At 36.3% G+C, this 144,179-nt stretch overlaps 1 protein-coding gene, 1 long non-coding RNA gene and 1 pseudogene across 7 annotated transcripts; all 3 read right to left on the reverse strand.

Annotated features, from left to right (window-relative positions):
• Positions 1–7,458: 7,458 nt before the first annotated feature.
• On the reverse strand, positions 7,459–118,736 carry Usp25 (ubiquitin specific peptidase 25). Of its 6 annotated transcripts, none has more exons than XM_048346400.1 (27): positions 116,302–118,736; positions 92,989–93,066; positions 89,047–89,191; positions 70,816–70,939; positions 66,364–66,526; positions 64,723–64,809; positions 61,107–61,154; positions 59,703–59,840; positions 58,661–58,737; positions 57,740–57,813; positions 55,324–55,472; positions 52,286–52,413; positions 51,842–51,937; positions 50,544–50,705; positions 49,705–49,931; positions 46,533–46,603; positions 44,829–45,057; positions 42,462–42,662; positions 30,420–30,559; positions 24,877–24,990; positions 22,784–22,879; positions 15,130–15,308; positions 12,990–13,068; positions 10,767–10,846; positions 9,827–9,950; positions 8,537–8,732; positions 7,459–8,061 (listed from the first exon to the last, which is right to left on the reverse strand). In XM_048346400.1, the coding sequence occupies exons 1-27, from the start codon at positions 116,344–116,346 to the stop codon at positions 7,889–7,891; spliced, it is 3,423 nt and encodes a 1,140-aa protein (XP_048202357.1). In that variant the 5' UTR covers positions 116,347–118,736; the 3' UTR covers positions 7,459–7,888. The 6 variants fall into 6 exon arrangements, with proteins under 6 accessions (XP_048202357.1, XP_048202359.1, XP_048202358.1 ...); XM_048346402.1 differs by having other exon boundaries at positions 24,925–24,990; positions 116,302–118,735; XM_048346401.1 differs by lacking the exon at positions 61,107–61,154.
• Positions 118,737–124,679: 5,943 nt separating this feature from the next.
• Positions 124,680–129,235, reverse strand: LOC125351562. The gene is made up of 3 exons (XR_007210971.1): positions 129,225–129,235; positions 125,080–125,086; positions 124,680–124,864 (listed from the first exon to the last, which is right to left on the reverse strand). It is a non-coding gene; the product is annotated as an uncharacterized LOC125351562 (long non-coding RNA).
• Positions 129,236–134,382: 5,147 nt separating this feature from the next.
• On the reverse strand, positions 134,383–135,866 carry LOC125351034 (annotated as a pseudogene).
• Positions 135,867–144,179: the final 8,313 nt, after the last annotated feature.

Below are 144,179 nucleotides of genomic sequence, written 5' to 3' on the forward strand. Positions count from 1 at the left end.
TGCAGTAGACATTCAGCAAGTGTTTGAATAAATGATAGGCATGAAGTACTGACTATATGTTTCCATGAATTACTGTTTATATCCCTCCACTGTAGGTTTTAAAACATAATTAAACAGCATCACTAACCATTTCATTTGATAGAAAATACAAGATTTCCATCAGTGCTAGGACAATACTTACTGGAGCCCCAATGTATATCAGCTACAATTCCATTCTTCTATCAACTGCTGTGTGATGCTGTGGTCAGGGGAAGAAAACTACATTTCTCTCAATCCAACTTGTGTCTTCCAATTGGTACTGTCACAGGTTATGTTCTGGAGTGAAGTGGGATGGTAAGAAGCAGCAAGTAACTTCTACTTCTGTCTTTCTTAATTCTATGGATGTTGACTTAGTATTGGTAGCTAATTACATCTTCCAATGACTTTCAAAACTTTTATATTGATCTGTAAAATGTGTGGCATTACCAAAGGCAGTTGATGTGGCAGAGGCATTTAGTCAACAGTCGTATGAGCAACAGTCATGAGCACTTCTTTCTTGGAATTCCAAAGTTCTGGTAATACCAAATTCCCCATTTTGTTTTTCTAGTGTTAGGAGGTACATTGTGTATTTACCATCTTTCAGTTTACAATTAATCTGTAGTTACAACTCTTCTATTACTTGTGTGCACTAGAAGTTCTTACTGGACAGGCTGCTGGATGCTAGGTGCTATCTGAAGATTAGTAAGGATTGAGATAAAGTGAAATCAATGCTGAAGCCAAATCTGTTCAACTTTCACTTTTGAGTGCTTAGACAATGAATGAGCTAGAAACATGTCCACACAATCAATGGTCTGGAACAGTTTGAGCAGTGGAATATTGCTATGATCATGGAAACATTCTAAAGCATGCTACCCAGTATGGTAGCCAACAGTCATGCACAACTACTGAACATTCAAAATGTGGCTAATAGACTAAAAAAAAAAGGATATTTTAAATTTACATGTTTATTTACTTATTTATTTTTTGTTAGTCCTGGGGGGATGGGAGAGAATGATGAAGGGGTGACCTTAATCAATATGCATTGAATATATGAACTGATTTGTTGAACAGCAATTCCTTAAAACTACTTATATTACAAAAATATACTATATACAGACACAAATATAGAGCTAACGAAGGAATGACAAGCGGGTCAAGTAGCATGTCTTCAGCAATCACAATATTTAAGTATTAAGTATTAATAAAAAGGAAATGATCAGTAATGTGGTCAGAAATAACTTTACTAAGTGGCAATTGTAAAAAGAGGGGGAAGGCTAGGAAAAGGAGAAAGAGAATGAGAGAACAAGCATGTAAACATGGGGCAGCAAGTGGCTTTGCCCAGAGTCCATGCAAGAGAATGCAAAATACAAAAAGCAGAAAAAATCACCAAACTTTTGCTAGGCTCAATCACAGTCACTCAAGATAGAATCACAGAGAACGCCCAGAGTTCTCAACTATGAATCTTTTTTTTTTTTTTTTTTTAAGAATACACATAAGGTCATAGGGGAGCTCTATGTTTAGCCTTCTGAGGAATGTCCATACTGCTTTCCAGAGTGGCTGAACCAGTTTACATTCCCAACAACGAAGTAGGGTTCCCTTATGGCCACATCCCCTCCAATGTTTATTGTTAGTTTTCTTAATAAAGGACATTCTTACTGGGGTGAGATGGAATCTCAATGTTGTTTTGATTTGCATTTCTTTTATGGCCAGTGCTGTAGAACACTTTTTCATATGTCTCTTGGCCATTCTCATTTCCTCATCAGAGAAGTCTCTTTGTAAGTTTTTAGCCCAGTTGTTGACAGGGCTATTGGTTCTTTGCAGTTTTGTTTTGGATGAATGGAATTTTTTTAGTTCTGCATATATTTTAGATATGAGGCCTTTGTCCATTATATGGCCAGTAAAAATCTTTTCCCAATCTGTGGGTTTTCTGTTTATTTTGCAAGCTGTCTTTTGTCCTGCAGAAGTTCTGCAGTTTGATGCAGTCCCATTTGTCCAACCTTTCTTTGATTTGTAGCATTTCTGGGTCTTTGTTAAGGAAGTTCTGTCCTGTGTCAAGGAGCCCAAGTGTTTCTCTTACTCCTTCCTTTAGTGTTTTCAGGGTATCTGTTTTGATTTCAAGGGCTTTGATCCATTTGGAATTTATTTTGGTGCAGGGTGATATATAAGGATCTAGTTTTAGTTTGTTGCATGTGTCCAACCAGTTTTGCCAGCACCATTTGTTAAAGAAGCTATCTTTCTTCCAGACTATTTTTTTAGCTCCTTTACCAAAGATTAAGTAGGCGTAGTTCTGTGGGTTCATTTCTGGGTCTTCAATTCTGTTCCATTGGTCTTCAGGCCTGTTCCAGTGCCAATGCCAAGCTGTTTTTATTACTATATCTTGGGCATCTACCCAAAAGACCACAAACAAGAACACACTAAAGCCACCAGCACAACAATGTTCATTGCAGCACCATTTGTCATAGGTAAAATATGGAACCAACCCAGATGCCCCTCCGTAGACGAATTGATCAGGAAAATGTGGTACATATGCACAATGGAATTTTATGCCTATATTAGAAAGAATGACATTGCCACATTTGTAAGGAAATGGAAGGACTTGGAAAAATTTATACTAAGTAAAGTGAGCCAGACCCAAAGAAACATGGACTCTATGGTCTCCCTCATAGGGAATTAATTAGCACAGGTTTAGGCTAGTCACAGCAGAGGATCACAAGAACCCAATAGCTATACCCTTATGAACATATAAGATGATAAGTGAAATGAACTCCATGTTATGGAAACGACTGTTATATCACTGTTGTAATTACTTTCAACACGTGATGTGAAACCGTAGCTTCTATTATTGATGACCCTCTTGTATCCCCTTCCTGTGGTTGTACTTGCATTATCTCTGTATCTTATCTGAGTACATTGGAAACCATGTATACTGGTATTAGAACTAGGAAATTGAAAGGGAATACCAAAATCGAGAGACACAGGGTAAAAAGACAAACGACTACAAAAGCAATACTTGCAAAACTGTTTGGTGTAAATCAACTGAACAACTCATGGGGGGAAGGGGGAGGAAGGAGGCAGGAATGAGGGAGGAGGGAACAAACAGTACAAGAAATGTATCCAATGCCTAACTTATGAAACTGTAACCTCTCTGTACATTCGTTTGACAATAAAAATTTTAAAAAAATACACATAAGGGGCCGGGAATGTGGCCTAGAGTGCTTGCCTGGTATGCATGAAGCCCTTGTTTGATTCCTTATAACACAAAAACAGAAAAAGCCATAAGGTGGCACTGTGGCTCAAGTGGTAAAGTGTTAGCATTGAAAAAGAAGCTCAGGAACAGTGCCCAGGCCCTGAGTTCAAGCCCCAGGAATGGCAAAAAAAAAAAAAAAAAAAAAATCCATAACAGAAATTTAAAAACTTAAACATAAAACCCTATATGCATTTGATGAACAACCAGGTTAAGACCTCTAGTGTACCTATTGATTATTTTAGTTTAGTTTTTTGTACCAGTTCTAGGGCTTGAACTTAAATGGGATCTGTCCTTTAGCTCCCTTTCCCATACCCTCAGGGCGAGTGGTCTACAACTTGAGAGCTTCATTTCTGGCTTTTAGCTGCCTAACTGAAGATACTTTCACAAAAGGGCATGGATTAATGCACCGCAGATTTCAAACTTTTGAGTAGCTAGAATTATAGGCATGAGCCACCAGCACTTGGCATCCTCTGTTATTAAAAACATATGTAAACAAACTTATTTGATGAAGAACAAGTAAGGGCACTCAACATTTCGGACCTATTCATGCACATAAGGTTGTTCAAGCAAAGAAAATAATTACTCCCATGATGAGCAAAAAGTGGGGAATGGAAATGATACTCCGAACAGGCAAGAATAAAAACATCAAAACAGAAACATACCCATGGCATGTCAAGTGAAACTGACAAGATAAACATAATTATCAACATGAATTTTTTTTTTAGTTTCACATGGCATGTTGAGAATGATTATAACAATGATATACTTGTTTCCGTAATATGGAGTTCATTTCACTTAGCATCACCATATGTGTTAATAAGGGCACAGCTATTGCGCTATTGTGATCTACTGCTATGACTATTTTCTTTATTCAACAAGTATCTGTTCATTGAAAAGTCTAACATCAGGTTAGACTTAGTATTGGTTCATTCCAATAATCCCAGTGACTGATGAATTTGACATATGAGCAAAGACACTGAAATAATTGCTTGAAAGAATTCTACATAATTTCAAACCTGGAATACTGTCGTAATTTTTAGAATAAAGTATACATTTAAGAGCAGAATAATGGATATTTGTACTGTTCCAAAAAGAGGCAAGTAATGCTACACTTATTTCTGGGAGAGGGGTATAAAAACTATCCGGCATCATAAATGGAGGGATAAAGGGTAAACAAATGAAGCAGTGGTACTCACTAGACACTACCTTGAAAAGGAACTATATAACTTGCGGGAGGCAAGAGAAGGGAAATATGGGAGAGAGCAAAGGAATGGGTGATACTGTCCAAAAAGAAATGTACTCATTAATATCTGACTTATAAAACTGTAATACCTCTGTATATCACCTTTATAATAACGACAAAAAAAATACATCACATACTGAAAGTAACTGAATTATGACTCACCAAAATCCACATGTGACAGTTCTAACCCCAATGCAAGTTTATTTTAGTATCATGAAGGTAAATTTGCTTCAAGGGTACTGTGTATGTATTCATGGCAACATCACAATAAAACCCCCTTGAAGAATAAATTCAAAAATAAATTTTAAAATGAAAGTTATCAAGGTTAAATGAGGTTATAACACTAGGGATATATTCACAATGACAGAAAGCCAAGCAAGAGAAAAGAAAATGGCCACCTCTGGCAAGACATCAGACCTCTACAGAAACCAAACCTTCCGACTCCATCTGGAACTGGCAACACCCATGACTATGAGAAAAAAACAAAACACTAGGGTACCAAGACTGCAGTATTTTGTTATGACATCTTATATACTAACACTCATACTCTAGATGAAGTTACTATGGCCAAAGCAAATGACACTCAATGTATTTAAAAATAAAATTACCTAAGAAAATAGCCACTCAGTATCCCCAAGCAGTCAAGTTTTTATTTTATGGGGATAAGTAGGCCCCAAGAGGCAGGCTGACAAATCTGAATCACAAAACAAAGATATTAAACTTCTAGAAAATGACATTAAAAAAGAGAAAATGCCTCATATTCTATTAAATCTAAAATGAAATGGAAAAAAAAAATAGTCACTTCCTTGAAGCTACTACTAAAAGAAATATGAGAAAGCCTCCAAAAATGGAGGATCAGAAGAGTGTATGGAAAGCAGACATCATCAATTAAAAAGTGCTACGAATGATTTTATCAGAGGAAGGCAGCAGTTCTCAACCTTAAGTAGAAGTCAAATAATGTAAAGGCTTTGATAAAAGTTCATACCATTTGAAGTTTCTGAATCTGTAGTTTGGAGATGGGGTTCAAGAATTTTCTGTTTGGGAGCTGTGAGTATGGCCTAGTGGCAAGAGTGCTTGCCTCCTATACATGAAGCCCTGGGTTCCCCTAGTACTGCATATATAGAAAACGGCCAGAAGTGGCGCTGTGGCTCAAGGGGCAGAGTGCTAGCCTTGAGCAAAAAGAAGCCAGGAACAGTGCTCAGGCCCTGAGTCCAAGGCCTAGGACTGGTTAAAGAAGAATTTTCTGTTTTAATATACTTTCAGATTCTGTTGAAATTTTTGAATAGGAGATCAGACCTTGACAACTACTAATTTTGTATATGATTATTACAGTACTTTAATGAATGTGATCAATATGAGAAGGGTAACATAGGTTCACTCAGAGCCATTGGTCTCCTTAAGCTATATATTTAGAAGAAGTTCCTAGAAGTCAGGTTCTATGTATTTGGACTTGACCCTGAGTTATATCAAATGTAATTTTCAGGGGTAAAGAGAAAACTCTAATAATTCAACAGTGAAGTAGTTATTTAAAGTCAACTGTGAATGGACAACTGAACTATGAAATTCTAATTCTTAAATTTCTAGCTATGTAATATTTAGCCCAGCAAATTATATTAAGAAATGCCACAGACTTAATCTTAAAACGAGATTAAGAACCAATAAAATAAGCTGTACCCCAGGTTTGGGGAAAGTTTACTACTTTAAGTGATTTTAGACTTATTACAAGATTTCAGATTCATTACTAAGAATAAATAACCTATTTTTTTTAGTATAATGTAAAGATATGCCTGGATATGTTCTCTGAAGGAATAATCTCCACATAGTAGTTGAACATGTTTGTGTCTCAGCAGTCAATTACACACAAATATGAACAAATTTACCACTGTAATGATACCTGTTAAGTTTATACTTTTCCTTTAAAACAACAAAAACCCCTTGAAAACCAATGTAACATTCTACACACCAGAGAAGATAAATTCCAAACCCAAATACATTTTGATAACTAGAATGAGCAAAATGTAACTTAGTAACAGGAACCGAACCAATGCTTTGTCACTATCACATTAATAATACAATGATATCTTTATAAAGACTGTCACATGATAGATTAATATTTTCTCTTCCATTATGAGCCTTCTTATGAGACACTAAAAGCCTTAATTTAGTGATGCTATAACAAACATAAACACAGCATGATATATATATATATATATACTCTGCTAACAAAGTATCATTTATACAGAAACTTTCATAAATTCAAAAATAGATATGATTAAAGGTGACAATTATATTCAAAGTATTGATTTTGATTTTCATTCACAATATTTCATTAATCATAAAATGGTTTCATCTACAGGATATTCTATAGTTTTTTCTTTTTTGAAAAACATTAATTTAAACAAATGAAGATACTAGCTTCTAGTAGTTAAATAATATCAATTTCATTTCACAGAATTGATTAGTAGCAAATATTTTCAAAGTGGTATACAATTACAAAAATATAATTATATAATGCTAATATTGTACTCCATTATGAAGAATATACATGTTTGTTGTACATCTATATGTACATGTGCATATATACACACATATTTCTTTTTAAGTTTTACAAATAGCCCTTATTCAAGTACTTCTGTCATGTTTCTTTTGAAGTAATCACTTTAATATATTAGTTGTAAAAACATAATAGGTCAATCTAAGAAAAGACTAAAAACTTCTCGGTAGCTTGACTTATAAATCAGTGCTACTTTCAGTGAAAACTTGAATCAATCAAACTAGGGTTTAGACTCCATGTTAAATTCAACTTGCTTAAAAATATAGCTAAAATATTTATGTGTCAAAGTTAGTTGCCAATATCCTACCAATACAGCAAAATAAGAAGATAGCATAATCCATTTATGACCTAATACCAATCCCAAGTTCATAATATACCTGCTTACAAACACATAGGTAGTCATAAATAAAACTTTATTCTTTCATTTCATTTACAAGCTATCAAATAATTATGTATCATACACAGTGTTGAACACTTAAATGGCTTAGTCATGGAAATATCCAGACTGTATGGAAAGCTGTTGATAAAAGATGAAAGCGAAGTAATACTGTAATAGAAGGGTGGCAAAAGCAGTTTTACCATAATAAAAGCAATTGGGTTGCCATTGTTCATCATGTCTGTTAAAACAAAGTCTGAGTGCCATGCAATTCTCAGCTTTATTGTGTATAGTCTGGCTAAAGTCTGTATAGACATTTTGTCTTTTGCAGTTATTAAAATAAAAAAGTTAAAAACTATAGCAGCAACAAGCAAACCCTGTGACAGCAAGGCAAGGGTTAAGAACTAAAAAAAAAGTTTATACAGTGTGTTTAGGGAAAGAGTGTGATGTTTATCTTCCATCAGCAGGCGTTCGACTGAGTGACAACATGATTCGGGCAAATCGCTCACAGAGTTCATGTGTGGAATATGGAGGTAACTTCGGGGGCTCATGGAAACCTTTAATCTCCGAAGAACAGTCAAGCAGTTTTGGAAGAAAATCTGTCAGCTTTTCTTGGAGATTTGCTGCAAATAAAAATAATTAGATGAATCAGGCACTGGTGGTGGCTCACACTTGTAATCCTAGCTACTCAGGAGAGTGTGATCTAAGGATCAATACTCAAAGGCTCCCTGGGCATCAAAGTCCACAAGACTCTTATCTCCAATTAACCGCCAAATTGCCAGAAGTAGAGGTGTGGATGAAGTGGCAGAGCTCCATCCCGGAGTGAAAAGCTAAGGAACAGTGCTCAGGCCCTAAGTTCAAGGCCCAGTTCTGAAACATACACACATAAAATTAGATGCATGTTAACAGATCACTTATCAAGTGATTATCTGTAAAGTGATCCATTAATCTGCCTCATTTTGAATGAGATTGAGAATAGATGGCAACAGCAATGTATAAAAACATTATGGAATATAAAAGTGGCAGTAATCAAAGAACTATAGCCTAAGTACTTTCATCCTCATAACTCAGACACCCAGTAGCTTTATTTAAACTTACCTTCCATTTCTTGTCCTAAGTAGGAACACCATCGATTCCTCATATCTTCCACAGCAAGTATATCTTTCTCTTCCATTTCATCCACCAATAACAGGGGTAAAAATGGAACAATAAATTCATTCATGATAATCAAGCCATTGTTTACTTCTCGGTCCTCTCCAGATTCAAATAGTTCTGCAGCTTGCTCATTTAATTTCTTAATACAAAAGAAATGACCAAATGTTATTTTTAAATGAAAATGATAGTTTTACTTCCTTTTGTAATCAAATAAAAATACCTGTGCATGTTAATGCTAAAGACAACAAAGTGAATTTGTTCACTACCAGCAACAGAACAAATAGCAGTACAAAAAGCACTGACTATTCTAACACCAAAAAAAAAACCCTGGTAAGTAAACAATATTCATAAAACAGCAACAAAACCAGAAGCAAAAATAGTAAAATCATAACCATCAAAAATGATGAAGACATTACACATTAAAATTGAGTGGCCTGAATTTCTTTCTCAAAAAAATTTCACCACCAGAATCACCTGATGTTTTAAAATTACTCTTCAGGCATATAATCAATTTGTGTAGGTTCAAAAGATAAGCACTCATTCAACAGATTTTTTGTATGTGTTTTAATAGGAAAAAACTACAACTTGAGAACTCACAATATGGGACAGAGCAAAGTTAATAGGTAGCTAAGAGGAAAATGTAATACAAATTTTTTAAAGATTCTATGTGATTCTATGAAGTTTAGCTCACTCAAGGATCATCAACAAAGTACTCATATCCAGTTATTGAACTGGTATAAAATTTTCCTAAACATAACTTTTGAAATCTGTAACAGTAGTAGTACAAAGTGAAAAAAATTGAGTCAAGAACCATCATCACCAGGTGCAAGATAGATAAACTATATCACAAAGAATCCTTAGACATTATGTATGCTGAGTAAGCCACAATTCATAAAGTCTTAGAAACTGTTTTCTGAAATATTTCTTCATGAACTATTCAGTACTTTCTTGCCTACCAAGAAAGGAGTGGTCACGTGATGATGAAATCTAAATATATAATGAGAATAATCGGCTCTCATTTCAAAGGTATTTCTGGTTTATCAACCTGAAGGATCCATACAGGAGAATTAAAGAATTTTGACCCCCTAAGAGAACAGAGCCAGGGCACAAACATCACTCTGACACTCTGTTAGAACTTATAGAGTCACTCACTTGCACACGTGTCTGGAAAACTTGCCCAATATAAGAAAGAAACCAAACAAACACACACAATACACAATGAACCGTACTTACTAGTAAACATTCTCTTCTATAATGAGATAACAATTCTTCATCATGTCCTCTGTATGGGCCCTTGGACAAGAGCTCTTTGTTATTCTGGTAAGCACAGATAAGGAACAGCAAGGAATCTATATAACTTAAAAATTTAAAGACAATGTTAGAATTTCATTTCTGTAGACACACTCAAATCTTATAAAGCACATTGTATATATTCTTAAATTTGAAATAACATTTACAATGGATGCACCAAGGCATCTTTTGAGCAATAGTAACATCTTAAGTTATGCCTTAAATTAAACTGAAACAGCAGCTAGAAAATAAAAACCAGAAAGAAGGTCTTTGCTGAAAAAGACCATTATATGTTCTTTTGTTACTTAGTTTTCTCTTATTTTCTAGTTGTGCTCAAAGTTTAGGCTGGTGTGAAAGCCTGCTACGTACTTGTTTAAGAACACAACATTTTTTCGTGAAACAAAGATTAGGGTTCTGTGTATTATAATCACAATATTGTTTGGTTCATGAAGACACTTGTTAGTGTGATATTTTTCCATGTACAGAACCCACTTTTGTCCTTGAGAAACAAGTAAGACACAGGACGAAAATCCATAGGAAATGGGATAAACAATAAAGAAAACGTTCTTCTAAACTAGGAAAGATACTGGGATAAAAACAACAACCACAAAAGTGTAGTTACCCTAAAAGTCTAAGTCTACATTATATTAATACAGTTTAAGCCTAAAATGTCCTGATGTTCCAGTAAGTTTAAAAGAATAGATGTGAGCCTGGAAATAAACGTATTTTTTGTTGTTGTTTTGTTTTTCAAATTGTTATTATCAAACTGATTTACAGAGAGATTACAGTTTCATATGTTAGGCATTGGATACATTTCTTGTACTGTTTGTTACCAATACAACTGTTTAGTACTTTAAAAAAAAAATCGTCCACTGAGCTTTACCTTTCTCTTTGAAAATTTTCTAATCCAATTATGAGATACATAGTGGTTTCCCTGAATTTCTTATAATCTTGATGCCACTCCTGTAGGCAAAAGAAAACATTAAAAATACAATGAAATTATTCACAAAGTAACTCAGTTATGATTATCCAATATAAGAGAAATGAAAAACTCAAAATTAAACTCATACTTAGTTTTCTGACACAGACCACTTTTTAATATAACAATAGAAAAATATCAAACACTGAGAAGTTAAAGATGCAAAGAAAATAAAAATGTGAAGTCAAGAAGTCATTTTTCTTGTACTGTCTTGAATATAAATTTATATTACACACATACAGCAATTTTATAGATTACTTTTATCGAAAATGCTTGGGATCAGGAGTATTTCAGATTTTAGTTTTTCAGATTTTGAAATATTTGTTCAAAGGAAAAAAAGACAAAAACAAGGAAATAGTTGATCAACCCTAATTCAAAAATCCAAAAATTTTCATTCTCTAGAAATGAAAACTTTTAGAGTATCATGTTGTCTTTTAAATACTTTTAGATGTTAGAGTACTGCTGAAAATTTATCTCCATCACATTGAAAGAAGTTTATTACTTCAACTGCATCAAATTTCAAATGCTTAATACCAAATTAAAGTAACTGAAAGTAAATATTACTCTGCATTTATTTTTGTTGAATGTATGGCATCATTAAATGTAGCCGACTATTTAAGAGATGGTGACAGGGTGACAAGTCAACAAAATTAGGACTTTATTGACTTGCTTAACAAATTAAACTAAAATATGATATAAAGTTAAAATCCAAAATAATTAATAGAACAAAATTTGAAATGGTAAAGCTTTTATAATCAACATGAAACAATAGGTGATTAGCCAACTATGATCTTGCTTATAGGCTATTTTACTTTATAATTTTAATAGTCTCAATTTTAATTTTTCAAGGCACAATTTTGATGTTATTACATCTTTAATAACAAAGGTAAAATTTCCTCAACCAGTAGCTTTGATAAAGAAAACGCAAATTTAAACCACTACCCCCAGATATCATTAGAATTGGCTTAGAAGTTCTAAGTCAGTAAAGTTTTCCTGTAACATGATGAGAGAAACATTTTTTGGCTATATAGATCCTGCAATCCTAGCCAACTAAGTTTTTGTGAGTAGTCAAAGATAGCAGGTAGACCAATCGCTACATTCTAATAAACTTTGTTACAAAAGAAGGCAGTGAGTTACATCCTAGTACATAGGCCAAAGTTTACTAACTCTTGAATTTAGAACATGGCAAGGAGATAAGGAATATGAAGAACTCCAAATCATGTTACTTAAATACTCATGTGTTTTAGTGGAACTGCAGTTAGAAACAACATGGGCTCTCAAAATACAAAACAAAACAAACTACAGGTAGAGTTCAATCTTTTGAAGCAACCAAGATTGCAGAACTATATCATAGTAAAAATCAAGTCCCAGGTATGTAAATCTTGAGGGAGAAGAAACATATAAGATCAAACCCCCGTGAAAGACACTATGATTTAGGGCAATTATTTGCTAAAAGATTCGCTCCTCATATACATGCAGAACCATATCCTTTATATCCTTAGCTCCACTCCATATGTACATATCAAAGCTCTCTGGTCAATATATTTCCTTTATAGTAAATAAAGCCTGACTTCTAGACAGCTTTAGGCAGAAGTCTTTCACAATGAAATGGATCTGGTATATAAAGTGAAGAAGAAATCCAGTTTTATTTTATTTCCCAGAATTCATAATGAAAAACATTCTTATCGTTAATGATTTGCTTCCCATCTCTGACACATGTTCATCATTACTCTCTGGATTAAATCCAGTTAATACATGCAAAAGGCTTAGAAGAATGTTTTGTATATATAGTAGGCTCTTGATAAATATTAGTTGCTACCATATGATATCAATTTCAAAATTTTAACAAGTTATACTATTCAATTAGAAAAGTTCAGTTTTTAAAAGTATATAAAAATGGAAAAAACACAAAACCCCTTTGGGCTTTGAACTTTTTAGCATGCATGACATTATGCCAAATTAGCCCCCAAATCATTTACGAAAATATTAATATCTTGGTCATGATTTAGACATTGAATTTTTATATCACCCATGGAGCATTCAAGCTCAGTTATAATGAAATGAAAGGAGTATCAGTGAGCTGCAGAATATCTTAACTGAGAGTCAAGTTTTTCAAAAGTGTATCACCTCATATTCCTCCACATTTACTTCTTCCGGTTTTATCATTTCAAGTTTAGCTTGAGCGACTTTCATTATGTTATGACACCTTTGAATAAAAGAAATATATTTCTAAATTAAAATTCTCTAAAAATGCAAAATGTTATGCAAAACTAAGCTACTAAGCACACATAAAAATGAAATCCACCATATCTGAATAATACTTGGGAGATAACTCTCAACTAACCTTAAGTGGCAAATGTGATTTATATGAAACAAAAACGTTGGGAATAACAAAGGATGTAAAATAGTCATTCGAATTCCAAGTTATTATGTTGTAGTAACATATGCCTTTTAAACTCTAAGCTCTTATTAACACAGTTTTACATAGAGAAATACTAACCGTGTTTTTTAACAACATCTCTATTAAACAAGCTGAAGAGACAGTGTATCTTCTTTTCCCTTGAAATGAATTTATTTTTAAATATTAAAGAGCTCAAAATATCCTATCAAAAAACCCTATCATGTCAGGTGAAAATAGAAATTTTGATGAATGTTATGATTAGAATCATAGAGTAAGAGTCCTTTTCAATTGTACTGCTGAGTCCTCTGTAGTGACATGTATTAAAATAAGCGATATCAATGCTATGACTAGTCAGAGCCAGCATGCATTGAGCTCCCAACTGTCTACCACATATTTTTCAAAAACAAGTACTTGTATGATTTCATTTAATTCTAAATTTCACAAGAGACACACAGTGAGGCATCAAATGATCCCAATTCGTGTTACCCTTATGTTTTCCTCCATTACAATTTTTAACTGAAGCATTTATAAAAGATAATCAAGAAAGATAATCATTTATCTCAGATTAAAATAATAAATTAGAATGAATTCCAAAACAGGATAATTGCTCCTGTTACTAAAATAACTCTTCAAAAGATTTTGAAACTTAAGATGCAGGTTAAATTGGAGTTTAATGACTCTTATTAAACAAACTTTAAAATAATGGATTCAGTTTTTCTTTATGTATTGTCAGTTGTGGAGCTTGAACTCAGGTGTGGGCGCTATCCCTGAGTGTTTTTACTGAAGGCTCTATCACTCTAAGCTACAGCTACACTTCCAGTTTTCATTGGTTAATTGGAGATGAAGCTCATAGACTTTCCTGCCAACGCTGGCTTTGAACTATGATCCTCAGCTCTCAACCTCCTGAGTAGCCAGGATTAGAGGCATGAGCCACTAGTGCCCAGCTAAAATTTAACTTTCATTTTATTTTTTTAAATTTAATTTTATTGTCAAGGTGATGTACAGAGGGGCTACATTTACATACATAAGATAATGAGTATACTTCTTGTCCAACACTCTTACCTCCTCCCTCGTTTTTCTCCCACTTTACTTCTCCTTCATATACTCACTCCCCAAGTTGTAAAGTTCATTTCTCACTTACTGTCTTGTGAATATCACTGTAGCACTGGTTTACCCTTTGGCTTTTGTCTCACCATTCTGTTGTTCCCCTTCCCTCCCTATTTTAGATAAATGTATATACAATTCACAGGGTACCAAAATCAAATACAGTGACAACAGGGGTGGAAATTTTAAGAAGAAAATAATATCTGGTCACCCAGATTAATTTAACCATTCTAATTTCTCCTAATGTCAAACCAAGCTTAATTATTTTATTTTCAAAACTGAATAGAAATTTTTCTTCCAGCGATTCTTCAGTATATTTTTCTCTCTGGTGTTTTATTTGGAATATAAATCTTGACATGTTGTAGGATTATCACATTTGGGATATTATTGGTATCTATTAGGTAGAGGTGAGTGACATTGCTAAGTATCCTACAGCCACAGGTAAACCCTTACAACACAATTTACTGACTTAAATTACCTGAATTAAAGGTTGGAAAATCATATTTTTCTCTAAATTCATGAATGTGCCCTTTTGACTTACAATTAAGATATACTAATATCATCAAAGTTATTTTCAGTTTATACTTTAAGAGCTCATAGTTCTAGACTTCAGAGTAATGACAAAACATTTACTCAAATTAATATGAAATGCAATGTTACCTTTATTAAAACTTTGTATTAAAACCTAGTACATATTTTGTTTGGGACTGTGAAAAAGGACAAATGGAACATATGAATTAGATAGTTTACCTATCACATTACCTTTCATCGAAACTCAAATTTCTGTCTCCAAATTGTTCTAGTAGCGTTTTCTCAATGATTTTCTTTGGAGCCTGGTTCTGGATAAAATACACTACTACATGATGTAAACGATAATCGGTCTCTGGTGGGGTGTCTTCCTGGGCCAACTTCACCAACCTCGAATACTCCAACTTAATGGCCTATAAAATATAACAAGAATGATAATTCTGGCTGGTTATAATCCTTAAAATCCTTTAGTATTAGAATTTTAATGCTTACATTCGAATGTCTTCCTTTTAGCATACTACAAATAAGGTAGCATATTTAAGAATGTTCCATGTTTTAATTATGAAGAACTTTCTGAATATGTAATCGCATAGGCTGTTCCTTATCACATCATTTTATGTATTGATATTTTCGACCTCAACATAGAAGTGATAAAATAGTACATTTAGCTTATGACATTACCAATATTGCAAAATTTACCAAACCCTGTTCAAAGTCTATATACAGGCAACAAAGGGACATACTAAGTTCTGACTTGCCAACCTTTCTGGCATCAGTTTCTGAATCTGAGGTTTAGAGTTGATATAGTTACCTAACATATCTTAAAAGCATAGTTATGTTACTACAATTAATTTTTAACCAAACAGTCTATAAGTAAGCATGAAATAGAAAACCCTGAAATGCAAAATGAATTCTTGGGTGCTTTAATAGTATATGAATTTTATTATTGTGGTGATAATTATTACATACTGTTATCATTATCTTCATATTTGTTTTTCCTTAGAAAAACAAGCATCTCAGAATAAGTATTTTGGAAGGTAAGTATTAATGCATTTCTATATATGAGCAAAATCTGGACAGTATGTGACTATAAAATGCTAGGCTTACACATCAAATACTCATGTACACATAAAGCCCACATGCTAATTTTCCTCTATATTAGGCTTATGTCTATACTCCAGAGCTATTCACCATAAAATATTTTGGTATAAAGTTTTACAAGAAAACTATTCTATTAGAAAGGTGTTTTTTTGGGGAGGAGTGAGGGTGGCAGTACTGGGGTTTCAACTGAAGGTCTCATGTTTGCTACGAGAAGCACTCTAACTACTTGAGTAAATTTTGTGTTTCAGATTAGGTTTTATCCTTTTCCTCTGGCCAGTCTTCCATCACAGTTCTCATACCTCCACCTCCTGAGTATAATTGAGACTGTAGGTACGCCCTCACTATGCACTTTTTATTCTATGGGTAACTTTTGCCTTCAAACCACAATCCTTTTATTAAGTGTACTACCACAACACCATGAAGAAAAGTTTTGTTCAATGTATGCATTCCTTAAGGACTATATCTATGTAACTGTGTTCAATTGAAGACATAAAATATAACACTTCAGTCTCATTTCATATTCCTCTTCAAATTGGACATCTTTCCACCTTGGTCTAGTTGTCTACCCATAAATGCACATGTCCTCCCCATCCCAAGGTTCTCTACACAAATGATATCCTCTCATTTATTCTCCATGTATCCACAGATGAGCCAACCTGGTTAGGAGAGTTCATGCCACTTTTATACGACTCCCTTATTATGAAGACTCAAGTAATTTCTCATTCTTTTTTGACCTAAGTAATTTCTACAGAGAATTTTGTTCTACTCTTCTAAAGAATGTCATAATACCATGTTTTAAATTTTTCTTGTAGCTTTATTTTTGTTTTTGTTTTTGTTTTTTTTTTTGGCCAGTCCTGGGCCTTGGACTCAGGGCCTGAGTACTGTCCCTGGCTTCTTCCCGCTCAAGGCTAGCACTCTGCCACTTGAGCCACAGCGCCGCTTCTGGCCGTTTTCTGTATATGTGGTGCTGGGGAATCGAACCTAGGTCCTCGTGTATCCGAGGCAGGCACTCTTGCCACTAGGCTATATCCCCAGCCCCTGTAGCTTTATTTTTGATGTAGCTATACCATACATGTTAGAACATCAAATACATAAACATATACAATACTGGATTCAAAAACTTACATGTCATTTACTGAGGTTAAAAAAAGCATACATTATTCTAAGTCTTCATATTCTTATCTGTAGTTATGAGAGAGTATGTTTCAAAATGTCTGTGACCTATCATTAAGAAATTATGTGCCAAGAAATAAAAAGAATACAACTTTCCTCAAGTTTCAGAGTCAATGAAATAATATTCTTTGACTATAATGCAAAACAAAGATAAAACTTAGGAACTTTAAAATATTCTCCTAATATGGAATCAAATTATCCACAAATCAGCTGACTTAGCATACTTAATGTATACAAAACCCCTGAAATAGAAAAATCTGCACAAAGGAGATAAACAGTCAACATAAATACTCACACACAAAATATTTATTGGGAGGTACTGACTCTTACCACAAAGCACATACATTAAAAAAAAGTATTACACTTTTAGCGCCATTTTGCTACACAACCATCAATAAGAATAAAATCTAGTAAATCCATTTGAAGGTAATTTGATAGTTTTACCAATACTAACATGTGTACACACTTTAAGTTGTCAACTATATTTTTCTATATATACACAATGGCCAAAAATATATATGTAAAAATGCTTGCAAAAATATTCAAAGTGACCTAGACCCACAGTAACAAACAGGGTAATCATGAATAATAACAGTTTTTAAGCATTCTTATGTGAAAACAATCTAGTGAGCTCCATATGGATTATCTCACTTACTTTTCAGATGTCTCCTTTAGGAGAAGAAACACTGGCTCTCATAATCTAACAAATCATCTAAGATCACACAATTAACTAGTGAGAAAGAATTACGATTGAAATCTGGATACACAACCATAGGGTCCATCCTGGTTTGTAGCTGGTTTGAGAAGGAACTTCCTTGACTAGAGCATGAACAGGCAGGTATGCTGAGATACTGATTCCATCAGCCTGTTTAGAAGGCGGGAGCTCCAATGTGCATTACGGATGGACATACATATCATTTTTTATACTTGTCAGAACATGGGATAAAGAAAATAGGATGCTCTTCTATGCAGATATTTAAATATATTTTGGTAAACTCAATAGGAAATAATGGAAAATGCAATACATTTATTAAGTCTGATATAAATAATTAGCCACTATATTAATTATATGAAAAAAGAAACCAAGAAAAAGAAGCAAACAATACAAAAAAAATCTCATTCCACCTTTTGAAATTATAAATGAGTGCTTAAATTTAAGTCAACTTGTTTATTTTTCTTCCTATGTAAGAAACATTAGAAGCCAATTGTATGTACAGTGGGAAATGAGGGGAAAAAATCTTGTAATCTATGTTTTGTTGTAGTTTAAATGGCACTTTCTCTAAAAAGCCCTGTAGTAGAATGGAAAACTCTTTGTTACTTTTAAAAGGACATATTCCCATGTGGGAAGAACTGTGAGTAAAAGAGATCTTATGATGGATTGATAACTCTTCCTAAAAGCAAGTCTAACTTACCAAGACCCATGTTTCATTCTCCAACACTGTTTTGTTGTTATTGTTGTTTTTTAAACTGATTTTGCTGAGAGTTTCACTAACTGATTTTATCACCAGCAAACTTACAGATACTTGGAAAGCTGGTATAGAAGTCAGTTTGAATATTCCTCAAAAAATTATAAACAGAGCTATTTTGGGATCCAATGATACCAGACTTGGGCATATACCTGAAAGGATGCAAATCCTGCACACTCAATTTCCATGGAAGCACTATGTACCATAACCAAATACATGTTAATGCCAAGATATCCTATATTCAATAAGTGGACCAAGAAAATTTGTTGTATGTATGCATATGTTTGCACAAATACACAGTGGAATGTATTTATCCACCAGAAAGAACAAAATAACATAATTTGTAGGAAAACGGATGGACCTAGGGAAAAAATCATAGTAGGTAAAGTAAGCTAGTCTCAGAAAAGTGAAGAGTGCATGTTTTTTCACATACATATTATATACAATAATATGTGACATAATTATATATAATAATGTGATATATATATATATATATTACAAAAAGACTGAAGTATGGCTTATGCCATCATCCTTTTTTGAACAATTAGCATACAGTTCAACAAAATGATTATCAAGAAACTGAAACAGGTCATGAACATGAGGGGTCAAGTTAAAAGGAAAAAGGCACATATATTCTGAAGACTCAATGTAAATAAACCTGGATCTAGCAAACTTGATGAGACTAGTGGGGAAGGATAGGTTAAACGCAGAAAATGATACCAGGTGCGATTGATTAAAGTGCATTTACACATACATGGACATGTTAAACTGAAACCCACCTGTACTGCTATTTGAAGAAAAAACAATCTAGTCTTACCTTACTTGGTACAAAAGGAACTCCTAATGCGCTAAGAAATACTGAATAAGCACAGAATTTAAAAGCTTTCCCTCAAAGTCCAAGAGTTCATGTGCAATAAACCTAAAGATTTTTGGGGGGTAATTGGCATGAATGAAATGTGAAAGAGCAACTTATAATACAATAGGCACTAAAAACAATTAGAATAAAAGTATGCTAGATCTAACGAGGGAAAATAGGGAGACTTTCATATTTCAGGTGCTATATACATATCTTATGAATTGGAACTGAATGATAATAACCAAAATCAACTGCTAAGAAAACAGAAGCCAAAATGAGAGAGACAGAGAGAGAATGTGAAAATGAATATGAGTAAAGTGAGTTCCCAGGTGATAGTAGCTATACTCCAGGAGTAAAAGAAAGCAACCCACATTGAAGCATGTTTGTATAATAGCTCTGGGAAGGGCTTCGCCACAAGATAAAATTGGTAAAGGTTAAAAAAGAGAAAAGTTAGAAAACCATGCAAATCAAACTAGGAAATGAAGGCCAAAGAAAAAAGCGATGTTCATAGCTTAGCTCAATGTTGTACAATACTGCAACCTTTCCCAATCCTTCCTTCTTTCCTTCTTTTCCTCACTATCTTCCCTTTAAAGGAGTAGATTTTTAGCATTTTGTATAAGATCTTAAGAGAAGGATGAACTTGTCCTAGAATAGTGTACCTAAAAGAAGAGTTGTAATTTAGTACTTTAAGTCCATATTCTAGAAAACTCTCTGTCCTAGGCATGTCACACAACTGCAGATAGAAGAGGGGCTGAACAGATAATGATGTCCTCTCAGTAATATACTGACACGTATTGCCAGTTTTAGCAAGCAAAATCTGTCAAATGTCACTCTGCTGTTTAGTTTCAGGCTCCTCAAGCTGATTGAAATGATCTATTCTACCAATTCTGACAAATAAAGTTGTATAAACTTTTTAAAAAGTGATTACACTAGTCCTAGCAAATTACAAAATGTTCACTGAGATAAGCTACTGTGCACAAACAAGACTTTCTTTTATATACTATGTTGTGTAACAGTGGCGGGGATGGGGAATTTTCAGAACACCAGCTAACTAAAACGTATAGGAGATCAAGAGGTATTTCTAGGTTTTTTAATGCAACAGTGACAGTCACAAGACCATATGGTGGAAATTAACTGTACAACTTCTGGGGGGTTGGGAAGGAAGGAAAATGGGAGACAAATGAGGGAAGAGGTAACAAGTTTTATAAGAATGTACTCACACTAAATTACATATGTAACTGTAACCCCTTTGTATATCACCTTGACAATAAAATTGAATAAAGAAAAAAACATAAAACTTACTTTAAAACACAACATGAATAAGTAGAAAAGGTTGAGTATGTTGGGCAAATCTAAATAATGTGAGAAAACCTTCATGGTACTTAAGTCCTGTGCCAGTAGCACACATTTGTAATCCTAGCTACTCAGAACACCGAGATCTGAAGATCAGATTTGCAGGCAGCATGGGTAGACAACTCTGAGAGGTTCTTATGTCCAATTAAACAGCAAGAAGCTTGAAATAGAAATGTGTCTCAAGTGGTATGTCACAAGTCTTGAGCAGAGAAGCTAAGCAACAATGTCAGGCTGTGAGTTCAAGTCCCAGTACCAGCAAAAGAAGCTCAAGGTGTCCCATTTGTAAGGAAATGGAAGGACTTGGAAAAAAATATACTAAGTGAAGTGAGCCGGACCCAAAGAAACATGGACTCTATGGTCTCCCTTATTGGGAATAATTAGTACAGGTTTAGGCAAGTCATAGCAGAGCATCACAAGGCCCAATAGCTATACCCTTATGAACACATAAGATGATGCTAAGTGAAATGAACTCCATGTTATGGAAACAATTGTTATATCACAGTTAACTACTTTCAATGTCTCATGTGTATCTGTAGCTTCTATTATTGATGATGTTTTTGTATCACCTTCCTGTGGTTGTACCTACACTATCTCTGTAATCATATCTGAGTATATTGGAAACCATGTATACTGGTATTGGAACTAGGAAATAGAAAGGGAATACCAAAATTGAGATTCACAGGGTAAAAAAAAGACAAACAACTGCAAAAGCAATACTTGCAAAACTGTTTGGTGTAAGTGAACTGAACACCTGGGGGGGGGGAGGGGGGAGGGAACAGGGGAGGAGGAAGGGGGGTATGAGGGACAAGGTAACAAACAGTACAAGAAATGTATCCAATGCCTAATGTATGAAACTGTAACCTCTCTGTACATCAGTTTGATAATAAAAATTTGAAGAAAAAAAAAGAAGAAGAAGCTCAAGGACAGTGCCCAGGCCCTGAGTTCACGCCCCAAGATTGGCCAAAAAAAAAAAAAAAAAAAAGCTCATTATGTGCCAATTTGTATGCTAACAGCACAAAAGGGTTTGAATTCAAGTGTCCATTTATCCAACTCATAACAGCTTGAGATTATAAAGTCACTTGAGTTGAAAGAAATCTTTAATGGGTCAAAGAACCTGACAAGGATTCAGTTAAGTTTAAGCTTCTTACATTTTGTATAGTTGGGTCCCCCATCCTTCCATAAAGTAGCTTTGTTTTTTGTGTGGGTCTGAGGCCTGAGAGTTGTTCCTTAGCTTTTTGCCAGAAAAAAAAAATATGAACAAGTTATTTCAGAAATAAAATGAATAAATCAGTTTGCTGTTATACAATGTAAGCAATAGCTATGATCACAGTTGTTTCTATAACTGTTCCTCAATACCGTTACTTCTTTCAATTGTAAATATCAATTCAAATTTGTGGTAATGAATCAGAGGCACAATGTTATTATAGCAACTTAGATAAAGTCATTTCTTAAATTATCTAGATTCAAAGAAAAAAGTGCTCTAGATTATGCATATACAAAATAGCCAGAACATTAGGTGACCATGGCTAAAAGAGGAAAAGAGAAATAACACTGGAAATAAATCTAAGGTGTTATTCCTTAGAAAGGCAAAGTCAAAGCTTAAAAAAAAAAAGACACTGGAAAACAAATACTTGAAAGTGGTGGGGTGGGGTGAAGGGTAAGGAGTAGACAAATGAAGAGAAGAATGCAGTGAATAATTCAATGTATATATCCTACAAAATTAGCAAGAGCGAGGGAAATAGTGGATAGGGGAGAGATGGGTGAGCATGCTGAATGGAGTGGCACTGGTCAAGATGTATTCATAAACTGCTTTGTTCATAAATAGCAAGTCCTTTGTACAAGTACTTAAAGATAATACAAAAATGTTATAAATTTCATTTTATCAAAAAAGACATTGACATTTCAAATAAAGACAATAAAATGAAAATGTTAATAGTACCTTAAAGAACCCTGCTTCAGGACCACACCTGTCATACACATTCCTGGATTTACCTATGGCCATGATAATACCTTGCATATTCGGTGTCATCATGATCTGCCACAGGAATTTAAAGTAAGAAGTTTTGAATGGTTAACATAAAAGAATTTAAAATCAAAACAGTATCTTTCCATGCAAGTTAAAACAACATTGGTTTCCACAACTTACAAATCTAATGCAGCCTTTATTAAATAGCAAATGTTATCTGATGTGCAAGTAAGCATCTTCCAGAATCATCTATACAAGGTACAGGTGACTCAAACAGTGCCTTTGTGAAAACTGCCAAAAGGCATCTTCTCTGAACTGTAGCATTTTTTAAAAGGCATTCCCTTCTAGACAAACCAGAACAATCTCTGCCCTCTGAGAGACCTTATTTGTGGGGGAAAGGGGGGAGGAACAAAACTATTTTTTCATCAGTTCAAAAGCCTAAAGGCTTGGTGAGCTCAGAAAGAGGTGAATTTTAATCTCACTTCAGTTCCTTGGTTAGGAACCCCTGCAAAACTATAAAGTACATCTATAATGTACATCTATAAAGTACACCTGTCTTGTACCTATGACTTAGTTTTAAAAGTTTCAACACACATGCATTGGTAAACTGTCACTCTAATAAATGAAGACGATGACAACAAACACAACTCAGCCAATAACCAAAGAGTTTATACAAAAACAGTGTTAAATGATTAATTACAGTTCTATTTAAAATGCCAGAAGGCTTGTCCTAAAGCAAGCAATTGATGTCCAACAAATAATTTTTATTATTAAAAGCTTGCTGGTTTCCATAAGTTTTGAGAACCAGAACTGCAAGAAAGTAGTGAATTAGAGTAACAAAAACATTAAGTACTAAGTAGCTAAGCAGTTTCAGTATGTTTTCAGAATGGTTTGTATTTTAAACTATCTGCAAAATGAAATAATGTACTCTGAAAGTACCATGTGTCAATCAAAAGATTCTAGTCACTACTTCCGACTTAATGCATTTATTATTCATACTTTTTGTCTGGACTGTACAGTGATACTTGTAACAGACCTAAAATCTAAATAAGAAAATATTCTGGTAAGTTCCTATTTTAAACCTGCTTTTTCTTTGAATAGCCATGTTGTCTTACAATGCAAAGCAATATTCATGATTTTGTGATATTTCTGACTTTGGTGATTTACTTTTACATAATAGTCTTACATAATTAAGTTTTGGTGGAAAGTTATTTAGAAAAACACACATATGTTATATATATGTGTATATGTGTATATATATGTACATGTGTATATATGCATATATATATATAAAATTTCTCACAAACGTTAACTAAGGACAGACCTCATCAAATCACCCAATTGTCCTAGAGGAAATTCCTTCTCTGCTGTTACTGTGCAAAAAATGCTTTACTAGCCCTCTCTCAAACACACAAAAGCAAATCATCAGGAAACGCTCGAGAGAAAGGTATAAAATGAGTGAAAAATAATCTGATGGACCAAGAAAACATATCATTTCATCTGGATTCTGAAGAATCTTGTGAGAAACTAGCATATCTCCAGAGTACATGAAAAACTAAGTAGAGGACAATAATATAGAGAAGAATTAAGACAGAGGCACCACAGTGTGTAATGTACCACTAGGTACATGTGGAGAAATGCCAGTTGTGACCACAGAGACCGTAGCAGCAAAAATAACATGTGTGCATCTTGTAATCATGCTTTAGGACTATTTGGTCAATAACAGTCAGCAAAGTACAAGCAACGTATTTAAATAAAACAGGAAAATATTTTTAAATGCAAAATATTCTGCTGTATATCTATCAACCTAAGAGTAAACTGATCCTATTTTTGCATAAAAGAATTAACTATAGGAATTTAAAATATTACCTAAGTATATTCTATAGTTTTTTACTTTTTCATTTAAATTCAAAGTTGTGTTAGTAATTGGTAAAGGAATGTTACATCAAGGGTGGAAAAGTGGTATGTTATGCAGCAAAACATAAATGTGAGGGGTGTAGGCATGCCTAAAGTGCTGTATCAAGCAACAAACAATAAGGATGGTGCAGAGTGATAAAATAAAGTACCTCATCATCATACCCCCCCTCCTTTGATTCAATCATAAATTTGCCTACATGAGGAATCGCCACCTCTACAACTCGCTGGTTAGAAGGTGGTTCACTTGTGGTAGTTTCAGGTTTCTGTAGAAGAAAATCATTGGTATGAACATTAGAAAATAGAACAATGAAGGCATCAGCTTTAAGTGCATGGAGTCTCAATTTTTTAAAATAATTCCTTCATTTGCTAAGTATAAACTTAAACTACCCCAATCAAACTGGACACTGGAAGAAAATTTATTAACCAAAATAATACAAAATCTACACATTTTTTCTTTATATCCTGAATACTTAGAACTACTGTTTAAGGGTTTTCCTTCAAAGCATCCTATGCTCTATTTAAAATAAATACTGAAGTTGAATTTCCTTCTACTTACACAGCTGGGGTTTTATTTCAAAACAAAACAAAACAAAATTCCAGTAACACCAAAAAGCTTGTCTTGATTTTTTAATACAAATAATACTATACCTTCCACAATCTCATCAAGATTGTGGAGAATTTCCTCAATAGGACTTACTTTCTAGCATCTTTTCTAGTAATCAGTTGTGTTTCCATCCAGTTGATATCCATACTCTATGTGGTTAATTCACTCTATAAAGCCTACAAGATTCCAGTACATTGTATTTACAACTTAAGCATCCAATGAATTCAGAAGCCCTAAGGCCAGTGTCAAAAGTACACACGGGGCTTAGAATCATCTTGCTTAACTCATTCTAATTTGTACAGGGCTCCACAATGATAAATATTAATTCTGATGCAAAACAATGAAATTTTATAACAACTAAGGAAATATGTATTTACATTTGGAATATAGGTAAACTTTAGAGATGTTTTGAATTTCCAGAGGCATACATTCAGAAAGTTCAATCATGGGGCTGGGGATATAGCCTAGTGGCAAGAGTGCCTGCCTCGGTATACCCGAGGCCCTAGGATCGATTCCCCAGCACCACATATACAGAAAACGGCCAGAAGCGGCACTGTGGCTCAAGTGGCAGAGTTCTAGCCTTGAGCGGGAAGAAGCCAGGGACAGTGCTCAGGCCCTGAGTCCAAGGCCCAGGACTGGCCAAAAAAAAAAAAAGAAAAAAAAAAAAAAAAAGAAAGTTCAATCATGTTAAGTAAATAAAATTAATGGCCAAGACCAGTAATGCCTCTTCTTTAAAAGAACTGTTGTCTCTTTTAAAAAATGTTTTTGTAATGCTTTTAAAAATAGTGTTCTTACTTGTGGGGCCCTCCTTATAGTATTCTAAATTAGTTATATTTACATAGTGCTGATTAATATTACTATCAGATTCTATAAGTATGTGGTCATACTATAGATTGTAAATTGGTTCTTCTAACATGTAAGAGGGGAACTGTTCTCCATTCATAAAAGGGAATGAGGAGCTGGGAATATGGCCTAGTGGTAGAGTGCTTGCTTCGTATACATGAAGCCTGGGGTTTGATTCCTCAGCACCACATATATAGAAAAAGCTGAAAATGGTGCTGTGGCTCAAGTGGTAGAGTGCTAGCTTTGAGCAAAAAGAAGCCAGGGACAGAGCTCAGGCCCTGAGTTCAAGTCCCAGGACTGGGAAAAAAAATGAATGATAAGAAGTAAATTAAGCTCCTGTGATCTCTGCTGTGACTTGCCTAAACCTGTACTAATTAATAGTTATACCCTTATGAACACATAAGATAATGCTAAGTGAAATGAACTCCATGTTATGGAAACGATTGTTATATCACAGTTGTAACTACTTTCAATGTGCTATATGTAACTGTAGCCTCTATTATTGATGATATTACTGTATCACCTTCCTGTGGTTGTACTACACTATCTCTGTATCTTATCTGAGTATATTGTAAACCGGGTATACTGGTATTAGAACTAGGAAATTGGAAGGGAATACCAAAATCGAGAGACACAGGATAAAAAAAGACAAACAACCACAAAAGCAATACTTACAGTTTGGTGAAAATGAACTGAACAACTGAACAACTCATGGGGGGAAGGGGGAGGGGGAGGGGGAATGAGGGACGAGGTAACAAACAGCACAAGAAATGTATCCAATGCCTAATGTATGAAACTGTAACCTCTCTGTAATTCAGTTTGATAATAAATATATATATATAAAAGTAAATTAAGAAATCTTACTGGAATTGTGGTGATAAATTTCTAACTATAAAACAAATCTAAACTATTACAATCCTAAGAACAGAAAATGGAAACTAAAGCAAATACAACTGGAACAAAGATAACTGAGAATACTTATAAAAATGCAAGCAAAGGGGGATAGGTTGGAGGACTGGGGGGAGGAAAGGAGGTAGAAAATGAGGAAGGGGTAACAAGTACAAGAAATATATATGTATTTACTACCTTAAGTATGTGACTATAGCCCCTCTATACATAGTCTTTACAATAAAAAAGTAGCAAAAAAAATACATATGACCTGGGAGAAACAGTGGAAACATCATGAGAAATGTGGAATAAACCTAAGTAGTTGCTGTTGAAGAGTTCCAACATCATTAATGTTGATGAATCTATCGATACAAGTTGAGGAAAGGAAGACACCAGCTATATCAAGCTATTAAACACTTGGAGACTATTTTCTATGGTCCTACAATTGAAATTTAATATATAGGGTAACAAATTTGATACAGTAAGGAGTAATAAGTTCACTAACAATTTAGATACATTAAGATGTAATTTTTCACAAGGATTCACTAAAAAAAGGATGAATGTTCATATTTTTCTATTATTTTCCATCCTTACATGAACAGATTAAGAAAGGCTAAGCTTGAGAACAGTTTTGTTTTGTTTTTTTTAAGTTTCTCAGTAAGGTAAAAAAGAGTTTTACAAATTTTCTAAATTCCACTAACTATACAATTAAAAAAAAAAGTGTTCTCAGAGTCAGGTGCTGGTAGCTCACACCTGTAATCCTAGCTACTCAGGAGGGAGGATTGTGGTTCAAAGCTAGTCCAAGCAGAAAAATCCCCATGAGATTTTTATCTCTTTAATTAACCACTCAAAAACTCAAAAGTGGAGCTGTGGCTCAAAGTGGTAGAGTGCTAGCCTTGAGCAAAAAGAGCTCAAGAGCAGTACGGCCCTGAGTTCAAGCCCCGCGACTGACAAAAAAAAAAAAAAGTTCTCATAAGGAAAGTAGTTATAAAGTTACAGAACTATAATGCCTTTGGCCACCTTACTGTGCCACTCTTAATACAACTGAACTATGGGAATCTATTCTAAGGAAAGCATCAGAAATACAGCAGCCTATTTATAATAAAGTAAAATGAAAATGTGGGATATATAACAGAATAATGCTTAAGTAAACAACTATTATTCACTAAAACAGCACTCAGCAGAATTTTTTATATGCAACAGTACCTCAACTGTAACAATATATCTAAAAAATATGTTTACAAGGTGGGGAAAAAAACCACAACATATTGACAGGAATGAATGCTGAGCACTAAATGGGACCATTGAGGATTCTTTCTCAGAGTCCAATTCTCTGCATTTTGTTAATATCCTAAAGCAGTCAAAATAATATTAAAGATATTATTATAAAATACAAAGTTGCATAAACATGTGAAGGCTGTCTATGGTTTCCGTCACTGTAGGATTTACAAACTATTCTTGTATTTTAAAGTTGGAAAAAATACTGCATATTTGTGAAATGTCTAGGATTAACATAACAGATAGAAACCAAGCCTATAATAAGCCATATCAGCCACTTTATTGAAAAATTACTTCTTAGTCCTATGTTTAGCTCCATTACTGAGACAAGAGAAATTAAATGATCATTTAAGGCTGTGTTACCAGTAAAACATAAAAATCTCAGCAATACCTTATCCTAAACACTGAAGACTTAATTTAGCTTTTATTATGTATTAAAATTCAATGAAAAAACAACAACAACATAAGAATGTGACCAGGCTGTTAAGCACCAATGAGACCTAGGACCACAGGGTATTTTACTAGGCAAAGACAGCAAATTTAAACTTGCTATCTTATAAGAAACAATAAGGTTAGCTATGGATGCTATTTTAGAAGACAATATAGTTATTTCCCTATCATTTCCCTATCTATTTCTCTATTATATTCTTCAATTCCTTCAACTGCGCTTTTCTAAGTAGAGAAGTGGCAGCAAGTTGCTAGTTTACAAGATAATAACTATTATAAATCGTCAAAATTTAATTGCTTATTTTTGTGAACCTAAATTACTTACAATGAGCCAAACACACTCACACACCTAAACATACACACACCCATTAAACTAGTTACTTTGGGTTTTAAAACATCAGGAGAAAAGCTGACACTAATTAACCATAATCAGAATCTAACAAACAAAAGTTCTAGTTACTATAGGCCCCACGAATTAATTTTAAAATAGGGAAAAATACTACTCCCATGTTTTTATTTCCTATGTTTTCTTTTCCCATCCACCAAGAGGCATGATTCTCAAACCCACTGAGCAAGTATTTTCCAAGAAAAACTTTAGAGTTAGCAGATGTTCATCTTAAATTCACTTACAGTCTCCAATGCATTTGCAAATTTTGGAATCGTAAGAAAAATCTTATTTAATGGTAAGATGATGTTAACATATTTTCCAGCTTACAAAGTGGAAATAAAGGTAAGGAAATATAATTAACAAAACATGATTACCAAAACACTCTATTTATTTGACCTTTTAGTTAATATGGTCTTTAATATTAAAGTCTCCCTGCAGTGTTACTCCTGAGAACTCACTTGCTAGGCAGAATATTAAGTGTTGTAAAACTATGTTATATCCTTCTATCTTTGGTTCCCTCAGAAGAGAATTTCCAAACACTAACAGGAATTACCATAAAATCTGGTTAGAACTGTTTATTCTTACTACTGAAGTAAAATAAATGATAAATAACTACAGAAACAGGGATTTTGCAATACCAAATTCTTGAAATAGCATCTCTCAAAGTCATAAGCACTGGTAAAATACCACTGTCCTCATTTAGTCTTATAGCAAGACAAAACTACAAAATAAGACAATAATGAATTTTTTAAATGTTAAAACAAGCTATACGCAAACTGGTTTGTGCGATTATCTTTTAGCCTTCTATCAATGCTCCAGCAAGGAGTATCTGACACTATTATGGTCAAACATATGTCATGAAATGAAAATTATATCTTTAATTCTCAACTGTTCCAATGAAATCACAATACTGGTAAGAGGGGTGATGGGCAGGAAAAAAGCAGTAATAAACATACATACTTCTCTCTTTTTTTAAGTTTCTAGTCAAATGGGTTATTTCATTTACAATTAGGATTCTCCATAGTTCTCTAACAGGAAGATTAAAATGTGAGAAAAATATCTTTAAAAATAAATGCTGAGAAATGTGCAGCCCAGAGCTTATGTGAGTTGCCATGATGATTATATTTATGACAGAGCCATTATAGGCCCGTCTCTCCTAACTCCCAGACAGGTTGCTCTCCATCACACTGAAGAAACTGTCACCAACATGGCTATGTTCAGAGAGCCAAAAGAAAGGTTCTTACCGACTGCAAAACTGTTTCAGGACTTTTATCTTCATGCTCATGTGATGCCTTGGCAATTATTCGAATAGTCTCTTCTTTCATGTGCTTTGAGAAATCACTTCTTGATGGCTGTTCTAGATATTCTGGTTCTCCTGCTTGTGCTTCATGAGAAAAGAATCAATTGTATATCTAATATAAATCATAGGGTTTGTACTAAAATGAGTCTGTTATTTATTTCTAATCTGCAGTAATACAATAACCAATTTTAGTATTCTGCTTACAATAAAATACATCCTTCAAAATATAACACTTGCCCCCTGAAATTTACAAACAAAACATAAGTAACAACAACAACGAAAAGAACCAAGAGCATTCAAACAATTATCAAAGGAAGCACTCATTTATGGTAACTTATATTAAAACTTTTCTAGAATAGAAAAGTACCAAAATCTCATTTTAGAAAACCACCAACATTTTGCCAAGATCAGAATTTGATATGGACAAGAGCAGAATATCCTGTTCACACCTACTTGACAAAATCCTAATCCTGAATGAAACCAACCATCTATCTTTTCCAAATTTGCCTTTAGTAGGAGAGTACTGTCTGAGAAGAAGCAATCTAGAGTTGGCAAACTAGGACCAGTGTATATTAATGGTATAGTAATACCATCTATGTAAGGATCATGTAACAGATGTCTCTTATCTATGTTTTGAGCTCCAAAACAATAGACCCAACAACATGAGTATGTCACAGACAACCTCAGGATCTACACATTACTCACAAAGCTTTTTATCAGTGGGATTTTGCCTTTCCTTTCAAGTCACTTTGTGTCCTTTGTTCAAAGTGGTTCACACTTTAGACTTTTCTCCATTTATTCAAGTACAATGAAGGTGAATTTACCTTCCAACCTTCCAAATTTCCTATGTACTCTTTCCTCTGCTCACCCTCTGCTCACCTACTCTTCTGCTGTATTCAGATGTTTTCACTCAGCCTTGTCCTTAAACAACATTTCTACTCCAGCAAGGTTCCTCAGCCTTGGCTTTACTGAGATTTTGCTTCAGATAATTCAATATTAGGCAGGGCTATCCTATGAAACTAACATCTACTTCCTAGATGCCAGTATTTCTGTTCCTGTCTCCCATGGTATGAGAGTCAGTGTCTTCAGCACAGTCAAGTATCCACTAAAAGACTGGGAATCACTGCTCTTCAGTACCCTGTTTTCCTTTTAAACACCACTTACTACAATGATAACCTAATTACTATTACATCTGTTTTAAGCCCCTATAAGACTGTAAGAATCTCATGAGTATTCTTTTGCATTGCTAAATTTTCAATGCCTTGCCCAAAACAGGAACATAATAACTTAATGGAACAAATCAATTCTCACCTCAATTAATGAATGAATATGAAGAATAAAGAGGTAAAATTCCACCATGTTCCTGGAAATGATTAAGTCTTTGTTCAACTACCTACTGAGATACAGCAGGGCTGCTGTCAACCTCACTAACATTCTACTAAACTTAAAAATATCCATGGTGAAATAAGTATTCAAAAACAAGTCCTGTAATTTTAATATACATGGCTGGGTGGTCATTCATTTAGCCAACAGATTTTAATTAAGCACCTAAACATATGCCAGGTACTACAACTCCAGGTGTCTAGTCTTGTTTCCCCATAAAGTCAACTATGGACAAAATAATTAATCAAACAACCACAGATATACATTATGACAACATCCTAATAGTTCATTCTATGAAGATACTGAAGGCAGTGTGCTGTTGGCAATTTAGTCAGTGTGATAAGGGACAACTCATTTAGCTGAATGAGCTGTTTTCATCTATTTTTTTTTTTTTTTTTTTGGCCAGTCCTGGGCCTTGGACTCAGGGCCCGAGCACTGTCCCTGGCTTCTTCCCGCTCAAGGCCAGCACTCCGCCACTTGAGCCACAGCGCCGCCTCTGGCCGTTTTCTGTATATGTGGTGCTGGGGAATCGAACCTAGGGCCTCGTGTATATGAGGCAGGCACTCTTGCCACTAGGCTATATCCCCAGCCCTGTTTTCATCTAAATGTGTTGTTTCACCAGCTAGAAAAAACAAGGACCCACAGTGCATGAGCCGAATCCAAGTAACAATGCGGCTGGGCAACAGTATGAGAAATATATTACAAGATGATGAGGTAGCTCTTAAGTTATGTAAAAGTTTTGAGAGAAATAGGAAACACTTGATATTTTAAATACAATGGCAAATTAAAAACAAAAATTTCTTGGGAGCCCAAGGGGGGTGCGGGAGATTTAGTGGTAGAATACTAGCCTAGCATGTGCAAGTCCTTGTACTTAATAATTAGCACAGGAAAAAGAATGTAATTCTAGTTGTATTCTGAAGAAAAGATTAGAGTCAAGATAATAATTTCGGGTCAGCAAAGGTACTAAGTATGTCAGAGCAATCCAAAAAGAAATAACTGTACTTTTGGATAACAGACACCAACAGTGGTCAAAAGAAGCAGTTAGATTCAAGATTTACTTTGGACACAGAGGTTTAGAGACCAAAACCAGGCATAGAGATGTCTACCTGCATAGCAAGCATGTGGGAAGCAGAGGCAGGAGAGTTGTGAATTGCAGGTCAGTCTGGAACACTCTGTGAGACCCTGCCTCAAAAGCCAAAAAGCTTTGGAAGGCTGTACATGAAATTGGGACAAAGGTTTTGGCATGAGTAATGAGGATGATAGAGATAAAAATTACTGTAAGAAAAACTCAAGAACTCCATGTTATGGAAATGAGTGTTATATCATTGTTGTAATTACTTTCAACATCCCTGTGAAACTGTAGCTTCTTTTGTTGATGATCCTCTTGTATCCCTTCCTGTGGTTGTACTTGTACTATTACTGTATCTCATCTGAATACACTGGATACTGTATATACTGGTATTAGGTGAAAGGGAATATCAAAATCAAGAGACAAATGACTCCAAAAGCAATACTTGGAAAACCATTTGGTGTAAACTAACTGAACAACTCATGGGGAAGGGGGGGGGGATGAGGGAGGAGGTAACAAACAGTACATGAAATGTACCCAAAGCCTAATGTATAAAACTGTGACCTCTCTGTACATCAATTTGACAATTAAAAAAAAAGGAAAAAAATTTAAACATGTATATAACAAGGAGCAGGAAGTTAAAATTTAGTGTCATACATGGGTATTTCCTGATGTTTGACTGACTTCAATATATCCTTAAATGCCCTTAGATGACAGATAAGATGAAGATAACTTTAGGCTGCTTCTAGTTTTGCACTGCAACTGCCTCTGAAGGTTTTATGCAGGTGGCTAAAGCCAACATGTCGAGGGCTTGTCAGAAACTTCTTGATGAAGCCTTTAATTGTATTTGCCACTCTTTTCACCATATAGTCAAGGGCAAAGACTAAGAGTAGGATATGAGCCTAATGTAATGAGAGTCAAAAAATCAATCTAGCCAAACATTCATCTAAGTCACTAAAACTGAGTTTACACAAAATAAGTCTTTAGGAATTCTTATTAACACAGTCAAACCCACTACGAGACATTAGGGCAAAAAGTTTTCTTCCATGTAGAGGTTTAAATACAAAACAAAACAACAACAACAAACAAGTGATCACAACTGGTTTTGCCTCTATCTCACAGAAAGGTACTTTTTCTAGATTATTCCCTGCACTTAATGCTCCCTGAGAAGTTATTGGATTGGTGCTATAGACATAGAATACAAGCTTACAAGGACTCAGAATTTTGGGAAATTAGAATAAGCAACTCATGTTACATTTCCAGTATGTGCTGAACCTGTGACAATTTCAGTACTGTGTTGCATATTTAAATATTTGTTCATCTTAAAGAATTCACAGTAAAATAAAAAACATAGGTACTCTATTATTATACTATGTGTTAACTGCAGTAAGTATGCCTATGGTTCTACAGAAGAACTATGGGCTGAAAACACACACTGGGTTTGATATGGTGTTCAAGTTGAGTCTTGAAGATTTGCAGCAAAGATTACTTTGGATGAAAAAGCAGAAGATTCCACAAAGAAGGAACAGCATGAGGAAAATCACTGTTGGACACATAAAATATTCATCATCTTTCTGTTATCAGTGAGTGTAATGGCCATCAAGCCAAAAGGTATGTAAAAAATAAAGAGGGATATGATAAATTTGGTAGTCTGAACAGATGCAGGTGATGTAAAAGGGATTTACAAAGACTTTTGGGTAAGAGATTGATTTTAAGAGAAGCAATGAATAGTGACCTTTTCAAGATGAAAGATACTCTACTAGGCAGGTCATGATTAAAGAAAAATTCCTACACCTAAGAAAAATCGTAATTAGATGTAGCATTATAAACAATTCATCACAGGAAATTAACAAGAGAATCAGATGATAACAGATGATCCTCATAAAAAAGGAGACTTCTGCATTCATTTTATCAACTAAAAATAGTAAACATACATGTACTTGAACTAATCTGTAAATCAAGATGAAAAAACCCAAAGCTCTTTCTACTACTCAGATAAAAGCACTGTTAACATTTTTGTATTATCTTTGTTATATTACCTGTCTAACCTACGTTTAAACAATTTACATGTTATTTTTTAACTTGAAATATTTTTCTTATCAATATACATCATTTCTTTTAACCAAGAAGTTCTGTACAAAAGATTCATGCAACTAAATCTCACCATCACATGTAGGTAATTTATCATTGTTAATAACAGCAGTAGGACAAAACACTTAGCTTTTACCTGTAACCCTATAAAATTGTCATGCCCGCTGCCCTGTGTAATTGCTAGGAGTTTAATAAATGGAGACCATGCTGCATTATGAATCTTCTGGCTCTCTATATTAATTGCTTTCAGCTTAATATATTGTCACTAAGAAGACAGTGATGATTACTCTTGAAAGTTTTTTCGGGAGGTTTTCTTCCTGAGAATCTTCCTTGTTTCCTAACATGGTTTAGATGTTAAATTTCCCCTGAAGCACATGTATTATAAGCTGGTCACTGTCTGATGGTATTATTGGAAAGTAGTATAAAGTTTAGGATGTAGAGCTTAGTTGGAGGAAGCAGATCAGAGTGCATACTGCTGAAGGACCTTAGCCCCTTCCCCTCTCTGTTTCCTAGTCACAGTGAGGTGAGCAATTTCACTCCACAACATAATGCCCTCTACCATGATGTTCCACCTCACCACCAATGCTAAAGGCAAAGGGCCAGTGAACTATGGGCTGAAACCTCTGACACTATGAGACTAAACTTTTTCTCTTTAAGTTGCTTTATCTTAGGTCTTTTGTCACAGTGAAGGAAAGCCAACGCAATTCTCTACCTACAGATACAATCTACTGCAGATACTCATTTCACCATGATTGATAGTTCTCTATGGGTGTGCATGTATTATCTGTTCCTTACATATCCCTCAAATCATTTCTGTGCTTTTAAGAGTGACTACTGAGATTTTCAAATAAGTAACATACCCAAGAGAGAATTTCTACATATATGCTACCTGTTATATACAATAGTCATTTCATTCACTTATTGTTATGTTATAGCAGGCCCAGAATTGTGAGGGTACTGTGAGCTGGCTCATTTGATATACCTTCATAATGAAGTAAGAAAATAAAGGATATGAGGAATGCTTTACTTATGTGTATTTCTGGGTTGTGTTTCAGTATTTTAACGAAAGTCAAACATAGAGTGCTGTAGTCTTACCATGCACTTAAACCTATCAACTGTAAACTACACTATGGTTATACTTGAAATTCTTAAGATTTCCTACAAACATACAAAGGATTACCTTGAAATTCCGACTGAAAATCGGAAATTACCCTGAAAGTCTGACTGAAATTTCCAAAAAAAAGAACTCATGACTGAAAAGAGACATATACCATCTATCATCATTATACTAGAAAACAACCTGTCTTTGCTTTTAAGAAACCTGAGGATAATAAATATCTACCAGGTCTTAACTTAGGAATGAATTCTGCTTTCCAGGAACATTAGCTGATTTTAGACTGGTAGATAATCTGTCTACAAATCTCAATCTGCCTCCTACATATATACAGAATGTATGAAATCTTATGGAACACATCTCATGTCAACCTTAACCAGTTGTACATTACTTTTTCATCCTTTCTATTTCTTTCATTTGAAATCTGAGTACAGTATATGTAGTTCTAAAGACTTCAAATACTTTTTGGAGGAAGAAAATAACAGTGTAACCAAAATTACACTTCTAAATTTTCTGAAGATAATTAAACAAATATATATTCTGGATCCATCTTCCTGTAATTTTGATTCTAGTAAGTCTTAGGTGTGATGTGTTGTTTATACTCAAAGGACAATCCAACTAATGTATAATTCTGATGTGTAAAATCATAGTGAAGAACCATTCGCTAGAAACCTACACAGAAGTATTAAGGTTTAGGGAGGTAACATGAAATGAACCCAATACTTTACTACTTATTACTCATTACACCTTCATTTAGGTAATGAATAGTGCTAGAGAGCTGAGGCTGACAGACATATTGATCATCTATACAAAAAGAAGACAAAAGCTAACGGTACATTCATATTCCTACATGAAACCTAAGTCAGTATAACTAGGACTTATATTGGTTCCACTATTACATCTTTATTGAGGCTTGTAAGGAGGGAAGGAAAATCGCTGATGAATTTTGTGAATAAGATATTCTTCTATTATTTGTACCAGCTAACTCAAAATCTTAAAGCATACCTGTGAGACTTAAATACAGTTTCTCTTTGAGTTCCTCAAAATATTATACTTAATTAAACAAATAATTTTGAATATCATTAAGTAAAACAGGAAGACTTCAACAAATTTTTCTACTAATGATAGGAGACAGGGTTTCTAATGCAATTTAGCCTTTTTTCAATATTGTGCATGCGTGTGTGAGAGTGAGTGTGTGAGTGTGTGTGTGTGCGTGTGTGTGTGTGTGCATGCTACTACTACGGCTTGAACTCAGGACTGTGCTGTTGCTTCGTTTTCCTTCACTTATGTCTGGTGCTCTGCCACTTGGGACACATCTTTTCTGGCCTTTTTTTTTTTTTTTTTAATTGAAGAGAGGAGCCTCGCAGATTTGTCTGCCCAAGCTGGCTTTGAACTGCAGTTCTCAGATCAAGCCTCCTAAACGGTGAGCCACCTTTGACCTGCTTTAATTATGATATGAGAAATTCCTATACAACAAAAGATAAGTTCACATGGCATGACAGATAATATAATAAATCAGATAATATACTAATAGAAACGAATTGAAGATAAAATCCTTTTTTACCAAATCAAAAATCAAAGACACCATAGTAATAGAAATGAATCTTGAAGTAAATTCTACAAATCTACACACCTGGCACATTCAATTTCCACTAAATCAAATAAAACATTTGCCACAGAGGATATACCCTCCCCATTATAATATTGTCACTGCTTTTTCAGCACTCAATCTGGAAGAAAATCTGAGTAATAATTTTATTTCAACTGGATTATTTTTATTTGTTATGTTTTAGTTACTTTGCCTCTGGTCATGTTCACAGCTGCCTTATTTTCACATTAAAAGACATGAACCAGATACCAGTGACTTATTGGGAGGATGAGACTGGAAAAATGTAGTATGAGGACAGCCAAGGCCAAAAAAAAACAAAAAACAAAAAAACACACACCATAAAAACAATCAAGAGACTCCCTTTTCATGCTAGACACAGGAAAGTGTGCACGTTAATTTAGCTACAACTGGAAGCCTAGAGCAGGCAGATTGTGGTCCAGGTATGTGCCTGGGCAGGTTATAAACCATCTCACAAATAACCATCAAAAAGAGAAGCTGAAAGCAAAGCTCAGTGCCTACATAGCAGCACATGGCTGAGTTCAAAACTCCAGTTGCAGCAAAATAAATAAAAATTAAAAGATAAGTAAATAAAACATGTGGCTAATAATTCTGGATTCTAAAAACTACAGAACAATTTGGCAAACATGTAGTAGGAAATACTAATTATATAAAATTGATGTCAGTCTTACAACATGACCAATGAAATCAAGAATGTAGTTCTTATCAAATGAATACGTTAATTTGACTCAGTAAAAATAAACTGTATTAAACCCTAAATTTGGTAAGCCAAATGAGAAGCAGACAAGGTGATTTTATAAATCAAGGAAAGAATTCTGTGGCATTTGTTCTCTGAAGCTAGAATTACCCGAACAGAACAAATATATATATATGCATACAGGCCAATTGGCTTGATAAAAAAACCCAATAAAATACTCAGAGGCTGAATTCAGAAAGACATAAAAGAGATTATAAACCATAATCCAAATTTGTTTCATTCCAAAGATGAAATAATTGTTCAACATATACAAATCAACAATACAGGGCTAAACAGAATCAAGGAAATAATCACATAATCACTCAACATATGCACAAGAAAGCCCTTGACAACAGCCCATCATAATAAAAGCCATGAGGAAAATAAGGAACATAACTCGATATAACAAGTTATATCATGTTCAACCTACAGCCAACATTATACTGAATGGGGGAATACTGAAACTATTTGTTCTAAAATGAAAAATAGAAGCTTGCACACTGTGTCCAATCTTACTCAATACAGTGCAGGAATTCCTAGCCAGATCAATAAGGCAACAGAGAGAAAGAAAAAGCATACAAATAGGAAAGTCAAATTATCCTTAGTTGATGAGGATATAATGCTATCCTTAAAAATTCCTAAATTCAAATTAACAAAAAGCAAAACTCTTATATCTGATCAACACTTCTGCAATGTAGCAGAATACAAAATAAACATAAAAAACTCAGTATATGCCTATATGAACTAAAAGGAATGAACAGAAAAAAGAAATCAGGAATGCTATCCTATTTACAATAGCTTCAATTATTAAAAAAAAAACTTAAGAACATAAAACACCTCTATAATGAAAACTATAAAACCTTAAAGAAAAAAAAAAGACATCAGAAGATGAACTGACAGAATCAGCACTGTAATAAAGGCTGTGTGCTACGGAAACCATTGTACAGATTCACTATAATGCTCATCAAAATCTCAATGTCATATATCACAATATTTGACTTCCAATTATTTTGCAGAGCCACAGTAACAAAAACACTATGGCAATGGCAGAAAAATATAGAGACAAATAAGGTAGAACAGAAAATTCAGAAGTAAGCCCACATAATTATGGCACTTGAACAAGCCTAAACCTTCAACACATGTTGGAAAACTGGATATCTAGATACAAAACCTAAAACTAGATCCGTGTCTCTCACTCTGTTCTAAAAGCATTTCAAGACAATCAAAGATCTTAATATGAGAATACATCACTGAAAACACTTTCTAAATAGGACTGCAATAGCTAAGCCTGTAGGAGCAAAAAAAACTGACAGGTAAGAGTGCATAAAATTAAAAAGGCTTTGTATACCAAAATATATAATTACCAGAATCAAGGGACTACACAGAAAATAGGAGAAAAAATTTGCTACCTCAGAATACACAGAGCTCAAAAAAATGAAAGAGCCAAAGACCCTACTGGGTCTGAGTAAATGAACAGATAGTTCTCCAATATAGATGCTTAATAAAATATGAAGAAATACTCAATATCCTTAGCCATAAAGGAAATGCAAATCAAAAAGACACTGAATTGGAATGGCAGCTGTAATCAAGAAAACAAATAACTGCTGTTGAAAGGAATGTAAAATAGTTCAGCAATGGCAGAAATCAGTATAGAGATTCCTCAAGAAATTAAATACAGATCCTGTTACAAACTCTTGGGCATATACAAAAAGGAATGTAAGTCAAAATTTGAGAGCAATATTAGCACACTCATTTCTAGCAGCACTATTTATAACAGACACAACACTGAACCAGCCTAGGTGCCCAATACCAATTACTGGATAGAGAAAATGTGATACATATATACAATGGAGTATTATCAGACCACAAAGAAGAAATGATGTCATTTGCAGGGAAATGAATGGAACCACAGATAATGTTAAGTCAAGCTCTGGAAAATAAGGTATGTTTTCATCATTTATGGAAACTAGACCTAGAATAATGATAGTAGTATGTATATATGACATGACATGACATATGACATATATGACATGACATGACATTTAGGGAAGGAAGTCAGTGAGAAAGGGAAGAAAGGAAAAGTTGACAGATGAATATTACAGAAGTAATCTATATATTGTACACACACATACAAACACATATATATTGTACACACACACACATAGACAAACACATACATACATACACTTGATAAGAGCATAATGAAACCCACTATAAACCCCTTAAAAGGGAGAGGCAGAAGGAGAGTTAAGAAAAAGTAACATAAAGCAGAAAAATTATAGTATATAAATGTAATTAAATATCACAATGAATTAATTAATGCTAAAATAAAGAACAGGCAAGATGAAGATGAGGAGGCTTACAGAATAGTGTATTTTAGAATGGTGAAATGTAATTACACCAAGAGTAAGGTTGTAGCTACACCAATGATTGGAGAGTTCACAGAGCTTACGTGCTCAAGTACTACTACCATGACGCATGCAATTATGTGGCCCTTTGCTCCCACAAATAAAAAGAAAATCTGCATGTGCACATTTAAAGAAGAAAAACAAAGTAGCTAGTTCAAGAGAATGATTTGGGAAGGATATATACAGAAGATGAAGGATGAAATAAAATCACAAAGGAATGGATCTGGCTTAAAAATGAAAGGAATATATTTGAGTCAGGAACCTCTTAACATCCATGCTGTGAACCCACAGTCTCAGCTATTACACGTCAGATGTGGTTGTGCCGAAAGAAAGCACAGGCATGCAAAATGGTAGGGCTCACCAGCCATTACAGTGGTAGTGTTCAGCTGTAGTTTGGAATTCGGTAGTATCACTATGCTGACATTTTGTTGGATATCCAACGAAAATGGTCTTTAAAAATTATAAATTATTAGTCTGTTCACGTAAAAAAAATCAAGGACTCAACTACTAAATTGCATAAAAAGAAGTTTACAAGTCAGAATGGACTGACCTGTGCAGTCCTGCCTGTATCAGTCAACAAAAACATATGATAGCATTTGAAACTTCCTATTAAAGGACTCATCCTACCAGTGTTCAAAATGGTACATCTCAAGTCTACTCATGCTGCACAGAGATTTCCTATGAAAGATGAAGTTAAACAAACAAAAATAAAATTCCTTTAAAAATACCATTCTGATATTGGAAAATAAAAGGTTACTACCAAAGACAAATAAACAAACCCACTCAGCCATAAAAGACATAAATTAAAAATATTAATGAAGATTTAGTTCTTATCATTTCCCTAACTTTTACAGAAAAACAGTATTTTTGATAGCAAAATGCAGCCCTAAAATATATTTATAACTCTGTGATGATTAATCTTTAAAACAATTAGAAAACAATTTACTTTAATTGTTCTCAAGTATTATTTTCATTTTAAGTGTTTACTTTGATTATTTAATTTTTTCAGTTTGAGAATGGCAGTTCTAATGTTTATCTTTTTATTCAATTCTATCTTCAATAGGTCTACTATATTTTTCTTAGAATATCTTAATCTGAAGATTTTCAAAAAAGTAAAATACCTTATATGGGAGGTGTTATTTCAGCATTGTACAAAATACAGATTAACATACCAATAGTATTCCTTTTCTAAAACCAGAGGTAAACAGAATTTATTCTTTTGACAGACTTAGGCTACTTGATAACTTCAGTTTTTTTCTTCCTGTTTCTTTCCAAGAAGAACCCAAGACTCAAAGCAGACAGGTATGAAGAATCACAACAACTTCCTTGAGAAAGCCTACCAATATTCAATTATAGCTGGTAAAGAGGTGACAAAAGTTATAACCTGTGGTTATTTGAGTGCTGAAATTATAATTGCTTTCCACTGGCTTCTCTGTTCTCGAACACAGTTGAGATTTTATGTTTCTGTGTTTTCAAGTAGTTTATCTTAGTTTATGACATAATAATAATCAATTTAATGTATCAAAAGTAAAATATGCCTGAATAGAAATTAGCAAACCTGTTGTCACAGAAGATTCCGACTCTCTCAATTTCTGAGCTGCTAAAAGCTTTTCCTGCAAAGCTTTCTGCATTAGTTGTGCATCCCATTCTTCTAATTCTTTTTCGAATCGTTGGTTGTCTTCCTCAACAAAATCTCTTAAATCTGGTGGTAATGTTTCTATTCCAACAAGGGCCTGCCCAGTTTCTTTGTTAAATTCCTCTGTAAATCATTTCAAAAACTAGTGTGAAATTTAGAGTTAAAGGAAAAATGTAATGCTCAAAACAGACTGTATAACAAATGGATGTGCTATTAGTATAGAGCAAATCTTTTTAAAACAAAGGCTCAAAAAGCACAAATTTATTCAATTATTCTTAAACTGAGCAATTAAAATGAGACAAGACATAAACTACTAAAAAATTTGGTACTCTGACACTATGAAAAATTACTTCTGCTATAGTAAGAAAATACCAGATGTTTGATCAATTATGAAGTAAAACTTCAGAAAACAAAAGATTTTTTTCAGTAGATTAAACTAAAAGTAAAATTGGTTAGGTATAGTCATATATCAGTGAAGTATAGCCAAAAAATTAAATATCCATGAGGCTAATCAACACAGAAAATATGTTAAAGTTACATGCTATTTAAATTATGAATCAAATTTACAATCACACACACACACTAAATATGCCTTTTCAATTACAAATGGCTACTTTGTTGAATCCAATGTTTAAGTATAAAAGTTTATCATTTTTAGCCAGGCAACAGTGGCTTGCACTTCTAATTCTAAGTACTCAGGAGGCTGAAATCTAAGTATGCTGGTTTGAAGCCAGACAAAGCAGGAAAGTCTGTGAAATTCTTATTTCCAATTAACCAAAAAAAAAAAGGAAACGGAGGCTGGGAATATGGCCGAGTAGTAGAGTGCTTGCCTCGCATTCATGAAGCCCTGGGTTCAATTCTTCAGCGCCACTTACATAGAAAAGGCAGAAGTGGTGCTGTGGTTCAAGTAGTAGAGTGCTAGCCTAGAGGGGGAAAAAAAAAGCTGCAGCAGCCAGGGACAGTGCCCATGGGCCTGAGTTCGAACCCCAAGACTGGCAAAAAAAAAAAAAGGAAATGAAATGAAGCTGTGGCTTAAGTTGGTAGAGCCCTAGCTTTGAGGGGGAAAAAAAAAAAAAAAGCCCAGGATAAGATAGCATCCAAACTCTGAGTTCAAGCCTTAGGACCACCCCCCCCCCACACACACACACCACACAGCTCACCATTTTTAATATAACTCTACTGTTTCCTAAATACAAAACCCACACAAAAATATAAAAAATAGTGACATGGAATATCATGAACTCTGGCTAGAAGTAAACATACAATTAACAAGGTAACAAACAGTACAAGAAATGTATCCAATGCCCAACGTATGAAACTGTAACCTCTCTGTACATCAGTTTGATAATAAAAATTTGAGAAAAAAAAACAATTAAAACACAACAATAAATGCCAACAAAGTATGCTATTGCAGCACAAGGAGAGACAAATCTGAAGTTGGCACCCAAATGGAAACTTGATCTAATGATGTAGCGCAACCTGGACCTTGATCCAGATGATCTAGAATTAGAAGAATGAAGTAAGGAAGAAAAAAAGGACTAGGAGCTGGAGAAAAAAAATAGTAATAATAAATTTAAAGCCACGGGATATAATTCTGTGAAGTGGTGTGATGTATCAGCAAAGTAAGGGTAAATTTCAAGGTTATTGAGTAAAAGTGATAAAATGAAGCTGGCAGGAGGGTTAGAGGCCAGAAAACCAAGGTCTCTGTGCTGGGCTAAGAAGCTCACATATAAACTGATATTATAGTTATTGACTATAAGTAGTCATTAAAAGATTCATTTGTTTCTTATGCTGGTCCTGGGGCTTGAACTCAGGAGCTGGAAGCTGTCCCTGAATATTTCATTCATTGCTAGTGCTCTACCATCTGAGTCATAGTTCTACTTTCGGCCTTTTGATGGTTAATTGGAGATCAGAATGTCACAGAATTTCTTGCCAGGACTATCTTCAAACAGTGATTCTTAGATCGTAGCCTCCTAGGCCTATAAGCACATGCCACCAGTGCCCAGCATTAAAAGGAGTTTTTAAGAGGTTAAAGAGATTTTAGCAAAACCTCTTTTGCTAAGAATGAAAAAGGGAAAAATGGTAAGATTCACAGTTAACTTTGAGTGGGAAAAAAAAATGCCAATACTCAGGTTTGGTCACCATTTCAGTTCCAGCTTTCTTACTAGCAATAACGAAGTAGGTACTTCCTGGTCATAGCTACCAACCTCTGAGTAATATTTAACTCATCACATAGCATATAGTCACAAAACATTAGTTCTTTCAAAATATATGCCACCATATTCTCACCTTGTATTAAGAATTGTGCCTTATCATTTATGTACATTAAGCAATATGCACTGGCATTTCTATAACCACCAAAGGAGTCCCTCATGAGTTCTTCCCATGATGATTTTGTCACAGCAATATCATTGTACTTCATCCACCTGCTTTCACGATGGTCAAATATGTATGCCCAGTAGTGGCCCGCATTAGCTTGGCCTTCATGAACTAAAACTGCATGTAAGCGGTAAGGAACCTAAGTACAGAATTAAAAAAAAAAAAAAAGTTAAGTTGCAATTCAATCATCTACTATCACACATCCCTGAAACTCACAACTACCTTTTGGAGGAAAGGAACAGAAGCATATTTTTTAAACTAAGATAAAAATGGTTGGAATTAAAACTTGAAAAAAGGCAACTAGAGCACAAAATTTTAAAAAAAATTTTAAAAAGCTAAATAAGCAATAGATATGTAAACAGTTATATCAATTAGATGATTTTTCAAAAATGAAAATATATTTGTTGTGCATGTACAGTTGACCCACTTAGGTCCAATTTGTTGCCTTCAGTTAAGTGAAGTGTTATACATAACATAGGATTTGTCACAATCTTCACAATTATAATTAATTATTAAAATGGATTACAAAATATATACCAGAAGTTAAAATAAAATTAACCTTATAGTTTCTCTCTGAATCTTGTATCACAGTTCTATTGTTCTTCCCACTTAACATTTTTTAAATTTATTTCTTTACAGAGATAAGGCAGTGCCTACATTTCTTTTCTTTTCTTTTCTTTTCTTTTGGCCAGTTCAGGGCCTTGAACTCAGGGCCTCAGCACGGTTCCTGGCTTGTTGCTCAAGGCTAGCACTCTGCCACTTGAGCCACAGTGCCACTTGTGGCCGTTTTCTATATATGTCATGAGGAGGAATTAAATCCAGCACTTCATGTGTATAAGACAAGCACTCTTGCCACTAGGCCATATTCCCAGCCCTACATTTCTTATCATTATTTTTTGCCAGTCCTGGGGCTTGAGCTCAGGGCCTGGGTGTCAACCCTGAGTTCCTTTCCTTTGTGGTCAAGGCTAGTTCTTTACCACTTGAGCCACAGCATCACTTCTGGGCTGGCTTGGAACTATGACTCTCAGATCCTAGCCTCTTGAGTAGCTAGGATTGCAGGCATGAGCCCCCAGCTCCTGGCTCCACTGAACATTTTTTTAACTGAGACTTTTTGAAAATTTTGATACATTTTACTATAAAACTATGAAAAATACAAACCAAGTACAGAAAGAGAATACAAGTGAATGAAGAAAACTTTTATGAGAATTTAATATGTAATTATTGCTTATTGCTAATCTTTTTTGTTGTTGTTTTATTTTTGTTTGTTTTTTTTGGCCAGCCCTGGGCCTTGGATTCAGGGCCTGAGCACTGTCCCTGGCTTCCTTTTGCTCAAGGCTAGCACTCTGCCACTTGAGCCACAGCGCCACTTCTGGCCGTTTTCTGTATATGTGGTGCTGGGGAATCGAACCCAGGGCCTCATGTATATGAGCCAAGCTCTCTTGCCACTAGGCCATATCCCCAGCCCCAATGCTAATCTTTTTATAATAAAATTTATGCACATTTTATGAGGAAACATGTTATAAAGAACTCAGTAAGATAAATAAAAAGATAAATAAAATACTTAAAGTACACATAAACAATACAGACTAAATATTAGCTCTAATTGTTACTTACTTGGATCATGGATTTGTCAGAGTACATTAGCTCAATTGTTCGGTGAATTCTGGATATGCTTTCCTGCAAATCTAAAGATGTAAGATGTCACCTCATGACTAATATCAAGTGTATTTCTATTTACACTTATAATAGGTACTGCAATTTTCCTACAAGCATGTTAGAGGAATAAAGGAAATTTACTTCAACTGTGCAAAAAAAAAAATCAGAAATTGAAGTCTGTGTAGAATGGGGTATAGTTTTCCTCAATAAAAGACAGATTTCAACTGCACAGTTAAAACAAACTTGTCATCTACAAAATATGCACAGCTAGAAAAACTGAACTTTGTTCAAATCTCTAAAAGAAGGTTTCAATGGAAGAGAAAAACAACAGACTATACACTGAAATAAAACTAATTAATGAAACAACATCACAACATATTTATATATATACAAAAGTGAATAAAAATCCACTAGCAATGACAATAAAATTTATGGACTACCATTTTCAGCTATTTCATGTAGTAAATAACCTTTAAAATTATTTGGAGATAAAACTCCCGGTAATTTTTTTTATAATTTTAAAAATGGTCTAATGTAAATATGTGTCAACAGGGAAACAGGTAAGTTATAGTATAAAACAATAGTATACTGTTAATCTATTATGAAGTAGGAGGAAGCCATGAAATAAAAGGAGGTAATAGTAACTTTAGAATAGAAAACCATCTTACTCCGATAGAAAATCCAGTAATCATAAAATATTAGCACTGCCTCTCATACCAAAAACTTTAAAACAAAAACTACAGTATGAAAACAAAAGAAAATGCAACACAAAAGTCAAGTGGTAAACAAAAAAAATGAAATCTTTAGCATACAATTGAGGCAAAGTTTTATATAAGATATAAAATTTCTATTAAGCAATAAGAATCAGGCAAATGGCTCAATATAACAAATAAGCAGCCAGGCACAGGTGGCTCACGCCTTGTAATTCTAGCTACTCAGGAGACTGGAATTTGAAGATTGTCATTGGAAGCCAACCTGAGCAAAAAAAGCCTGAGAGACTCTTACCTCCAATTTATCACAGAAAATCACTGGAAGTAGAGCTGTAGCTCAAGTGGTAGAGTGCTGGCCATGAGCTTAGGGATAGTGCCTAGACCTAGAGTTCAAAGGACAGTGCCTCGGCCCAGGGCATAAGTCCCAAGACTGGCAAAAAAAAAAAAAAAAGCAGACTACTCCTTCATAAATTGCTGGAAGGATTCAATAATATATATCATTTGGTCTGACATATATTAAAGTATCTGTAAATATTGATGAAAATAAATTTATTTTAAAAAAGAAACAGTCAATTGCACATGCACTCATAAGTAAAGAATGGCAAGCCAAAACACTGAAATACCATTTAACAATTAACAGATTACCGCGATTTAAAAAGTACCCAGGATCTGAGGGCTATTCTGGGAGCAAGTTCTCTGACACACACCTAGTGGGAATACACAGTGGGATTCAATGTTTGTTTTTTTTAATTTATTTATTAATTAAATTTTTTTGACAAGGTGTTGTGCAAAAGGGGTACAGTTACATAATAGGGCAGTGTGTACAATGTTCTAAAGAGACAAAAGTCTGTATTCTTTGAATCAGAACTAAAACAGCACATATATATCTACATAAAAAGCCAGCACTATGTACAGTGAATACCAATATGCAATGTGTATCAAATAATGTTTTGAAGGGTCAACTCATGTAGTTAATCGATCTAACATGTTGGAATAAGATAGCTTCTAAAATAATGTAATTTAATATCAATGGAGATGAGAGAAGAAATGAACATCTCTATGAAGTTTCTTTCTGATCCACAATAATATAAAATAAACCTTATGATTGAATATTCCTGAAGCTCTTCTTGTCTAAAATGATTATATTGTAAATATTTCATGTTCTCTTCCTCTTCCAAAGTAGAAACTAACTTCCTCACTAGTTTGTCTTTATTTAAAGTATATTCTATTTAGTCATTCCTCTCTTACCTGCATTCAATGGCTCACATGTGTCACTGTTTGCCCAACCAAAAAATATATTCATATTTTTTAAAATTAAGGTACATATTTTTTTCTTTTCTCACTCAATGTCACTATCTTGGTTTCAATGTCTTCCACCTTTCTGAATAAAATCTTAAAATCATGCCTACTGGAAACGTATCCATTTACAAGCACTTAACATAGCCTCAAGGTAAACATGTGCTTAAATATTTGTAACATGTTCAAATATTTCAAAAGTACCTTATATCTAAAGCATGTTAAGGAAAATCTTTGTAGCTAGGGAATGTAAATGTTACTATTATTCAGTCTCTATTAACTTAGGACTGATCTTTATCAGCAAGTTGTTCATCTAAAATCCTACAATCAATACTGTTCAACGTAACTTCTTCCTTTCAATATAAAATAACAGTTCTCTAATTTTTTCTAGAGAACAATAAAATTGGTGTAACACTGATGGATAATAATAGCATGATATATTTTAACGGTATGGAAAATATTAACCAACTGTGTCCTGAAATATTAACAGCATCATTTCACTAAAAATAAAAGGTGATTTTTAATATTAGAAAAAAATAGGAATAATTTAAGTTCAGAACAAATGACAGTTTTCTTAAAACAGGGCAGATGGCAACTTAGCAACACGTGCATGTGCATATGTTGTCTTTTATTTTGCTGCATGTCAGTGACAACTTACATACTCCTGTAGAACACAGATCATGTCTAGAAATCTGTTAGAATAGACTCAAAATAAAAATTCCCGTCTGAAGCTAAAGGAAAGATGTCTTATCACTCAAATTTCTTTAGTATAAAATTATGAGGTCAAGAACAAAACTGGGACTGTACAAACTGATATTGTATGGCATTTCACCAATGGAGTAACTGAATACTAGTTTGATATAAATTTAGCACACTAAAGTAGAAAATCAGACCATCTGCTATGTCATTAATCAGCCATATAATCTAGGAAACTCTTAGTTCCTGTAAATCTGATATTAGATTCATGAAAATGGGCAGTCAGACAACTTTATTATAAATGAAACCTTTTCTAGAAACTAATGACTAGGATACTTAAATATGAAATCCAGACATGGTTTTGCTGTCAATGTGAGTGTACACACCCAGGTCAAACGACAGTAGCTACACGATGAGAAGCTTCTTACCTCTTGTGTCATTTTCTATTTCTGTCCTCCAGCGATGTAAACAGCTTTCCAGAACAGAAAGTTCTTCTTCTGTTATGTGCCTTGGTGCTGGATGCATGGGTAAATCTGGGGGTATCCGAGACTGAGTGAATGGTTTGTGTATCACTGACCTCGAGGGAATGGCAGCAACTAATGCAGGAGACGTGCTGGGCAGCTCTGAAGAAGGAGCTCCCTGTTGTTCTGTTGTGCTGTGTTTTCCAAGCACAGAATATTTTAATTAGTTAGACATCAAGCAAAAGTGCTGAGGACAGACCATGGCAAATACACAACTTTAGGTCCACTTACAACTTCAAAACCAAAAGATCTTTATGTGAATTGCCCTTATATACTAAGATTCTTAACATATGAGAAATACATTACTATAAGGATCAAGTTGTTGCTTTAAACAAAAAATACATAATCACATTTGTTTTAAAAACCAAAAAATTTAATGTATGGTAAACTTAATATATTCACAACTAATAAGTTCTTCCACTGCTAATATTTACTAAAAGTTCATATTATAAAAAGAAAAACATTTATTTAAAAGTATGATTTTCACATGCCATAAAAGGTTGAAACTTATATAAACTACCAATGTATGAAAAGAACCTAAAGTATAATTCTAAAGTGAAAGAAAAAGTGAAAATTTCAATCCAAAAATATAAAAATCTACTAAAATAAGGAGAGGCATGTTTCCAGAGACTAAATTGATTTAATCTTTCAAATACTTATTAAAAGAAACCACAACTCTCATTTTATAAAACTTTAAAGCATCCATTAGAGTGCTATGTAATTCAACAGCCTACTGCAAGCTTTACCTTGGTAATGGTTGTGATGGTACGGAACCACTAGGTGGAGAACTAGAGTCAATATCTTCAATAGGAGATGTGCAAACAGGTTTACTTGAGGCAAATTCCAATGCATACTGTAAAACATCTACCAAAGGGAATCGTTTGGGACCTGAACCATAGCTTAAATATCTGTTTAAAAAAAAGGCAACAACGCACAAATGCTTTTATTTGTATATACAACACATTTAGATATTTTTTAATGATACTCAAAGTGGTTCAGTAACTACCTCAACAATGAAATTCACTTCTTCAAAATGAACATAAACTGAATCACACTCAAGAAAATACAATATAGGTTCTCCAAAGAAAGAAAACCAAAGTTGATAAAGGTTGCAAGTATGTAGATACTGTTAAAATCTTTAAATGCTATGATAATGGTACTTAAACAGGAAGAAACTGACAGTATCACTCTAGAGATTCCTTTAAAATTTTACATGTGGTCTCATGACCAAGATGGTGATTCTTACCTTCCTACTTTCATCTATCATCACCTTTTAATTTGGGGGGATAAAAGTTATTCAAATACGGTATATTATTTTTGCACAAGAATTTTAGTAAATTTTAGTATTTTATTTTATTAAACTTTAGCATTTTGTAGAAGAATTTTAATGAAGTGTTCATTCACAAATTAAAATTAGAATAAGGATACAACAGTTAAGTTAGAGACTGTAAACTTGGATCTATCAAGCCCCATTTCAATCTATAGACTACAGTCTACTTGCAGAATATTTCAGTCTTGATCTTGGCTTGTTTTAGAGAGAATACAAAAGCTTTAAGACAATAGAGACACCTTAAGCCCAAATCTCTTCTCTCACTCTCAGAAACAGTGAGCATGCATTCTCACCTACACTAAGACATGCTACTACTAAGGTATCCCTTACCCTAATGCCTTATTTTAGACATGGTTCCCTCTTTTATAAAGCCGTAGTTAGGCAATGTTAGTTACTCAAGTTTGAATCCTGTATATTAAGAGGAAAAACTCAGACACTATTCATCTTAGGCACAAGAGTAGCTTATTCTTTATTTCTATGTTTAGCACAGTGGGCATTACTTGTTAATAATAAAATATTTAATTTTAAATACTAAAATAATTGTACAAATTCAAGTCTAAATTATTTCAAGTTTCTAACAAAGCTCAAAATCATTCAAGCAAAATATCAATGCAGAATGATTATTAACTACTTGTATAATTATAAATCCAAGTAAATTTAAAATAAAAAGACACCAATTACATGATTTCCTATAGTTCAAAAACGTTACAATACCTTTCTAATCTTTGCTGTAATACTGTGAGGTAATCTTTAAGTCTCTTGATTTCTTCCCGCTTAATTCTTGTTATTTCTCTGTTTCTGTGCATATATCTATTAAGGAACCAAAAAAAAAAACAAAAAACAGCATTTCCAAATACCTTAGAAATAGATACAATGTTAGGTCTAACCAGTACAACAAGCGATCAACTTATTTAAGATTCTAAATAGCACAAAATTGTATTTTTAAAAATTCTAACAGTATGTTAAAATCACAAGTCTCAATTTTAACTTCTCTATAATATTATTTCTATTATTTGTATTTTTGTAGTATAAAGTAACTCCATTTTCCTTGATAAATGGTATGAGGTATATCATGAAAAATGAGATTCTAAATAAAGCTAATTCTTCATTTGCTTACTCAATTGTAAGAAAGCTAAGCCATGTCATATCAAATCATACCTGTCCAAATATAATACTTGAGGAAATTCTAATTTGTTGTGTATTTTTTCTGGTCGTCCTAATGCCTGATTAAATTCAAATCTTGACAATTCAAAAGTTAACACAGGTGGCAGTTCAGTAAACCAATGCTGAAAGAAAACAAACAAAAAAAACCAAAACACTTTTAACCTTTCCTTACCATTTTTACCATATTTTTAACTTATTATTATATGTCTAAGACCATAGGGGCCTGTGTACACAATTTAGTTAAAATAAAACTTCTTGCTGAAAATTTCCCACATCTTTTGATAACTCCCACAGTGAGTATAACACATAATCAGAAAAGAGAAAAATTTTCTAACAACATTCTCCCAAAATCACTGCTTACATTAGACATTCTAACCAAAAGAAAAAGACACCGCTTAAAATCATAGCTTCAAAGCTCAAATGATCTTTTTTAATATTATGTTGAATGACATGGTCAAAATCTTATGATTAAATAATTTGTAAGCTATAATACTAAAAAGAAAAAAACAAAGACTTTCTTTTTTCTTTATTGGTCATGGGGCTTGAACTCTGGGCCTGGGCATTGTTTCTAAGCTGAACACTAGCATTCTACCATCTGAGCCACGGCACCACTTCCAGTTTTCTGGTAGTTAATTGGAGATAAGAGTCTCACAGTCTTTCCTGTCTGGGCTGGCTTTGAACCGTGATACTCAGATATCAGCCTCCTGAGTAGCCGGAATTACAGGCAGAAGCCACCAGTGCCTGGCAAAAAAAGGATCTTTATATTATAAATGATGACTGTCCTCATCCTAAAAACAAAATGTAATAGTTTTCTACATTTAACAAATTTATGAAAAATATCTATCACTAGCAAACACAAGATTGGAACTTAAGATGATTATATTTAAAATCTGCAAGTACTAACAAGTATTTGTTGTTATGAGCCAAATAATATTGAATAGGATTATAATTTCCTACCTCCACTCAAAAGGCCAGACAAAGAATTTGGCGGGTGTTCACTAAAACATGAAATTCAACAAAACCTCAAAAGAAAATTAGTTTTATATAACAGCTTTGTTTTACATAAACAATTATTTCATGAAAAAGAAAAGTTTTTAACTGTAAATCAACATAAAGTATAAAATAATGTACTATTGTTTGATGTATTTAATAAGCTTTACAAGTTACTCCTATAAAAAAGAAACTGCTTTATAGACTTTACTATGTGTAATCATTTCTAGTGTTATAATATGCCACACATTTCTATCAAAAAATTATACTAATTTAAATTTAGGCATCTAACAAAAGCAGAAAGGAAGCGCACCTGGTAAACTGAATTAAATTAGGATCTTGAAAGATACTACTTTTATCTAAAAGCATTAACAATCTAAAGCATTAATAAAGGAAGTGGTTACTCAACACTACTTCTCCCTTCCCAAATGCTAATCACTTTGCAAACTGAGATTTCCTGAGCACAGGTAATTTTTTTCCCCTGCTATTATCTCAAATTTTATTTTGGTAAGGAAAATATGCTTATTTTTATTTCACAGGGTACTGACAGGAATTTTAGTGAATTATAACTTATATCCACATTACTACTAAATATCAAAACAGCTAGGCCTGGTGTTGCCTAGTGTAATCTTGGTACTCAGTCCTGAGTATCCAGGAAAGTCTGAGCTATGTAGTGAGATTTCAAGGCCAACCTGGGCTGCATAGTAAGACCTTGAATCAAAGAAGAAAAATTAAAACAACCTATATATCTCGTAAATAAAATGTGAATTTTAAGGATAATATCCCACATTCCATTTTAGTGCTATACAAATAAGGACATTTCAAGAACTGTTACTTGTATATTTTACTCTAATACTTTAAATGTCAGCATTCAAATTAAAGTTACATGCTGTAATTCACTAGAAATCTACAGTAGCTAGATTTGGGGTTTGCTATGGCGCAGACTGTAAAAAGTCCAGGAAACACAAATAGCTTCCTTACCTTGCAAAAGATGTTCATGAAATATTTTGTATCTGTGCTATGAATGCACTTCCTCTGTGAGTAATGGCAGGTGTTTCCTACCATGAGAAGTGGAAGGATTTTACTGCCTCATTCTAACTTTCATGCAACATAATGACATGACCAGACATTCCCTAATTTTATTTTACAAGCCATTAATAATATTCTGAGCCCTTTAATTAATCACATTGAAAGGACAGCAGCACATATTTATATAATACTAACTACAAGGTTGTGTTTAAAACAAATTTTTTCATTTCACAAAAAAATCTATTGTCCATAATCTAATATTCCATACTAGTAAAACAACGGGTCATTAAAGGTAATTTTAATGTTATCTCTAAGAATTAGCATCATCGGATGTACTGTATAATGGTCTAATAGGAAGAATGAATTTCTGCAGTTGGAAAATATTTACATAATCACCATTGACAGCCAAAGTGCTCTTAAATTTGCCACAATTCTGCAAGGTAATTTCTAGAGAAAATATAGTACTCTTCAAACATTTCTGAAAAAGGTTTTTCTCTTAAAGTGTGCTTCAAATATCTTGCTTTTGTGAGATTACACATATACAATAGAAAAGGTTACACGTCTTTCTTGAGAAAGTTTTTCCATCTGATCTTATGCAATCAACCAGGAAATATATAAGAGAAGTATTATGATGCAAATCCCAATAATAAGCAACAGGCACCTGTATAAACATATGCCCTAATATGCCCAGTGCATGTTTCCTAACTTCCAGGTCAGATATACTACTAACATCTTGATTCAAAGGCACAGTCATGTTAAGTAATAACCCAAACACAGACTACTGATACACAAAAATTTTTTGAATAAATTGTTTAAATGAGAATTTCACATATTCTACAGGTCATACTGACTGTTCACATTCCCCAGTCTATCTAAACGAACATATCTCCAAACTATGTATTTGAGTATTTTTCAATTATTAAGTACCATACAATTAGAATATCATACTGTGCTTTATATCTGTGTAGGAAAGACCTGAGGAAACAAGAGGAAAATGGAAATGCTAACCTCACCTCTTGGCCTGATTTTCCTGAATTCTCTGAATGTAAAGATTCAATTTCTCCTTCAATCATTGCAGCTTCTAGGCACTCATGCAGATCTTTGAAACCATTGACCTGAAGTGGATACTGACCAAACATCTCAGTGTTTTCAAACTTTTTACCTATAGTAAGAAGAAAAATTGACAAAATTAGTATTTTTCAAAGGAGTTTTTCCACAAATGAAAGAAAACTTAGGGATTCTTTTTTTAAACCTGACATTTGTAACACTCAGATTCTGTTCCAAATAGTATAATTTCCCCACTGATATATGGGTTCATGCATATCTGTGTTCATATTCAATCAACCATAGAATACACACACATACACACACACACCTATACAGTAACTCTTGCAAGAAATTTTTTGTTTTCTTGCTCGGCCTGGGGCTTAAACTCAGGCACTGTCCTTGAGCCTCTTTGTGCTCAAGGCTAGTGCTTTACCACTTGAGCCACAGCAGCACTTCCAGTTTTTTCTCTGTAATTTACTAGAGATAAGAGCCTCATGGACTTTTCTGCCTTGGCTGGCTTCGAACCACAATCCTAAGATTTCAGCTACGTGAGTAACCAGAATTACAGGTATGAACCACCAGAGCCCAGCTATAAGTATTTTTAAGATCAAGATGCCATGTTAGGGGCTGGGGATATAGCCTAGTGGCAAGAGTGCCTGCCTCGGATACACGAGGCCCTAGGTTCGATTCCCCAGCACCACATATGCAGAAAATGGCCAGAAGCGGCGCTGTGGCTCAAGTGGCAGAGTGCTAGCCTTGAACAGGAAGAAGCCAGGGACAGTGCTCAGGCCCTGAGTCCAAGGCCCAGGACTGGCCAAAAAAAAAAAAAAAAAAAAGATGCCATGTTAACCATGGACATATATATCGCAGTTAACATAGAGAGGTAACAGTGAACAAAAAAATAACTTCAGTCTTGTTTGGAACATACCATACACATTTATTTCACACATACTTATAAACTAGCAATTCTTTTTTATGCTAGCTATTATGAAATATTATATATATATATATACATACATACATACAGTGTGCCATGAGCAGGTATAAAAGGGGATATAATCCAGTCTTAGGGGGGATAGTGGATAGCATAGGAAAGACTATCATGGTCAAGTGACAGTCAAGCTGAGATTTGAAGAGTGAAGTTAGCCAGGTCAGACTATTGGAAAGCATATAATATTCTTGGCCAAAGAATGGTATAACAAGTACCTTGATGCATGTTTCATGAAAGGAAGGTCAGTATAGCAAGGGGAAACAAGGAGATGACAATGAGGTATAGCAGTGGTTCATGAAACTGTAAGGCTCTGAGACCTCATAGAAATCTTTTATATTATATTCTGAATATGAATACTCACCAATTACATCTAAGAATAATGGAGTTGGATTTATGTCTCTGAAATGCTTTTATGTCTGTGTACAATGAGTGATAGAATGTAAGGTGAGTACTGCAGAAGCCATCCAAAAATACAGTAGCATGGATTAGAGTATTAACAGAAATTTACAAATGTAGATGAATTCAAATACATGAGCATGCATATAGGAAAGGGCACAGGACTGGACTTAAATGACCAGCCTGAACATATTATAATGAGGAATAATACATCAAATAACACTGAAGCCAGGCACCAGGCTATAGGCTCATATCTAGCTACTTAGGAGACTGAAAAATGGGAGGAAAATGGCTCAATGTCAACCCAGGCTGCAAAGTGTGAAAGACCCTTTCCTCATCCCATACAATGGCATATGCCTATTATCCTGAATTATGCAGGAGATTGAGATAGGGAGGACTGTGGTTCTAGGCCAGCCCAGGCAAAAGTCTATGAAACCTCATTTCCTTGGAGGAAAGATAAAGTAGAGTGTATCTGACATCCCAACTATGTTGGGAGACCTAAATAAAATAGGTAGACCATATTCCTAGTGTGTCGTGGCAGAAAGTCAGATCCTATCACAAAAAATAAGCAAAAAGCCTATCTGTAAGCATAGCTCAGTATTATTAGTGTGCTACCTGGTGAGCATTAAGATCTGAGTTTAAACTCTAGCACCAACAAACCAGAAGAAAATAAAAGATACTGATATCTCGGAATGGTAGCTCATACCTACATTCCCAGCTACTTGGGAAATGAGATTAGGGGATTATAATTTGAAGCCCAGCAGAGGTAAAAACTTGATATTCTTATCTGACAAATGAATAAAGAAAATGTGCTGGGGCATGGCTCAAGTAGTGGAGCAAGCACCTACCTAGCAAGAACAAGGCCTAGAATTCATATCCCAGTAGGTACAAGGAAGAAACAGAAAGAGAGAGGAAATAAAATATATATATATAAATGAATTAATGGAGTGTAGTGTCATTTTCACTTGTAATAAAGACGAAATGTATAACCAAACCTTCTAGTACTCCTACAGCGAGGAATCTTCCATAGAACAACTCTACCATGGGATTCTTTGGCTTCTCTTCATCCCTAAGGATGTTAAAAACACAAGTTTATAATTTTAGATTTTTAAGTAATAGGGAAAATATTAATGAAAATATAATATAAGATGGTAACGTTTATTGGCTGTCATGCACACAGTTCTGTTATTTATTTCCTAAGTCACTTGGACAAGGAAGTTTTGTTTATCCTTTCCTTGTTCACCTGGAAAGTAAGGGTAGTGACCTAACTGAACTCACAGAACTGTGATGAGTTAAAATGAGTTATTACATGGACCAATCTCAGACAAGATACAAACGCATACATCAAATGTATTTATTGGCAGTGTTTCATCCAGGAGCTGCACATTCTTCTCAGAAGCCCGTGAAACATTCTCCAAAACACATCATATTCTAACTATAAAGCAAGTCTCTTGGCTTAGAAGAAAACTGAAATCACTTCTTATAGCCTATAAGACCATAATAAAATTAAAAGCTCAAAAGCCAAAGAGTACAGAAAAGTTTTAAACAAATGGAGACCATAAGTCACTGGTCACTGGAGAAATTAATGGAGATGCCACCACTAATCTATTACTCCTCACAAGTAATTATTGTAGAATCAAAGGAACATTAGTTGGGTGTATGGAAGAACCCTTTCAGCAATCACATTTTAGATCATCCTGGCTAGCTTCTGAACTACACTAATGTCTGGGTAGAAAGTGAAAGCTATGAGAATACCCACAAATCCCAAATAGCTTGCTAATAGCACAAGCAATACTGGCATCTGCACAAGGCTGCTTTGGTTCCTATTTCTTTCTTGACACAGAGCACATAAGAGAAAAAACTTAATGCTATCTATTGACTTCCTGTATTCATCATTAAGCTTCATGGTAACTTACGTCTCCTCTTCAGCTTTCATTTGGAAGGCATCTTCTAACCAATCTAATAATTTGTGTGTAAATTCACTCACATCTTGCTGTGGAAAAGCAAAAAGTCTTATTGAGCATACTAATAAAGGTATTAATTCTACAAGATAAAACCTACAGCCTTTAGAAATATGATTACTAATTTCACAAAACTTACCATGTGAAACATTTTACATAAATGAAACACATTTTTATACTTTAACCAGAATATAATATTTTAAAATAGGTTATAACCATTTACTAGGTTATACACAAATGCGCGCACACACACATACACATACAATCTTCACAAAGGAGTTTGTAAAAACAAAAATTAGTACCATCTGCAAAAATAAACTTCCTAATGGATCATCACTGCCTCTCTTTTAGAAAACTAGTGCTTTTTGACAATTCCGTTTTTTTGATTCAACAACTTTTAAGTTGATCACCATTATCAAGACACTTGTTAGATTTGGCAGATCATATAAAGCTGGTTAGCGGCACCCTAATTATTAAGTCCATAACTCTTTTCTGTTTTAATATTTCAGGTAATTCCAGGGCAGAAAATCATTCAAACATAATCTTATGATACAGTCTGATATGTTCAATCACAGGGATATGTAACAAAAAATTACAAATTTCCATGTATGTATTTATATTTTATACTCAAAAGTTATCAAGCTGGTTAAGTATAGGAGGATAATGTTGACATGAGTTAAGTAATTTCTCACTGCTCATTAAAAAGCAAGCATCAGACTTTTCATGGAGTAATTTACAAACTAGGCACTTTATACATTGAGGGGATAGAAAGTAAATGACACTACATACAAATTTCCATGTGTACATCTTTAATACAAAAACTTTCCAACTAGATCACTCTTGAAAAACCTCAAAACTAACAACTTATGCAATGTCAGTTAAGTCCACAATCTTATGAAGCTCAAAATTGATCTTCTGTTAAGAGCCAGCATGTATGTCACTTTTCACATTACTTTCATAAACATTTAATACACAAAAATGTTTACTCGAATACTACCTGCTGTGAGTCATTTGATTTAAAGGCATCCTTAAGAATTTCCACTGCTCTTGATGGGTCAACATATTTCCTTTTAGTACCAACAAGAAGTGCAAATAGGTACCTCAGTTCACACATGAAAGGCAAATTTCGATGTTCCTATAGAGAAAACGAAAATTTAACTGAAGATTAAAATCTTTACTAGGCCAGAGACAGTCACATAACCATAACCCAGAATTAAAATAACTGAAAGATATTATAGGAAAATACAGCACTCTGTATGTTGCCCTTAAAGAAAAGAACAATGGTATTAACTATAAGACTTAAAGTCAAACATGAAGGGAGATTTAGGCTAGGTTCACAATTTCAGCATAAATACTATATATTCATAGCATATTGTGTCACTACTCAGCCAAGAATATCCACTGCATTTACGCGTGTTTATGATAATCCTTCCCATTCAGCAAGACCCAGCTGCTCTGACAAAAGCAATAGTAAGAGCCAATATTCAAATAAGTGTTCACCATAGGCCAGGCCCTGTTCTTCCCCCAGTAAACCTATTTAAGCCAAATCCCCTCTCTTCTATGAAGCCTTTCTAGATAGTTCCAACAGAAGAATGTCTTCAAGTTCTATGAATCTCCACCTGTTACTGCTGATGAGATGATCCTAATTTTTAGACCAATATTATAACTTTGTCTAAATATTTTATCAACTTAAAAATGGCAAATGGTATTTACATTTATTATTTATTTTTACTATTCATGATCATTTTCTTGTATTATTTGTAGAAGGGCACTGTCCCTACTTTACAACAAATTAAATATAATTTAATTACAATTGTTATGCTCAATTTTAGTTTTTACTCAGTATATGAATCTAATATCACTTAAAACAGATCCTACTAAATACTAATACTAAAACAACATCCTCTTAGTACGCTAAAGTTTCAATGTTCCTCTCAGTAAAACTGTAACCTTCTCACAGATAAGAGTTCAGAATCCCTTAAACAACATTTTGATATACAAACTATTCAATAATTACTGTTCAATTAAACCTTACCCTCAAGAAACAAAAAAAAAAAACTAAAAAGAAAAGGAAATGTTTAATAAACATAATTACTTACATAATTGGGAGTAACGCTTCAAAACAAACTGGATAAGCAGTTCTTATATTTAACTCTTACAATACCAATTCTAACATAAATACAAGAAAAATTCCAAGTTTACAAAATTATCATTATCAAAAATCATCATAGACACTCAAGTGTCTACATTATCTCTGCTAGAAATCTATAGTTCATATAGAAATTGTTGTTCTCTGAGCATCACTGTGCATATCTGTCATCCCAGAGTGTGAGGTAGAGGTAGGAGAAGATATTGCAAGACAATAACTAAGAGCCTATCAGAAAAATAGCTAAAACCTCACTTGTGTGGGAGAGGACTTGCTCTGGTTCAAAACCTTCAGGCCAGCTTTCTGCTAAAAAAAAAAAAAAAAAATTGCTGTTGAATATTTTAGTGGAATACTGGCTTACTGAGAGAGTGGGTCAATTCAGGTAATCTACTTCTACATCAGCGAATTTCATCCATTGCAGCCTTCCACATACTTGTCTTTTGATTATGAAATTTCTCATACATAGAATGCAAAGTATTCTTCCCCTTTTCTCATCCCTTATATTACTGTCTTCTTTTTTTCTTGTTCTGTGGTCTTTTTTTGAAGCTCAGCAATTTTACTATTTTTTTTCAAGAAGCAGCTTTGCTGTCATTAATTTTCTAATATGCTCTTTTATCTGATGTGTACTTCAGTGATTTCTATTTTGATATTTATTACTTCCTTTCTTCTGCTTTGGGATTCATATTTGTATCTAGTTTCTGGGTGGGCAAGCTGTTCATTAATGTGAACTCTTCTGTCTACTAGGTGATTTTCCACTAAGCATTGCTTTAACTGAATCTAGTTTTGGCAGGTCATGCTATAATTTTCATTCTTTCTAGAATATTCTAAAATGTCTCTCTTTTTGTAGGATTCTTGGAATATTTAGAGGCATGTTAGTTCCTAATTACTGAGATGTTCTAGATACCTTTCTACGGTATGTAACAAGTTCCTTGTATTCAGAAAATATATTTTTCATAAACTGAATCCCTTAAACAGGCATTAAAACTTATAAATCTATTCCTTACCACTTCAGCATGGTCAAAGAAATCCATCCGGAATTCTTTTTTTTTGGGGGGGGGGGAGGGGAGTAACTACAAAGGTCACTTAGGTATTTAGCTTCTGAATATAGTCTATTTCTCAACTAAACACAGTCGCTTGTTTTATGATCCTCATTCCCATACAGGGAAAAAGAGAAAAAATGTTCATATGGAAATTTTTATCCTAAATTAAGATTTCAAATAATCTAAGCTTTTGATTAATTATAAGCCTTTACCAGATATTATATGCATTTTTGTATTCTCAACACTTATTGTGTTTCACTCTCCATTTGTAACTTTTTTTATACACAGTACCTTGAGGAAAAGAAAAGGATTAAGTTGATAATGTATCACTTTTCTAGTAACCTCACCATTCTCAACACAAACTTATAAACAATGTAAATAAGCGTGAAATAAAATAGTTTTAACTTCCAAAAGTAGAAGCCAGGTCTATCAATGTCTTAACTAGATTGAACTCAATCTGTTGTTCTCATTCTATATGTAAATTATATTTATGTCAAGCTTTGGTGGTTAACTGCAAATGGTATCTCTGGGATTTGACTATCCTGATCCCAAATGTATTTGTTTTTTTGTTTGGTTTTGTTTTTTTGCCAGTCCTGGGGCTTGAACTCGGGGCCTGAGCACTGTCCCTGGCTACTTTTTGCTGAAGGCTAGCAATCTACCACTTGAGCCACAGCACCCCTTCTGGCTTTTCTACATACATGTTGCTGAGGAATCGAACCCAGGGCTTCATGTATATGAGACGAGCACTTTACCACTAGGCCATATTCCCAGCCCCCCAAATGTATTTGTTTTTAAAACTCAATATAGCAGTAAACAATTCATAAGCTGGATATAAATTCAACATTAAATAATAAGTGGTAGAAGTTACACTGATATCTTATTAAACGATGGGTCTTTTATGACTTCTAGTGAGCATAGCACAAATCAATGACTGATAAGGACCTATCTTATCACATTTGCTTCAATGGCATCAATTTGACACCATGCCAAATTACAAAATAACTATAGACCATCTTATATAAAATGGCACAGCAGAAGTCTCCTAAATGCATTTTTAAATAATGTGGGAAGTTATTTTAATTCCCTAGATCAAAAGATGAACTAGACCAGGCACTGGTGGCTCATTCCTGTAATCCTAGCTACTCAGGAGGCTGAGATATGAGGATTGTGGTTTGAGGCCAGCCCAGGCAGGAAAGACCATGGGACTCTTATTCCCAATTAATCACCTAAAAATTGGAAGTGCAACTATGGCTCAAAGTGGTAGAGGGCTAATCTTCAGTAAAAACAAACAAACAAACAAAAATAAAACCTTAGGAACAATGTCCAGGCCCTGAGTTCTAGCCCCATGACTGACAACAATAAAAAACACCTGGATATGCTACTGACCCTTTCCTTGTAAGAAATAAATATCTTATAAATAAATAAATAAATAAATATAAAATAATAAATAATAATAAAGAAATAAATTATACAAAGATGCTGATTACACATTTCTCTAGCAAATCTCATGGCCTCACTAGCCCTGGTAATGGAAACACAAATAATTCTTAAGGATTAAAGAAACCAACCTCTTTATTTAACTATAAAAAAAAGCTCTGCAAATAACTAAAGCAAGAAAAAGTAAAGGTCAAGACAATATATAGAGAGATATGTATATCTGTCAAGAACTTATATATAGATATGTAAGCATGAATAGCTCCATAATGTCAAGTTGTCATACTTGAGAAGAATTATTGATAACAAGTTGTGATCAAAGGAAGGAATAGTCCAGAAAATGCCAAGTATAAACTACTAAGACTAGAAAGCTTTTGCTTAATTTTTCAGGAGTGTGAGACGTTGCTAGTTGGTGTCAGTTCCTTTTTAAATATAATTGCTTTCCAGCCTGACATTTCAGTCTGAGATTACAACTTGAAAAGCTGGTTGTACATCAGCGATATTCCTTCCAGAGTGCTTTATAAATATGTCACATGTTTGCAGAAACAAAATGTTTTAAAAATTAAACCCTAAACGAAAAACATCATTTAATAATTTAGCACTACAACAATAGGTCACACAAAGTTCAGTACTTTAATGAAACCTAAAACTTCACCACCTCCTACCACTTCAGGGCTCAGGTGGTTTATGACAAACACCACTAAAGCTCTGAACTCAGGCATCTCATCTCTGCAGTCAGTGTTTTCCCTGCAAGTATCAACGTCTGGGCACAAATCAGACCTACACTTTAAAGCCTCTAAAATAAAATCATTATGTAACTGGCAATAGCTGCCACCTAATATTTAAATATAACAGGTACTTTTAGTCTCATTAAATCCCCTCAAGCAACTCTATGTAATAATTTCTATACTTTGCAGACCAAGGAACCTCACAAAGAAAGATCAAATGAGCAAAGCAGGCAATCAGGCCCAGGAGTCTGTACCCTCACTTTATACAACACCATCTTCCAACACAGAAGGTAAAAATTTGACTGGAAAGACACCAGAACAAAAGTTGTTTTGTAAAGGATTGATCTGAACAATCAACAGAAAATATATTTTTATTTCCATGTAATTTTTCAAGAGTAACTTGAGAAAAGACAATGAACTATATGTTGTAGTCTATACATGTTATTGAAATGTGAGCAATCCCAATAGATGTGTCCTGAGTGAATACGAATTTGGAATACTATTATTATTCACAATACTGACAAAGGATCTGAAGTTACTGTACCAAGTTAGCATTCTTAATCTCTCATTTGATGAAACAAAAAATTCATCAAGATGAATGGATATAAGATGACAGGATACAAACAGCATTTCACTATTACTCTCCTTTTAAATCCATTATAATTTTACCTTTTGATTTCGAGGTAAATCTTGAGCATTTGATGGAGGCTTGTAATTGAGAACTAATCTTCTAAATTCCAAAAGATTGAATAATGACTGAAAAAGAATTATTTAAGATACCTAAGAGAAAATTCTGTTGACAAAATTTAGAAAATCATTGTTCTTAGAGACATATTCTTGACAAATAAATATATTACTTATACACAAAATCATTCCAACAAAAGAAAACCTATTTCAAATTTCTTGTGTTTTTACATACTTGTTAAGTAATGATACCTACCAATACTTCTACTGCATAGCACAAATGTAATCAAGGGCAACTTTTAAAAGCCAGACTAGATAATATATTATTAAAAAGCTCTTTATGTTACTCTGTAGTTTGGAAGCAATTTCCTCAAAATTAAAGGTATACAACATGGCCAAAACACATTATGCTCCTATAAAATATCTTAAAAAAAAAAAAAAAAGAAAAGAAAAGAAAAGAAGGGGAGGCAGAAGGAAGAAGGAAGTAGTAGCCACCAGATGCTGGTGGCTCACATCTGTAATCTTAGCTGTTCAGGAGACTGAGACCTAAGGTCTGTGCTGGAACATCTGTGAGACTCACCCCCAATTAACCACTAAAAGGCAGGAAGTGGAGCTGTAACCTAAGTGACCATGTTAGCCTTGAGCACAAAAGCTCAAGGGCAGCTTCCAAGCCCTGAGTTCAAGCCCTAAGACTGGCACAAAATTAAGGTTAAAAATAAATTTATTCACCAACTAATAGTAACAGCGATCTAAGAAAGTTATGCCTATAAGAAAACACAGTACTCAGAAAACAAATACAACTTTTGCAATAGAAATTCACCTCAAAATCTAGGAATACTGATTATGCCCTAAAGTTTTTAGAACAAATGAGGAACAGTCACTGTAATAAATATTTTTACAATACTGTGTGAAATATCAGAATATATTATATACAGTAAATTGACAAGAGTAATGTTTTTTTCCAGTCCTGGGGCTTGAACTCTGTGCGTGGGTGCTGTCCCGGGTCTCCTGTTGCTCAAGGCTAGCACTCTACCACTTGAGCCACAGTACTTCTGGCTTTTTATGGTGATTATTTGAAGATAAGAGTCCTGCCCGGGCTGGCTTTGAATTGCAATCCTCAGATCTCAGCCTCCTGAGTAGCTAGAATTATAGGTGTGAGCCACCAGCTCTCGACAGGAGTATTTAAAAATATACTGTAGATATTTTACATATGGGTCTATGTATGTTTAACATTAAGAAATGCATTTTGTTCTTGGGACACAGATTAAACAATTTGAAAGTTACTCTACAGGAAGCAACAATAATGCTTGATAAAAGATGAATTATTCTACTTTGTAGAAGGTAAAGTTAGCTCCAAATAGCACTGGGATAACAAGGGTCCTATTAGTAGTAGCTAGGTATTGGGACAAGTGGCTCACTACTTATTTTTTTTTAATTTATCAAATAAATAGATAGATTAAGGATTTAAACTAGAGGGTAAAACTAGTTTCTGACAGCTATTTGAAACATATTTTGGATCTAATGACCTTCACTTACACTTAAAGTATATAAGTTAAAAGATGCACAGTCAGTGCTACTTTCACTGCTATTATGCCAATCAAACACAAGCTGAATAAGGACCCTTACCTGAATAACAGCACTAAACCAGCAAGTGTTGCCAACATTCTTTAGTCCCACAGGAGCCTTGTCCTGCCTTTTTCTATCATAAGGGTTTCGAGAATCTCTCCAAACTTCTGTGGGAATCCTCTTCAAACAGGCTTTGTTTTCTGCTATACTGGCTTCTAGAACTCTTAAGCAGAGGGAAGCAAGTGATCAAAAGTAGTGTTATATAAGACTGCACCTTAAAAAATAAGCACCGCACAAACTTTGAGGATTTTGGTTACTTCAAATCTGAAAATGGTGTCAGGAAAAGTACCATTTAATGCTAATGTTATTTAAGTAATATCAAGAGTCAGTCCTCTTTAAGAGAAGGCAATGATAACAGATCAGCACTGGGTTGTTTTTTTTTGTTTTTTTTTTTTTGGCCAGTCCTGGGCCTTGGACTCAGGGCCTGAGCACTGTCCCTGGCTTCCTTTTGCTCAAGGCTAGCACTCTGCCACTTGAGCCACAGCGCCGCTTCTGGCCGTTTTTCTGTATATGTGGTGCTGGGGAATCGAACCTAGGGCCTCGTGTATCCGAGGCAGGCACTCTTGCCACTAGGCTATATCCCCAGCCCAGCACTGGGTTTTTGAAGCCAATCCTGGTAGACAAGTCTGACAGATTCTTTCTATCTCTAATATGCTAAGCTTGAGATGAGGCTCAAGAAGTACAGCAACATCTGAGCCAAGTAGAGTACCAAAAAAGAACTTAACAAAATTGTTACATAGTACAAAATATGTCTCTGTGTATGTGTGTATAATTTCTGAGAAATCACCATATGAATGTACATACCAACAATATATCATAACAATGTTTTATAGCAATTACTTTGAATCAAATAGAAAACATTTTAAAATGTTTGCTTCGCCAAAATGATATTTATCTTTTACTAAATATAGCTATATAAGATAAATTCCAGGGTTCCTTTCAGTTTCAGACATCTTTGACTCTATGGCTGCTCACTTCATTCAATAATTTGCCTACTCAAAAAAATTGAAATTAAAAAAGAATGAAGTATTTCAATATGCAAATAATTGAAGATTATTAACCCTTCTGAAACAATCACAATCTATAAAATAAAATATAGCTAAACAAGGCAAGATTAATGTTACTTTACTTAATGATGTATTTCTCACGCCTAAGGATCAAACAACATATGTATATGGTAATGGGAAAACTAGTTTCCATGTAGAAACTGCCCAAATATTTTTGCCTAATCAAATGTTTGACTATTCTAAATAAGCATTTAACACATGAGAATAGCTTAAGCTACCTTATGTTAACTATAAAAACCTTGGCAAGAACTGAGGTTTTACAACTCCTTGGCTTCCCCAGGAAAAAAAAAAATCATTCATGTCACACTATTTTTATCATAAATATTTCACCTTATCAGAGTAATGTCAAAATATATTCATTTGAACAAGGCTCAATGGGAGATTGCTTAACTTAAAAAAAGCATGAGTCCTGGAGTTCAAACCTCAGTAACACCAAAATAAATATTAACAAATATTATTTTTGTTGTTGTTTCTTGTCGGTCATGGGGCTTGAACACTGGGCCTGGGTGCTGTACCTGAGCTCTTCAGCTCAAGGCAGGAACTCTACCATTTGAACCACAGTGCCATTTTAAAGAATATTCTTTATTTCAGGAGAATTTGCAGTGTGACATTACATACAGCACAATAAGTCTTCAAAGTTATCATTACTTGAAACAATCTATGTGAACACAGGAGAAACATAAAGAATTCAAATAAAACAATGTTCTTTAAAAAGGTTGGTAATAAAAATGCTTCAATGGCCGTTTGCTGGGGGCTCACGCCTATAATTCTAGCTGCTCAGGAGGCTGAGATCTGAGAATCATGGTTCAAAGCCAGCCCAAGCAGGAAGGCCCTTGAGATTCTTATCTTCAATTAACTACCAGATAACTAGAAGTGACACTATAGCTCAAGTGGTAGAGCACTAACCTTGAGCTGAAGAGCTCAGGGACAGCACCCAGGCCCAGTGTTCAAGCCCCCCCCAAATAGCCCCCCCAAACTAACCAAAAGTCCCCCACCTCCACCTAACCAAAAATAAATAAATAAAAATTTTAAAGCACATGAATGCAAAAAGATTAAAGTAAACCCAATGATTTAACAAATAACAGTTCATGCTTTTGTCATATTAACAATGCTATACAGCTTGCTTAAATTGTTATATTCCTTCATAAAGAAAGTTGGAAGGGAAAGGAATGTAGTGGTATAAACCAAACATTATCTTCACACATTTGCATATAATCTTCTTTACAGTGGTCAAATTAGGTACAAACTATAATGATGCTGCTTGATTAGAGCTAGGGAAATGCATGTAATTGCCTGCTGTGCTCCAAGTCACCTAAGATTCAAAAATGAAACTAAGCCAGAAACCAATAATCCTTACTACTCTGTAATAAGGAAATTGCTAATGGACCCATTTCTCAGAATCTACGTCTACTGTTGAGCAGTTCATGAAGTAAATAGCACCTGTTTTAATCAGAAAATACATGATGCAGAATTATGAGTACAGAGCTCAAAGTGGGGCTCAGAGGCAGAGCACCTTAACAAATACAAAGCTCTGAGTTCAAACCACAGTAAAACACAAATGCTTTTTCTTTATTTTTTCATTTTAAACACTTCTGATGATCTTTTTCAGAACTCTAATACAATGATTTTTGTAGTTCTTAGTTCATAAGTTATAGACATCAATTGACTTCAATGTGGTTAAAAACAAGCAGTTTCTAAAAAACAAAATCGGTACTAATCTGATATATCAGTCATATTCATAAGCTAATATATAAGTTCATGTGAAAAAAACTACTTATAAATTTATACCTAACTTACCTTTTATTTTATTACATCATGTTCACATAAACCATCTTAGAACAGATAAGGAAAAATTACATGTCTCATCACAGTTTAAGTACTATCAATTTTTATACCAAATAATTATGTATTCCAGTAAACCTTTGTGGGAAAACAGATTTAATGAAGTCTTTAAATCTTAATGTAACTACATCTAACAGGGAGTAACTTCCAAAGAAACATTTAAAGACACTAAAAGTATCAATTGCGAAAAAACTGTGGTTTTATTAAACATTTCCCACCATACAGAAATCTGACTATTCAGAAATACATTGTTGTTTTAAAGCCAAGAAGCAACTAACTATCTGTGTCACTGTAGAAAGAACATCTTAGCTGTGTACTTTTGCAAAATTATTTCACCTTCTGAAAGCTAATTTCTTCTCTGGTAAGTTTACCACTCCCTACAAATAGCTGTTTAGAGAACAATTGTTCCTACTTAAAAAGAACTAAGGTTCTTTTTAAAAGTCATTGCTAAGGAAAATTTATTATTATTTATTCTTATCTGGACCAAACTGCTTTAAACGAAAAAGTTTTAATTATTAAGTTGAAAACTATTCTTTCAAACATCATAAAGATATATCTTTATATATATAACGGTATATATATAAATATATATATGTGTGTATATATATATGTACACATACATACATACTATCATACTACTACATATGAGGCTGGCAACTGAGAGGCCATAGGATATATCCAGCCAGCTGCCTGCCAATGCAAATTAAGATTTACTGGAACACAGTCATGCTCATTATATTATATAAAAGCTATTCTGCTACAACATGAGACTTGAGTGGCTATGACAGAAACCATATGGCCAACTACGTCAAAAGTATTTAATAATGGCTTTTCACAGCAAAAATGTCCCGAACTATACTATAAATCAATGAAGTTAATTAAGTTTACTGTGCTATAAATTATTAACTTCATTGATTTATAGCAGCATGTTCAAAGGGGATCGTAGAAAGAAAAAAAAATAGAGATAATTAAATATATGACTTTAGTGCCCCAAAATGCTTTTCCAATAACTTAAAAATACGAGCTTCAACAAACCTGAAATATCAAAAGTTTAATCATGTAAGACATAAAAGGGCTGGGAATATGATCTAGTGGCAAGAGTGCTTGCCTCATATACATGAAGCCCTGGGTTCAATTCCCCAGCACCACATATATAGAAAATGGCCAGAAGTGGCGCTGTGGCTCAAGTGGCAGAGTGCTAAGAAGCCAGGGACAGTACTCAGGCCCTGAGGCCAAGGCCCAGGATTGGCCAAATAAATAAATAAATAAATAATAAAAAATACATAGAAGTTATCAATGATGTCCTTAGAACAAAGTATATCTTATTGCCTCCCAAAGTTAAAGCCAATTATTATTTCTTATAAACAGCATCTAGGGGCTGGGAAGCAGAGTGTGGCCTAGTAGGAGAGTGCTTGCCTAGCATGCATGAAGTCCTAGGTTCACTTTCTCAGTACCAAATAATTAAAAGAAATAAAATTAAAAGAGACAAGATTTTAAAAAACAAACAGCATCTACATCTGCTTCATACAAATTGTGATTTTACCTGCTAATGGCTTGTTCCTCATCAGTTATTCCAGTCTCCCTAAATGCCCTGTTTGATTCCGCCAAACTCAAGGCAATTGCTCTCTGAAGATCATCTTTATCATCTCCAGTAAGATCAATCACATCTGCAACAGAAAACTGTCTTTGTCAAGAGTCAATCAAACAGAATGAAAAGTAATGCTTATCACTAAGATTTTATACCCAATACCATCTTTAATGCTCAACTTCTTTACAAGAATGAACTTATCTAAAAGAATGCACAATTTTAATGGATTATTACTGGCAACCTAAGTTTTTCTTCCAGAAAATAAATGAAAACAGTAAGAGCATAAATGATTTTCGTTGAATAATCTCCATATTTACTCAGAAGTCTCTAGTAAATGCTAATAAGTAGTAAGGGAGCCAAAAATGATTTGTCAATAAAAACTGGAATAAATACAATCAAATACTTTTTTGCAGTTAGGCTATCTGAATTGAACTGGGTCACAATACATGCTATGTGCTACCATGTAGATACTGTCTATAAAATTCTAATGAACAACTTGTGTCTTCAAAACTCTACCTTTCATAAATTTACTAACAATGGGTCCATGTGTTTTCATGTCTAGAAGCATATGACAAACGGTTAAAGAAAGTGGTTAGCTCAAATGAAATAAATCATGGAAAGAAAAACTAAGGATTGACTTTCTTTTCTACATATCTGTATCATATGTATCATTTGGTAATTATGCAGAGTTCTTTTAAGTAAGACTCTCATTTCACTAAAACAAAGAAATACACATGTAAGTAAAACTGATCATTCCTCTTCTAACAAAGTAAACCCTAGCAAGGCAAGTATTATTTCTTTTTCCAAGAACTACAACTTTTGACACCTTCTGTATAAGCATGGTATTATTTAATTTTCCAATATACTGGTTGATTTTTATTTTAACACAGAACTGCCAATGATAAATACTCCCACTATTACTGAAATGACAGGAATCAATAAGATGAAAAAGAGAAGGAAGTGCAACTGTTATCATGATGTAGCTGGGACTATTTCTATTTCATTGATTTTGCTTCTTGGTATTTTAATTTTCCTTTGTACTTGTGAAGAATTTTATGAGAAACAAAAAGTACATGGTAGGGGTTATCTTCATTTTACCATATGATTACAAAATCATAAAAAAGAATAGTAGAAGTCAGGCCTCCATGGCTCACACCTGTAATCTTACTCAGGAGGCTGGGATCTGAGGATAGTGATTGGAAACTAGCCTGGGTTGGAAAGTCTGTGAGATTCTTAACTCCAATAAACTACCAAAGATGACAGATTGAAGCCCTCACAGGCAGAAATCTTCATTAGACTCCATCTTCAACTAGCAAAACCCAGACTGCAAGCATATCTCAAGTGGTAGAGACCCAGCCCTTCACATGTGAGGCCAGGAATTCAAACCTCGGTACCCAACATCACCCCCACCCCCAAAAAGTATTTAGAATAGTTGTCCATAGGTAGTATTGAGTCCGTTTTTAATACCCTTAAGCAATATAATTACCTCATGAAAATATTAGGCAAAGTCCAAAAGATTCAACCAAGAAATAAGTAGAGCAGCTACACTGCAAACTAACTGAAATAATAGAATACCTTACATGTGCTAATAGGCCAAACATTTCATAAATTTAGCTACAAGATCTATATACATCCAGGATATACATAAAGATGGATGAGGCCATGCAGCTCAGAATAAATGAAGTGGAACTATAAATAAACAAAAGTGAATCATAAACAGCGAGTGCTATCTTGGTATTTAAAACTTGAGTAAGTAAATGAAGACTCATTCTCTCATCTTTCTCATATGAATTTGTCAACTGCAAAAACTGGATTAGAAAACAAAAACATGATGCACATTCTGTACTCATTTGCAGTGAAAAGTTCTAGATAAAAGTTAGTTTACTGTCAACTGGATGTACTAACATAAGATTAGAAAGGCAAAGAATAAGGAGAAGCCATTATCCTGCTGCTTCTTGCTGCTTTCTCCCAGCATAGTTTAATAAATGTAAATTGTTCTACAGTTGCCTTCCAAGATCCAATTTCTACTTCAAGGATGTCAGGTGATAAAGGAGAAGTGGCAATCAGACTTGGTATTTCAATGTCCAGGCAGTATTGAGTTGCAGTTACCTGATCTTGGCATTCTGTTGACTAGGCTACAGCTACAGAAAAAAAGTATGCTCTTCAACAGATTAGTCCTTGAAGCAGCCTTCCTGCTTGGGGCAGAGGGAAAAGCTACCCTGACATGTCAGGCATACAATGATATATAATTCATTTCAGAAGGCAGAGCTGGAGTTCTTTCTGTCCAGTCCTTCCAGGGATGTTTGCAGATTCAAATCCCCTACATTACATTCTGCCCTTGAGAATATCTAAAATATGCATACTGTTTCATGACTGGTAAACAAAATGCCTAGAGTGCATGCACATTAAGAAATAGCAATAATCCATACTTACCAGTTATGAATTATAATTTAAGACAATAAATTGTCTTTTGGAAATAGAGTCTTATTATGTAGCCTAGGCTGGACTTGAACTCATAAACCCCCTTAACATCCCAGGAGCTAGAATTACAGGCATGTACCGCTACAACTACCTCACATGATGTTTTCTTAAAACCTATTTCATAAATAAGAAAATTGAAGTTCTGACAAATGTAGCGCATGTCTTAAAAATAAAGAATGGTCCAGAAGCCTCAAATTTTTTTTTTTTCTCAAATTTTTATTGTCAAACTGATGTACAGAGAGGTTACAGTATCGTACGTTGGGCATTGGATACATTTCTTGTACTGTTTGTTACCTTGTCCCTCATGCCCCCCTCCCTCCCCCCTTTCCCTCCCCCCCCCCCAGTGTTCAGTTCACTTACACCAGACAGTTTTGCAAGTATTGCTTTTGTCGTTATTTCTCTTTTTTTACCCTGTGTCTCTCAAATTTGGTATTCCCTTTCAATTTCCTACTTCCAATACCAGTAAACACGGTTTCCAATATACTCAGATAAGATTACAGAGATAGTGTAGGTACAACCATAGGAAGGTGATACAAGAGCATCATCAATAATAGAAACTACACATACACCTAGGACGTTGAAAGTAGTTACAACTGTGATATATCAATTGTTTCCATAACATGGAGTTCATTTCACTTAGCATCATCTTATGTGTTCCTAAGGGTATAGCTATTGGGCCTTGTGAACCTCTGCTATGGCTTGCCTAAACCTGTACTAATTATTCCCAATAAGGGAGGCCATAGAGTCCATGTTTCTTTGGGTCTGGCTCACTTCACTTAGTATAACTTTTTCCAAGTCCTTCCATTTCCTTACAAATGGAACAATGTCATTCTTTCTGATAGAGGCATAAAATTCCATTGTGTATATGTACCACATTTTCCTGATCCATTCATCTATGGAGGGGCATCTGGGTTGGTTCCAGATTCTCGCTATGACAAATTGTGCTGCGATGAACATTGTTGTGCTGGTGGCATTACTGTGATTTTGTTTGTGGGCTTTTGGATAGATACCCAACAGTGGGGCTGCTGGGTCATAGGGGAGTTCTATATTGAGCCTTCTGAGGAATCTCCATACTGCTTGCCAGAGTGGCTGAACCAGTTTACATTCCCACCAACAATGAAGTAGGGTTCCCTTTTGGCCACATCCCCTCCAACAATTGTTATTATTAGTTTTCTTGATATATGACATTCTTGCTGGGGTGAGATGGAATCTCAATGTTGTTTTGATTTGCATTTCCTTTATGGCCAGTGATGTAGAGCATTTTTTCATATGTCTATTGGCCATTCTCATTTCCTCATCAGAGAAGTTTCTTTGTAAGTCTTTAGCCCACTTGTTGAGGGGGCTATTGGTTCTTTGCGGTTTTGTTTTGGAAGAAGGTAATTTTTTTAGTTCTGCATATATTTTAGAGATGAGGCCTTTGTCTGTTGAATGTCCAGTAAAGATCTTCTCCCAGTCTGTGGGCTTTCTGTTTATCTTGAGAGCTATGTCCTTTGCCATGCAGAAGCTCCGCAGTTTAATGCGGTCCCATTTGTCCAACTTTTCTTTGATTTGTAGCCTTTCAGGGTCTTTGTTAAGGAAGTTCTGTCCTGTGCCAAGGAGCCCGAGTGTTTCTCCTACTCCTTCCTTTAGTGTTTTCAGGGTGCCTGTTTTGATTTCAAGGTCTTTAATCCATTTGGAGTTTATTTTGGTGCAGGGTGATATATAAGGATCTAGTTTTAGTTTGTTGCATGTGTTGAGCCAGTTTTGCCAGCACCACTTGTTAAAGAGGCTATCTTTCTTCCATACTATTGTTTTAGCTCCTTTATCAAAGATTAAGTAGGCGTAGTTCTGTGGGTTTAATTCTGGGTCTTCAATTCTGTTCCATTGGTCTTCAGGCCTGTTCCGGTGCCAATACCAAGCTGTTTTTATTACTATAGCTTTATAATACAGCTTGAAGTTGGGTATTGTAATTCCTCCAGCACTGTTCTTTCTGCTTAGGAGTGTTTTTGCTATTCTAGGTCTTTTATTGTTCCATATGAATTTCTGGATTGCTTCCTCTATTTCATTAAAGAATGGTGTTGGGATATTAATGGGTATTGCATTGAATTTGTAGATAGCCTTTGGCAATATTGCCATTTTGATTATATTAATCCTCCCAATCCAGGAGCATGGGAGGTTTTTCCATTTCCTTAGTTCTGACTTAATTTCGTTTTTCAAGGTTTTAAAGTTCTCCTCAAAGAGGTCTTTCACTTCTTTGGTTAAGTTTATTCCTAGGTATTTTATGTTTTTGGGGGCTATTGCAAAAGGAGTTGCTTTCCTGATTTCAGCCTCGGTCTTCGGGTTGTTAGCATAGAGAAAGGCTGTTGATTTTTGAAGGTTTATTTTATAACCTGCAACTTTGCCAAAGTTTTGGATCAGCTCTAGTAGCTTGGGGGTAGAGTCTATGGGATTCTTTAGGTATAGGATCATGTCATCTGCGAAGAGAGAAAGTTTAACTTCATCTTTTCCTATTTGGATCCCCTTTATATTCTCTTCTTGCCTAATTGCTCTGGCTAGGAATTCTAGTACTATGTTGAAGAGCAGGGGAGAGAGTGGACATCCCTGCCTTGTTCCTGATTTTAAAGGGAATGGCTTTAGTTTTTCACCATTTAGAGTTATGCTTGCTGTTGGTTTGTCATAAACTGCCTTGATTATATTCAGGAATGTTCCCTGGAATCCCAGTTTTTCCAGGGCTTTTAGCATAAATGGGTGCTGGATTTTATCGAACGCTTTTTCCGCATCCAGCGATAAAACCATGTGGTTCTTTACCTTGCTCCGGTTGATGTGGTGGATTATATTAATTGACTTGCGTATATTAAACCAGCTTTGCATCCCTGGGATGAATCCAGTTTGATCGTGGTGTATGATTTTTTTGATGACCTGTTGAAGTCGATTGGCCAGAATTTTGTTGAGAATTTTTGCATCTATGTTCATTAGGGAGATTGGTCTGTAGTCCTCTTTCCGTGATGAGTCTCTGCCTGGTTTTGGGATGAGGGTTATACTGGCTTCATAAAATGAGTCTGGTAGTGAACGTTCTCTTTCAATTTCATTGAAGAGTTTGAGAAATATTGGAGTGAGTTCTGTTTTGAAGGCCTTGTAGAATTCTGCGGTGAATCCGTCTGGACCTGGGCTTTTCTTGGATGGGAGATCATTTATTGCTGTTTCTATTTCAATACTGGATATGGGTCTGTTTAGAAGGTTTAAGTCTTCATAGTTGAGTTTGGGGGTATCAATTTTTTCTAGGAAATCATCCATTTCTTCCAAGTTCTCGAATTTGTTGGCATAAAGGTTTGCAAAATAGTCCCTTATTATTTTCTGAATTTCGGTTATTTCTGTGGTGATGCTACCTGTTTCATCTCTTATCTTGTTTATTTGAGTGTGCTGCCTTCGTTCTTTGGTCAGGTTTGCCAGGGGTCTGTCTATCTTGTTGATTTTTTCAAAGAACCAACTCTTTGTTTTGTTGATTCTTTCGATGGTTTTTTTAGTCTCTAATTGATTTAATTCTGATTTGATTCTAATTATTTGCTTCCGTCTATTGACTTGGGGTTTGGCTTGCTGTTCTCTCTCCAGAAAATTAAGGTGCTTTCTTAAATTACTGAGTTGCTGTTTCTCCAGTTTGTTGATGTATGTACTCAGAGATATAAATTTTCCTCTGAGTACTGCCTTTGCTGTGTCCCAAAGGAGCTGGTACTTTGTGTCCTCAACTTGGTTGAAGTCCATAAACATTTGAATTTCTGTTTTAATTTCTTCAATGATCCACTGATGGTTCAGCAGTGTGTTCTTTAGTCTCCATGAATTGTGGGATTTTCTGTGGTGGCTGAGTGAGTTGAGCTCTAATTTTATTCCATTGTGGTCTGAAAGAATGCAGGGAATGATTTTGATACTTCTGAATTTGTACAGATTTTCTTTGTGCCCTAAGATGTGATCTATTTTGGAGAATGTTCCGTGTGCTGCCGAAAAGAATGTGTATTCTGTCCTTGCTGGGTGGAATATTCTGTAGATGTCGATTAAGTCTAGTTGGTCTATGCAATTGTTTAGTTCTGTGGTTTCTTTGTTCAGTTTTTGGCGTGTTGATCTGTCCAGTGGTGATAGTGGAGTGTTAAAGTCCCCCACTATCATTGTGTTTGGGTCTATGAATGTTTTTAGAGCCAATAGTGTTTGTTTGATGAAGTTGGGTGCTCCTGCATTTGGTGTGTAGATATTTAGGATGGTTATTTCTTCCTGTTGGAGAGATCCTTTTACTAGTATGTAGTAACCTTCTTTGTCTCTTCTTACCTTTTTTAATTTGAAGTCAATTTTGTCTGATACTAGGATTGCAACTCCAGCCTGCTTATGGGGGCCATTTGCTTGATAGATTTGTTTCCAGCCTTTCACTTTTAGAAGATGTTTACTTTTGCTGGATAGATGTGTCTCTTGGAGGCAGCAGAAAGATGGATCTTGATTTTTGATCCAAGTTATGAGCCTATGTCGTTTGATTGGAGAATTAAGTCCATTAATGTTGACAGTTAGGATTGAGAGGTGATCGTTTGTTCTTTTCATTATCACTATCTTGTTTAAAGGTGTGTCTTCCCATTTCTTGATCTAGTGTTTACTAATTAGGGTTCATTTCTCTGTCTGTGTTGGGATCTTGATTATTTTCCCTGTAGAGTACATCTTTAAGGATTTTGTGTAAAGCTGGTTTGGTGGAGATATATTGTTTCAGTTTTTCCTTATTGTGGAAGACTTTTATTTGACCTTCGGCTATGAAGGAGAGTTTGGCGGGGTACAGAATTCTTGGTTGGTAGTTATTTTTATTTAGAGTTTGGTATACTTCATTCCAGGCTCTCCTTGCTTTCATGGTCTCTGCTGAGAAGTCTGGGGTAATTCTGATTGCTTTTCCTTTATATGTGATTGTTTTCTTTGCCCTAACAGCTTTGAGTATTTTTTCCTTGCACTCTGCTGAAGCTGTTTTGATCACAATGTGTCGGTGGGAAGTCCTATTCTGGTCAGGTCGATTTGGGGTTCTAAATGCTTCTTGTACCTGTATAGGCCTTTCCTTCTGGATGTTTGGGAAGTTCTCAGCTAGTATTCTGTTAAATAGGTTGCCTATCCCATTAACCTCTTTCTCCAAGTTTTCCTCAATACCTATTATCCTTAAATTGGGCTTCCTGATTGTGTCTTGAATCTCCTGTAGCGATCTGTTTTGTTGCTTGGACTGGATTTGTATTGATTTTTGATCTTTCTCCATAGAGTCTAAGGAATCTTCAGCTCCTGAGATTCGATCCTCTGCTTCAGTTAGTCGGGACTGTAGGCTAGCAACTTGATTTCGAATCTCTTTTCCTTCTGACTGGTCTTTCCTGATGATTTCCATGTCATTTCTTAGGTCCTGTATGGACTTCTTTACTTCATTAACTTCATTACTTTGGTTTTGAGTGTTGTCTCTCAAATCTTTAAGTTGGGTAGCTATCTTTTCATTTGACTCTTGAAGCTCACTTATCTTTCTATTTGTGGATGCCATGAAATTCTCCATTAATTTTTGCTTTGCCTCCTCACGCTCTAACATAATTGACTGAAGAGATTCAAACTTTTCATTTATCATGTTTATCAGTAAACTTTGTAGAGCATTTTGGGGGTTTTCTTCTATGTTTTTGATTGACTGCTCTGCTTCCTGCTTGTTTTGAGTGGGGGATAAGACTTCATTATTTGCCATCTTTCTTGTGTTTCTTCTGCCCATTTGAATTGGGAATGCCAGTCTACCAGCACCTGTGAGCACTGTTTAAGACCCAAAGCAGCCCTTACCAAGCACTGTTGTGTAAATCTTACAATTTCACAATTATATACAGATACCTTGTATACCTGTCTATAAAGTTAGATTTGGTGTTCCTAAAGAATACAATTTCAATATAACATCCGATCCTGGGCCCTGTATTCAGTAGTTACTTATTTACTGTTACAACCCTATACGCAATTCTTGTTTTTATATTAAGTTCTTTTAGGACTGGTTTTCTCTATGAACCCCTTTGATTCACTCGTATTAAGCTGGGATACCCTCTATCCAATAACCAGGAGTCAATGGAACCTGGAGGTCCAGGCAGTAAGTCAGGCGGGTAAGTTGGAGGTAGTAAAGAGAATAGAGTAAAGTGTATTGGGGGGGGTGATTTTGGTTTAGTTTCAGTGACGTGGAAATGTGGAGAAGAGTAGAATCAGTAGAAAGAACATTGATAAAATGACAGACACTGGAGAGTTAGCAGAAAAGGGTGTAGGTGTTATTTATAGGAAAGTAATTTTTAAAGGAAGAGGACGCATCGAGAGAAATGAAGTAAAAATACTGGAAGACAGAAACACAAAACAGAGAAAAATTATTTAAAAAGGAAGCATAAGTAGATAAAAAGGAAAATAACAGAAAAAGAACAACCCAAACAAATAAACAAACACAAAAAAAACTTGATAAAACAAACCAATAAAAATGGAAAACAAACAAAAAACAAACCAAAAAAAAAAAAAAAATAACCAGCCAATGATGTTTCAGGTGTGAAAAAATTAAAAAGAAAATTTAAAAGAAAAGTTTATTAAAAAAAATGTTTGAAAAGAAAAAGAAACCAGTCTCTGATTTCCCTGCAATGGACTGCAGTCTATTTTCCTGATTGGCTGGTTTGACTTGATTTCAGTTGGCAAGGGGTGGTTCTGTTCTGACCTTCTCCCCTGTTGGTGCAATCGTGGGTCTCTGAGATTCCCACAGCTTGCAGGCAGGCCTTGGGCGTCCTCTGTCGATGGGGACGTGAGCAGTCTCAGGAACTGTGGCTCCTCTGTCTGCTGTGGGGCCGCTGCCTTTGATGCCTGGTCTTGACTACGCTGTGACCACAGCAGGGTGGGGCGCCTCTGGGCTGTTTTGCTCCGCTGAGCGTTGCTTGCCTGAGGGAGGCGGCCTCTGTGGCATAGGTAGCTATGGAATACAGCTCCGTTTTGGGCTGGGAATTAGCTTCCTCTGTGATGGGACCGTTTAGCTGTCCCTGGAACTGTTTGTTCCTCCGTCTGTTGTTTCCGTGCCCCTGGTAGCTGCTCGCAGCTTTTGCTTTAAGTTTAGAAGTTCCGGCGGGCAGGGCGGGGCATCTCTGGCTAAGCCCTGGACTCGCCTCCCGCCAGGGCAGGGGGGCAGGGGGCGTTCTTCTGGGCTGGGCTGGTTCTCACTGATTCCGCCCCTCCTGCCCTGTTCAAAGATGGCTTTTTTGACCTCACTTTTCCCAGGCCCGCTTCAGTTCCAGTCTGGTCTGACCCTATGCCAGTGTCAAAGATGGCGCTTTGCTCTGGCGGTGGGGACAGGGATGCCTTCCAGAAGCTGGACTGTGGGCACAAGTGATGATAGATTTTGGGGGTACTCACGCTGTCTCTGCGATGTGAGGTCCTCCGTGCTCGGCTGCCGTCTGGAGTATTTAACACTTTAGCTGTGCGGAGTGCGGGGGCGGGGGGGGCTGTGCCCGGCACTGTGCCGGAGCCGGCGCTGGCGCGGCGCGGCGGCGGGACGCCGCTCGGAGCTGAATTATGTGTTTTCAGACCAGCAAAGTCGATTTTTCCTTCCTGTTCAGAATCCCTGTACTGTTAGAAATTACTTTGGCTGTCTTTCTCGGAGAAAGAGTTTCTATGAGGTGAGAAAGCTATCATATCGGAGGGAGCGCTGCAAGGGCTCAGCCACTCCTCCGCCGTCTTCCTTCCCAATCCCAGAAGCCTCAAATTTAAGTGTTCTAACTTTTAAATTCAGTAGTCTTCAAGGCTTACCAAAACATTTTATGGAAGGGGTGAGGAGATCCTCAGTAAAAGAATCATAATTATACTAAATGTTATTTGTCTTTTTCTGCTGTGATTATATTTGCTACACCAAATGATAAAAATGGTAACAGGAAAAACTAGTACACCTTGGAAAAACATCAAGAGAGCACCAAGAAGTGTAAAATAATTTCTTTTAAGCATTTTTAAAGTTTTTCTTAAGAATTATAATGAAGACACAAAAATGTAGCTGTCTAAAAAATTCAATGCAATAACTATTTTTACTAAATCTCAAATGTAACTGTGGCAAAACAGAGGTTACATAAAGTATCTCTGGCTATATATGTAAAATATGTTCTTGCTATAGAAAAACAGTAGTGCAATGTTTGAGTTATAAAGCTAAAGTAGAATTGAAAAAAAACAACAACTTGTTACCATTTACAAACTATGAGTATTCAGGAACAACATACATACTTGCCACTAAGGACTATTTGTTGAAAATTATTGGAATACATGGAATTTTCAAGCAATATCAGAAATCAAAACTTTGACAAACTTTGTTCACTACAATGATCTTGATTATCTTCTCAATATCTTAGGGCTTTCTGATGAAAGAAGGGATTAACAGATTTTATTTTAGTATGCAACAGGCATTTTATACACAACAGGAAATCTCCAAATATCTATGCAATATTCCTAAAAACTATTTTTCATAGGCACAAGTTATAACTGAAAATGTCCTCTGAAACTTTAAGTTAGGCAGTACAGACAGCTCACAACTATAATCCGAGCTACTCAGGAGTTGGGCTCTAAGGATTCAGGTCAGAAGCAAGCCTGGGCAGGAAGGCCCATGAGACTCTTATGTCCAATTATGCACCAGAAAAGCCAGAAGTGGAGCTGTGGTCCAAGCGGTAGAGTGCTAGTCTTAAGCAAAGGTGGTCAGGGACAATGCCTAGGTCTTGAGTTCATATTCTAGGACAGGCGCACGCAACACACACGCACGCACACACACACACACGCACACACACACTCACACACTTTTTGACTATGAAGTTTATTTTTAAGAAAGAATAGGAAGTCTATAAATCTTAAAGATTAGCAGATTATGGGTGAATAATAAGATTATAATAAGATATTTCTTCCCTTCTTCTCTGAGGGGAAATCAGAAGATGTGGCCTAGTGATTTAAGTAACAACTACCATAGTAAAACCAGGTATGGTGGTAGCTGTGGCTCTCTTTAGATATAATGGTTGATCACCTCCCCATTCTGATATACCCCCAACATTGCCTACCACATTCCTGCTACCAGCCAAACACATTCATATTACCTGCTTTGTCCATGCATCACAGTACTTTTCATTGGCATGAATGAATAAAGGTGCCTGTAGTTAAAATTCACACTTACTGACTGCAGCTAACCCAGACTGTCCCAGCCTTCTCCAAAGTTTAAGAGGTTGCATATACAGGCACATCTTGGTAATCTGAGCCTGCAGCCCCTGATATAGGGGAATAGAAGTTATTAATAGTAAAGAATGTTGATTGAGATCAGAAATTATCACCTATCAATTGAAAGTTGAGACTTTTCCTTTTAAGCAGTAGAAGGGTTTATTAATAATTTTCTCCATGTTATCCCCATTAGCTCATAAAGCTATTTCTTTCTATAGTATTTTAGGACAATGACAATCATGAAAAATTAAAACCAATTTACAAGTCAATTTCATATGATTTCAAGTATCCTTTATACTTAATAATTTAATCAAAAGATATTTTTACACAGTGCCTAAAACTGAATTTCATCTTCTGGAATTAGTGAACTAGTGATTGCAGGAAATAATTTCTCCAATGGAAGCTGGTATTTTCTTACGATTATAGGCTTATTTCAGAATATCATTAATATTCTTGCCTGTATGCCAAGGCAAAATCTTGGTAAAACACTTTTTAACCAAAACTTCCTCTAGTACTATTGTGATGTAAACTTAAGTGCTATGTGGATACCTCTGTACACATAAATAATTACAAAAATTTGACTGTTTAAACAGTACATACACACCAAATACCAATTTCTCTGCTAACTCCAAAATATATAATCATCAACCTATTAATAAATTAAACTTTAAAGATATGAAGCTTATAAGTCATAATTTACTTTCCCATGAAACTAATGTATAAAGTGAAATGATGTTTCTACAACATAAAGATTTTGATTTTGAAAAGGAAAAAGAAATGTTCTTCCATTGTTTTTCTTATGTACAAGGAAATTAAGCCTAGGGATTTAAAAAAAAAAATAAACCAAGACTGTATTTACCACTGTGTGATTTCTAAGCATGAGAATGACATAGGAAGAAAGGACTCAACACATTTAGAGAGCTAAAATAAAGCTCTGAACACATTTAAGAGCATGGACCAGAGCAATTAAAGGGTCTTAATACAAAATTTACAAAACTACAATTGCACAGTTGTTGAGAAGGTTAAAAAAATTGTTATTTTAAAAAGAAAAAAGAAAAACTCCTAGGATATCAGAGGGATACAGAAGAATGGGACAGATATTCGAGATCAGAAGATCAACAGGTCAGAAATGAAAGTACTGAGGAGATCAATCAGATTATGTACTCACTGTTTATCTCATTAGCCAATCTTACTCCTGCCTCAAGTCTGCCTCTCATAGAGCCACTTTACTCCTTTCTTCCCTTTACTCAAGTATCTATACAACTATGGCCTCTTTCAAGAGACAGCTCCTAACCACAGGACCTAAAACTTCTTACCCTATTCCAAGCACGTGACACTCAGTTCACCGTGTCTACTTAGCTCTACTGTTCTTCATAAATTTGTGATTTCCTGGCCTTACTTCATTAATGAATGTTGTCTGCAAAAACCAACTATTTCTTAATGACCTATACCTGTGTTAAACATCTATGGAATAGAAATAAAAAGTAGTGGGTTATCTGAGCAGTGATGCTAACTAGCAGACTTGAGTACATGTCATTTTCTAATAGGTAACAGTACAAATGTTAAAGCAAAAAGATATGTACAAGGTAAATTGTGTATCTCACCCTATTCCCCAAATTTTCCTTATCCTGATTGACTTCTATAAGGTATTTACATTTGTTCATTCCTGGCACTGTGGAATTCAGGGTTTTTAAAAATGTAATGTCTGAAAGTACTCTCTGTGAAATTGAAATCGACTACTATCTGCACTGCCCAATATTATGGCTACTAATATTGAATGCTTCGAATACATTTTGGGTAATGAAAGCACCAAATTTCAGTATCATCTAATTTTATATTTAATGGCCAAATTTGAATAATGGCAATGATATTGTACAACATACAACTCTGCTTTTAATAATTGCTGCTAAGATAACAAAACAAGCATAGTAAATACCAAGAAGAGTTGTGACAAGAGAATCTTCTCATTAACTAATGAGAGTGAATTTTCAACTTGGATTACTGAGGGAAAAAAATGAATGTAATACTCTACTATAACCTATAAATACAAAGGCTCATGGATATCATCCTGCTACAAACCCTAAAAGAAAAAAACAATCTAGAAGCAAAGGTTGGAGAATGACTTCAGTCTGCAATTCTGAAGTCAACCTGGGCAATCACGCAAAACCTGTCTTAACCTTAACTATTACCAAAATTCCTAAGCATAGAAACTTAACTTTCATTTGCAGTAGATTTTATTTTCTACTTGCTTAAAAATATTGAGAATAAGAAAAATACCAGAGTTCAATTTAAAAACATTCATGCCAGCTTGACCTAAGTGATTTATCCTTGGTAGGATTAACATTAGCACTGGATATATTCACCACTTATGCTTTAAATCACTGTTAGTCTGGCCACGAATTGTAACCATGACCAGAGTTTTTCCTTGAATTTCAAGTTTTTTCTTAGTGGGAACAAATCTTTCCAAATAACTCAAGTTTTGTGGGGGAAAAAAAATCAGCGATTTCAAACTTTGTAGCAATCACTTAATTCTCAGTTTCAATTTATTATACCAATTTTTCTAAAATTAAAAAAAAATAACGTGGTATTTCTTTTCTCCATTAAAATGACCTAGAAAATTCCCTCTTATCTTGATTTGATCCCTCTTATTTTGTTTACTCAATGTGGTACATCTTGTTCTGGTGGGTATATACTGCTTTTGTCCAGTTTTAAGAATGTTCAAAATAATCAACACTCATGATAAAGACACTACCAGAAGACATCATAGTGGGCAAAAGTCTTAAGAGTCATGGCTATGACTGTAAGCTCCAGAAAACAAAAACTTCACAGAATCTCTTCTCCATTATGTATATTTATGATACCCAGGATCTTGCCTTGTATCCTACCACATATTAATTAGTAATTTTGACTGTGAAATTGTAATAATTTAAGCCCCAAGTTACAGTAGGGTCAGGAGTCACACACCTGAAATATCTATGAGCAGGAGATTCAAGTAATGAAAAGTTGCCTAGATTTTTGGCTAATGAGAATCCAGCATAGTACGAAATTACAGTATAGAATGTTACCGAAATAATATACCACCACCAAGTACTCTACCTCTGAATTCCTTATTATTTAGAGTACAAAACTCCATTGAAATGTTTCCTTTTTCTCACAGAGTCGAATGGTTAAGACTGAAAAATCACATGGTTGTTCTATTACTGAAAAGGTAATTGCTTCTTCAATAGTAAATAAAGACTTACAAATACAAGTGTTCTTCAAATCAAGTGACATAATTCACTATCTCTCCGATACATCAGGATATACATGAGTGAGTTTCTCAATCAGCTTCAGAAGTGACTTCCTAGAAATATTTACTTGCAAACTCTTAATTTTTTTCACAAACTATTAATTTACTCATGAACTATTATTTTTCTAGTTACCTTAAGAAACTTATTTTGAAATATTTTATTCCTTCCTTTTAATCCTTCTAAAACTCAGTTATAAACTGATATATTTCAACGTATATCAACAAAGACGCTTTATATTTATTTTCAATTTCAGTAGAGAGATATTTTCATCAGTACTGAAACCAACAGATAGCCTATTTATAGTTAGCATGACTGCTTATTCTTTAGTTTTCAGTTGCAGTAGATTTTTTAAAATGACAAAATAAAATATGGCCATCTTTGAAAGAATTAGGTAAAACTAGGGTAAACATTCAAGCAGCAGTGTAGCTTAAATAAATGAGGAAATGGTCAGAAAACATTATTTGAATCTACAATGATCCCTTGAGAAATTCCCACACTCTTAGCATTGTCAGTCCACATTCCTGTGGCACAGTTTTTCCAGCAGACTTGCACTTAAACACATATACTTTAAAATATTTCCTATCTTTCCATCCCACATGCAAATTTTACTACTCCTTCCAAGAATTAAAAATTCACCAAAAAATCACCCTTTTACTTCCCAACAACAACTGCATAGTAAAGAGTATTTTTCAGCATCTGTTGATCTGCTATTGTCCATTTTAAACAATCTAACACTACTAGAACACTGCTTACTCAATATTAAGATTATTTCCTAAGGATAACTATGCTTCTTAGAATTTTATAAAAACATGGGACTAATATATTAAATGGAAAGGTTGTTATTCCACCAGCTATTTGGGTCCAGTTGGGTATTAACACTACAATTACACAACCACCATATCAAGCTGATAGAAGTTTGCTTCTCAATATCTCAAACCAACTTCTTGGGTATTTTGTCCTAGTAAGCATTCTTGTAAGAAGGAGGGCACATTTTATAGATCAAAAAAGACCATGCCAGCAAGCAATTTATTCAAAATGATCAGCTGAGATAAAAACAGAAACACCATTTCTCTTTTAAGTAAAAAAAATAAAACGACAATGAACATTTTTTTCAGGACACACAGAAAAAAATATTAGCAAATAAAACACATGATTTCCACCAATTAGGTAGTCTTCCCTAAAATACATATTTAAATTTCTCATGACATTGTTTCACTATTCCTTATCAAGTCTGGAAGAAGTATTAACTCTTGGATTAATGTTCTGTTTTGCACAACAAAGAAGCTACTTTCTCTTCTTTCTAACAGTCCCATAATTATAATTTTCTCCAATTATATCATCTACAGTAAGTGCTTACAAGTATCTAAGCCTTTTATCTCTGTATTATAATACTAGCCATTATTAGTTTCCTTCACTTAATTCTACTTTAATCAGTTGTCTTTTATGTGAACTCTTCAGTTAAAATAACTTGCTCTTGTTTTGTTTCAGTACAATTTTGTTTACCACCTCTAGGTCTCAAAAACTTGGAAGAAATGAGATCTCATTCTCAAATACTAATTCTTCCTATACTTATTACCACCTTTCTTCTGCCATAAATCTAGAAACAAACTTCTCAATCTCATTCCCTTTCCTAAGTCTTGAAACAGATAAGCTATGGGTATCACCAACAATAATTCAACAAACATTTTATTTCAATACCGGCAATAGTCAAGCAAGTAATTTCAAAACATTAGAACTTGCTAGAAAAATGGTCTGTATAGTTAAAAATAAAACACCTGGTCCTACCCACGAAGGGGCAAAAAAAAAAAAACCCAAAATATTTTCTAGCAAGCAATTCCTGCACTTCCTGCACAAACCCTTTTAAGACCAAATAAATTCGACTAGAGAGGGAAAGGATAGAAAGAATTCCTGACAGAAGAAAATCCGGTATAAAATTAAATAATACTGGGTTGTGTGGGAACATCTGACCATTCTGCACTGCCATGACGGTATAAACTGACAGAGATAACCATATAAAAATGAAGCTGGAGATAAATCTAGAGCCAAGTCACAGTTGGTCATAATAGACATAAGCACCTATATCTTACAATCCACTATTTACAATCCATTGGTGATCATGATCATTAAAATTCTAGGTATTTTTATAAACACAGTAACTAGAGAAATGTGTATTTCAAAGCAATAGCTAAATAGATAACTAAATGAAATCATTTACCTCTAAGTAAAAAAATACACACACACACACACACACACACACACACACAAAACTTCTCCCATCTACTGACTGTGTCAGAAAGGAGTAAATGGGATCTTTCTCTATTTTTCCCAACTTTGACAAAATCTATTGCAAAGTCTCTTTAACCATGTTAACAATCAACTTCTCCAATCCAAACTTCCCAAATAAATGCTTACACTATGGGTAGTGCATTTTTTTTTCTTGTTTTAGGAACAGAGAACTGAACCCAGTGTCTCATCCGAGATGAGTATATACTCTATCACACTCATCCTCAGCTAGAGTACAGTTATTAAGCCATGATGCAATATGGAGGCAACTGAGCACATCCTGAAAAGCTCTGACTGCTACCTAAATGTTTATACTATGAGGGGAAAAAAAAGCCCTAAAGTCACATGTGAAATCTACCATGTATGCCATAAATGCATTAGTGTGTGTACACAAGCATGTGAGATGCCTCCAAAATATTTCTCCCAAGTTTTCATTTTATGGGTTTTTTTTCTTGAATTAAAGGTGACTTTGATGCAGAAATAGGTCTTTTCCCCAAATTTTTATTGGAAGTTTGGGTAAGGTGAAAAGAAACTGTGTTAAATGATAAACTTAGTAGTGATAAGAAACAGTACCTCACCTCCAAAAGTAGTACAAAGTACAGCAGTACCACTTACAATCCACCAGTCATCATGGTCACTTGAAATTCTAGACACTTTTTATAAATATATTAACTGGAGAATTGAGCATCTCAAAGCCATAACTAAATAAATAATTAAATAAAATATTTTACCTCTAATTCAGAAAAGAAAAAGGAGAATGTGGCTAATAACACATGTTCTTTTCTACTACACTGAAAGAAACTAAGGCTAATTTAGTTCTTTTGCTGTATTGTTCTTCACTTCTTTCTGCTCAACAACACCGGCCTATTACCATGAGAAATTTTTCATACATTTTCATTCAATTATTTAAAAGGAAAATAAAACTTACTTGTATCTGCTTGGCTTCCCACACTGATGTATCTATCATTGCCAGGAAGTGCTGTTTGATAGTAAGTCGCCTCCTCCTGTTGAGGGGTCTTTGCATTCTTCGCAGTAAGAAAAGCCACCGCTAATTCCAAGTTTCCATTACTATCCTTCAAAGGTCAAGATAGGAATATACAATGTTTTGGAACAATAATATACAATCTCACAAATTTTATATAATTTTTGCTGTAATTAAAACCCTTCACAGGGGCTGGGAATATGGCCCAGTGGTAGAGTGCTCGCCTCGTATACATGAAGCCCTGGGTTCGATTCCCCAGCACCACATATATAGAAAACGGCCAGAAGTGGCGCTGTGGCTCAAGTGGCAGAGTGCTAGCCTTGAGCAAAAAGAAGCCAGGGACAGTGCTCAGGCCCTGAGCCTAAGGACCAGGACTGGCAAAAAAAAAAAAACCCTTCACAAAGAAAAAAACCCTTATCTTTGGACTCTATATGTAGAGCATAAATTCATCACATATAAAGCAAAGTAACTCAAAATAATACCATTTATTAAATCTATTCATATAAAAGTTCTCTATTTCCTTAGTTTTCTATTGTTTACCTATCTAACTTAAAAAGCTCAACAAAAAGTTAGTTTTAAACAAATGAATAAACTCAGTCCTTTTCTAGGGCTTGCCATGTAAAAAGGAAATATGAAGACCTGTTTACAACACTACTGCAAACAGGAAAATAAAAGATATTCTATTTACATATCAAGATGTGTAGCTAGGGGTGACAAACAAGCAAAATGCCAGGGACTCGATGAAAACAGCAACAAGTACTGAAATTCAACAGTATGGAAAGGAATCTGTAACTCCTGGATAGAAATCCTCAAATTAATCAAGATGACAATACCATTCAAGTTTACACATAATTTTATTTAGTTCTCTACCAAAATACATACCTGCACAAAAACAGTCTCAAGTTCATTTAAAAGTAATGTTAAATAAATAAAACATTTTAAAGCAGCAAAATGACAAGGGACATGGCCAATTTTTTCTTTATATTCTCTACATGGTTAATGAAACAGTATCACACTAAACAAAGCTAACTAATGGAACAGGATGAGCTGATTACATGAATAACAGTCATTACAGAGGCAGAAGGTAGAAAATGGACAGCCCTGAGAACTTTACCGTATACGGCAGTGTAAGAGGAAGGCAGCAGAAGATTTTGGACAAGAATTACATGTCATGACCTTGTGAATTTTCATTTTAAAAGGTTACGCTGGCTATGTATTAAGAACAGAATACAAGGCCGGGTGCCAATGGCTCATGCCTGTGATCCTAGCTACTCAAAAGGCTGAGATCTGAGGATCATGGTTTAAAACAAGCACAAGATGATCTCCAATTAACCTCCAAAAAGTCAGAAGTGGTTCAAGTAGTTCAACTGCTTAAGTGATAGCCGTAAGCAAAAAAGCTGAGGGATAATACCAAATCCCTGAGTTCAAGCCCCAGGACTACTGCAAAAAAATAAAAAAATAAAAAAGGAACAGAGTACAATTAAAGGGCAGAAGCAGAGAGTCCAACCTTATTATCACCTTAAATATGGGAAATGATGTAGTTGATGGATCAAGATCCAGTAGTTGATGCATGCCTAAATAAGTAAAAACAATGACGTTCCAAAACCCAGCTTAACTCTAAGTTTAGCAGTCAATTGGGAAAATAAATTTGAAAAGTGGACAATCTAAAAAGAGCATCTATGACTTACTCTATTACCTTCAACACTGGGACCTTATAAATGACTCATCCAGAATATGAGTAGACAATATCCACTGTCAGATTAGTAAATTAATCAAAAAATGGAAATGGCTATAACATTGTAATGGCTATAAATTAATCATAAATAGTCATGCCTGATTTTATTACACTTCTGTGCCAAGAAATATGCTAAGAACATTTAATATGTCTTAGGTAATAAAAAAAAATTAAGTACATAGAACTGTAATCCTAACTGCTCAGGAGGCGGAGATCTGAGGATCACACTTGAAAAACAAACCAGGCAAGAAAGTCTATGACACTCCATCTCCAGTTAACCACCCAAAAGCAGGCAGTAGTGTACTGAGACTCAAATGTTAGAGCACCAGTCTTGAGCAAAAAAGCTCAGTCCAAAGCCCTGAGTTCAAGCCTCAAAACCAGCACAAACACCAAAAAAATTAAGTGCATGAAAAATTTCATATTTTGATTGATTTAAAAGCATTGAATTTTATCAGAAACAGAGTGATTACCAAAGTAGATTCCACATCGATGATTCTCAAGGGGACCAACTCATTGCTAATCATCTTAAAAATTTATAACAGGCAACAATGAAGGTCTAAATACATCATGTTTCCCCAGTTATTAAAACTGAAGCTCGGAAAAACAAAGTTGGGTGTTCATGCAAATTACATCAAAGGAATGTAGATAAGACATAATTTGATCTAGTCTTCAAGTTAAAAAAATAAATTCCTGCAAATTTAAACTGGAAAAGTGATGGGCAGGAGCCTCATACTCTGATATATTGGGAAAGGCACTTTCTGAAAATAGATTTGGAATGATGCAGTCATGGTATTTATCAGAACAAAGGAAAGACAAGCAACATCTAAATACTCATAAAAGTTGAGGTGCAATATTATTCTTTCTCCATCAACTTAACAGCGGCTTTATAGTGTTGCATCACTTTCTTTATAAGGAAAAAGGATGAAGTAAGGCTTCCAACAAAAGAAACAAAAATTTAATGTGGCATTCGGAGACCAAGCTGCTGTGGCTTCTATTCCAGCTTCTTCCACTTCCTGGCTGTGGGACCTCAGGGAGTTACTTTACACTCTGCTCATTATCTTCAAAGGGGGGATGAAAGCAATAGTATCTTAGAATCATTATGAGTGAGTTAGCCCAAGTAATTTCAAATAGTACCTAGCACTACTAACATGTTTAGTATTAGTGTCTATTATCAGTATGCTGATTACTATTTTAATCATCTCAGGATAAATTATTTCAGGAAACAAAGACCATTTGGCTCAAAATTCACAATCGTTTAATTAACTGTTTCATAAAGTAAGCTTTAAGGACTACAATTGTATTCATGACCACAGTAACAAAAATACGACATTAATTTTAACCTTTACTAGCAACAAATAAGTGAGCTTAAATTACAGTTCTAGTTCAAGAGCACCATATCTTCACTGGATCATTATGACTGTGAATTATCTACACAACTTGAACATCTTATCCTTGAACATCTGTGTGGTCCTGAAGATATTTCACAGCCACAACTAATATACTTTGTTGCATATTACTACTGAAACTTGAAGCTGAATATTTTTAAAATAGTTAGTTGAATGCAAAAATAAAATTATATTTCTTCCTCTTGGGAGGCCAGATACAAATTTTGACTCCAAATTTTCTACCTTTCCCTCCATTTCTACATCTTTCTCTAATTCACCTAACCCTGAGTCCCTATTTAAATTCTAAAACTGGGTCTGCAGTAATAACATTAGTGATAGGATTCACATCCTACCATTTTTCCAAGAGAAGCATTCATACAGAGAGAAGGTATCCATCATTCCAATCTGAAACATCAGACTGCTGAAAGTTATTATGATCAAAATTGCAGTGTACTGAGCAAGGCTCTTTTAAAAGACCATTCCTCTATCTATAAAACTACCATAGTCTGTGCTGGGAATATGGCCTAGTGGCAAGAGAGTTTCCCTCGTATACGTGAAGCCCTGGGTTCGATTCCCCAGCACCACATATATAGAAAACGGCCAGAAGTGGCACTGCGGCTCAAATGGCCTTGAGCAAACAAGCCAGGGCCCAGGACTGGCAAAAAAAAAAAACTACCAGAGTCAAAATAAATACTTCAATTTTTAACTACAATACAGAGCAGAGGTGAAGATGTAACACAAATTCCATGTCACAGACAGAGACCATACCTTCAAAGCTTGCTGCAGTATCTGGGTGTCATTAATGCCAGTAATTTCTCTCAGTTGATTCAAAAATGTCTGCTGGTGCTAGAAGAAAGGGAAAAGTGAAATATTATACCATGAACTCAAAATATTTAAGACCATTGATTCTGCATTTATTTATGGAATTTCTTGGTATTAGTCTTGGAAATTCTTGAAATGATTTCAAAATAGTTTTAAAATATTCTACATTCAGACTTATTGAGGTCAGAATTGTAAAATGTACACTTCAAACATGCTTAATTCAGGTCCTCAGTAAAGTACAAATGAAAAGGGGAAGAAAAAAAAAGCCAAAGACTGTCCTATACAAATGATTTTTACAAAAAGAAAAAAAGCATTAGTTAGAAACTACATTCAGCAACATGTACAAGAATTCAACCTAAATAATATATTCAAAATTTATTTTCTTAAAAAGAGTGGCAATGACTTCTTAAAACATCAAAACATACCAGGCATTGGTGGCAGCTCATTCCTGTAATCCTACCTACTTAGGAAGCTGAGATTTCAGTTTGAAACCTGCCCATGCAGTAAAGTCTGTGAAGAGTCTTTTCTCTAACCACCCAAAACAAATGGAAGTTGAGCTGTGGGTCAAGTGGTAAAGTGTCATCCTTGAGCAAAAAAGCTTAGGGCCAGCTTTCAGGCCCGAAGTTCAAGCCTCAGGACCAGAACAGTCACAAAAAAAGATCATCCAAACTTGATAAGGATATCTAATATGGTGTCAAACTGTATGTATATGAGGCAAGCACTGTTGCCACTAGGCTATATTCCCAGCATCAAACAGTATGTCTGTCATTCTTCGACTCCCTTACATATGACATTTATCAGTAAGCTGATTGCTGTACTAGCTCTTCCTTCAACAGCTTACACAAGTTCTAGGTATGGTAAAGGAAAGGACAAAAGGTACTCGCCATGTTAGTCTGCCTTATTTACCAAACCCTATCTACAAACTTCCACTTAGAGCTTCACTATGCAGAATATATTTGCATGTCACTCACAACTGCAGAATTTAAGAAATGAATTTTCAGGTAGGCAAAATATCATGGTTCTATCAACTGAAAAAAAGAAAGAAGAAGATGAAAGGAATGTACACTGGATAAGCACTGGTAGTGTACGCCATGACAAAGAGCTTCTTTTCCATAAAAATCATAACAAGGAATGGAAATAATTGAGAATAACCTAAGTACAATAAATAACACATAGGAAAAGTTACGTAAAAATCTCAAAAAGTGTCATAACAGTTCAATGAAACGATCAAACTGCCAAATTTACAGGGTTTAAAGATGAAAAAAATTAAATTGTCCTTAAATCTATAGACTTTACTATCAATTTCCATTTAGAAAAGTACTAGGAATCAACAATGGACTCATGACTGAGTTAAACAACATACTATATGATGAACTGAGGACATGTAAAAATATTATGAAGATTCTCTTCAGCTAATTCAATGTTTTAAGTTGAAAAAAAAAACTTAAAAGACTGTAATCTTACTGCTACAAGCTACAGAGACCCTATTATTTTCCTCAATGGGAAATTATTCAACTATGAATGTAGGAAAGATCATTGGGAATCTAAAGGAACCAGTCATTTGTATAAATGCTGACAGATATTTTTTAATGCTGGATAAATGGAAAGAATGCAAATGTCCTTTCAGTAAAGAAACTGATCAAATTTCAATGTATAGGGGCATAACCTGATGTATATTTAATTATAAAAATTAAATCAGGCCCCCAGTTGATATTGTGATTCTAGGGAGTGATTATATAAAATAAATTTTATGTAAATGAACCTAGAAGCAGTTTGAATTCAACAATGATGTGTGTATACATATAACAAGTTATATTCATCATTTATAAAATAATTTTCATTATGTAGTTGCCATTTAACATACCAGTTTATAAATACAATATATTGTGATTAATGTCACCCCTTTCAAATATTATTAAGCTAACATGGTAGAATACCAAACAGTTTTAAAACACCTTAAAGCACACATAGTAAATGCCAAGCTGAATACAGAGCCAGAAATGATTACACAGAATGAGCCAAATCCTAATTTTTGTCTGATCTCACTGTCTTACCACAAATGAAATTTCCTTGACATACTAAAGGTACTGAAGATGGGCTTTTATTGTGAATAATTAGGAATAGCATACAAGCAGACAACAGAATGCATGAGATTACCTCCTGAAATTTGTACTACTTTCTTAAGAAGATGATTTGGGTAGTCTACTCACACTGGAAGAATGAGGCACATGTAAGGTAGAATCACTTGGTCAACCAGCAAACATAAGTAAGCATGATGACAATATTCACTATGCAACTGAATTTTAGGATGATTCACTTTGGTCAATAGTTGACTGATAAGAGTGCAGAATACTGAGTATTTTTTTATAGAAAAAAGCAAGACCTTTGAACCTGGTTACAGTTCTTTAGCACTTTACTTATTACTAGTCATACTGCCTAGAAAAATAGCCAGGAATATATCTGCTCATGGTTTATGTTTTCATAAATTTGGACTCAAACTTAATGTTGACAAAAGATAGGGAGAAGAGACCTGGGTGGGTTAGAGAAAAGGTAGAAAGAATGTTCTTAGATAAACTGGAAGGGGGGGGGAGGAATTTGCTCTAGAGATGTACAATCAAAAAAAAAAAAAATCCCAGTTAAGGCAGGAGCCATTTCCCTTATACATTAAAGCAACTTCCAACTATGCTTTCCTTCTCTTTTAAAACTTGAGTCTACATCTCCTGTAATTACATTTTAGGGTGTTTTTTTTTTTTCTGTTTTGGTTTGGTTGGTTAGGTAGTTTGTCTTTCAAGGTTTGTCCATCTAATTTACCAAACTTCTGCTCTGTGATATGTCCTGATCCTTAATTAGAAATATATAGTATATAAGGATTTCTCTTCCTATAGTAGCAATTACAGATGCAGGATGGATCCAATACCATCCATTCCTTCTAATGAGCTCCAGGTCTTCCTTGATTCTTTATCTACAAAAGTAAAGGGAGATAGGATCAACCTTTTCCTAGTGCCGGACCAAGAAGGGCAAGGTACAAAGTCCAGTATGTCTCCAGCGTAATATTGAGAGTCCTAAATCTGTAGCTTCTAAAGCCTGGAATACCAGGACCTTGACCCTCAAGGCGTGGAGCTGGAAACTTCATCTTCCAGTCCAGCTTTAAGGCCTTGGGTACTCAACGGCTCAAGATTGCCAATCCTCAAAGAGCTACTCTTCTCTTCTACTCACAATTTTTACCTAGGTAAAGCAAAAGGATGCAGCAAGCTCATTTATGACAAAAAGAAAGCATAGTTAGCAAAACTATAATATTCTGAAGATGCAAAAAAAGGAGGAGGAGGGAATCACTGGCTTAAATTAAGAAAAGAGGACTGGCATTTATTATGCTCTTGCTATACAAAACTATTTTAATGTTTCTAATAGATAACCTAACTCACACCCTCTTTTTAGGAAGTGGCTGTACTGAAGTATCTAGAAGTCTCTTCAATATATTTCTGTACACTCAAAGACAGGAAACTAGGTCTTTGAATTTCTAGCTCATATACTCATATTTTCTTAATTATTGACTAATGATTCCATTAAAGCCTCATCATAAAAACAAAGTCACCATCATGTTGACATATAATATTCAGATAATAGTCAAAGAAAACTGAAGCACTGCTGAATTTAATGCAGGATGAAAACTGTGTTGAGTTGAATGACTCATAAGCCAGTCACTGGCTTCTTTAAATAAATTTCCAAAAATAAATGAAATTCAGTTATGGCCAAACAAAAGGAAGTCAAAGGTTTTTATACCTAAGGGAAAAAGGCTAGCTTTTCAGAATGATGTCTAGAAAAGAGAAAGAAAGAAAGAGAGAGGAGGGGGTGGGGAGCCTTCACATTTTCTAATACAGAAAAAAACAAACTTGGCAGAAAATGACACTCCATTCTTAAACTTCAAAACAGTGTGCATTAAAGCACCAGGGAAGCACTAACAGGCATGCATTTCCAAGTTATCTACCTATGCAAGTATGAATTCATTCTACTGTCTTTAAGGTGATCAGTCATCTGTATGGTTATTTTTGCAAATAATTTCTAAAACTACTGGACATCGCTTAGCTGTCCCATTTCATGTTCTTACCACAACAAAACCTCTCTAAAACTCATTGACAGATAATTTCATTTATATAACAGTGCTTTGTGAGGACAAAGAGAAATTTCCCCTCTCACGATACTCTGGTAGTCAACTGACAGGAGAAAAGGCATACAAATTCATTGTTTGTCAGATAGAGTCTCACTAACCTTTCCCCGGGTTGGCCGAGGACCTATATCCTATAGTTACCTTCCAAAAAGCTGGAATTACAAGAATGCACAACCATGCCTGGCTGACAGAGCTTTCTTTCAATATGAAAAGTCCATCTTCAAGCCAGAATCTCTTGTCTCCATCTGAAGCCTTCACCTTGATCTTCAGGCTTATTTCCTCTTCCCTCTAGTGCACATTCAGGGTCCATAAAGAACCATTCTCTTTCCTAAGACAAAGTTTTGCACACTCATTTGTTCTCTTTTAAGGCTGGAAAGGTTTTCTTCAAGCTCACCATAGATTACCATAATATAATGCAGTATGGTTAATCACCGTATCAGAACTATTTACTCCTGGTACCAAGTACAGTGCTAGTACATGACGGGCTCATTCAATATGAACTGAATAAATGAACACAGCAGTATGTGAAGATGAATACAGTAACCCATAGAACAAGACAAGCTCATCCACACAACAGAAGGCACTAATTATTAGATAGGAGAGCAAAAAGCCAAATTTAGTTACTGAGAAAACTTTCTATACCTTCCTACATTATACTTAGAATTTCATAGGCTTTATTTTCTAATCCTACTGGAAGGTTCAAGCATAGTATGACAATGATATTCCCTATATCAAATGTTCAAAAGGAAACTGTCACAACAATAATTATAAAGCTTTTATTTCAGCGAAACAACAAGTCATAAGTAGGCAGCTCCAAACCTGAAGCTCCATCCAGGAAACACAGGACGAGGCTTTCATTGGATGAACACAGACTTAAAGCGAAGACAATGTTGTCTTTCTTAGTCTATCCTGCTGAAAAGCCCTCAGTTGTTATTTAAGTTTGTTGGTGGCTTCTGATTGAGCTTAACTTGTATTTCTCTTTAATATAGGCATTTACAACAAACCACTTGATGTGCTTACACATCAAGCAAAGATTAGGTCATTTATTAAGTCTAATGGTTTTACCTCCCCTGAGATTCATCAAGGCCTAGCTTTCACTGTTATATGATTTTAACACATCCAAGAGTGGTTCAGGTAGTTGTATTTCATACTTCCAGTTATGTATGTAATACTTAAAAGAACTTCAACATTTAAATTATATTAATTTAAATTATGACATATAGCACTGTGTACTTTAGTATGCTATATCACTTACACTAAATGTTAGAAATGCCAGAAATTCCAATTTTAATAAGTCTCCTCCTATCTTTTTGTAGAATACCAAAGCAATACTAAGCATTTATGTAATAAGAAATAAGAGAATACTAAAGCAACAGTAAGCACTTGTGTAATGCAAGTACTCACATTCCAGTAGTGTGTTTTGCTGATTATTATTATGGAGATAGAGTGGCTCAGATTTTTTTGCCTAGTTAGATTTCAAACCAGATCCTCCAGATCTCAGCCTCTTGAGTAGCCAGGATTGCAAGCATAAGTCACTGGTACTTACCTCAAAAATTAATTTTATTGGGCTGGGGATATGGCCTAGTGGCAAGAGTGCCTGCCTCATATACATGAGGCCCTGGGTTCGATTCCCCAGCACCACATATACAGAAAACGGCCAGAAGTGGCGCTGTGGCTCAAGTGGCAGAGTGCTAGCCTTGAGCAAAAAAGAAGCCAGGGACAGTGCTCAGGCCCTGAGTCCAAGCCTCAGGGCTGGCCAAAAAAAAAAAAAAAAAAAAAAAATTAATTTTATTATGCCACAGTCAACCACATAAAGCTACTTGTAGTGAAAAGAAGAAACCAAATACTTGCTGTTTCAGTATCATTTGTTGCTCATACCTTTTCTTAGCTTAGAATAATAACATCACTCTGCCTATGTATCTTCAACAGTTTATTGTAAACATTATCTACTGACACTTTCCCTGACTTTCCTAGATTCTACCTTTCACTTCACTTCTAATATTGTATGTGTATTTCTGACTCACACTAAAACCAACCTGAAAGGTTTGGGGTATTATTTACTTTTCAATATGCTTATACAGTTAAAAAAATGAAACATGATACTCATTGGTGACTGCATATTAAAATAGAAGCATACCATAGGGGAAAATGAAAGCCTGAATCCACAGCTAGTGTGAGGAAGGAATATTACATTTATTTTGAATATACAAATTTGGTAGTGGTTGACATATATGAATGGGAAAATACACAGTCTCTCAAAGATGGAGCTTACAAAAATAGCAGAAACTCCAAGAATAATTCTTCGTAAAGCCAGAGTTTTAGACCCCAAGCCCAAACACAATGACATCTACATCTTAGGTATGACCATGTGCTCCTATATGCTAAATAAAGAGACACTGTGAAGGGCAAAGAAAGGATATTTACTGTTTATTACTTAGCATAGGCAATCATGGAAAGACAGCACTTTTTATTTCAACCATCCTTAGAGGACACTCATGCACTAAGCTTAAAATACACCAACAACTAAGAGAAGGGGAGAGGAATGCACAGTATTTAAACATTCCCAATTCCACATGTGTTCTGCTGGCTAGTATCTCAGTTTTGTACTGTGCATTCTGGAAAAGCTGTCATCCCTTTATTACCTGAGGGGAGCAAAGGGGTCAGGATAAATCTTTGACATGTAGATATTTGTGTCCAGGTAGGTGTTCATTCCTTCCCGGATTTCAAGAGGGCTACAAACTAACTGTAGAAGAGAATGGCTCAAGACAAAGGACAAGTGTAATGGGGTCCCCCATGGGGAAGGACCACAATGTAATGGGTTCTGAGGCGTGGGGGGGGGGGGAATCCCCCATCCCTCCAAGAGTCCACCACTCAGAGACATTCTCAAGTAAAAAGATGGATTTATTGGGGAAGTAAAAAGTATACTGACCGGCCAAGGTCATGGTGCAGACTCGGGCGCTGGAACTGCAACCATATAAAGCAGGCTGGCGGGCCAGGTCCACAGCCCAGACTCAGGATCTGGGACCACGTGCCCCAGGCCATGCTCGGGGTCAGGTTATAAAGGCAAATGCCACATGGTCAAGCCTGCCACACACAGGTGACCAATGAGGTTACACTTACAGAGCCTGCCAGGTCACATGCTGGGGGCCAATGGAGTTACAGTCTGCCTCACAGCAACTGTTTGAACCTATCATTTTAGTTAGACTTGGCGCACCAATTTGGCAGGGCTCACAAGATGCAGGCCTATACGCCTACTCATGGGAGGGCACAGGTTTAACCTTGAACCTTACACAACTCAGGTGGTTAAGCAGTTTACACTATCTTATCACAGCGAAGAAGAACTTCCCTGGACAGGGCAGGGGAGATCTTAGTGAAGATGGAGTCAGCTTCGGCTCTCTTTAACTAATCTGAGATGGAGTCAATCTGACGCCTCTCAACAGCCAATAATGGCGCTGGCCAGATCTGACCTCCATATTACATAAAGTACAGGTTGGAGTGCTTAGCTTTTACCTTGCTTTTAGTTAACTGATGGGTCTAAGTAAGGAGTTAGTGTTCCTGAACAAAAGTAACATTTTACTAACTGGTACTTTAGGAAATTATCACAGTTAAGAGACACAGTATGCTTAATAGCACAATTCCATTGTGCTGGATTGGCTATGTGTATGTTCACAGTTTATTAAACTGTACAAGATTAAAGTTATAGTTTATCAATATATATTCTCAAGGCTAAGAGGCTCACAGAATTCTGGCCCAACGCTACGACCTACTTAACACTTTTCTAACAATAACTCTCAACTATTTGTGCTTGTAATAAGCTTACAAACATTTTTAAAAATTGGGTGGCACTATTATTACCCTAGATAATGCTGTGGTGTCTGCAAGAGTAGTTATCACAAGGCACAGCAACATCTTCCTCTCCAGACTAGCCAGACAATCTGATATGTTCACAAGCAAAGTTTCATGATCAAAGTAAACAATTACCACTATTTATTTACACCAGGTGTTCTCCACTCTTTACTAAACTACACAACCTGTTTGGTATAATATTTAGCTTAAGAGACACTGCAAAAACTACCATTTTCTGAGCTACTGAGGAAAACAAAATACAGAAAGAAGGAATGCTAAGAAAGGCAGGGAGGAAGACTAAGAGTAGGGGAAAAGACAGAGGGAAGGGACAGAGCAAGGGAAGAAGGAAGAAAGGGAGAGAGGTTAAACTGTAACCCAAACCTGGAGACACACCTTAGATGACTTTACAACAAAAATAGGGCTGGGAATATAGTCTAGTGGTAGAGTGCTTGCCTCATATACATGAAGCCCTGAGTTCAATTCCTTAGCACCACATATATAGAAAAAGCCGAAAGTGGTGCTGTGGCTCAAGTGGCAAAAGAAGCCAAGGACAGTGCTCAGGCCCTGAGTTCAAGCCCCAGGACAGGCAAAAAAAAAAAAAAAAAAGCAAAAACAATTCTAAAATAATGGCTATCAATTAACAACAAGGGTAATAGATGTAGTACAGGTGACAACAGCAATCAAATTTACTCCAAAACTTTAGTAACCTTGAAGTGCCAGACTTTGAAGTCAGGCCCCACTTTACAACGCGAACCCAACTTTACCACGCGAACCTGAGATAAGCAGGCCCTGTGAGCAAACCCAGGACAAGCCCATTAGGGCCCAGTCAGTCTAGAACTCTAACCGCTGGGAATGCTTAACTCAAACTGCCCCCAGAGTGCCTCGAGCCCTGAGCCAATCAGATTTGTACCTGTGTCCTAATCCTCCTTGCTTGAACACCTGATTGCTGTAACTTTATTTTTTGCCTTTATAAGCCCCATGGAATCGTAACTGGGGCTCCCTCCTAACCTCCGCTGTGTCGGTGGGTAGGACAAGGCCTGAGTTGCAGCTCGCTTGAATAAAGCCTTGCCTTGCTTTTGCATTTCGGAATGTCTGAGTCTCGGTGGCCTTCTTGGTGGTCGTCTCGCGACTTGGCATAACATTTGGGGTTTCGTCTGGGATCGCCCCAGAGACCCCCGAGACCCCAGACTCCGAAGGTAAGGAAACAGCGCTATTCATTTATTTGTCTTGTCCTGTAATTTGTCTGTCTGTTTTGCTTTTGCTTATTTCTTAAAGGGGTTCTTTAAGGGGTTGTCGAAGTGGACGCGCTTACTCGGCAATCCCGGGGAGACTGGGGGACACCCCAGACTGAGTCCACTTGGTTCCACTCCTCCTGCACCCTTGCGGGAGGTTGGGCCAACTTAGGTCTGCTCCTGCTGCTTAGCAGGAGGAGGCTTGTGGGCCAACCTAGGAGATCTCCAATTCATAGCTTTTCTTATTCTCAGGCCTGTGTGTTGTGTTGTTTGTTTTTTATTAGCCTTCTTAACTAAACATCTGATCAGAGCTATGGGTAACGTTCTATCTTGGGGATCTCCAACTAGCCCCCTAGATTTGACCCTAGCTCACTGGAGGGAAGTCAAGGAAATAGCTCAGAACCGAGGTGTGACCCTTACGGAGTAAAAATGGATCACCCTGTGTAAGTCAGAATGGCCCACCTTTGAGAGAGCTAATTGGCCACCTGAGGGGAGCTTTAATATAGTTAAGATCAGTACTTTACAAAGCCTAATCGAAGCCCCTCGTTCAGGCTATCTAGACCAGATTCCTTACGTAGACACCTGGAGGGAACTAGTTGACAGGGACACTCCAGCTTGGGTTCGGCCTTTCTTAAAATGTTTCAGCTGTGCCCTCTGCTCTGGAGGGTCCCGACCAGTCCTGGCTCCCGCAGCCCGGAGTCCTGACCCGCAGCCGCCGCCGACAGACACGGGGCCAGCCCAAGCAGTAGGTGGTGGGGAGTGACCCCACTGCGCAGCGCTGTCGTCTGTATTTGTAAGTCTAACAGTCTCTTTTGTGTCAAACCTGCATGAGACTTACAGGCGACAGCTCACAATCAGTGCAAGTGTCCGCAAAAAAAAAAAAAAAAAAAAAAAAAAAAAAAAACTCTGGGGGGACCCCCACCCAGCCTTCTTAAGCAGACTAAAAATGTTTTACTAAGACTATCAAGCCCTGGAAAATGAGGCTGGAGAATGCTGAAATCATATATTAAAGGTTTTTGTCTTAAAATGTGGGTGTTGAAGAAGATTGACAAAATACCTCTTGCCACTGGAAAATGTACGGCTGATGCTTATTCTGCGCGCTTTAAGATCTTTTGAATATGTGCGTGTGCGTGTGAACATGTTCAAGACTTAGTATGATGTAAAATTGAGTCAGTTTAAGTTTAAATTCAAATGGTCATCAAGTTTGGGCATTACCAAATGCTTTAAAGGATTATTGCATTGTTTTAAAGAGGAACTATAGTTAAAAAATGTTTAATTAAAAAAATCAGAGCTAAGTGTCAGAAATTTGGATGTAAAAGGAAAAAGCTTTTACAAACTAGAATGTTAAAAGGCACAAATTTGTAAACCTGAAGTCACCTATCTGGGCTTCATATTGAGAGGGCAAGCGTTGGCTCTCAGATGCACATAAAGAGACTGTGCTGAACATGGGAGGTCTCCAAGCATCCGACTCAGATGCTTCGCCTTTGCCTCAAAAAAAGAAAGTTAGACTGAATATTAAAATTTTCTTTTTGCCTTCTTTCCTTGCTACCCTGGCTAATGTTGACGTTAACCCTCACCAGCCTTTCCAATTATTTTGGCAGCTCACTCCAAAGTGGGGTGACCCCCTTATTTTAGCAACTAAGGAAGCCCCCTTAGGAACCTGGTGGCCAGACTTAGTAGTAGACTTATGTGATCTGGCCACAGGCAACTGGGATGTGCCAGATCACTTGGACCCGAACCTGAATAAGTGACTTCCCGAGTGTGATGAGCAGGAGTCCTGTCCAGTTTGATGTGTGCAGTCCCTTGGTAAAGTAGACTAAGGTTATAGGTTCCTGGCTAGGTAAGGTCAACGCCCCTGAGTCAGCCTGAAGTTACAGAAGATGGATGATCTTCACCCATCAGCCCCCCTTTAAAACCGAGGGACCAGAGTTTTTGGGAAGATGAGGCAGGATAAACTAGAGGCATGCAAACCAGAGGTACAGAGACTGTACTTGTGAGAAATGGTGACAGGACCTTTGGTTACTACTTACGCCCTACTGGCCCATGCCTTACCTCTATCATCCCCTAGACATGCAAGCCATTGAAATGGACAGAATAGAGCCATGATTGGCTCCCAAGGTACCAAAAAGAAAAAAGAAGGAAATGAAGTGCCAGACTTAGAAGTCTGGCCCCACTTTACCACACGAACCTGAGATAAGCAGGCCCTGTGAGCAAACCCAGGACAAGCCCATTAGGGCCCAGTCGGTCTAGAACTCTAACAGCTGGGAATGTTTAACTCTGACTGCCCCCAGAGTGCCTCGAACCCTGAGCCAATCAGATTTGTACCTGTGTCTTAATCTTGCTTGAACACCTGATTGCTGTAACTGTTTTTGCCTTTATAAGCCCTGTGTAACCGCAGCTTGGGGCTCCCTCCTAACCTCCGCTGTGTCGGTGGGTAGGACGAGGCCGGAGTTGCAGCTCGCTTGAATAAAACCTTGCCTTGCTTTTGCATTTCAGAATGTCTGAGTCTTTGTAGTCGTCTCGCGACTTGGCATAACAACATATTACAAGGATATCTCAAAACACAAAGTAATCCCCTTAGTTGAAGTTCACTTTTGCAAAATATTACCACCTGTCATATAAAGTTAACTTTGTTATTCTGAATGTTACTATTTGGTAACTTTGGCTATATCTAAGTTATCAGTTTATTGTGAAGCAACTTTTAGTAAAATTGTAATAAAATATTTCAATTCAAAGTAGACCATCACTTCTATCTCTTAACTTAGAAAAATAAAAGGATAAAATTAATGCCATAAATGCAGTATTGAGAAAGAAAGGAACTATTCAATAAAGTTGTATGCCAAAGATGCAGTGTTAACTGAGAAAGAAAAGGAACTATTCAATAAAGTTGTTGGTTCTTGGGTTGAAATTGGGAAGGATGAATTTAGACACTTACTAAAATACACAAAAACCCAATTCAAGCAGAATGAAACAAATTGCAGCAGTAATAAAAGATTTGAGGGCAATAAGGAAATATAAAGTGTGCAAGAAAGTTCAAATAATAAAACTATTTACATATAAGAATAAATTAAATCTAAGTATGCATTAATCAGGATGCAGCGGAACATTTCTGTGACATACCTGGGACATTTAAAGAGGATTTTGTGCCCCAGGGTTCGAAGCTAGTCTCCAAACTAAAAGCAATCACTCCTGTTCATAGAAGTACACCACAGAGGAAAAAGACACTCAGAAAATAACATACATAGATTTTATATATATCACATACACATACATATATATATCATAAATAGAAAAGCAAAAGTAGTGCTATGGTTTGGGTAAGCATTCCTCTGAAGCCCGTGCTCTATGCTTGTTAACTAACACCTGATGAACTTGGCCATGAGAAAATGTCAGCTGAGCAGGAGGCCACACCTAGTACCTTAGGACTGGGAAGCTGAGGCAAGATGCCTCCCTCCCCCCGTTTTGGAAGCCAGCAATAAGCAACCTAATGAAAAAGCTCAAGGCACTGAGTTAAAGCCCTGGTATGGAAGGAAGGGAAGAAGGGTGGGAGGGAGGGAAGGACACAGACTGCAGATTCTAAGATGCATGGAGTTCAGTGCTTGTTGGGGATTATTAGGGCCTGGGAAAGACTGCCCTTCCACCAGCCTTGGGACAATAGAAGCCCCTCCCACCTTTTGACCTCTACCCCTTGGGAGGTGAACACGTGTGTGCCACCATGATGGGATTGTCCCGCCCGCAAAGGGAAGTTTCGTGATGTCACTTGATGAACGTGACCCCTAGCCTATGACTGACCCTTTGGCCAGCCCCCTTTCTTTCCCGCCATTACTTCTATATAAGTGCCCTTCCATATTAAAGTCTTTGAGACGCATTTCACCACCGCAGCGTGTCCCTGATGCCTTCCTTTTCGCCTCCGCCCTCGGTAACATGTGGGGGGCCTGGGGGGAGGGGAAGCTTCAGCAACCCGTCCTCAACTTAGCGTTTGCCCATGTGAGCACGCCTTTGGCCTTCCGCTGGCGGAGGGCCAGGCTGGGTGCTCTTTTATAGAGTTTGTGGTTACCATTCTCCCCGTGGGGGGAGAAAGGGGGTGTCCAGAACCCCAACATAAATGGCGCCCAACGTGGGGCCGAATTGTACGGCCGAGAAGTTCGGGGTACAGTATCCCCACAGATTGCTAAGTAGGGTTTTAGAGGAGGGTCCTGCCCATCCAGACGGGGCAGAAGCATGGAGACATGGGCTCGCGGGACGCGGCCAGAGAGTTGCCCCGCCGTGGCGATTTGGCGCCGGGCGGCGGAGGGAGCGGGGCGCGCTTCCCGCGGAAACATGTCAGTGGAGCAGTGGGGCCGGAGCAAGAGGAATGCGACCCCGGGCTGGGGTCGGTTAGTTCTGCTCTGTGCGCCCCGGGCCAGACGGCGGTCCCGGCACCCGCAGCGGCGCTTGAGAAGCAGTGGGTGGCCGGGCGCTGGAGCGGTTTGGCTTGCGCGGGCTGAGCTGAGTACACTGGGCTCTGCGCGGCCCGGGTTCGCGAGCTGCGTGCGCTGGGGCCCGCGTGGCACCAGGCGTCTTTTGCGGTAGCGTTTCGGCAGCCGAGTGTCGCAGGCCGAGCACAGCGTGGCGGAAGCGCGGTTCCGCCATGTGGGAAGCTGTGGCATGGCGGCGGCAGAGCGTTGGGGATGGCTGCCGCTTTGGCCAGACTTGTATTTACAATGGCTGGGCTGGAGCCAGTGCGGCCCCAGCCCGCGGATGGATTTAAAAAAAAAAAAAAAAAAAAAAAAAAAAAAAAGGCGTGGCGTGCAGTTTAGACCTTGGGCCGGAGTCCCAGTTGGGGTGCGTGGGTGGCAGCAGCGGCGGCAGCAGCCCCGGAGTGGCTTGGACCTGCTGCAGCCCGGCAAACTGCTTTATGCCCGCCGATGGTCGTTAAGCTCAGAAATTCGGGTGAGTTGGTTGAATCCTGATTTCTCTGACTTAACACACGTGGAGCACAATGGGGCACGCCATATTGGAGGCGGGGCCCCACCCATTCCCCCCAGGTGAGGGGCGGGGACTCAGACTAACAGGCCTCAAGCGATTGCGCTGCAGCTGAGAGAGGCAAGCACCCCGCTGTGCGTGCCTGCACTTTTCTCTCTGTGTCAGCTGCAGACGGGGTTGGAGACAGGAAAGCCTCAAATTATAAACTAAAATGGAATATTGAAAGGAAAACAAAGAGTTTTGATACAGCAATAGGTAATTTGATTAAACTTCCATGTTTACCAGTTCAAAGAGATAAAATCAACTGGAGTTTTTCTAGATGGATAAAAGGGTTTGCTTGTCCACTGTGATTTAAAAATTGTCATGTTGGGAGTGTGTAATTAACAGGTTTCCCTTTTGTTTTTTATTCAACCACGTGGTTCTATTATGGGCAAATTAATATCATTTGCCGCTGGAATTCCAGAAAATTCAAATGGCCAATCAAAGCAATTTTAAAGAGCGCTCAGGTATTTTTGTGTGTGTGTGTGTGCGCGCGCGTGCGTGTGGATGTTGGTAAGATTTAAAAGCATAACAATAGGTTTCCATCCCGGTGTTCGATGGAGATAAAGGTGCCTATAAAAATCTCCATAAGGTTCAAATATGCAGCATGTAGTAAAAGTTCACCAGTATGTTATTTTATATTCAGTGTGTTTCCATAAGGTTCAAATATGCAGCATGTAGTAAAAGCACAATGGTATAAAATCAGCATGTTATTTTATACTCAGTGTGTTAAAAGTTAAGTGTGCATGTAGCCTTAACAACTCTTTGGCATAAATTAAGATTTTACCTTCCCATTTTCTCTCCTGTGTTCTCATAAACTCTCAAGATCAAGAAATTGAGATTGCTTCATACAAATGTGACTATTAACCTCAATTTTCCTGACCCAGGATTAATATACTGCTTTATAGGATACAGGTGGACAGATGTTCTAGCCGCATGGACGGTCGCAGCTCCTGGATAGGAAGATGCCACCACATTCTGTTCCCAAACTGCCTTGTTTCACTACTAATGATTCTTTGCTCTCTCTCCCATTGGAAGCTGCTCGAATGATTTATGAGCCTTGAGTAGGATGTGAATAGTTCCATCTTAACAGTTACTCCAGGTTAAATCACCATAGTTATGTTAGTGGTCACAGCAAGCCAGGTAAAATTTTGGGATTAAGAAAGTCTTAAAATTTTGTGATTAAGAAAGTCTTTTCACCCTGCTTAAACCAGAAGGGCTTCGATATACCAGAGCCAGAAGTGCTGAAAAATTTTGAACACCCTAACCAATCTATATAGAAATTTTGCAGGCAACCCAGAGCAAGATGTGAGCAAGAGATACCACTACAGCTTTGCCTCGAGTTCCCCATCGCATGGCATGGAACTTGCCAAATGGGGATGAGGGACGCAGCCACTTCCGAGACTGAGGATTCCACAATGCTTTAACCCTTTGCCCTTGGTTGTCATTTATCTGTGTTCTCTTTCACTTGCCAGTGGGATTCAATGGCGTGATTCAAGTTGATGGCATGTAAATCTCATGTTTTCTAAGTGTTATAGCCAAACCTTCACAAGCAGTTTTTGGTCAGTTCTCAACGGGTTACAAATGGATTATCTCTGTTGTGTTTTTTCCTTGTTGCTCAATTGGGAATAAAAAGGGCTTGTAGGACTATGACTCCCTGGATAGTTCAAAGCCAGCCCGGGCAAAAGGAAAAATTTCTCCAAAATCCCACCTCCCAGTTAAACAGCAAAGAGCCAGATTGAGAGCTCAACCACAGAGAGCGAGCAAAAGGCTGAAGCAGCACCGTGACTCAAGTGGTAGAGCACTAGCCTTGAGCGAAAGTGCTCATGGACAGTGCTCAGGCCCCGAGTTCAAACACGGATGGGAAAATGCAATTCCAGCCACAAACGTTAAAATTCCTGGGACTTAGCCAGTCCAGGAGACGGAAAGGTGGAGTGGAGTGAGAGGAGAATGGTGCCATATTATCCTAAAGGGAGATGCCTTGTTTCACCCTTTCAAAATGGATCAGAGCCGGGAAATCGAGAGAGATAATTCCTGTCCATTTTCTTCTCTTTTGCCAGTTGTATATAGGTGTATATATATATTTATTTATTTTGCCTCTGACTGGCTATGCCAAACCAGTTTTCTATCATTAAACACTTCTTTCAGGCGTTTCTCCTTACTCGTTCACTTTACAATTGGGTTTATGCTCCAAAAGGGAACTGTTCCTGGCTTATGCCCAGGGTGTGTTCTATGCCATTCATGCCAACCAGCTCTGAGAACTTGTCGATACTTTGCCTGACCTTTTCAAAAGTGTCTTTTGACAGAATAACATCTCTTGCTGAGATCACCAATGGGGAATTTGCCGTTCACAGTCGTCACCCTAACACAGGCCTGAACCCTGGAGGCACCAGCCTTGGAAACTTCTGGGTATGCCCAAAGACTCAGGGGGGGCTGGAGAAAACCATAGCGCTCTCTGGCCCTAGTGACCATACTCATGGTAATGATGGGGACTTTTTGCCAGCTACACCGGACTGCCAGGCTGACCAGGGGCCCTTGATTTACGTCGCCCCCTTGACAGCAGGAAGTAGCTACAGAAGACGAGACCTCCATCCATACTCCCTGCCTGGTGGCCGCCGGTGTCATAATAAAAAAAAAAAAAAAAACAAAAGGGGGAGGTATTCCCCAGGATTAATTAAGGATTCCCTAGGATTAATTAAGGATTAGTTGTGCTTATGTCAATTATCCAGAAATTTTAAATCATCCCGAATCAGTGTGGGATGGAGTACAGTATATGTGTTTTTCCAGATTGGAAAATTAAACCCAGAGCACCCACTCTGGAGAAATGTTTTCTTGTTTTCTCCAGGAAAAGGAGGACCATGTTGGACTTCTGCTCTCCCATGAAAATATGGAAAGTAGGACTGCCTACGGTAGGAGGCAACCAAGCTTCCTTTCCTTGTCTGCTTTCTAGATTCCTTCTTGAGCATCTCATGGCTCATGGAAAGTAGGACTGCCTACGGTAGGAAGCAACCAAGCTTCCTTTCCTTGTTTGCTTTCTAGATTCCTTCTTGAGCATCTCATGGCTCAATGTTTTGCTGTGGCAATACTGCCTACAGCGTCACACAAAGAAACCAAAGGAATTTTGCACCGTGCTTCTTCCTTTCCTCTCCCCCTGCTGCTAGACTTGGGGAGTCCCGTTGGAAAGAAAATAGGAGCTGAGGGTATTGACACTCAACCCCAATGTTTTATGATAGAAATGTTTAAAAAGGTAAATGCAAAGGTTTAACACCTTGGCTTCAATGTTTATATAAAAGAATGTTTCACTAATCACTTATGTTTGAGTTATCAGCTACTGTGAACTGCCGGGAATGCCAGAGTTTCAGCTTCTACCTCACCAACAAAAGAGGGCTGCTGTCTGCACCTTCCTGCACTTGGCAGAAACCAGCTGAGGATTCTGACTTCTGGACATAGCCAGATGGATGGACCCTTACCTACCCCTCACCCCAGTTTTGTGGAAGGGGCCCCACAGATCTTATGTCAGCATTTGCCTTATGCCCACACATGCCATGTGTTTACAGCATCCCCTGCTTATTGAAAAAAACAAAAAGGGGGAGATGTTGGGGATTATTAGGGCCTGGGAAAGACTGCCCTTCCACCAGCCTTGGGACAATAGAAGCCCCTCCCACCTTTTGACCTCTACCCCTTGGGAGGTGAACACGTGTGTGCCACCATGATGGGATTGTCCCGCCCGCAAAGGGAAGTTTCGTGATGTCACTTGATGAACGTGACCCCTAGCCTATGACTGACCCTTTGGCCAGCCCCCTTTCTTTCCCGCCATTACTTCTATATAAGTGCCCTTCCATATTAAAGTCTTTGAGACGCATTCCACCACCGCAGCGTGTCCCTGATGCCTTCCTTTTCGCCTCCGCCCTCGGTAACATGTGGGGGGCCTGGGGGGAGGGGAAGCTTCAGCAACCCGTCCTCAACTTAGCGTTTGCCCATGTGAGCACGCCTTTGGCCTTCCGCTGGCGGAGGGCCAGGCTGGGTGCTCTTTTATAGAGTTTGTGGTTACCATTCTCCCCGTGGGGGGAGAAAGGGGGTGTCCAGAACCCCAACAAGTGCTGAACACCAAATGTTTGAATCACTTTTCCCATAACACTGCCCAACTCCAAGATATGCCACCTTTCATCACATCTGAAATGTTCACTTCATCACTTCCATTAAGTACATTCAATATGGTTTACATTTGGGACACCGCTTGCTTTGGGGGAGGCAGATTTTCACAAAAAGCCCAAGGAATATACTCAGCAGATAGCAATGATTTAAACACTGACTACAGATAAAACAGGACTGACTGTAAGCTGTACATAAGGGAATTTGAATATTTTGAGATATTTATTGGGAGTTTTTAATTTTTTTCTTGACCACATTTGATCAGTCATATGTAATAAAGCAAGACTTAGTATATGTTAATCTGCTCTCATTTTTTTTCTTATTTTACTGACACAAAATGTATTACTCTTTCGGATTGATGAGAGGTACTTAAGCCAATAGGCACCAGTAGCTTATGCCTATAATCCTAGCTACTCAGTAAGTTGAGGTCTAGAGAATCCCAGTTCAAAGCCAGCACAGGCAGAAAAGCCCAATTCGATTCTATTTCCAAAGAACAAGAAAAAAAAAAAGCACAACTGGGCAGTATGGGTTAGGTGACAGAGCAACAGCCAGCCATGGATAAGTAAGCCAAGTAATCATTAGGCCCCTAAATTCAAGTACCAGTACTGGCACACACACACACACACAAAAAGAGGCAAAATCCAAATGAGAATTTAAATCATTTACAATACAAAACTTAGGAAATAGAGATCAAGAGAGCTGAGGTTTGACTAGCCTGAGCAAAATGTGAGATCTCATCCAAAAAGTTGGACATACTGGCATGCAACTGTCATCTCGGCTACTCAAGAAGGATCATGGTTTAATGTTTTTTTCTAGACTTTACCTGAAATATAATTAAAACAAAAAGGGCTGGAAGTGTATTCAAATGGTACAGCACCCACCTAACAAAATCAGGGCCTTGAGTTCAAACCCCAGTACCACCAAATATAAAAATAGAATCAGGAAACTAATATATGATGATGAAACAATACACAACTAAAACCTAAAGTTAACCCTAACAATATTCTAGAATCTTGGCTAAAATGGCAAAATAACAAAATCAAAGAGGTACAAATAATGACAAGAGTTAGAATGATAGATTGAAGAAATTTTTAATGCATTTATTAGAACTAATGAGTTAAAAAGACTGGATATGTTAGAATACATATCAAAAGTATATGTGACAAAGGAATAAGGAAGGCATAAGCAGCTAGAACACTATCTCAGCACTCAACTCAAGTATTATGCTAACATTGCAACCAAATGTTTCAAAATATACAATGTCCCTTTTATGTAACCTTTAATGAATGTAGCGATCAAATGTTTTATGATTTTATAACATTAGATGATATCTAAATTATAAATATGTATGTTATCTTAACTAAAACTTACACAGTTTGTGTTGCTCTTCCAGCTTTGTTTTAACTCTGTATTTGTTTCATCTGATGGCATACTTCCCATCTAACCCTAACCTCCATGGTATTAAATGAAAGCTGACAGGTAGACCCATGAGATTCCTGTCTCTATTCTTTGCAATTGCTTTATCTCTCATGTACAGAATACTTACTTGTAACTCCACCAAACATTCAGAACTAAAGAAGTCACTCTTGTCTATTCTAACTTTAAAGCTTTAGAAGCCTCAGAGACCTTTGATCAGTTACACAATGTCACAGCAAGATGATTTAACTCTACCCCAAATCTCTTCTCTCACACTGCCTATTTTCCTAACATAAATGCAGTTTCCAGTTTTCACTATTCTTCAATATTTACATATCGAAATTTAGTGGGGAGAATAAGGCAAGTAATGGATTTGCATTTGTCTTGGAAGAAAGCACTCATTACTGCATAAAAGAAATACTGGCTGAGTCTTACTATGTACAAAGAACAGATCTAAGGAACTTCCTGTTTTATTCAACTCAAAAGGACGCTTTCATCCTCATTTATAAGTTAAAATGGATCCTGGAAGGAAAGTACTTATGCCACGCTAAACTTGTGAACTTGAATCTATATTAGATTTCTAAGATCTAAGGATCTTAAATAATTACGAAGCACAAAAGCTGAAGATACTTGTCCAAGATCCAAATTACAACAGGTTTAACTGTACTTCATCCTGTTGTCCACCTCACATGAAACATCTAAAACTCAGAAAAGATTTCTCTGTAATTTTCTCCCCTGGCCTGGTCAAATTTGAACAATTAACCTAGGATGGCAAAGACAGCCTCTTACCTCTTTTTATACAATGTCACAAGCCTCTCTGTAGGTGAACAAAAGACCTAGAAAAGTTTGTGTGTTACTTAGATCAAAGAATAAATAACCTTGAAACTGTTCCAAACACTGCAATGTAGCTTGTTTACTTAAAATTTATGAGCACAACTGCTCTCATGCACGCGTGCACACGCACATGCACACGCGCACACACACACATACATACACATCTTTTTAGAGAGGAGAAACAGGGAAAGCAGAAAACAAGCTAAAAGTTTGGGTATACAAGATTCATTAGCTAAACCACCATGGTTCAAAATGAAAACAGTTTCACTTTTGTTTCCTTCCAAGTATGAAGTTTACTTCCTAATTCCTGACTTGAAATCTATCTACTTCCTGTTCCCTACCTGAGTGGTTTAAAGTCAACTTTCTGGGGATATGGTTCAAAGATTTACAAACTTGTACATGCTTTTAATAGTTCTAGTACAGGTAACAAAATAATAGAATGCTGGCGGGGCGGACCCATTTAAGTTTTCAGTTTTAAGTACAGGGGTCTGTACTTAAAAAAGGGCAGGCCCTTTGTCACTTGAGCCACATCTCAAGTCTTAATTTTGTTTTAAAGCACAAGTATCATGACGAAACTATAAAAATATGTTGTTCTAAAAATACTTGAACAATATCAATGAAATGACCTAAATCACACATACTACATATTAAAGATAGCATCTGTGTAATTTTTCCAGTGAGAGACTACTACTCCTTCCTCTGTGTAGGGAGGGACTCATTAAGAAATAGGACTTGCTAACCAAGATCACTTTCTGAAACTTGATTCTGGACAATTTTATGCAGACACCTAGGAACCACCCAAGAGTCAGCATATCTGACTCAATGCTACAGAAGCAGTTTAATCAACTTATTTTTACTTCTGTTTATTAATTTATTTGTCAGTTGTGGGGCTTGCATTCAGGACCTGGACACTGTCTCTGAGCCTACTTGTGCTCTAGGCTAGTGCCCTACCACTTCCAGTTTTTGAGTGGTTAAGTGATTCTCAGATCTGAGCCTCCTGAATAGTGAGGATTATGCAGATGGCCCAGCTACTTTAGTCAATTTTGAAAACCCACAAACATAAATTTCTTGCCATTGTTTCAGTTAAGATGTGAAAAAAGGGAATTATGCCCCCCCCCCAGGAAATAGCTTTTAGTATACAATTCTGGACACAAAGCATAAACAAAATGCTGGCAAAGGCTATAAACTATTACTTGGTCGTCATGATTCTAATTCTTAATTATCACACACTGAACATCAAAGATTAAAATCTTCAAAACACACAGGATAAGGAGGTAAACTTCTTAATCTTCATTATCCAATCTTGAATTACTTGCTGTAACTTAAGTCTACAATAATCTCAATTTTTCCAATAATATCAGCTACCCGTGAGTTTCAAAAGCAACTTTGCCAAAGTGCTTAAATTTAAATACACTTTCTTCCTTGTTTCCAAAATTCAAGAGCCTCTTTAGTTACCTCAAGTACTGTCAGGAAATTCTACAACTCATCTCAGTGCAAAGATTTAACAGGCTATTCGGATCTACAGTCTATTTTAGTACAGGCCCTACTGAAGTCCTGCACAGGTAAAAATTAACTACCATATGCCAAAACTACATCAGGGTGGGGCATCCATTACTCACACGTGAAAATTAGCACAGCCTAGTGCTTGTTCACCAAGCACTAAGTAACCCTCTAATGCCAGCACAACTAAGGCAATGTTTTGTTTTTGCCTAAAATGCTTTTCACTAGAAAGGAGAAAAAGAATCAAGTCATACACAACTACTACTACTTGGAGCCATTATAGTGCACTTACAATCTTAAAAAGTGAGAGCCTTGGTGCTCGAGAAATATACTTGAAAAAAAAAAGTTTGGCTTAAATGAACGACCATCTGAATGCGTGACTGATCCAAGAGTAAAGGGTAAATGACAAAACAAGGTCAAACTTCGGGGACAAAAGATTCCTGGAATAACATAACCGGAAAGATTTCTTTTTGGAAGAGATAGTTTCAAGTATTTTCAGAGGGGGAAAAAAAAATAGGAGAGAAAAGAAACGAAAACCAACCTACATCGTCTACGGAACGTAATCTCTATGGTATAAGGTACCAGCCCTGAAAAGCAGGTGATTGGATTTTGGTGAGCTTTTTGTTGTTGTTTCTTTGCAGAGTTCTCAGGCCTGAAATACTACCACCTTTCAGAAAAACGAAGTGTGCTCAAAGGCATGACAACTGGTATTGTTTTTTTTTTAAAAAAAAAGAAAGAAACACTGAGGGAGGAGGGAGGAGGGGAGAGTACGGGAGAATAAAGTTTAATCTTGAAGCTGTTTGGACGAACACTGTCGGAATGCGAAGGGTCACGACGGTCCATACCTGGCACGGTCTGTTACGAGAAAACAATCGGCCCAGGGAAGTGACCGAGACCCCCCAGCAACTACACTCCACTTCCACACGCAGAGCCTGGTACCCACGAAGCGCGACACCCCCAAAGCTAAAGGCTGGAGTGGTGGTGAGTAGTGGTGGAGGGAGGAGGAGGAGGAAGCCCGGGGCAGCCGAGTCCGGGCGGGGGTGGGTAGGCAATGGGGGCCCCCGACACGTCGGGAAGGAGGAGCGGGGTGCGCGGGGCCGCGCGCCTCACCTTCTGCGCCGCGCTCTGCTGCAGCACGTTCTGCTCCACGGTCATGGCCCCCGCGGCGGTAGCGGCGACGGCGGCGAGGGTGGCGGCGGCGGCGTCCGGCTCCTCGCGCCTCGGCCGGCACAGGCAGCCCCGCTCCGCCGAGCTCCAAGGAGCTGCGTGGACGGCCGGGGAGGACAGCGCCCCCGCCAGCCGGGCGCGCAGGCGATGGCGGCCGGCGTGCGCGGGCACCGCGGGCGGGCCGAGCGGCGCGGACTGCGAGGACTACCACCGCCGCTGCAGCCCCACGTCCTCCGCGCGACCCGCCTCAGTGCGGCTTATCCGCGGCGACCTGGGCCATGGGCCACCGGCTGGGACCCCGGGAGTGGGGGACGCGGGAAGGCGCTAGCAAAGCCCAGCCGCGTCACGCGTTCGCGCGCTTCTGGGCAGGGCAATGCCGGGGCCACGACGGGGGGGAGGGGGGAGGGGGAAGGGAGCGAGGGGGACGGAGGGAGCGGCCGGCCGAAATGGCGTTGTCCTCCTCCCTCCGCGACTCCTCCTCCCTTCCCTTCCCCCAGCCGCCGTCACCGCCCCCGCCCCGTGGCTCCTCCCCCGCAGCGCCCCGCCCGCAGGCCGCCCTAACCCTACATTGTGACCCAGGGACGACAGGTCGGGGCGGGGCCGTCGCGGAGCCCCACCCCTGTCCTGGTCCTGCCCCTCCTCCAAGCTCCGCCCCCGCCCCAGGGGCGCGGCCTGGCGCTCCGGGGTGTGGCAAAGCCTGGGCGCGGCGCCCCAGATCCGCCCCTAGGGCAGGTTGAACTGTGTGAAAGTCAGCCGGAAGGGGATCAGGCCCTGGGGTTCCTGCGTTTCCCAGCTGCAGCTGGAGGGGTGCATTCATACCTGAGCCTAGGAGCTATCCCATTGCTCATTTGCCCAGTGTCTCCAAGACGATCGTGTTCCTGACTACCTGCAAAGTCACGGAAACCTGACAGCGTCCAAAATGATAGCTACCTTCTCGGTCAACTCGCCTTTCTAGGAATTTCACACGCAGTGAACGTGCCCAAAGAGAAAGTCAAATAAAGGGCTGTCAAAGTCCTAACAGTCATGTGCTTTTCTTTAACGAATCTTGGGTCTACTTCAGGTATTCCAATACTGCAAGGCCCTGGAGAAATAGTTTATTTACCTAAGACTTAACAGAAATGAGTAAGACTTATAAAGCAAACATTACAAAAGAACCATTGCCTAGATGATACATAATTCTAATATGCCAGTTGCCAAATTAAGCAAACGATTAACATGCATGGAATTCTTGACTGTATATGGAATTGTAAAGGCAAACCCAGCAATAAGAAAGCGCTGTGAAATATTATCCGGTTTTATTAAATCATGCTGACGCGTGAAGACTGTAAGAATTCTATGTACTTCGCAACCATCTTTGATCTGCCCCTTGGATTCCTTCAGCCATCTTTTGGGATCCTTTCCTTGAATCCCCATATGTGTTTTCCTCCTTTTAATTTTGACAACTTAAAATTTTTATTTTTATCGATATCCAACATCCTTAACCAGAAAAGCTTGAAATGCTGTTAAGTGGTTAGGTGCAAGAATTTCAGGGATAATGCAACAGAACACTGAGACACACAGAGAGAGAGTCTAACAAAGCACATTAGAGCTCATTTCCCCCTTGTTTATAGATTAGAAATTTGTTATGGACAAATTTCACATTTCTCCAGACTATAGATGTTTTTAAGAAACCAGATTCTTTCATTTGAATTTAAGAAACTTTAATTGAGCTATGATGAATGAAGCTCATTGATTGAACCTGTCCTTCAAGTCTCAAGCCCTGATTTCAAGCCCCAGCATCACACACAGGTGGAAATGATGACCATTAAAATCTGTTAATTTGGTTAAAGAAATGGTTCTGGTTAAAGAAAGGTTTTTCTTATGCTAAAATTTAATTCCCAGAATGTAGCAATATAACCAGTGTTCCCCGGGGTTCAATTCTTTTGTTTGAGGAGACAAAAAATAAATCTTACCAAGGCTTACCAATCATTCAAAATCATTCAAATAAAAAAAGAAATGTGCTCTAGAGGGCTGTGATATTTGTCTGCTTAGATCATTCATTTCCAGATCACTGCCATTGACTTACAATTTGAAAAAAAATATATTGTTAATCTTCATACTATAAGGGTTTGAAAATAAATTATTAGTTTTACTCATGACCATTCTTTATAACAGTCTGAATGATTAAATGACAGAAATTTGAGAAATTGATGTAAAGAATCCTTTGCTGGTACAACTAACTCATTTTATAATTTTGTCATTGCATCGACTTTATTGTTCATGAGTCAGGTTTAATATGCATAGTAGTTGGAATTATATACTCTCAGACTGTTATTTTATAGCTCCTAAGCTATTATATTCGACACTGTTGACATTCAGGCAAAGACATAGTGGTAGAATTCATGAAGAATTAAATCTTAGTTTTTAACCATGTATGGTACAAGTATGTCTACAGAAATGCATATTATCACAAGAATAGTTCGAAGACTGAACTGTTCAGTCTTTTTCTCACCCCTCTCCCTCTCCCTTTCCCTCTCCCTCTCCCTCCTTCCTTCCCTCCCTCCCTCCCTCCTTCCCTCCCTTCCTCTTTGTGTGTCTGTCCGTCTGTCTGTCTGTCTCTCTCACTCTCTCTCTGCAAGAAGGACCTCACTGAATGCTGTCTGGCCTTCCCAGTCTCTAAGAATATGAGCCAATAAATATGAGCCAATAAATTCAATATGTAGTTATCCATTCTTTGACTGCAATAGCAGGACAAAACACACTACAAAAATCTCAAATATAATTTTCTATTTCAGATTAAAAATTCTATTTCCAATAATATTCATCACTGTATTTTTATGTGAAAAAAGGGCTTGACTGTTTATATCTCTTTGTTCAGACAGTTTGAAAATGCATTTCTGGACTCTAAAATCTACCTTCTTGCCAAAATGTTTGTCAATGAAAGAAAATAGTTCATTTCATATTTCCAATTTGAACAACTTCCATAATACAAAGGTGGTGAGAAATGGAATTACTTTGCTCCTTGAGATGGACTGATATTCCAAAATAATTTTATTTTCACCAATAAGCAAATCAGGAATCATTAAAATAAAAATAAATTTCTATGATGTCACAATGACATTATTCAGTTATTCAGGTTGGTCATAGTTTAGAACCTATGAAACTACTATCTGCTTGGTAAAATGCCTATTGCATTAAATGGGCACCTAACAAATTTATTTGGCTTTTATTCTTTTGTGTCTAGCCAGGTCTAATTTCTTATCCAAGTTAATGACTCTGGCATATTATCCTATGGCAGCCTTGCCATATTATTCTATGTGACATAGCTATCAGTTACATCATTATTAGAGTCCTGGGCACTCAATAGTGTCTGATATTTCCAGAGGCAGGCTCTATATGTTGCTCTTGTCAAATTGTGTCAGTTGGCTCCAAGTTCCATAACAAATTACTATAGACTAGTGATGGGACTCTTTAGATGACTGAAAATGTATTCAAGTTCTGGAGAATGAAAATCCAAGATCAAAGTTGCAGTAGTTCTGTTTCATTCTGCTGCTTCTTTCCTTGGCCTCCACGTCCTGCTCCCTCTTCCTGTGGCCTCTGTCAATATGTTGATGCTCTTTCTGTCTCTTCCTGAGATTGCTCTCTCTACAGGAGGACCCATCATCTCATGTTCTTCTAAGGACACCAGTTTCATTGGAGGGTGCCACACAAAGAATCTCATTCTAACTTAGTCACCTCTTTAAAGAATTTACTTCAAAATATAGTTGTTTTCTGAGGTACTCAGGTTGAGGATTTTAAAACAAAAAATTTAAGGGAATATAATTTAGTCCAGAAGAGTCATATTCAATTAACATCCCTTATTCCTACACTTCACATCTTTGTGCCTTCAAATATCATTTTTCTGCCCAAACTGATAAACATTAGCACATTAAAGGGTCATAACTTTACAGGATTGACAACTCAATTGAATCCTTTGGAGACAAAAGCATTCTATGAATTCAAAAAGGACTGTAGAGTAATGTCAACTACTGCTTTGCAATGTGTACTCCTTTGCCTATACCATTTTCTTTTCCTTTCTTTAAATAATCTTAAAGACATTGTCTCACAATAAAGATGGCTTGAACTAAAACACTATACCCTATGTGATTTATTTTTCCATCTCTTTCTTCATACTTAAAGGAAATTACTGTCCCTTCTATGGTGTCACACACACGTTTTCCTATGATTAGCCTATAATGTGTAAGGTCAAAGAAAACCACATATAAGAAACTCATTTATGTCACTTTTCAATTTCTGTCCAGAATATCTGATGGAAATATATATATGTGATATATAACATATATATATATATATATATATATATATAATTGCAAATCCCAAGGAACAACCCAGGAACTTCGAGTTCAGAAAAGTTGCTTAAGCCTTTTAAATTGGCTTACTGTTTGCCATGAGATTCATGTCTTGAGTTCCTATTGCTCTGCTCCTGAAGATCATGATTCATTGAAATTTTCTCTACCAAGTAAACGTGTCATAAGCCTGTCCATCACTTCTCAGCTCAGTCTCTACAAAGAAATTGATGATAACATAACCAAATTCTTTGTCACCATGGAGAGGAGTCTGTCCATGCATATACTCAGAAAATCTAGAATGGCTTTGGCCACTGTGGGCTAGGTAAATCATTGGAGCATGGAAGTCAGGGCAAAGGCAAACTATGCCACAGTGGCAAGTGGCAGAAAGCTGACTAAAACATTCACTGTACTGTTTGGCTTCTCACCAATTCTTTCACTGGTACAAAGTATTTTTCCTCTGAAGTAATCTTCTGTTTTGACTACTTGGGTAGTATTCTACTTTTTTTTTTTTTTTTTTTTTTTTTTTGCCAGTCTTGGGGCTTGAGGCTAAGGGCCTGAGCATTGTCTGTTGCTTCTTTTTACTTAAGGCTAGCACTCTACCTCTTGAGCCACGGTGCCACATCTGACTTTTTCTGGTATGTGGTGCTGAGGAATAAAACTCAGGGCTTCATGTATGCTAAGCAAGCACTAAGCCACCTTTCCAGTCCAGTATTCTACTTTTTTAACATGATTCTTACTGACATACTTTCTCTTTTTTCATTCCATCATCTATTCAATGACAATCATTGATCTAAAATAATGTGTATAATGAAACTATTAATATAGAGTCATTTTGATGACTGACTTACAACATGAAAAATGTCAAGAACTAAAATGGCTTCTTGCTTTTAGCTAATCTATAGCCTAACCCACTATCATATCCTGAATCTTGAATATTCCCTAAATGTCTACATGTAAAAGACTTAGAGCACTGCCAATTGTTCATTGGCAAACAGTGCTCCCTATGGAATTCTATGCCAGCTTGGTTATATAGTAAGATTTTTATCTCACAAATCTACAAAGAAAAAAATTAAAAAGAAGCAAGGCCTAGCAGTGGATCTTAAGTCATTAGGGTATGCATTGTTTTTCTTCCCTCTTACCCAAGTAACTAGCTTCTCCTGCCATATTCTTAGCTCTGATGTGTGTGCCACTACTACATACCTAATAGCAATAGTGCCAGCTGAACTTGGACTGAAACCGTGAACCAAAATATCCTTTCTTCCCTCTTTTCTTCTTTCCTTTCTCCTTCCCTCCCTCTTTCCCTCCCTTCCTCCCTCCTTCCTTTTTTTTTCTCTCTCTCATTTTCAAGATCTCACTATATAGTCCAAAGCATCAAAGAGAGCCTGGTTCCACCACAGGTTATTTGCCTTTCTTCTTTTTAAGTTGAACACCTCAAGTAATTCATCAAAATAATTAAAAGTAGGATAACACAGATCATCAATGTGTGGTAGCTGTGATTTTAACTACTGATGAGCAGGAGGTTTTGAAACTTGTTTGTAGGAGTTTTCAAAAGTTTGCAGAAGATGAGGAAAAGCTTAGAATGTAACAAACAATGGGGAATTGGGCAAGAATGATGACAGAAATGTGGATAATGAAAGTTATGCCCATGAGGTTGCAAATGAAACAGGGACTCTACTGGGAGGGAACTGAGCTAAAGGTATTCAGGTTACTAGGGACAAAGAATTCCTCTGTGTTATGGTCATGCATTGAGTCTTTATGGAAAGCTGAGTTTAGGGGAGACACACTGGTTTATTTGACAGAGATAATTTCAAAGCAACACAGCCTTCAGGCAGGTGCACAGGTATTGCTGATTGCTTTTAGCCAGATTTACAGTAAACAAACAAAACAACAAACAAACAAACAAAAATAGGCAAAACAACAATAAAATGGACCCAAAATGCAGAACAGAAAATTTTGAAAAATGTAAAGCTTATTGAGTAAAGGAGTCTACTTAAAGGTACAGCTGCAGAATAAGGCTATTAGTACATTTAGAAAGAATCTAAAGTCTTAACTCCTGGAAAATAGTAAAGATACCTTGAAGAATCTCCAAAATTGGTTAGATCCAGACCAATCATGTGCCACAAGGTATCAAAGTGCAAATTTGGCTCCAGGGTTTCCCAATATAGAGGCTTTGGGGAAGAAAACTTTGGACCACTCAAGATGGTGTGGTCTTCAGAGGCCACTGTCATGATACAAGTGGACTCAACTGTAGCTGGCACCCATGGCAGATCTTGCCATCACACACCATACTGATTTTGCAAACTGGAAGAATGAGAGAGTTTTGAGTTCCCAGAAGCTCCCAGTGAGATTTCAAAGGAAATCCTGAGAGAACAGGTAAGTGTGTATATGAGAGTCAGAGTCTTTGTAAGTAGATTCTCTCTTCCCTAGTATGTGGAGCTGAAAGAATGAGGCACAAGATACAAAAGAGATGCGAAGAAGTCACAAATGCTAGGAATGTGGCACATCTGCTGAGAGAAGCTGTAGGAAGTGAGGAGAGCAGGCCTGACAGAGAGGTCATGCGGTCTGCAGCCAGCAAAAAATCTGGGGAAACACATCCTGCCTCTGTGTGTCATGGGTGCTGGACATGAAACTGTAGTTTTTAATGATATACCTGCTGGGTTTCCATCGTTGATCTACTGCATCCTTTTCTACAAACCTTTTCCCACTTTTAGAATAGCAATACTTATTGCATTTATAATGTATCTTGGAACTATGTAATTTTCTTTTTTGATTTTTTACAGAGCTTCCAATTTGATTTTGACTAAATGCTCAAGAAACATTGAATTCGGACTTTTTGGCAAATGCTGGAACAGTTAAGAAGTTGGGTATTCTTAGAGAAGGACTGAATGCCTTTTGCATTGTGAGATGGACATGAGGCTTTGGAGTCCACATACAGAATGCTATTATTTGAACCTTGAAGTGTCCCAAAAGGCCCATATGTTACTAACTTATTCCTCGCTTGGCACTATAGAGAGGTGATGGAAATCTTTCAAAGATGGATTTAGAGTGAGGTCATTGGAGGCATGATGACAATTGTGGAACCATCACTCCCTTTTAGCTTTCCTTTTGTTTTACTGCTGTCATGGTGAGAAAAATTATCTTTACCACACATGCCAACTCTGTAGTGTTATCTTATATACTCAGAGCAACACGTTCTAATGGACCAAGTACTGAAACCTCCAAAAGTGTGACTACAATAAACCTTTCCTCTTTAAGTTCATTATCTTAGGTGTTTAGTTGAATAATTAAAAGCTAACTGACACAAGTCCCAAATAAGTACAACAAGTTAACTTCAGAAACTACAAAGACAAACCAAAAAAAAAAAAACCAACCTTTTAAGATCCTAAGAACTACAATTCAAGAAATAGATTCAACTGGTAAATCAGTGTTTTGAAGAAGGTAGGGAGGCTATGACAATATACTAAGCAGAAATCTTAAAAAGCAATAAAAAGTTTTTGGGAAAACTTGTATTAGAGATGAGAATGGGTGCTTTGTGGCAGGGGCTATGTTACCAACAGAAGATGTGTATGTGTACTCAGAAGAAATATATATAGATAGAGATATGTCTTATCATGTATCAAGAGGCAATTTGAGTTTCTGGACACATTATAATCATTTCCTGTAAGTATTGCAGTTAGGCAAACTTAAGTTTTAAACCAAAGTTCACATCTCTGGGTGGCAGTTGAAATCAGGCATTTAAGAAATGTCTGTCAATATTGTTTTACCATGTTTTCTCATACTATTTTTATATACATGAGCAACTTTCTTCCTCTTACAAATCCTGAGATATTGTTATTAGGACTTCTCTGTGACCTCAAAATTGAAAATTGTTGAGGTTCCAATGACAGATATGGGAGACAAGAATATGCTCCCTGGATAAATCCCCTTCCTTCCTTCCTTCCTTTTTTCCTTCCTTCCTTCCTTCCTTCCTTCCTTCCTTCCTCCCTTCCTCCCTTCCTTCCTTCCTCCCTTTCTTTTTGATATGTTGAGTTCTTCTGAGAAACTAAATGGCAATTCCAAAGAGCTATGCTTTTGTAAAAATATTTATACCTGTAAGTGAAATCTATATTAATAAAATATCAATATTAAGATGAGGGTTGCTACAAGAAAAAATGTATTACTAGAGTGAGTTAGTAATACTATGAATAGTAACTTGGTATTTTTTTCACCATACCTTTCCTTCTCTGACTCTGCCACTACTTATTTGCCACCCTTCATCCATTAAATCCCATTCTATTATTTCTTTCTGTGCTCAGCATTCCATATCAGCTTTAATCACCTGCATTAGTTCAAACTGGTTGAGTAGACTCTCATGGATTGTGGGACTCTCTTTTATATAAACCTAATTAAACACATTTTTTCTCTTGTTAATTTGTCCTTTGTCAATTCAATTTGGAGTCCACCCAAACAACCCAGCAGGGCTGAAGGAAGCCAGTTCTTGCTTCCCTACAGAAGTTAAGACCATTAGATGAGCACTAAGAAGACTTAGCCAGCTTGTTATTGAGTATTCAGACCCTAGGGAAAGAAGACAAGAAGCAGGATCAAGTGAGGCCAGGAAGCAACTGTTACGCTGGCATTTTTATAATATGTTAATACATTAGATCATGTGAAAAAGGATCTGGTGTAGTAATTCCTGGGCAGCTACTTTATTTTTACCCTTTTAATGATTAGTATTATTTGTTTAGATAATAGAAAAGACACAGGATTTGAATGTACATGTCCTTAATTTTAAAAACATATTACAGATGTGAAAATCAAATACTTTTTTCAATGCAGTTATTGTGAGCTCGTAATCCCCATTATTTCAGAGGCCGAGACAAGAAGGATCATGGTTTAAGGCCAGCCTGGGTAGCAAAGTGAGCAAGACCTTACCACAACAGACAAATTGGGCAAGGTGTAACATCACCATCTACATGAGAAGCATCAGCAGGAAGATCATAGTCAAATTATGAAAATAATATATGTATATGTGTATGTATATATGTATATATACATAGAGAGAGAAAGGAGAAGAAAAAATATTTTGAGACAAATTAATCTATCAGCGCATAATTTTTTTTTAAAAAAAAAACCTCCATTATCTAGAAATTCTATTCACTCTTATTTTTCACTGTGACACATACTGCCTGGGTGCTCATAAAGTGCAATTAACATGAATTTATAGCAAAAATAAACCATTTTTTTCAAATATCCTTTCTTTCTGGTCATTCAGAACATATTTTAGTATGTTTGATATACCATATAACACATGCAACTGTTTTCTGTATAAACCAACTTACTTTTCAATTTGAGCTATCAAATTACACCATTTCTCCCTTACCCATAGAGCATATAATACAAGACTTCCTATATATGCCTGAAATCTCAGGTAGTACGAGAAGGTGCAAATTCCATGGCTTCTCTTGTAGATATCTACAATAAACCTTAACTTACAGAGAGGTTACAGTTTCATACGTTAGGCATTGGATACATTATCCTCTCTGTACATCAGTTTTATAATAAAAACTTTTAAAAAACCTTAACTTACAAATGAAGAGTAGTAAGATTTAACAAAAATAACCATTAAGAAAACAGAATACAAAATTGTAATAAAAGCTATGTGAATGCGGTCTTTCATTCTCACTATACTTTTACCTTTTCATGTAAAGAAAAGACTTGGTCAGATTTTCTTGGCATATTTGAATTACCACCATTTCTCTTACTCTTTGGGGCCATTATTAATAACAACAAAGATTGTAATAACAGTTAAGTAAATATGAAAACCCACTTAGCTACTAAGTAGCAAATGGAGTAGCAATGAGTGCAGACTCATTGTGCCATGAGATGATTCACCTCCAGGGGGGATGGAATGACATAGAGATTTTTATTACATTGTTCACAATGGTACACAATTTAAAAGTGAAGGAAATTCTGAAAGTTTCCATTTAATACCTTCAGATTATGATTGACTACAACATGTGTGCACCCACAGATGTTAGAACCCTGGGAACTGATGGGCATGCTGACTGAACACAAATCCTGTATAAAAATAAAATTGCTTATCATAAATGAGTTCCTATGAGTTTGAATTAGGAATTATTTGAATTATTTCCCTTAGGACTGAACAAGTAAGTTTCAGTGGTCTTGTAGTTTGGAGGGATATGGAAAAGAATCAGAAATACACCAAAAACCAGCTATTCTTTTGTGTGTGTACTTACTAAATGCAAGGTCCAGTGCTAAGCACATTACTTTTTATTTAATCAATGTAACAGTATAGTGAAGATGGACTTAGTATGCTTGTCTTACAGAACAGAATGCTCTGGATTATAGCTTAAGTAAATTGTCCAGGACCAAAACCTGTTAAGCAAGTGTGAACCCAGATAAAAATTCTGTGTGAAATTACAGATTCTGCATTTCAATATCTTGCACTGTAGTCTAGCCATTCTCAAAGAGTAGTATAAAAATAAACAAATAATAAAGAATCCAGGACTTTTATTCCTGGTCTAATGTCTTTACTCTGGTTTAGGCTGATTTAAAAAAGGAAAATCAATTTTGCAACAGTATCTCATTTACTCTCATTATTTAAGACAGATTTGAGAAAGGCATATTTTGGCATTTATTTAGCACAGATTTATTCAGAATCTGGAGAGCAATACACAGAAAAATGATGCTCACTCATACTTTTAGGGACTATACTCAATTCTTCATTTTTTTTATCTTCCAGGACTATTGTAGTGTTATCTGGTTGTTGTTGTTGTTGTTTCATATGGTATGTTAAGATTAATTTCCGGGGCTGGGAATATGGCCTAGTGGCAAGAGTGCTTGCCTCCTACACATGAAGCTTTCTGTTAGATTCCCCAGCACCACGTATATGGAAAATGGCCAGAAGGGGCGCTGTGGCTCAGGTGGCAGAGTGCTAGCCTTGAGCGGGAAGAAGCCAGGGACAGTGCTCAGGCCCTGAGTCCAAGCCCCAGGACTGGCCAAAAAAAAAAAAAAAAAAAAAAAAAAAAGATTGATTTCCCAATACAGGAAAAAAAGATGCAAACATTTCATTGGCATTTCAAAAATAAAACAAGTCTTCCAAACAAATGGGAATTTTATCTACATCTTTAATATGACAAGTTTACTTAAGACAAATAAATGGTTTCTCCTTATTGGCTCTTCCAAATTTCAGTACCATGGACAAAGACCAAGAAACCTTTTCCATCCCCCAAGAGCCTACAGTGATAGGAAGGTAGTTCCAGAATCAATGTCATAATATACGAGGTGTTTAAGAAGTCAGCAGTCAGGAATGCATAACTCTGCTTAACTTGTACAGTCTATTCTGACACTGTTCACAATCCGGTAGGAGATCACAAAACAAAAGACTATGATGTATTAATAATTAGTTACCTGATAAAATTATGAGAATTCCAAAGGCAAAGTGGGTCCAGCCTGGCAGAGGGGCAAATTTCACAGATGTCATTTTTTTTTCTCAGAGAAGGTGATATTTAACAGAGACTTTGATGGAAAAAGAGTTCAGTAAATGTACTTGATATTATAGGCCTCAGGTCCCAGCCTGCTTAATGAGTGTAACAAAAACTTGACCTTTCCTTTACCTTTGAACTGCAGGAAGCTTAAATAAATGACAGTGCACCTATTTTGATATTTTCAATCAATCACATATATGTGATGAACAGAACGTTTTTAGCCAGTGTTTTTATAATAGTCAGCTAAGGACTAGGTTTTCCTTTTCTTATTTTCTAAAGAAAACCTTAAAAATGACAATCACACTTCTTGAACTTTATTTAATCCTTGATCCACTGAGATGGACTCATCTACCACTTTTCATGCCAGTGACAACTTTTGGGAACTCACAAAATCTCCAGACAATTTTCTAATATCATTTTCTTTATATAGCCATTGGAATAAGTAAGATTCTATTGGATCCTATATTTGATTCCATAGTCTTACTCCAATATTCTGGATTTCTCTGTCTTTCTTTGAAGTCCTTCCTGAAACTCCCATCAGTTGTACACTTTCTTTCAAATATCCCATCATGTCAACACTTATGAATCTTCCGTTATAAGGCAGAGGAAAAAGAATAATTTACAATTTGTAATTATCCTTGAATGGATGGGGAGTGGGAGCATAGAGATAATGAGGGTTTCATTGTGGAACCCAGAGTTAACCCTTGTGTATAGAAACAAACTACACTGACTCTTACCATTGTCTCTTTGGGTAAAGTTCAAAGTCCCACCCATTTATTTTCTTTCTAAGGTGTTTTTTTTGTTTGTTTTTTTGGGGGGGCCTTGGACTCAGGGCCTGAGCACGGTCCCTGGCTTCTTCCCGCTCAAGGTTAGCACTCTGCCACTTGAGCCACAGCGCCGCTTCTGGCCGTTTTCCGTATATGTGGTGCTGGGGAATCGAACCTAGGGCCTCGTGTATCCGAGGCAGGCACTCTTGCCACTAGGCCATTTCCCCAGCCCTCTAAGGTGTTTTTAATATTATCTTTAAGTAGCTGTGTAAAGAGATTTCAACTCAACATGTCAATTTATGGAGACAATGCATCTTGATCAATGCCACCTCTTGCTATCCATTTGTAAACTAGCTTCTTCATACTTCTTTTTTTCCTCTGTGGGCTGCCAAGTATATCTCTATGTCACTTTTCTCTTAAAATTACAATTGAATTCTTAAAAAATATTATCATCATATATTACTGGTGGGGGCAGGGATTTCATTGTAGTATCTCCACATATGTATACAATGTATCCTCATCAATTTTACACCCTCTATCACGCTTCCTTATCCATGCAGCAGAAGTGATTTCTGTCAGTTATTATAACGAAACTTGACTGGCCCAGTTTTCCTAAACAAAAGACTATATGAAGCAATTTCATATTGTACTACTTCTAATTGGACAGTATCTATAGGAAATACGTTTCAAGAATGTCCTAACAATTTACAAGTGACAAGCAATGGTAACTCAAAGAAGAATAATGTTTATTACATATGAAGTCAGATACATTTAATATGAGTTGCTTACAAGGATCTCCATGCCAAGGGAATACACTTATAACTGGTTGGTTCTATAATTGGAATAAATTAGAGGAAGAAATAAAATTATCTCATGAATAGTTTGTTAGCAAAATAAAATAATCAGGGCAGCATAAAAAGGGATTTATTCATTAACTTATTCACTTAATGAACACTTGAGGAACATATATGTGGTTAGTAAAGGGAAACCCAAATAGAAATCCAACCCCTAAGTTTTGCTAATATAGATTCACCTTGTATTCTTTTGTATTCTAATAGAAAAACAAATTAACAGCACACAAGCTATTCATGGATACTCTGCATTCAGAACCAGTGTATCTTGTTACAAATGCTCTTATGGAGAGGAAAACAAAGTTCTAATGGGTAGAGATGAGATAGTCTCACCTCTACCATCCTAGAAATAAAGAACTTATCCAAAATATGATGCTAACTGTATATGCCCAATAGCCGAACTCTTAGCTTTGGGTTTCATCATTTGTCCTTGTAGATAATGAGAGTTCACATGACTGGTGGTCAAAAAGGGAAAAGAACTTGGTGAAGATATCATATTATTTGTCCTTACTTGAATATGGCATAGGAAAATTTGAAAGTAATAACATTCGAGTAGTTCATAATGGTGCTGAAATTTTCTGCTAAAAACCCTTCCTTCCGGGGCTGGGGATATAGCCTAGTGGCAAGAGTGCCTGCCTCGGATACACGAGGCCCTAGGTTCGATTCCCCAGCACCACATATACAGAAAACGGCCAGAAGCGGTGCTGTGGCTCAAGTGGCAGAGTGCTAGCCTTGAGCGGGAAGAAGCCAGGGACAGTGCTCAGGCCCTGAGTCCAAGGCCCAGGACTGGCCCCCCCAAAAAAAACAAAAAACAAAAAAACAAAAAACCCTTCCTTCCAATAATGTGAGTAGTTAACAGATAGTTAAACTTTCACAATGTCTTGTCAACAGAAAGCAAAAGGACTCATTTCCCCACTGTGTGCTTTCTTAGTTTGGGGAAAACAAGTTCTATTCTCATATGAAAGACCCTGAAAAGGCAGGAAAGCAACAAATGTTAGACAGGGCTATCTAAATATAAATACCACAACAAATTCCAGAGATTTTCTTGAAGAAGAGTAGGTTTCCTGGCATCAGTGTAAATTTTAAATAGATTATATGTGTATGAGGAACAGACTCAAAATCTTCAAAAAGACATATGTACAAGAGAATATTTCTTTCATACAATTCCATGTTTTCCTAGCATAGGGCAATTATTCCTAAAACTTCTTTTATATCTTGTTTTGTTTTGTTTTTGTTTGTTTGGTTGGGTTTTTTGCAAGTCCTGGGGCTTGAACTCAGGACCTGAGCACTGTCCTTGGCTTCTTTTTGCTCAAGGCTAGCACTCTGCCACTTGAGCCACAGCGCCACTTCTGGCTTTTTCTATATATGTGGTGCTGAGGAATCGAACCCAGGGCCTCATGTATACGAGATGAGCACTTTACCACTAGGCCATATTCCCAGCCCTTCTTTTATATCTTTAGAATTATATTTTGTTCATACACCAGCATAAAATATCCAGAGGAAAAAGATATAATATACAGTCTGCGTTTGCCTTGGCTTTCCTCTTTTTTAATTACATTTTGAAGATCATTGTAAGTTATTAAGAATACTCTGAAAACATTTTGATCTATTGAAGATATCAGTAAAAATCTCCATAACATGTGTTAAGTTCTTTCAAGATTCTTTAAGGCAGTTTTGTGTTGGTTCCAGAATGCTTTCAGAATATGCATTTACTCCACAATCTCTTTATTTGTACCTACAAATTCAATTTATCTAACATTCTTTTTTTTTGCACAATCATTAAATCTTTTATTTACATATAGAAATTAGCAAAACTTCAAAACCAAATGCAACTTTTATAGAAATCATTTAAATTTCTTTATTTTCACACATGAAAAATTGAAACACAAAATTGAATACAAAAGATTGAATACAAATGGGTTTTCATAGCAGACTCTAACTTAACTTTTTTTTGTCAGGCATATATTTCTTCTGAGAACACTAAGTATGTATGGAAATTTCTACCTAAATCAATCAAAACTAAGAATCTAATACATAACCAACCATCTTTCATACAACTATAACTTTTTAATTCTATTTTTAGTGTTTTTATTCATACAGTTAGGTAAATTGACAAGGGAGTTTAATTTGTATATATTTTTACTCTAAAGGCTATAAATTGTGTGTTTAATGGTGTAGTATTAATATATAAGATAAACAAAAGGAAACATATTGAGTGATAATGCAAATTTAAGAATATGTTACTTTCCTTGTGAAAATTTGATTTTGTTAAAGAGAAAGAGTAAAGCACAGTGTGGAGAGTCATTTTAATCTTACAATAGTATTATTGACTTTTAAAATTGAATAAAAATTAGTTGGGAATCTATATTCAATAGACTGAAAATTAATAACATACACACAGATGCCTCATATTTGAGAATCCTCAAATTACAGTTCAAATACAGGAATGGTAAACTAGTTTCCACCTTACTGTAGTTAGAATTTAACATGTGCTTTGCTGTTTAAATATTAACTAATGTGCTTAAATATTAAATAGAAAACCTCTCTGATCCTAGGCATGCTCTCAGACAAATTGGAGTTGGCTCTGACTTGCAATGCTGACATTCTGTTTGGAAACAACTAACAATGAGTCTAATGACAACACAGCATGAAGGTTTATCCTCTAAAGCCAGAAATCAGATACTGCATAGTCTATTGATACAGAAAAATCCAAAAGCATTGACATTCACAAAAAGTAAATAAAACTTAGGATCATGTACCTCATTTTTGAACTAATTGTATGTAAAATGTAATTCAAACAGTCATAAGCAGGAAATATTGCTTCGTTTGTTTGGAAGTAAAAAGATTTTTTAAAATTTTGATAGTTTGGGGCTGGGGATATAGCCTAGTGGCAAGAGTGCCTGCCTCGGATACACGAGGCCCTAGGTTCGATTCCCCAGCACCACATATACAGAAAACGGCCAGAAGCGGCGCTGTGGCTCAAGTGGCAGAGTGCTAGCCTTGAGCGGGAAGAAGCCAGGGACATTGCTTAGGCCCTGAGTCCAAGGCCCAGGACTGGCCAAAAAAAAAAAAAAAAAAAAAAAATTTTGATAGTTTGGTCTCTTCCATTAGGTAGCAGGTTATTTTCTTCTGCATAACTTATTGATTTGAGCAGTATTTACTAGTGAATAGTATATTATCCTTAAATAATTTGCTGAACAGATACTACCTATTCATAGTAAGAAATGGAACATGTGTCTAAAAAATATAGCAGTGTTTTTTCTTCTTCTCTCCCCTAAGCCCTCACTTTTAAGAAACCATTTTAGTGGCTTACATTATTCTATTTTCTTATATCCATAGGATATATTTTGATCATTGTTACCACCCTATAACACTCTGCTTTAACTCTTACCCATTCCACTTGTTCCCATACAAATATACTGCCCCTTAATATTCATGTCACATTTTTGTTTGGTCTACATTCATCTAATGGGAGAAACTACAGTATTTGTTTTCTAGAGTGTGGCTTATTTTGCTTAATAGGATTATTAACAGTTCCATCTATATTCTTGTAAATAATAAAATTCCATTCTTCTTTATGACTGAGTAATCCTTTGTAGTGTACATATGCTATACTTTTTCTTTATCCATTCTGCTGTTGACAATCATCTAGGCTTATTCCATAATTTGGCTATTGTGAATAGTGCTGATATGCATATGGATGAATATGAGTATATGCTGATTTACATTTCTTGAGATATAAACCCTGGAGTAGTAGGGAAGGGTCATATGATTGCTCATTGTTAATGTTTGAGAAATGAAGAAGAAACTCTGCTTCACTGGCTCCTTGTATTTCTCCTTTAGTCTTAATTTAGTTAATTTCTGCATTGTTACTTATCTTTTTATTTAAAGGTATGTTTATTTTTATGATATATTTTACATAAAGTATTTGAATCAAAATTCAAACTCTGGATTTAATATACATGCTTTATAATTACAGCTAGTCAGCTGAAAATACACACTGAACTAAATCAGCTAGTGAATAAAATAAGAAACTGTAAACTATAAACCTCAGGGGCAGGGTCATGCATGATCACTTAAGTCACATTGCCACTGTGTTTTAGTCTTGAATCACATTTGTTTCCATCACATAAATGTCCATTTTGAGTTAGCTTTGACAGAATTTAACAACATAAAGCTATGTTGTCTTAAAGGAAATTCCGTTTAATACAAAAAACTTCAAGAAGAAAAATCAGGACTCTTGATCAGAAGCATTTGCTGCTTTTGTTACTCTGGTGCAGCAAAGGTCTGGAAAGTAAGGAGGAAGTGTTTCCTTTGCCCACTTTAGATGGAATCAATAATGACACTGCCAATAAAGGACTACCTGGACAGTTTTAGCCATTGTTACAAAAAAAAAAAAAAAAGAAAACATTAAGGGTAATAGCTCTCCAAAAAATGGAAACAAGAGGGTTTTCTATGTTTTTTTTAAAAGAGTAATATCCATAAATACAAACATGATTGGTTTTTTCCTTCTATAAATAATTTTGAAATGCTAAAAGGATGCCAGTCGAGGTTCTTTTCTGTAAGAAAGCTTCAGGTGCACATGGATCATTTACGGATGGACCATTTTGAAGTATTCTTTGGAAGCTGCTGGATTTGGCTTGATGGTAGGAGAATCTGGTGTGCAGTTTGCCGGGCAGCTTCCATGGGTTTCCACAAACTAGACCGCCTTCACCAAGCAGAGAGTGTCTTCCACGTCCCCACCAACTGGCAGGTCGTTGACACACGCAGATGCTTGATGACTCCATTGGGGTCAATTGTGACGTGACCTCTGAGTGTAAGACCAGGACCTCCCAACAGCACACCATAGTCCCGCGAAATTTGTTTTGTTAAATCCAACAAGAGTGCGATGTTCATGTGGCCCAAGTCTCCATTCTTCCTTGGTGTATTGATCTAGGTAAGATGGGTCAACTGGGAGTCTACCGAAACTGCGATGACCTCACAGTTCACATCATGAAGTTCATTGGCTTTGCCATGTAATCAACAATTTCTGCAGGACACACAAAGGTGAAATCCAAAGGACAGAAGAAAAGCACCAGGTATTTTCTCCTGAAAGTCTCCATTGACATGGGCTGTCCCTTAAAGTATGGTGCATGCTGGGTGACAGCAAGGGCATAAGATGAGAAAGTAGTGCTAAAGGGGAATTTGCTTGAATTGAGCCAGACCACAGTATGTTTGTCAAACTCGTTCTTATAGAAGCAACATCCCTAAGGGCTGCAGAGGCAGAAATGTCCTGAGAGATGGTGCTGGCTCCTCTGGCAACTGAGGCCTGGAGCAACTCCCAGCAGCCCCTGCCATCTTCAGGTGCACACAGGAGCTACTTATTATTTATTTCAGTCATTAAGTGATTGGTTTGCTTTTGCTTTCTGAACCTCAGTATTAGCTTAGTAATATGAATTCCTTTAGCTTTTATTTATTATGGAAGTTATTGATAGTCAGTTTTTCTTCATTTATGCAGAATAACTTTGCTACACCGGAATCCACACTGGCAATTATTTCTGTGCTCAGAGATCAGAAATTGATCCATTGGCAAAAAAGTAAATAAGGAATGCACTTCTCAAAAATGTGATTTTTGCCAACTGGTGCACCTGTCACTGCCCAAGATTCCCACTGCTCAGATTTTTCAAGGTATAAACATAATCACTTCCAGATGTTCTGGCAGGTTATCCCAAGAGTAGTCTGATCCCTGAATGGTTGGTCCATTGCTTCCATTTGTCTGTCTCTGTTTCTTTCTCTATGAGTTTTTCTCTCTCTCCCCCTCTCCCTTTCCCTGTCTTCCCCTCTCTCTGCCTTCTCTTCTTTTATTCCTTAATCAATTCCCCATAGTAGGCCCATCTCAAACAGTAGGTTTTCTCTCAAGATGGTTGCCTGCTATGGCACTCCAACTTTGGAGATTAACAAAACATGTTTTATTCCTGAATCTAGCCTGCCATGAAAAAAGAATGACTGTCACAGTAAATCCCACACTGGGTTTAAAGCTTCAGAGAAGTGTGGGTTCATTCTGCTGCTGGAATTGCCAGTCTGCACCAGGACCATCTGGCTTATATTGTGGTTGAGTCCTCAGTTTTTCCTTCCCCTCTAGGAAGCCAGGGTTGGAATTTCAGAACATTTTCTACTTTCCTCTGGTGCCTTTCTGTTTCTCTGTGGTTCTCGGTTGTCCTGTCACCTCTTCCTTGATTCCTGATGCTCATCCTTTCTTTCTATCTTCAGAATACAATATCTCCTTTGTTACCTGGACTTTTCTATTCAGAGCTTCCAACAGAGAACCTTTCTAATCCACCATACTGCTCTGTCCCTCTCAACATTTTAACCTTTCTTGACATAAAACATGCATTAAAAAAAAATATAATTAGATCTTTAAAGTTTAGTGGCTGACTTTTATAATGTGGATAAAATGCCATATTATTAGCCACTCATTTTTCTATGTCTTAACTTGCTTTTTTAAAAACTCATTTTATTCTTATGATGAAGAATATATTTGTTTTTTCTTTTCTGTATAGAATGCATATCCAGCCAGTGCCCCAAATTTAATCATATTGTGAGTCATGGGATGAATACAACTAAATCACAGGACTGGAAATAGAATTTTATATTTTTGGGACAATTAAGAAAATTGTAACAATCTCAAATTTTTAACTGAAGTCTATGTTAATTCAAAATGTAAATGTCCTGGCCTGCCTTTACATACTGCTTGAGCACTCAGGCTAGTCTTATTTTCAAATGATAATTTTTCACAATATTCTTTTGCTGTGAGACATGTAATTTTGTTGACACACATTCAAACATATTTTAGCATGGCAATCAATTAATTTATAAATATTTTAACTGCTTAGTAGGTTTTTTCACAGTTTTTCACCAGTTATATTTTAAGTTTAAAGGAAATATGATCTTATCTGATACTCCATTAGAAATGATGATTAATAGTACTTGTAGATAACCAGCAGAAAATAATTTGTTATATATCCACCAACATTATATAAATACTGTGATAGTGACGAGATAGGCTTATTTTCTTTATACACAAAACTGTACTGAGCTGTGTGAAATAATTACTATTACTTTTGTGTAATCATATGTGTGGAGGTGGTGGGAGGAACTAGAGTTTTTTTTTTTTTTTTTTTTTTTTTTGCCAGTCCTGGGCCTTGGACTCAGGGCCTGAGCACTGTCCCTGGCTTCTTTTTGCTCAAGGCTAGCACTCTGCCACTTGAGTCACAGCGCCACTTCTGGCCATTTTCTGTATATGTGGTGCTGGGGAATTGAACCCAGGGCTTCAAGTATACGAGGCAAGCGCTCTTGCCACTAGGCCATATCCCCAGCCCGGAACTAGAGTTTTTATCTAGCACCTACAGCAGGTGAAGTAAGTGCTTTACAATGGAACAGAACTCAGAACCCTCAGAACTCAGAAAAATTCTGTTGGTCAAAAGAACAGCAATATTTTAGTGTAGGTAATTTTTAATAAGACTTTAAAGAGCTAAATCAGATTTTTATGAAGTAGTTGAAAAAAATCACATTTATCATTTTTATTGACAAACAGGATTGATAGTAATTCTAACTATACTGTCAACTCCATTTATTTGCCCAAGATAATTTAAAAATGCAATGTAAAATTTTGTAAAAATATTCAGTACACATATTCTCCTCAAGCACAGTAAGCAAAATGTGCCTTATTTTCTTCCATTAAAATTTGTTGACATTAGGTTTAGAAATGACTATCCAAATGCTAATCCACTCAAAACTTAAGGCATATTTACTTTTATCACACACTGGGTAAGGCTCAAGATCAAATAAAGAACAAATTTTTAAAAAGTAAACAAAATATCCCTCATAGTCAGTAAATGTAGTATTTTCTTGAGATAAAACACATTTAAGTGCTATTGATATAAATGAAATGGGTATTTGCAGGTACATGTGTGACCAATTCCAGTGAAGAAGGATAATAAAATCTTGATAGCAATAGTAATACAAATCTATCTCCAACTGTAGGTAAGTGCTCCCAAGGTGAAAAACAGAAAGCTACTCAAGCAGAGACAAAGAAACTTAAAGTTCCAGATGTCTTTTGAGAGCTTCAGGGTACAATAGGGGTAAGGACAGTAGGGGAGGAGCTAAAGCTTGAAGAATGGCTGGAGCCCAGATCATGGAGACCTTTGTGTCATGCAAAAAAGGCTACACTTTGGCTGGGCATATGGCCTAGTGGCAAGAGTGCTTGCCTTGTATACCCTGGGTTCGATTCCCCAGCACCACATATACAGAAAATGGCCAGAAGTGGCGCTGTGACTCAAGCGGCAGAGTGCTAACCTTGAGCAAAAAGAAGCCAGGGACAGTGCTCAGGCCTGTGAGTCCAAGGCCCAGGACTGGCTACACTTTTTTCTTAAAATTTTATTGTCAAGGTGTTTGTACAGAGGGGTTACAGTTATATGCATGAGGTAAGGAGTACATTTCTTGTCAAACTTGTTTCCTTCTCCCTTGTTTTTCTTCTATGCTTTAGGTTATCTATCATGTGTTCTTGGTACTTTAGAAACTACTTGTAGGAATAGAACTCCTTTAAAAAACCATATGGAAATCCAGTATATAAACGTATAAAGGCTGGGAGTAGAGAATATGACCCTAACATGTATGAAGTTCTGTTTTCAAGGTCCATAATCACCAAAAACATACAGATATAGATAGATTAGCTATAGAAATGGATGTAGGTATAAATATATGAATGGGTATTGATATAGATTATAGAGATGGATAGATATAGATAAATATTCGTATAAGTATAGGTGTAGATGTTGAAAGATATACATGATACAGTTATAGAGAGAGGTAGAGATATATGGATGGATATAAATAGATACAGGTAGCGGTAAAGGTTGATAAAATATGGAGACCTTCTTTGATCACTGTAGTAATATTGAATTCTATTTTTAATGCTTGTCATACATACATACAAACACATGAACCCAAAAGGCAGGTGCCTTGTTTTTTGAGTGGAGATCATGATGCCATAGTTCCATTTTTAAGGTGACCTCAACGACCTCTATACTAAAAGCTTAAATGCCATCTGGGTGCCCTTGGGAAGTTGTAGAAATGAGGTTTTAGGGCATTGAGAGCATATCTATGAAGAGGTATGTTGGATCCTGATCTCTGCTTTCTCTCTTTTGCACTTCTTGTTTGTGAAGTGAGCAACTTTGCTCAGTCATGTGCTCTCTCCCATGATCTTTTTGGTTAATCATTGGTTCAAAAGAAACAAGAAAATTGACCATGGGTGAAAATCTACATCTACAACTCTGAGCCAAAATAAATCCTTTCTCTTTACTGAAGTTGATCACTTGTTAGAGTAATGGAAAGTTGGCTAACACAGATGGCATGTGCACTCCTCCCTTTCCTGTCATGATAAAAGTTTTCATTTCTAGTTGTATGTGAAAAAGAGAATCATCTGTGGAGCTCCTCAGTCCCAGCTCTCTGCTGAGTATTGCTGTCTAGGATGTGGATAGTAACTGAACAAAGACTAGCAGATATGCTCAGTATTCTAAGAAAAAAGGCACCTCAGCAGGTTGGAATATACATTTTCAGTATGGAAAAAACATCTGCTTTCTACTCAGCGTATGAAGCGTATGAAGGTAAAGCAGACATAAGTAATCCCCCATAGTAGAAATGGAAAGTGAATGGGGAAAGTTCTGTGTTCCTAAATCTTGGTTTCTGACAGCCTCCACACAGCAGAAGTTCCTGCCCTTTAGTAGTCATGATGCATCTCCTTTTATACTACCCAGGAAGTTAAAAGATGTTGCTCCCCAAGTGTGTCATGGAGAAGCTGGTGATCATGGGGCCAGAAGTTCATTTGAGTCCCAGGAAGTGAAAGAGTTTGGGAAACTATTCAATCCTACCTTTATTAGCAAAGAATCTCCAGAACTTTGCCGATACTCACCCAATGTATGGGAATGGAAGCTTCTATTTCAATCTTCCATTCATGGAGATAGTGCCACTGATGTATCCCTACCACAAGAAAATGGACAAAAATCAGAGAACAAGGTGAAGAGGAGAGGACATCCTCCTTCCTGGAGCAAGATCTCTATTGCAGAAGATACAAAGGATTCCAGTTAAAACTGCCCAATAGCTCACGCCTGTAATCCTAACTACTCAGGAGGTTGAGATGTGAGGATTATGGCTTCAAGCCATCCTAGGCAGGAAAATCTGTGAGATTCTTATCTCCAATAAACTATAAGTGGTAAAGCACTATTGTTGAGCAAATAAGCTCAGCAACAGCACCCAGGCCCTGAATTCAAGCCCCAGGACCTGCATGCGCGCACACATACACACGGTTCTAGTTAAGAAAGAGTTGTATCCAAAACACTGACCATTATTCTGAAATACAGTATAAATGATTTGATACGATGCAAAATGTTGAGTTGCCATTACTAAACTTAAATAGCAGGAAAAGAGTATGCAGCAATATACATTTTTTTTTGTGATACTCATGAAATGGCTTGTGTATTTGAGAAGATTCTTGTACCTTATGAAGGAAAACAGTGTGAAAAGTATATGCCAGGATAATGCCCACTGAACACTCATAAAAGCTGAAAAATTGATCTGTTGAAACCTATTTCAGGGAAACTGAGTCAGTAGGAAATGGGGCCTTGTTCAAGTAGAAGAAGGTACAAACCTGTCAATAGAGCAGAAAACCAACCTCACCTTTGTCCATGTAGCTAAGCATGTGAGGAGCCAAGGTTGAGGATGATTCAAAAATCTGCAACTGAATGAATAAAGTATAGTTAATCCTGAAACCCACCTCTCACATTCATATTTGACCTTAGATGAAGTCACTATTGCATGTGGCTGGTGGTGGTGTACTTCAAATCCCAGGATCTCACACAAAAGAACTAAGAAAATAAATTGTAATGACCTCTGATATCCTACTTCCCCTGCTACTTGGACTCCAATTCAAATTTAGTTCCACCTTCCTGACTGTTTACTGACACTAAGTAAGCATCAATTGTGTGAATAATCACAAGGTGACCAGGATTCACTTTGTTCATCCAGTCTTTTTGTTCTTCAGATGCTATGAGATTACATATATTGATGATTGTTGAGTATAAAAATTAATTGAAATATATATTCATTTATTCCCTAACTAAAAATGTCCTACTTTCTTCCTTTATTCTCTGCTCACAATATCAAATACTAACACAAGTGCTAAAACCTCCACACAGGGAGAGGGAGAAGGTTGAAAAGCTCAAGTCACTAACCAGAACTTCACCTTCCAGGCCTACTTGAGCAGTTCCTTTTTTCCATCATCCATTTGGCAAATGGTAAAGGGAAAAGGATTGGTGGATTGCTATTTGCATTTTCTCAGGATAAAAAAGAAGAGCCAAGCCAAAGATATGGTTCAGGTGGTAGACTGCCTGCCTAGAAAACATAAGGCTCTGAGTTTGATTTCCAGTACAGCTAATGGAAATAAAAATGCATTTTTCATGAAAAAAAAATAGGAACAGACTTGCATCTTTACATGAAAAATGAAACAAAATCCTACTTTCAGGATAATGAAGCATCAATGGAACTGATATACAACAGTAAAGAACCGATTTGAAGGCAAAATTTTAAAACATCACCTGGGAATTTTATGAAAATATGAATTCTGATTGACTTGCTTTATGAGGAAGGACCAAGGACCAATAACCAATCTGCATTTATAATGATTTTACCAGTCATACAATTCTATGGGCTCAGGGAACTTATTCTGAGTAGCAAAATTCTGGAGTCAAATTACTTGGATTCAAGTTCTAGTTCTAAACTCTGTCAAGATAGGTGACTTTGGATAATACTGTATCACATGCCTCAGATTCCTCTTCTGTACAATGGAATTAATAGTATTTCTTACACATGTGAGTTCTAAGAATTAGTATACTTAGTATACAACAACATTGAGAATAGTTCCTGGCACATGCTGGGTAACAATAAATATTTGCTGAATGAGTCACTTAGTAGTATAAAAAGGGTTGGATGACTTAAATCCCACCTTTCATGTGTTACAATTGTACTTATTACCCATTTTAGCTTCTGACTTGATACCATTTGGTGTTTTGGAGTCAACTGCATTCAATTCCAATTAATGCCAAAAAGAAAAAATGGAAAGTTTCTACAGAAGATCATGAAGAGTTCTTTATTGTTCATTTATGGACAGCAAATAATCAGTGATATATTTGTGATAGTCTCTGAGTATATGGGAGACAGATTGTGGAAGACTAAGGATAAGGGGATTATGTTTAGAGATTATTGTACTAAGTAAATATTATTATATTAAGCCAGAGAAGGGGGAAACTGCAAATAGTGTAGTGAAGGGAGAGGAAAGTGGGAAGATGTACTACATGATTAAGGAGGCTGACTTGCAAATACGTGGCATTATTGAGTGGTACAGTTAATATTTAGAGTGATATTTGAGGAAGGTTTCTTGATTTTCTACTTTAGATGATAAAATAGACCTTGGGGGCCACTTTTAGAAATAGGGAGTAAAAGAGAAGGAATAAATAATAAGAGGATGACTAAAACAGAATTGGAGCAAGAAGGTAAAGAAATTAATTTTGGAAATGTTAAAGGTATCTCTGGAGACAGATGCTGACAATTAGAAATCGACCTTAGGAGCTGAGACATGTTAAATATACAAGTTTCAAACTTATACATATTTGCATTTAGCCTTGAAAGTAATTAAATGGATTCAGGAAGATTATGAACTGTGAACCAAATGGATAGAAACTAGAGACATTAAATGAGACTTAAAGGAACTATGGGAGAAGTCAGATCAAAGCCAAAAGAAAGGAATGGCAGAAGACTGTGGCTGAGAGAGCATCAGCAATGCAGGAATGGTCAGTAGGGCCAGTTTCCATAAAACAGCATCTATTCTTCTGGAAAAGGAGTCTTTCCTCCATGACTCACTGAATCTGTCAACACCACACTATTGTTCTAATTTCTCAGGGCCAAAGTCTAGTGTCTTTGCTTTGATTTATCCTGCTTCCACATTCTCTATTTTCAAGACACAATGATTCCCTTTCTGTTCTTCCAATTTATCTTTTTTTCTCTGTTTGAGTTTTGCATGCTCATTCCAGCAGTCCTTGCTGACACAAAATCTTTCTGTACATTGCAGTTAGTCTCAAGTTCCTGAAACATCAATTTTTATTCTGCTGTTTTTTTTTTTTTAACCAGTCCTGGGCCTTGCACTCAGGGACTGAGCACTGTGTCTGGCTTCTTTTTGCTCAAGGCTAGCACCCTGCCACTTGAGCCATAGCGCCACTTCTGGCCATTTTCTATATATGTGGTGCTGGGGAATCGAACCTAGGTCTTCATGTATATGAGGCAAGCACTCTTGCCACTAGGCCATATTCCCAGCCCTTATTCTGCTGTATTTAATTGCATCAATAATTTACAATGATGGTCTGAAGTAGTGGCTCATACTTGTAATCCATTCTACTCTGGAGGTGGAGGGCAGGAGGATTGTAATTTGAGGTAAATCCAGACAAAAATATGTAGGTTACTCTCATCACAACCAATAAAGATTGGTGTGGTACCAAGATGGGAAATGTAAATAGGAGGACCACAATACAGAGCATCTGAGAAAACATTCTTTTTTTGTTTTGTTTTAACAATTGGCTCACACCAGCAGATTCTCTGATTAGACTTAGGGATGCATCCTATGAGTAAATGACAGAATGAGATGAACTATCCTCCATGAACACAGTCCATGCACTTGGCTTCCTTTTTTTTTTGGCCAGTCCTGGGGCTTGGACTCAGGGCCTGAGCTTCTTTTTGCTCAAGGCTAGCACTCTGCCACTTGAGCCACAGCGCCACTTCTGGTGTTTTCTGTATATGTGGTGCTGGGGAATTGAACGCAGGGCCTCATGTATATGAGGCAAGCACTCTTGACACTAGGCCATATCCCCAGCCAACATTCTTGACTCTACTAAAAATAAGTAAAGCAAAAAGGGCTGGAGGACATGGCTTAAGTAGTAAAGTGCCTAACAGAGCCCTGAGTTCAGTCCTGTCCCTCTTCCAATTACGATATTTTGTAAAAGAACATAAACATCTTTGTACCTAAGCCTCTATACAGTTAAACTTTACGTTCTAAACCTATTTATTCAAGTATGAAGGAATGCTCCAAAGTCCTAAGTAGCAAATTTCCAAGAATTATTATATAGACAGTTGTAATTATGAAAGGAAGTGATATAAACTAAAATGTGTTGTTTACTTCTTAAACCGGGGAATAGGATCACATATGTAAGTTTGCAGGTATTTAAATAAAAGAAAAAAAACCAGGGCTGGGAATTTGGCCTAGTGGCAAGAGCGCTTGCCTCCTACACACGAAGCTCTCGGTTCGAT

The sequence above is a fragment of the Perognathus longimembris genome, chromosome 5 (assembly GCF_023159225.1).
Source record: "Perognathus longimembris pacificus isolate PPM17 chromosome 5, ASM2315922v1, whole genome shotgun sequence".
Classification (NCBI taxonomy): domain Eukaryota; kingdom Metazoa; phylum Chordata; class Mammalia; order Rodentia; family Heteromyidae; genus Perognathus; species Perognathus longimembris.

Bases quoted from the DNA above. Each gene is read 5' to 3' on its own strand.
- Usp25 (XM_048346400.1), bottom strand. From the start codon at position 116,346: ATGACCGTGGAGCAGAACGTGCTGCAGCAGAGCGCGGCGCAGAAG. The intron at 55,473-57,739 runs GTTTGGTTATAC...TTCTTACTATAG, and splicing joins CGCTGTAGGAGTACTAGAAG to GTAAAAAGTTTGAAAACACT. The intron at 13,069-15,129 runs GTAATGTGATAG...TTTTATTCAAAG, and splicing joins AATTTGAGTTTCGATGAAAG to GTGTCATAACATAATGAAAG.